Here is a 107,444-nt window from a genome sequence, read left to right on the forward strand (position 1 = left end):
ATACCGATTACTGGATAGTTTCATTGAGATAAAGAGCAAACCTAAAGATACTGTTTAATCACATTTGAAGTTTATGGGTAATGCAGTAAGATGTTAAGTGAAAATAAGTATTAATATAAGAAAGAAGCATATGATTGCATTTTCAGGAAATCCAAAACTAGTTAATCAGTAAACCACAATACAGTACTTCAGTGAAGCATCCATATCAATATTCATCTCCTAGGACAAACAACACAATTTACTAATAAAAGTCTAAAAAGCATTTTATTTATGGTACTAACAAATTTTTTTAAATAATAAAGAATAGTCTTATGGAAAAATTTGTATGGCTTATTGAAGAAAACAAGAAATCCTCATTCAAAGATATAACAAGACTTGATCAAAAGAGTTTCTAGAATTAAAAAAACTATTTAAATGATGTGATGCTTTCTTAGTTAATTCTGTAATTACCTTAGGAAAAAAAAAAACATTAAGAAAAGGAGCAAACTCAGAAAGCCGCTGAGGTGGAAGCTTTGGCCTGAAGGAGAGAGCCCTGCACAGCTGCTGAGGGATAAACTAGGGAAGGCATTGTTGAATCTGTGCCTGCTTCCTGGGTTCCTACCGCCCCATCCTCTGGACAATCAGGGCTGCCCCTCACCCCTGTGCAACTCCCAGCTAGTTCTGGTGTCCTCAGAAGTAAAACCAGGGCTGTACAGAAGCTTGGTGCTGTGAGGATCTGAGAGAACCAGGCGGGAACTAACCAGCCTTGGGCAGAGGACTGCCCATTTGCTCCCTTCCAAAGCTCCAGGGCTGGTGAAATCCTCTGGGGACAGGAAAGGGCTTTGAGCTGAGGAGTCGTTCTGTGCAATGGGATTGCTGGTTCCCTGGGCTCTACCCCTGCTGCTCCACTGGCCACCCAACTTGAACTGTTTCACTCTCCTCCACACACAGTGCCTGACATAGTAGCCCAATACGCAGGGGATAAAGCAACTCACAGGCCAAAGTAGAAGGAGATTTAATGAATACAATTATTGAAAAGAAATCATACTGGATTACAAATTCCATTGGTAGGAGAAATAGGACACATGACACAAGAATTAAAACATTAACCTAATAAACACACCAAAAAAAAATAAAATTACTCAAAATATGAAACTTCAAGAATAAAACAAAATAATAACAAAAATAGTAGGTTTGAAAACTATAGTTGAAAAAAGAATGTAACAGATGAGATGAGATAAATAGCAGAATGAATAGAGCAGAGATTGAATTGGAGAATAGTAAGATCACAGTGATGATTTCTTCCAGAATGAAAGTGAAAGAGCAAAGTAATTCAAAATAGAAAAGAAAATCTAAGAAATAAAGAGGGTAGATGTGAAAGTGCTAACATTCAGACACTAGAAGGAAGAGGGGGAGCTATTAAAGAAATAACAGAGATGAATTTCCCAGAATTAAAAAAGATAAAAATCCTCAGATTGAAAAGGCTATTAGCTTGCCAGAAAAGCAAGAAGGAATACCCCATACCTAGATGCATTCTATTGAAATTTAGGTAACCAAAGACAAGGAGAAAATTCTAAGAACTTCCGGAGGAAACATACAGATCACGAATAAAAGAATAAGAGTCAGATTGACAGATTTTTTTTTTAACAGCAACACTAGATGGAAGAAGACATTGAAAAGTGTCTTTTAAAATACTGAACGAGAATCTAACAAACTACTCAAATATGGGGGCCTGATAATAAGATTCCCAGGAATGCAAAGCCTCAGAAGCTTTGCCACAGAGAGACCCACACTGAAAACAGTTTGGATGGAATATTTAAGACAAATCGAGGAGAGACTGCAAAAGATATATGAGAGTTTGTTGTCTTATAAAAAAGTAATTAAGACCAAAGAAGAAAGAGAAATTATACCTCTGATAACCCAGAATTAAGAATCTAAGTAATATAAACAGGATAGAGGATGGGATCGACAACCAAGACATGTGTGAGCAAGCTTATTACCGGTTCCAGTGGTATCGATTTCAAAGAAAAAAATAAGAAGGGGCTTACAAAGAAAAAGAAGGTAAGGCGTAGAGCGGAAAGTCAAGGAAGACAGAAGCAAAAAACCTGACGTGACCCCTGAAGAGGTAGGGAGGGCAGAAAGTCACCCCCTCAGAAAGACCTTCCATGACCTCCCTGTTTAAAACTGCGACCCTGTCCCCAGATTCCACATGCCCGCTACCTCTCTCAGCTTTAGTTTTCTCTATAGCACTTACCACACTCTGGTGCACTGTATACTTTCTTTATTTGTTATATACTTAATTATACTTTTTTTTTTTTAACATGGGCAGGCACCGGGAATTGAACCCGGGTCCTCGGGCATGGCAGGCAAGCACTCTTACCTGCTGAGCCACCATGGCCCGCCCTATACATTTATTTTACCTTTTTATTGAAGTAGAGCTCATACAGGACCACATACAAATCATAAATGAATTGACCAATAAATTATCACAAATCAAATGCATGCATGTGAGCACACCCGGGTCAAGAAAGAGGATATTGCCTGGGCCCCAGAAAGCCCATTCGTGCCTCCTCCTCCAATCGCCCCCAGTCCCTCATTCCCAAAGGTAATGACTGTTCCGGCTTCTAACTTGTTTCCTTTCTGCCATCCTTCCCCAGGCATTAAGCTCCATGCAGGTAGGGCTCTTTGACCATTCTCCATCCCTGTAGGGGAACAGCTCTGCCCCGGTGCCCTGAAAACCTTGCACCTATTGGCGCAGACAAAGTCTGCAACTGCATCTTAGCTGAGTCTTAGCAGAACGTCCTGTGATCCTTCCAGAACAGAAGGGGATGGGAGGCCGATAAGGAGCTGCTAGGAAGCCATCTCCCCGTCACCTCCCTATTCACGCCCCCCCCCCCCCCCCCCCCCCCCCGCACAGGAAGCCATCATGCAGCCGTTTCTCACTGTGCCAGGCTCGGATGCCTCAGGGCTCTCTGCCCGCCCTCCCTCAGAGCAGTGCTGCATGAAGTGCGGCTGAGGTGCAGGCTCAGCTTGGCTCCTCGGCACTGGGGTATTTATCCCACTACTCTTGCAGCAATCTGGCCACTTTCGTTTTGGTGTCATCGTTTCTGTGTGGGGGACAAAGATCATGGGGAGCTGGCACCTTTGGGTAATTCTTTCTGTGCTCTTGTGCCGGTTTGAAACTGTCATGTACCCCAGAAAAGCCATGTTCTTTAATCCTCATTCAGTATTGTGGGGTGGGATCTTTTCGATTAAGTAGTTTCCATGGAGATGTGACCACCCAATTGTGGGTGGGACTTGTTGATCAGGTGGTTTCCATGGATGCGTGTCTCCACCCATTTGAGGTGGGTCACTTTACTTGAGTCCTTTAAGAGGGAACCATTTTAGAAAAAGCTTCAGAGCCCACGTAGCCAGAAATCTTTGGAGATGCAGAAAGAAATTGCCCCTGGAGAAGCTGTTTGAAAGAAGAAGCCAGGAGAGAAAGTTAGTAGGCATTGCCCTGTGCTTTCCCAGCTGACAGAGAAACCCTGAACAACATCAGCCCTTTCTTGAGTCAAGGTATCTTTCTTTGGATGCCTTAATTTGGACTTTTTTTTTTTTTTTTGCCTTAGAACTGTAAACTTGTAACTTAAATACATTCCCTTTATAAAAGCCAACCCATTTCTGGTATATTGCTGTCCGACAGCTTTGACAAACCATCCAAGTAAGTAATACACTGTTTAGATAAAAAACAGGCTCGCGTTCCTTTATTGGTCAAATCAGTCAGGTTTTGGCCTTGGCCTTACCTTGTCTTGCATGTGTGAGCTTCACAGATTTGATGCCCAGTGTAGGGCCAGTAAAGTTAGAATACCCTTAGCAGAAAGGGGGCAGCAGACATTCCCTAGGAGCCAGATGCACAGCCCTCACCTAAGTGGGGGCAACACGGGAGGGGCAAGGTTTTGCCACTCTCTTACCTATTCAGGGCCTATGGGACTGGGTTTGCAAATAGGATTTCCCAGGATCCAATAGCATTTGCAGCCTGTTGACCAACTTTCAGACGTCATGAGGCTGGGAGATAGGACCAGATTGGTGCTGTTCGATTGGTGCCTTAAGTCGTTAAAAGTGCATTTGACGCTGAGTGAATAGCTACTTAAAGTCAAACATAATTATAAAGCTCCCTGGTGCAGGTTGCTCTCTCTGTGTTATGCTTTCCAGCCAACTTTCTTGAGCTTCCAGAAAAGCACTGTGGACCTCCTGAAGTGCTCATATTAAAACTCCTTGGCCTTTGTTTCGGTAAGAAAGGGCCTAATAGAGGGGGTGCAAGGGTGGTTCAGTGGTAGACTTCTTGCCTGTCATGCAGGAGACCTGGGTTCGATTCTTGGCCTATGCACTCCCCCGCCCACCCCCCACCCCCCAAAAAAAAGAAAAGAAAGGGTCTGTATTAGTTAGATTCAGTTGTCAACTTGGCCAGGTGAGCATACCTAATCTTGTTGCTGCGGATATAAGCCAACCATAGGTGAACCTCATCTGTTGCCAATTACATCTGCAGTCAGCTAGGAGGCCTGTCTGCTGCAATAAGTGACGTTTGACTTAATTGGCTGGTGCTTATCTGCAGTCAGCTAGGAGGCGTGTCTGCTGCAATAAGTGACCTTTGACTTAATTGGCTGGTGCTTAAATGAGAGAGCGCAGTGTAGTACAGCCTAGCAGCTCGATATTCCTCATCTCAGCACTCGCAGTTCAGCCCAGGCCTTTGGAGATGCAGAAAGAAATCACCCCGGGAAAGTTGTTGGAACCCAGGGGCCTGGAAAGAAGACCAGCAGAGACCATCCTGTGCCTTCCACGTAAGAAAGAACCTCAGTGGAAAGTTAGCTGCCTTTCCTCTGAAGAACTAACAAAATAAATCCCCTTTTATTAAAAGCCAATCCGTCTCTGGTGTGTTGCATCCCGGCAGCTAGCAAACTAGAACAGGGCCTAATAGAGTTTGGGCAAAAATCTTGCAGTGAAGAGAGGGGAGTAAAAAGTGAAAGTAACTTTACAAGTGAAGCTCCAGCTAATTCATGGTATGAAATCTATGTTGCAAAAATGTGTAATTGGTATTGAAATGTGTTACATGTTTGAATTGTGAATTCTCCTGAAGTGTTAGAAAATTCTTTTGATATCCAAAATTTTGCACTGCCTAATGACACCTTATTGGTTGGCGAGCTAGAGGTCTGTGTGATACACATAGCGTCTCCTACCTGACTGAGGACTGTTGCCTCCTTGTAACTCCCTGGAAGCACGCCGAGCTTTAGCTGCTATAACCTTGAACACTGCCTGCTCTGCGTGTATCATGTTTTGAGAAAACACCACATGCTCACGTTTTTCCCAAATATTGCACACAAGCCCTTGGCATTTAAATACTTTTGTTCCTCCACCATATATAACCCGTAGAGCAGTTGCTATAGGTGCAGACATACTCAGGTAAACTTCTTGCCAGTCTTGCAATCTCCATTACAAAGTAGCTGCAGCTCTCTGTACATAAGTTTCCCTAATAAATGCTTTGGGGCTGATCACCCTGGCGTTCAGTGCCTCTTTCTTTGGAATCTCAACTGGCCCAGCTAGGTCTTCGCCTATTGCTTCCTTCTGGGTGAGTCCTGCTGTTAGTTCAACAGGACTTAACAAAGTCTCATTCTTGGTGGCCGTGGCTGCCTGCCAGCAGGAGTGGTGGTAAACTCCAACAAATTTCAGGGCAGACTGGCCAAGTAATGGGTCTTGAAACAATGTAGGTGGATTCACAACACTGAATTTCTCTCGCAGTCAAGGAAAAATTACTGTTTTTTTTTCTTTTTTTTTTTTTTTACAGCAGTTGTAGGTTTCAGAAAAACCATGCAGAAATGAGAGTGCCAATATACACCCCCCCCACAGACAGTTTTCTCTATTAACATTTTACATTAGTGTGGTACCTTCGTTACAATTGATGAACCAATATAATAATAATTATTTAACTATTGTCTGTAGGTATATTAGATGTCACTCTTTATGCTGCACAGTTCTATGGTTTTTGTTTGTTTTAGTTTTGTGATCACTTATATAAGATTTCCCATTTTAACCACCTTCAAGTGTGCAATTCAGTTGTATTACTCACATTCACAAAGTTATACTACCACTATCTCCATCCATTACCAAATTAGTCCATCACCCCCCCCAAAACTCTGTATCAATTAAACATTAACTTCCCATCTATGTTTTTACAAAGTAAGAACCACTATGTTCCTGATACAAAGCTTGTAATTCTTGCAAAAGTTGTCAAAAGTTGATTTTGTTTTTTGCAAGTCAAAAAAAACAGGCACAAATGGCCCTGACAGGTTGACAACTTTCAACTTTTAATCTCCTCCTCCCAGGCATTAATAAGGTCACAATCCTCTTTTGGAGAGACAGGCAAGACTCTGCAGGCCGATTGGTTAGCTATGGTTCAGGGATCTGGTGGACAGGAGCAGGCCTGGCTGACGAAGTGTGTGGTGACCCTTCATCCCTGAGTATTGTCCCTGAGATTGTTAGTGTTTGCACTGGTGGGCAGAGTTAGACAGAGTGGGAAGGAACTCCAAAAAGCCAAGAAAAGTATTTTGTGGTCGTTGTTCACTCTTATGTGCCACTGGAAAAGCAACGTTGCTTCCCTTTGATGGGTGGGGGTAACCACAGATAAAATACTCACTGGTGATCAAGGGCAGTCAGTTACACAGAAATGTCCCTGGGGTGCCCTGTTACAATGACTGGGAAAGGAGGAATGTTAGAGACAGGTTTGGGCAAAAGCTCAGTGAGACTACAGTGAGTTGGTCCTTGGTTAGCAGCTGAGGGAAGCCTACAAGTTCTGCTGATGAGGAGTGGAAATCACTGTCACCTAACAACCAACCCCATGGCCACGACCACCTGGCTGACGACAGGAAGAAGAACATGTAAAGACTGCTCGGGGCTTGTTGCAGGTGGTCCTTGCATCTACAATGAAACAATGACCTACCTGAGAGGAGTTTCTGTCATCAATAGATAGATACCCACGAGTTCAGGCTCAGACCGAGCTCATGCAAAGCTCATGCAAAGGCTGTCGTGAGACTGAGAAACTTACCAGGCACAGAAGTAGACATAGATTTATTAGGATTTACAAACAGCAGAGATTCTCCAGTGATGACTGATCCAGAGGGATAGGAGTGAAAAAGGGCAATATGTATATGGTTTAGACATTCCATATAGTATGAGGACATTGGGCATCTCATATAGTCATTAAAGGGACTTAAGATCTGATGTTTTACTAGAATTAGTGTTTAAGATTAAGATATAATCAATGCCATTTTACAACCATGATTAAACCCTTTTCCCTCCGGGAAAGTTGTTTACTTTCTTGACTTTTGTCCTGGTTAAGCAGCTGTTATGTGCCAGGGGTCTTACTCCTGTTTAGGAAGAAGCTGGGCACTGGGCTGCCACACCATGGATGACAGTAAAGGAAGCTATAACTTCCCTTGGGGACACTGGAACCCCACCTTGGACTTGTAATTGCCACCCAGAAGATGAGATAGTCATGGAGGGTCAGTCATTCAGGGTTTGTTCAACTGGTACCATGAGACTTTATAAGGGATCATTACATTTTCTCTCATACTCTGGAAATGGCTTTCAGAAAACTATTTAGCTATGGGTCAACAAAGCCCCAGAATACAAACCTGGACACAAGCCAAGGTTCATGACTTTCAGTCTAAAGGGGAGAAACAGAAACCAATGGAAGGTCCGGATCATAGGACTGCGTGGGCCTGGCTCTTTCCCCAGGGGGTCCCCAAGATGGAGATTGATGGTTTGCCCACAAGGGAAATTCTTTTTCACCATTAGGCTGGGAGAAAACCAGAAAATTTTAAGGGCCAATCCGTAGCAGGGGAAGATCCCTGAGCAGTGGTGTTTGGTTTTTTTTTTTAATTGAGAAAAATCTTCACACACCTACTTTCTGTACATGGTGCACAATCAATGGCTCACAATATCATCACATAGTTGTGTATACATCACCACGATAAGTTTTTAGAACATTTGCATCACTCCAGAAAACGAAATAAAAAGAAAAAAGAAAAAACTCATATATACCATATACATTACCCTGCCTTCCCATTGACCACCAGTGTTTCCATCTACGCAATTTATTTTACCCCTTTCCTCCCTATTATTTATTTATTTATTTTCATCCATATTTTTTACTCATCCACCCATACCCTGGATATATAAACAGCATCAGACCCAAGGTTCTCACAATCACACAGTCACATTGTAAGCATTTTATCTTTATACAGTTGTCTTCAAGAATCTAGGCTACTGGAACACAGCTCTACAATTTCAGGTACTTCCCTCCAGCCACTCCAATGCAGCATAAACTACAAAGGGATATCTATATAATGCATAAGAATAACCTCCAGTATAACCTCTTGACTCTGTTTGAAATCTCTCAGCCACTGAAACTATTTTTTTTCTGATTTCTCTCTTCTCCCTTTTGGTCAAGAAGGCTTTCTCAATCTCTTCATGCCAGGTTCTGGCTTATCCCAGGCTTTCTGTCCCATATTGCCAGGGAGGTTTACACCCCTGGGAGTCATGTCCCACATAGGAGGAAAGGCAGTGAGTTCACAAAGTTAATTGGCTTAGAGAGAGAGGCCACTTCTGAGAAACAAAAGAGGTTCTCTGGGGTGAATCTTAAGTCTAATTTTAAGTAGACTTAGCCTATCCTTTGCAAGAATAAGTTTCATAGGGCGAACCCCAAGATCGAGGGCTCAGCCTATTGATTTGGTTGTCCCCACTGCTTGTGAGAATATCAGAAATTCTCCAAATGGGGAAGTTGAACACCTCCCTCCTTCCCCCCATTCTCCCAAGGGGACCGCACAAAAGCTTCTTTATTCACTGCCCAAATCACTCTGGGATCTATCAGAGTATCAAACTAACCTGGACAAACCAGCAAAATCTCACTCCCTATTCAAGATTCCATGTACTTATGCTGTTCAACTAAACTGACCATACAAGTTAAATTAAGAAATGCACTACCCAGAATAGAAATTTTGCACCAATTTAGTCTCACCCAGAAGTTGAGGTTTTAAAATATGGACGATATCAACCTTTACCCAGTCTTCTAGTATACCTCAGTCCTATACATATCAACTTCACTCATATCTCTAGATGAAGTCTGATCTCTTTTTCAACTTTATAGACAGTTCTTGTATTGGGTACTGCTCACTTTCATAGCTTCATAGTGCTGACTCTGAGTCTCAGGGGTCATATAAGTACCCAAAGTTTCTGGGAAAGCTGTTGTATACGAACAGCTCAGTATCTCAAAACTTAGAATGAGCAGTTACACCTCATGAATAAATGTGACTGCTGTAAGAGCTTACAATCTAAGACCCTTTACAATAAGACCCAACCTGATAACTCATGCTCTTGACTTTAGTTCACCAAATTTTAATATTATGTTTAGTCCATATGAGTGAGGCATGAGAATATTTGTTTTTTTTTCCTGACATTTCATTCAACATACAGGTCTTAAGGCTCATTCACCTAGTCGCATGCCTCACAACTTCATTCCTTCTTGTGGCCCCTCAGTAGTCTATTGTATGTATACAGCATAGATCCCCTTTCCATTCCTCAATCACTGTACCTTTAGGCCACCTCCATTCATTGTGGATCACGAACATTGCGGCCAGAAACACCAGTGGGCAAATGTCCATCCATGTCCCCACACTCAGTTCCTCCAAGTATACACTGAGCAATGGGATTTCAGGATCATATGGCAACCCCACCCCTGGCCTCCTGTGGAACCACCACACTGCCCTCCAAGGGGCTGCATTTCTTATTTCCCTACCAACAGGTAATAGGTACATCTCTCTCTCTCCACATATTCTCTAGCACTTGTTTGTATCTGTTCATTTCTAAACAGTTTTATTCACTCATCATACAATCCAGCCTAATTGCATAGACATGCTTTCACCACCACACTATGAAGATATTTCCTTTGCTTCCACACAGAATCCATATCCCTTTCCCAATCCCCCCTCCTGTTGACGTCTAGTTTTGGCATAATGCCTTTGCTACATTCAGTGTAAGCTTATTGCAATGTTACTGCTGACTAGAGTAGACCCTAGTTTACATTGATTGTACTTTTCCCCATAAACCATCTATTTTCAACATCCTGCAGTACTGACATTCACTTGTTCTCCCTCATGCAAAAACATTTTTAATTTGTATATTTAATCATCATTGTACATTCTAGGCATTCCTAAATTATACCATGTCAATCTTTATCCTCTATCTTTCCTTCTGGTTTCGTACATGCCCTCAGTCCTTCTCCCTCTAGCATACTCATATCCAGTTTCATTCAATGTAATTATATTATTGCGCTACGATCAGGTAGTATTGTGCTATCCATTTCTGAATTTTAATAATCAGTTCTGTTGCACAGTCTGTATTCCTTCAGCACCAATTTCCCAATCTCTACCCTGTTTCTATCTCCTGATAACCTGTGTTCTTAACTTCAATTCTCACTTATTAATGTTAGTTAATATTAGTGAGACCATGCAGTGTTTGTCCTTTTGTTTCTGGATAATGTCACTCAGCATAATGTCCTCAAGGTTCATCCACTTTATTACATGCTTCATGACTTTATTCTGTCTTATAATAATTGTGTAATAGTCCATCATATGTATATACCACAGCTTGTTTAACCACTCATCCGCTGATGGACACTTGGACTGTTTCCATCTCTTGGCAATTGTAAATAATGCTGCTATAAACATTGGTGTGCAGATGTCCGTTTGTGTCCTTGCCCTCATGTGCTCTGAGTAGATACCTAGCAATGGGATTGCCGGATCATATGGCAATTCTATACTTAGCTTCCTCAGGAACCGCCAAACCTCCCTGGGCAGTCTTGATGTTTACTGTGTGCAAATAGGAAAAAGAAGACCGAGGCTCCCATGCTGAGGTCTGTCCCATCAGGACTGGTGCTGATCCAATGCCTTCATACTATCTCTCTACCCAAACCATACCCGCTTCAGAACAAGCAGGACAAATGCAGAAGCTGAGTTTTCTTCTTTCCTAAGGAGACCTGGATGCCTTCTGGGCTGACACAGGAACGAGTTACTGTGGTATCAGGAAGCATCCATGCGCATGATCAGAAAATTACTTTAACTGAACTTAGAAATACTTCCAAAATTGGACACTGGACTGATGCGACTCAATGGCTAGGCTCTTTGGTTCAATACACACTTGAGTGGTTATAACTGATACTGCTTTTGACTGTAAAGGATGTTCCTATTGGGGAAATGCCACAATCAGGTGGGATTGTGTAAGTGGTCCAGGCAATAGATGATGGTGGCTTGAACTATGGGCCCAGGGCCGAACTCTGAGAACTGCTTTGAAAATTGCAACCCCCTTCTATTCCCTATAACCCTTCTCTGCTTTATTTTTTCCATAGCACATATTACTTTCTAATATTTTTCATGTTATGTATTTTGCTCATCATTTGTCCTCTCTCACTAGAATATACGTTCCATAAGGCCAGGGTTTTTGTGTCTTTTGCTCGCTATTGAATCCCCACCTGGTACATAGTAGGGGCTAAAAAATATTTGTTCAGTAAATGTGTGAATGAACGAATGAATTCCCTGCCTCTGCACAGGATTCCCCATATGTGATTGCTCATAGCTAATTCCAAATTATTATCTTTCCCAATATGTTACTCCCTCATCATGTTCTACTGCCTCCTGGTTAGAAGATTCATCTTAATGGCTAATATCTATCAACTCAACTGCTTCAGATAGAGTAATGGGGGGGGGGGGGCTTGTGAATGTTTCAGAGAATTGAGAACGTGTCCTTCAAGTATGGACAAGTCATTCTTTTACCAACCTGACCTTTCCTATCCTCTGCCACTTTAAACGACTTTAGTGAAGGGACTCAACTGTAAAATGGGTACAGTGAAGTCCAGCTTCATAACCAAATGGAAAAGGACTGGGGCATATCTTCCCAGATTCTTGTACAGGTAAGAAGTACAGTTGAAGGGGGTGAGATGCTGGCGGTGTGGATGGCTGCCTGGGGCCAGGTAGAGGCTATAAAAAGCCCTAAGGAAGGAGAGGAAGGTCAAGACAGGCAGGCCCAAAGTCAGCAGCCAGCCTCTGCAGCTCTTGAGGGACTCAGGCAGTAGCTTCTGCCACAAAGAGTGTCCTGGAAACCAGGGTTTTTCTCCCCCTCTGTTCTAGTTTGCTAGCTGCGGGAATGCAACACACCAGAGATGGATTGGCTTTTAATAAAAGGGGATTTATTTTGTTGGTTCTTCAGAGGAAAGGCAGCTAACTTTCCACTGAGGTTCTTTCTTACGTGGAAGGCACAGGATGGTCTCTGCTGGTCTTCTCTCCAGGCCTCTGGGTTCCAACAACTTTCCCCGGGGTGACTTCTTTCTGCATCTCCAAAGGCCTGGGCTGAGCTGCGAGTGCTGAGATGAGGAATGCCGAGCTGCTTAGCTGTGCTACATTGCACTCTCTCTTTTAAGCACCAGCCAATTGAGTCAAACGTCACTCATTGCAGCAGACACACCTTCTAGCTGACTGCAGATGTAATTAGCAACAGATAAGGTTCAGGTACCATTGGCTTATGTCCGCAGCAACAAGACTAGGTATGCTCACCTGGCCAAGTTGACAACTGAATCTAACTAACACACCCTCTAACTCAGAGAATGCAATATTTTGGTGTGCTAAAGCTGCTGGAATGCAATATACCAGAAATGGATTGGCTTTTATAAAGGGAATTTATTAAGTTACAAGTTACAATTCTAAGGTCATGAAAATGTCCAAATTAAGGCGCCAACAATAGGATACCTTCACTCAAGAAATGCCTATCGAGTTCAGGGTTTCTCTGTCACATGGGAAGGCACGTGGCACTCTCTACTGTCCTCTCCTGGCTTCTGGTTTGAGCTTCTGATTCCAGGGTCCTCTCTTAGCTTCTCTGCTGCAAACTCTGGATTTTATCTCTCAGTGTAGAATCTCCCAGGGGTCTTTTTCTGTTTTCAAGCATTGTCACTTGGTTTCATCTCTCTGCTCTCTATATTTGTTCTCCAAGCATTGTGCTTTCTCTAAAATATCTCCCTCTTAAAGGACTTCAGTAAGTGAATTAAAACCCATCTTGAATGGACAGGGTCACAGCTCCATGGAAACAACCTAATTAAGAGATCCCACCCAACAATAGCTCTGCCCCCATAAGATTGGATTAAAAGAACATGGCTTTTCTGGGATACCTAACAGTATCAAACAAGTACAGGCAGGAATGAAAGGGAACTCAGAATGACTTCAGATATTATTTATACCCTCCAGGAAACATGTTCCTGCTCAGAGTCCTTGTTTTCTGGTACATTATCTGTGGAATGCCACCATCCATTTTCATGCCAGGTGACTTCTGTAGTTGGTTTGCTACTTGTTGTCTGAAGCTAAAATTCTGAGTCCAGAGCCTGTCCAAATGGCTGATGGCTGTGCAGGGAGAGTGGACCAGGAGAGGAAACCTTGGGGGGTGGAGTTCAGAAGGCCAGAAGGAGGAGTGTGCAGAGAGAACGGAGAAGTCCAGAGATGATTCTATTCTTGACCCTCGGGAGAAGGAGGGCTGGAGCAGATCCTATACTGTCCACTCGGTAGATGTTAAACATCAGACGAATTTACTGAGCCCAGGATAATTGCTCAGCTGCCAGTTCCATTTTTTTCCTCCTTTCCCACAGATGGGAACTGTGTTCCTGACCAGTCTACAAAGAATGAGTCTGTCTTCCACCCAGATTCCTGGAGTCAAAAGCCACTCTGCTTTCCCTGTAGACTCAGCCTTGACCTTGGTTCTTTCAGACCACAGTCATTTTCTACAGTTGTCTTCTTGCTGTGCTCTAACCCGGGGTTGGTAATCATTCAAATTCTCCCCAGGCAGAGTTTAGGAGCCACACAGACCTGACGTCAAATCTGGGCTGGGAAATGACTTCCCTCATCTATAAAATGGGGTACTAATACTTAAGTCCCAGGATTGCTTTGACAGTGAAGAAAACAAATTACCATATTTAATCAGTGCGAAAATACCATCAATTGTAAGGTGCAGTATCATTTCAAATACCACCAGGAAAGAAAAATTCTGACAATGCTTTATGTTTTGTTTTTTTGTAACTACTTTATTGGGATAGATTTCATATACCATACAAATTACCTATTTAAAGTGTACAATCAGTGGCTTTTATATATTCATTGAGTTATGCAATATCACCACAATCTAATTTTAGAACATTCGTCACCCCCAAAAGAAATCCCATTAGCAGTCACTCCTTATTCCTTCCTCCTCTAACCCTGTCAACTGCTAATCTACTTTCTACCTCTATAGATCTACCTATTCTGGGCATTTCATGTAGGTGAAATCTTAAAAGTATGTGGCCTTTTGTGCCTGGTTTATTTCACTTAGCATAACGTTTTCAATGTTCATCCATATTGCAGCGTTTATCAGTACTCTATTCCTTTTTATTGCCAAATAATATTCCATTGTATGGATATACCACACTGTATTCATTTATTCATCAATTGATGGACATTTGGATTGTTTCCCCCTTTTTACTTTTGTGAATAATGCTGCTGTAAACATTCATGTAGAAGTTTTTGTGTGGACATGTTTTCATTTCTCTTGAAGTGAAATGATATGCCTATGAGTGGAATTGCTGGATTGTATGGTGACTCTATGTTTAACTATTTGAGGAATGGCCATACCATTTTCCAAAGTAGTTGCACCATCTTACTTCCCTACCAGCAATGTGTGAGGGTTCCAGTTTCTCCACATCCTCACCAACACTTGCTATTGTCTATCTTTTTTTATAATAGCCATCCTACTGGGTGTGAAGTGGCATCCGATTATAGCTTTGATTTGCATTTCTCTAATGACTAATGTGTTGAGCATTTTGTCTATTTGTTTTATTTAACTCAAACTTTATTTTAACAAAAGAGTTCTTTTGGACTTATTTAGATATTTTAATCTTATATCATTATTAAGAAGGCATAAAAAAGAAAATATATGCAAAATAAATTGAGTATGATATTTCACAAATATTTTCACATTCAGAGTTTGACTCTGAATCACTTTTTTAAAAAGGTGTCAGCAATATTTTAGTGATTCAATTTAATTGCATACTTTTCTATTGAATTTATTCTTTTCATACCACTGTGTGCTATTTATATCATGACTTCTTTGAAGGAGTTCACAATCCATGTGAATATAAAATTTTTAAATTATGATATTTAAGATTGTAGAACATAATGGTTAGTGTTTTTTTTTCCACCTATGCTTCTCTCTACTATATAGAGCCAGATTCATGCAATAATATGAACCCACCGATGGCTGCTCTCGCCCCAGGGGTAGCTCAGTCATGTCCAGAAGTGAAGCTAAGCAGCTTGCTAACTGAAAAATGAGATAATGGTAGATTCACAGGCAATTGTGAGAAATAATAAAGAGAAATCCCTTGTACACTTTGCCTAGTTTTCCCCAGCATCATCATTTGGCAAAACTATAGTATAATATCACAATCGAGGTACCAACATTGATATAATCCACTGATCTTATTCAGATTTCTTCGGTTTTGTCATGTATCTGTGTGTATTAGTTTTATATAATTTTATGTGCATCCAGGACCACAGTCAATACACAACATTGCCAATACTATGACAATCACTTGTCACAGATTTTTTTTTTAGAAGATGTGGTGAAAGATCTTCTAGGGGAGAATGGATATGTTCAGTTTCAGTCATCATAAAATTATTGAGAATATATCATGTACATGTCACTGTACCAGCCATTGTGGGCCTATCTAGTCTATATGCAATTACTGTAAATTAAGGGGGCAGCCCTGTCTCGTGTGGCTTTTTAAAAAAAATTATTTATTAATTTAAAAAATTAACAAATGAAATAAAAATCAACATAGATAATCAGTAATTCACAATATCATCACTTAGTTGCATATTCATCATTTCTTAGAACATTTGCATCCATTCAGAAAAAGAAATAAAAAGACAATGGAAAAAGAAATAAAACAAAAACAGAAAAAAAAAAAGATTATGCCTACCATACCCCTTACCCCTGGCTTTCACTGATCACTAGCATTTCAAACTAAATTTATTTTAACATTTGTTCCCCCTATTATTTATTTTTATTCCATATGTTCTACTCGTCTGTTGACAAGGTAGATAAAAGGAGCATCAGACACAAGGTTTTCACAATCACACATTGTGAAAAGCTATATCATTATTCAATCATCATCAAGAAACATGACTACTGGAACACAGCTCTACATTTTCAGGCAGTTCCCTCCAGCCTCTCCATTACATCTTGAATAACAAGGTGATATCTACTCATGGGTAAGAATAACCTCCAGGATAACCTCTCAACTCTGTTTGGAATCTCTCAGCCATTGACACTTAGTCTCATTTCACTCTTCCCCCTTTTGGTCGAGAAGGTTTTCTCAATCCCTTGATGCTAAGTCTCAGCTCATTCTAGGATTGTCATAGTATTTTATAACCATTTTATAACCACACACATCTCCCTCTTTTCTTGTTCACTTTTCAATTCAGATATCGACTTTTCTGCCACACATACCACCCTCTGTGACATCAAGAGTGTTCTTAAACCATTATTCCATTGTTGTCTTCTGGGATTTTCTTCTAAGCCTCTGACTGGCTTTGTTAAGACCTCTGAAAGGCTTAAGGTGGTGCCTATCCATTCAGCTCGACAAAAGGGTTCCTAGAATGATGAACTTCCTGGTCCCACAGAAGGCTGATATGCCTGTTATTAAATACCTGTTTCTAAGACTAGAGGGAAATGTGAAAGAATTGTGGGCATGGCTTTTGTTCCATGGAGTTGTCTGAAATTAAATACATAGATATATTCAGTTTTGAGAAAGCTATTTTGGCAAAGTGCCCCCAGCCTGGACCAAAAGAGACCAGAGTGATAAAATGGACTTTTTCTGCCCTCAACTTTTACAGGGAGCAGGCAGGCTAAACAAAATTCTCAGCCAACACAGACGGCATATTCTTCAAGGCCCTCTTCAGAAGTGGTCAAGGAGGATGATGGTCAAGAAGGAAGACCTTCTGAACACCGAGGCAGGTCCAAAAGGAAGGACACTCAGGTGAGAAATGCTCAATTGAGAACCTTATGTTGCCAAAACACTATGGTCTCTTCTTTGTACTCACCTTATTTGTCATCTCAGGAGCTTTTAAATACAGGCGGGCCCTCCTTCTTTCTAAGAACCCATTCTTCTTTTGGCTTCCGCCCATCACATCCTTAAGGTTTCCCTCCTACATCCCGCAACTGCTTCCCAGTCCACTTGCTGCCTCTTCTGCCCAAACTCAAGTTGGAGTGCTCATTCCTGAGTCTCTTTCTTTTCTCCCACTATCCTGTATACCTAAGTAATTTCATCCAGATTATGGCATTAAAGACCATTTCCACACCAGTGACTGCTAAAGGTATATTTCAAACCCTACCATTACCCCTGAACTTCAACCTTGTTTATCCAAGTGTCCCACTTGACACAGTTGCCTGAGTGTCTAATAGGCTTCTCAAGCTTAATGTGCACAAAACAAAACACCTGAATTTTCTCCCAAACCTGATTATTGCGCAGTTTTCCTGAATTTGGTAAGTGGCACTATCTTCCAACAAGTTTCTCAAGCCAAGAACATGGCAGTCATTTTTTTTAACTTAATTTTATTTAAAAAATATTTTTATTGGGCAGTGCAATGGTGGCTCAGTGGCAGCATTCATGCCTGCCATGCTGGAGACCCAGGTTTGATTCCCGGTGCCTGCCCATGCAAAAAAGAATAATAATAAAAAAATAAAAATAAAAATAAAAATAATAAAAAAATGATAAAAATTTAAAAAGACTTAATGCACCAGTCTACCCAAAGTATACAATCAGTGGTTCACAATATCATCGCATAGTTATGCTTTCATCACCATGATCATTTTTAGAACATCTGTATTGTAAGGTTTAGGAGGTGAAAGAGAGAAGAGGGGTGAAGGGGAAGGAGTTTCCTGAGGGAACATAAAGCTTTACTCAGCTGGTTGAGATCGATCAGCAGCTCTTCATGCTTTGTATGCTGAATTTTTCTGATAATTGGCCTACAATAACTTTATTTGTATAACCTTGCATCTAAAGAAGAAAGAAAATGGCTTGTGTTGAGTTTTCTTTTCATGTGCCAGATCTAGAAGAACTTGCTGGAGTTCTACAGAAGGGACTAAAAGATAACTTTGCTGATGTCCAGGTCTCTGTAGTTGACTGCCCTGACCTGACTAAGGAACCATTTGCCCTTCCTGCAAAAGGCATCTGTGGGAGAACTAGAATTGCAGAAGTAGGAGGTGTGCCTTACTTACTGCCTCTTGTAAAACAAGAAAAAGTTTATGATCTGAATAAGATTGCAAAAGAAATCTAGCTTCCTGGAGCTTTTATTCTTGGAGCAGGGGCAGGCCCATTTCAGACTGTTGGGTTCAATACTGAGTTTATGCCAGTTATTCAAACAGAAAGTGAACACAAACCTCCTGTGAATGGAAGTTACATTGCCCATATTAACCCTGTAGATGGAGGGTGCCTGCTAGAGAAATACAGTGAGAAATACCATGGCTTTGGGTGTGCATTACTGGCTAATCTTTTTGCCAGTGACGGTCAACCTGGCAAGGTCATTGAGGTGAAGGCCAAAAGAAGAACTGGAAAACTTAACTTTGTGACTTGTATGAGAAAGACTCTTGAAAAACATTATGGAGATAAACCTGTAGGAATGGGAGGTACTTTCGTAATTCAGAAGGGAAAAGTGAGGACTCACATTATGCCCCCAGAATTTTCTTCCTGCCCATTGAACACTGATGAAGAGGTCAATAAATGGTTGCATTTTTATGAGATGAATGCTCCTTTGGTTTGTCTGCCAGTCTTTGTCTCCAGAGACCCAGGGTTTGATTTGCGACTGGAGCACACTCACTGTTTCAGTCATCATGGAGAAGGTGGACACTGCCATTATGACACTACTCCAGATACAGTGCAATATGCTGGATACTTCTTACCGGCAGAGCTTCTCTATCATATTGACCAACCAAAAGAGACCCATTCAACTGGGCGAGATTAAATCAGCTGATACTGGTTTAGAAAAAGAAATCATTAATTAAGGTTTACTTTTCAAATTATTTTTAAAATTTAGCTCACTGATTGATCCTAACATAAAATTCAATGGAAATTAGCTCAATATTAAACCTTATCTTTTTGGCATCTACAATCAAGGGATTTGTTGAAATTATAGTCACATAATTACAAAATTATAATTTTGTAAATCTTAGAGAAGCTACTGGGTACAGAGATGCATAATTGAGATGTTCTTTGTTTTTTAAATTTTTGATGTCAGCAAAATCCGAGTCTCAGGTTTATACCTTCTATATAAATATGATCAGGAATCATGTCATTATATCTACTATCTAATAGTAATACCTTACATTTAAATGTTCCAAATTAGACTCACAACTGCTATGTAAATTATTTCTGGGAATTAGACATCAGTGTGTGAAATGTTGATTGGTGATGAATCTTCATACTAAATTTTTTTAAATCCATTTTGTAAATTAGAATATACTTATTTTAATGGAACAAGTTGGGAGTGAAAGGGACTTTCCCCTTTTGATAATGTTGCCTCACTCAAAAGTTTGTGTTTGTACTTTACAAACAACAGCAACTAGGTGGTTGGTCCTGACTCCTCCCTTCTTTGGACTGCCAGCTACAAGACGGTCGTACTTTGTCAGTTATTTGAAACAAGGGAAAAAGGAAAAGGAACAGCATCAAAATACAACTTGGAAGTGAGAGTATTTAATTTATAAGTGAGACTATTACTAAATATAACTTCTACTCTTCGTGACAGATAAAATTTGGTTCTTTTACTGATTGTAATGATGGACATTTTCCTCAGTGTTCTTCTGTAATAATCATTAGCCAGAAATCAACTCTAATTTTGTGAATGCCAACAACATGCAGCTCTAGGACCTCTGCAGTACTTAAACACATAATGAATCTTCAAAAAATAATTTTTGATTGTCTGCTTTGCATGTTAGCTATATCATGTTTTATGAGTATACTTTCCTCTAAATATTATAGTTTGAAGCAAAAAATAAATAAATAGATAAAAATTAAAAAAAAACAGAAAGAGAGAAGAGGCAGACCGAAAAACCTTAGAGTGAGCGAGTTTATTCCTGCTCTCCTGGGCAGAGCTCACAGAACTCAAGGTAGGGAGTTGTGAGTCCGCCGCTGGGTCCTGGTGTGGGTGGTTTTTAAGCAAGGGGGTTAGATGACGTCTAGAAGGGGCGGCACATTTTACACAGCTCGAGTCATGGTGACCTTCCCTGTTCCCCCGACCTAACATGTATCACTCCAGAAAAAGAACTAAAAAGAAAAAATTAAAAACTCATACATTGTTGGGTTAATTTCTTTTTTTCTTTAATTAATAAACAAAAAAAACTCATACATTCCATTTTCCTTACCTTCCTCTCATTGACTGCTAGTATTGCAATCTACCCACTTTTTTTTTTTTACCCATTATTGTACCCTCCTTATTTACTTATTTTTTGTCCATATTTTTTTACCCATCTGTCCACACCCTGGATAAAAGGTCCGCCAGCCACAAGGTTTTCACAATCACATGGTCACACTGTAAAAGTTTTAGAGTTATACAATTGTCTTCAAGAACCAAGGCGACTGAAATACAGTTCAACAGTTTCAGGGACTTCCCTCTAGCCACTCCAATACATTGTAAAGCATAAGAATAACCTCCAGGATAACCTCTCAACTCTGCTTGAAATCTTTCAGCCACTGAAACTTTATTTTGTCTCATTTTTTCTCTTGCCCCTTTTGGTCAAGAAGGCTTTCTCAGTCCCATCATGAGAGATCCCAGCTCATCCGGGGAGTTCCTTCCCACGTTGCCAGGGAGATTTACACCCCTGGGAGTTATGTCCCACACAGAAGGGAGGGCAGTGAGTTCACCTGCCGAGCTGGCTTAGAGAGAGAGGTCACATCTGAGCATCAAAAGAGGTTTTCTGGGGGTGACTTTTAGGCATAATTATAAGTAGGCTTACCTTCTCTCCTTTGTAAGAATAAGTTTCATAGGGGTGAGCCCCCAAATCAAAGACTCAGCCTATTGAACTGTTTGTCCCCAGTGCTTGCAAGATTGTCAGGAATTCCCCAGGTGGGGAAGTTTAATATTTCCTCCTTTCCTGGGGAGTCATTCTTGACTCCATTCTTTCCCTTACTTCCTTCTGTCCAATCTATCAGCAAGTCGCAATTCACATTACAGATCTGTTTACTTTTATAATAAAAGCTGCCATAATTGTCAAAAGCACCATACTTTATTTTCTTGAATACAAAAGTTATTTTCTTCTACTCTTAATCCCTTCAAGCCATTCTTTACATCTATTAAGTAAAGTAAAACGAAGGCTTCATTGGGATGGCTGGGATGGACCCCTTTCTAAGGAAGAAGTGTCCAGAAGACAAAAACAATTGACCTGAAGGGATTGTCCAAGAATGTGGAACAATGGAATGCACCCTACTGAACTGCAGGTAAGCAACATCTTGGAAGAAACCAGTGTCATTCCAGGAGAGATAGTTTATCAAATTGGACATATCATGCTGACCAATGTTTATCTACTCCTGACTCTGTAAGAACCGCTCTCCTCCCCAAAGTAAAATGGAAACAATGTCAGCCAAACAGCACATTTCATTGCTTGCTTTTGTGTTCACCCCATACAGACACACCTCAGAGATATTGCAGGGTCCATTCAAGACTACTACAATGAAATGAATATTGAAATAAAGTCAATATTCATTTTGCCAAACAAATTTTGGTTTCTCCAGTGCATATAAAAATTATAATTACACTATACTGTAGTCTATCCAGTGTGCAATAGCATTACATCTGGAAAAACAATTGTGGTAGTTAGATTCAGTTGTCAACTTGGCCAGGTGAAAGCACCTAGTTCTGTTGCTGTGGACATGAGCCAATGGTAGGTGCATCTCATCTGTTGCTAATTACATCCGCAGTTGGCTAGGAGGCGTGTCTGCTGCAATGAGTGACGTTTAACTTAATTGGCTTGTGCTTAAATGAGAGAACGCAATGTAGCACAGGCTAGCAGCTTGGCATTCCTCATCTCAGCACTTGCAGCTCAGCCCGGGCCCTTGGAGATGGAGAAAGAAATCACCCCGGGGAAAGTTGTTGGAACCCAGGGGCCTGGAGAGAAGACCAGCAGAGACCATCCTGTGCCTTCCACGTAAGAAAGAACCTCAGTGGAAAGGTAGCTGCCTTTCTTCTGAAGAACCAACAAAATAAATCCCCTTTTATTAAAAGCCAATCCGTCTCTGGTGTGTTGCATTCCGGCAGCTAGCAAACTAGAACAACAATGTATGTGCCTTCATTTAAAAAATACTTTATTGCTAAAAAATGCTAATCATCTTAGTCTCTAGCTAGTTGTAATCTTGCTGATGGAGGATCTCACCTTGATGTTGCTGACGGCTGACTGATCAGTGGTTGCTGAAGCTGGGATGGTTGTGGGATTTTTTTTTTTCTGGGTGCGTGAGCTGGGAATAAAACCTGGGTCTATTGCACGGCAGGCAAACATTCTGCCACTGAACCAGCCATGCAGTGGCAATTTTTAAAAAGAAGACAGCAATGAGATTTGCCACATTGCCACATCGATTGATTCTTCCTTTCATGAAAGATTTCTCCCTAGCGTGATGCTGTTTGACAACATTTTACCCACAATAGAACTTCTTTCAAAAGTGGAATCAATCCTATCAAACCATAATGCTGCGTTATCAGCTGTTTATGTAATATTCTAAGCCCTTTGTTGTCATTTCAACAATGTGCACAGCATCTTTGCCAGGAGTACTTTCCATCTCAAGAAACCACTCTCTTTGTTCATCCATAAGAAGCAACTCTTCATCCATTAGAGTTTTATCATAAAATTGCAGCAATTCATTCACATCTTCAGGTTCCACTTGTAATTCTAGCTTTCTTGCTATTTCCACTACATCTGCAGTTACTTTCTCCACTGAGGTCTTAAAACCCTCAGTCATCCATGAGGGTTGGAATCAACTTCTTCCAAACTCCTGTTAACGTTGATATTTGACCTCCATCCACGAAGCATGAATGTTCTTAATGGCCTCTGGAATCATGAATCCTTTCCAGAAGGTTTTCAATTAACTCCACCCAGATCTGTCAGAGGAATCACTGTCTATCACAGCTATAGCCTTACAAAATGTACTTTTTAAGGGAAACATTTTTAAACATTTTCTTGTTTTATTATATTTTGTTTGTTTGTTTGTTTTTTACATGGGCTGGGGCCGGGAATCGAACCGGGGTCCTCCGGCACGGCAGGCAAGCACTCTTGCCCGCTGAGCCACCGCGGCCCGCCCTACAAAATGTACTTTTTAAATAGTAAGTCTCGAAAGTTGAAATTACTCCTTGATTCATGCAGAATGGATGTTGTGTTAGCAGGCATGAAAGCAACATTAATCTCCTTGTACATCTCTATCAAAGCTCTAGGGTGACCACGTAAGTACATTGTCAATGAGCAGTAATATTTTCAAAGAAATCTCTTTTTTTTATGAGCAGTAGGTCTCAACAGTGGGCTTAAGATATTCAGTCAACCATGCTGTAAACAGATGCACTGTCATCCAGACTTTGTTCCATTTATAGTGCACAGGTAGAGTAGATTCAGCATAAATCTTAACGATCCTAAGTTTTCTTGTTTTTTAACTTTTTTTTTTTACTGTGAAATACAGCATATATACAAAAAAGCAATAAATTTCCAAGTACTTTATAACAAGTAGCTATAGAACAGATTTTAAACTTTGGTATGGGTTACAGTTCCATGGTTTGTTTGTTTTTTACTTCTAGCTGCTCCAAGACACTGGAGACCAACAGAAGTATCAATATAATTATTCAGCAGTCATACTCACTTGTTAAAGCCTATTTTCTCTGTTATATTCCTCCTTCTTTTTAAATAACAAATACACACAAAAGCAATAAATTTCAAAGTACATTACAACAAAGGACAGATTTCAGAGTTTGGTATGGGTTACAATTCCACAATTTTAAGTTCTTATTTCTAGCTGCTCTAAGGTATTGGAGGCTAAAGGAAATATCAATAAAATGATTCAGCCCTCATACTCATTTGTTAAACCCTACCTTCTCTGTATAACTCCACCATCACCTTTTATCTTTCTCCCACTCATTAGGGGTATTTGGGCAATGCCATTCTAACTTTTTCATGTTGGAAGGGGCTGTTGGTAATATGGGGTAGTTGGATGGAATTAGTTGAAGTTCTGGAAGCCCAGGATTTTTGAATGTTAAAATGAGCATTGGCTTCAACTTAAAGTCACTAGCTGCAGTAGCTTCTATCAAGAGTCAGGCTGGCCTTTGAAGCTTTGAAGTCATGCATTGACTTCTCTTCTCCAGCTATGAAAGTCCTAGATGGAATCTTCTTCCAATATAAGGCTGTTTTGTCCACACTGAAAATCTAAAGTGTAGCCACTTCATCAGTTATCTCTCATTAGTATCTTTCATCAATTATCTTTTGGATAACGTGCTATAGCTTCTATATCAGCATTTGCTGCTTCACCTTGCATGTTTATGTTATGGAGATGGCTTCTTTCCTTAAAGCTCATGAACCAACCTCTATAAACTTCTAACTTTTCTTCTGCAGCTTCCTCACTTCTTTCAGCCTTGGTCTGGATTAGGTTTTGGCTAAGGTAATATTGTGGCTGGTTTGATCTTCTATCCAGACCACTAAAACTTTCTCCATATTAGCAATATGACTGCTTTGCTTTCTTATTATTCATGTATTCACTGGAGTAGCACTTTCAATTTCCTCCAAGAACTTTTCCTTTGCATTCACAACTTGGCTAACTGGTGCAAAATCTACCTTTTGGCCTGTCTCAACTTTCGACAAGTCTTTTCACTAAGCTTAATTGCCTCAGTCTTTTGATTTAAAGTGAAAGACTTGCAACTTTTCCTTTCACTTAAACACTTAGAGGCCACTGTAGTGCTCATAATTAGTCTAATTGCAATATTGTTGAGTCTCAGGGTACAGGGAGACCTGAGGAGAGGGAGAGGGACAGGAACGGCTGGTGTGCAGAGCAGTCAAAACACACACAACATTTATCAATTAGCTTTGCCATCTTATATGGCCACGGTTTGTAGCACCCCAAAACAATTACAGTAGTAAGATCAGTGATCGCCAGATCAGGGATCACTATAACAGATATATAACGGAAAAGTTGGGAATGTGAGAATTACCAAAATGTGACAAAGTCACAAAGTAAGCACATACTATGGGAAAAATGGCGCCAATAGACCTGCTCGATGCAGGGTTGCCGCAAACCTTCAATCTGTAAAAAAATCAATATCTACAAAGCATAATAAAGCGAAGCACACTAAAATGAGATATAGCTTTATTGTATTTACTCGGGTCAGTCACAGTTCTAAGTGTGTTGTTTGTATTGACTCTTTTAATATTCTTAGTAACCCTGTGAATTAGGTCCCATTACCATCATCATTTTGCCGATGAAGCAACTGAGGCTCAGAGAGGTTGACAGACTTGCCCAGGTCACACAGCTATAAAGAACAGGATTTTGACCCCTGACAGTCTGTCTCCAGAGTCTTACTCACCTCACTACCTTACCTTATTGCCCCTTAAGAAAATGAAAGACATGCACAATCCACCCAAGTAGTGAGGAAATTTGGCTGCAATTTCACCTTTACTTAGTGAAGGTGAAGACTTCAGTATATTCAAATTTAATGGACGAATTAGGTAATGGCGTAGCATGGGCTCAAGAGACATGTCCTTTGAGAACTCCCCAATTATAAGCTATAAATTTGCAATTTTCAGCTGCCCAACCACTTACTTAAAAACAGCTTGGCACACCCTAATTTGCTTCAAAATCATACTAAAGGAGGGAATTGGATAGGATGTGGAGAAGAGACAAGACTAATCATGAGTTGAGAATTGTTGAAGCTGGGTGATGAGTACATGAGATTTCCTTATACTAATCTATTTTGATATATGTGTGAAATTTTCTATAATAAAAGTTAAGAAAAAAAGTAGCTCCACCTTTTGTGGGGCTTAGGGTAAAATATTTACATGTTGTAAGTAGAGCTAACAAAATGTTAAATAAAACATATTCTATCCTCCCCCAAAATGGGGGTGGTGGGGTCAGAGCGTGGCACAACCACTGGGGAGAACAGAGTCTTGTAGCCAGTCAAGAGTTTTCAGCTGATAACTCAGCCAGCTGAGATGGTAACCCTAATTATTGCTGGGTAGAGTGAAATTGTTTTCTTAGTAGTTAATTTAACTCATGGACAGATTAGAGTTGATTTAAAGATGTTAAATTAGTCAAATACATTGTGTTAGCATTTTTGGGGGGTGATTTTTCAGTTATAATTTGTGTGTTCCTAAGCAATTGTGATTTAAAAAAATGAAACCGCTGAGAATGTACTAAGTTTATTAATAGTGACAGAATATTTTAAGAGAACTTGAAATTTAGTACATTTTGTCAATTTAATTCCTTCAATTTTCCTGTGTAGTTTAGGTACTTAGAGTAGGTTTTACATGTCAGATCAGGTAAGTGAAGAGTTTTAAAAAAGGAAAAATAAAATAATATATTGTCTTTAAAATGCAACTTGAAATGTTTTAATGAACTAATTAACTTAAGATTGTTGTGGAAAAGGCAACAATCAGACCACCAAAACGTCTGCGCTCCCCTTCCACAGTGGGAAGTCCATTGTCGCATGTTGCTGAGGTGTTTGATAGGGACCAGCTGCTCAACTTGGGACTGCATTTCCCAGCCCCTTGTGGTTAGGTGGGTCCAGTGACCAGCTGTCGTTAATGGAAGGAAGCAAAAAATGATATGTGTCGTCTCTGGGCCAAGCAGGTTAGGTATCTGGCTTGCCTTCCCCATCAGCTTCTTTCTATTACATGATGACAGTGGAGACCGCATGTTACCGCTGAAGGCTTTACAAGACGGAGGGACCATGACTCCCTGAATCACCCTTTGGAAGAATGCCACCCAACAGAACCACCCAACCAGGAACTTCCACAATGGTCTTTGCCTTAGCAAAGAAATAAACTTTTATTGTGTTAGGTCACTAAGATTTGGGGGTTGTTTCAAAACAGCTATGAGCGTATTCTGACTAATCCCATTGTCAATGGCATTGTGTGCTGGTTTTTCTCGGTGTGCTCCTCCAGATCTCTCCTCCACCTTTCTTCACCCTGTACAGTGCTCCAGGGAGACAGCTATAGTCATGCTCCTTTGCCCTCTGGCTTTGGGTTGGGTTCGGTCAATATGGAGGAACCATTAAGAGAGGAAAGGAAAGGCTGCAGCCTCGGGAGCAGCCCCTTTTCCGTAGCCACAGCTCTTCCTGGGTTCAGATAATCCGTCTTTTTTGCCCTGATGTCCTCAAACCTCAGGTAGTAACAGGTTCCTGCTGTTGCTAGTCTCTGAGCACTCCACCATACCTTGGTTTCCTTAGCCCTATTCATACCTCTGTAAATAGTTCCTTATTTAAATTTCCTTCAGTTAAATGCCTTTGAGTGTGCCACATGATTGTTTAACAAAGTTTAAATATTAACAAAATGTTTCCTTGAAACTTGTTAAAATTGAATTTATTGATAGAAATAAGTTTTAGTTGGCTTTTGCTGCAATAACAGTGCATAACAAACCATCTCAACAATGCTTTCAACAACGGGCATTTATTTTCATGTGCTCAGGTTCAAACATTAACATGTAGTTCACCAGATACAGGCTGAGCTTAGCTGGGCAGCTCTGTTATAGATTGCTGGCCGTGGCTCCAGGCAATGAAGCAGCCCCCCAAGCTTTTCCTGGGACTTAGTTTGAAGGGGCAGGAGTTACCCAGGGCATGTTCTTCTTATGGTAGATCACTGGAACTCAGGAGAGAAAGCCCATCCATGCAAACACATTTCAGCATCTGCTTATGTACCATCTGCTAGCATACTTTTGGTTAAAGCAAGCACAAGCAAGGGTGAGAGGCATGGCCTACTTGGAGGTATAGCAAGGTTGTGATGCGTAATTATACAGAAGTGAAGAATTGGAGTCAATAATTCATTCCATCACAAATAATAGGATCAGTTCACTGAACATAGAGCTTGCACTGGTAACTTCACTAAGTTTACTATTAATTTAAACCCTAGTAATCGCAAATAGACTTTTCAGTGCACCACAGTTGTACTTCAAACAATAATTGCTAACATTTACCATGCCCCAGGCATTGTTCTAAGCACTTCACCTAGTATTAACTCATTTAATTCTTATAATAACATCATGAGGTGGGTGCTATTATCATTCATGTTTCACAGCTGAGGAAACTGAGGCACAGAGACCTTAAATGACTTGTGCTGTCACATAGCAGATTAGGAGCAGAGGCAGCGCCAGGCACCAGAGCTTGTCTTTTAACCAGTCCACCCCACTGCATTTTGGAGACATCAAGAGAGAAGACAATGAGAAGAAATTCGTAGCCTCTCAGGTCTGTGCTCCCCTTGCCCTGGTCCACATTGGTGGCACACATCCACCCGTCCTTCATGACTGCCAGGGTCAGGCTGAAGCCAGCAGGACAGTCACCTGGCCTTCTGTCCTTTCTTTCCTGTTCCGGACTCGACCAGGGCCGTGCTGACTTTTCTCTTGTCCCTCCCGCATCTTTCCCGCACTCACTAACCTGAGCCCTCCCCTAGACCCGGGCAGCAGGGGAGATACCAGGCTTCAGAGCCAGCAGACCTGGCCTCCAGCACTCCTGTGTCCTCTCCTAATGCTCTGATGACCGCGTTCCTCATCTGAGAACGAGACATTGCAACACATAAGACCCAGGATTGTTCTGAGCATCTAATGATATAATAAAATTCTGTCATTCCTTTATCCAGCAAATAGGTTTTTATTATCAGCTTATGAGTCAGCCCCTATGCTAGGGATCTGATGGAGAGAAAAACAGAAGTGGCACAGCCTTTTAGGGAACAGGGAAGGCAGACAATAGACACACACATGTTAGCAGACAATTACAAGCTGACCAGGACTGTGACTGGGAAGAACTTGACGAATCAGACCTGAAAAGGTCTCTTTCAGAAAGTGACATTTAAGTAGAGATTGCAGGTTAAAAGTTAGACAAAAGAGGAGGAGAACATGGCGGCCGCGGAGAGCGGCTGAAATGCCTGCTCCTCGGGGCAGGAGAGCGGGAGCCTGACGCGATTCGCCCAGCCCTCGACGCAGACGGCCGGGCCGCGGCCCCGAGTGCCTCGCCGCCCTCCTCGCCGCCGCTCCCTCGAGCGCAGCCCGCGCCGGCTGCGTTCTGCATCCCCCTGCTGGGGGGCGGACCCCTGCTCCTGAGAAAGGGGCCGGAGAGCCGCGGCGGCGCGCCACGGTCGCGGGCGAGCGCGGCGCCAGTCAGCGCGGCCCAGAGGCGGCGGCGGCGGCAGGAATGGTTCCCCAAGGTGAGGCCAACTTTGCTACTTCTCTCAGCCCTGGGAGCTCCATGGTGCCAATGCCAATCCCTCCTCCTCAGAGCTCTTTGCTCCAGCAAAATCCACCCACTTCTGGATACCAGTCACCAGACATGAAGGCCTGGCAGCAAGGAGCGATGGGAAGCAACAATGTGTTCAGTCAAGCTGTCCAGAACCAGGCCACACCTGCCCAGCCAGGAGTGTACAACAACATGAGCATCACCGTATCCATGGCAAGTGGAAACACAAATGTTCAGAACATGAACCCAATGATGGGCCAGATGCAGATGAGCTCTTTGCAGATGCCAGGAATGAACACCATGTGCCCTGAGCAGATAAATGATCCAGCATTGAGACTTACAGGCCTCTACTGCAACCAGCTCTCATCCAATGACCTTCTCAAAACAGAAACAGATGGAACCCAGGTGCAACAGGTTCAGGTGTTTGCTGACATCCAGTGTACAGTGAATCTGGTAGGCGGGGACCCTTACCTGAACCAGCCTGGTCCACTGGGAGCTCAAAAGCCCACGGCAGGACCACAGACCCCCCAGGCCCAGCAGAAGAGCCTCCTTCAGCAGCTACTGACTGAATAACCACTTTTCAAGGAATGTGAAATTTAAATAATAGACATACAGAGATATACAAATATATATTTTTCTGAGATTTTTGATATCTCAATCTGCAGCCATTCTTCAGGTTGTAGCATTTGGAGCAAAAAAAATAAGGAATTTTGTTGTGGAGCTTGAGAGATGTTTTTGTTTCTTTCTTTGTAACAGCCTTGGATATTGAAAAAATAGCAAAGCAGAACAGTTGGACAATCTATTTCTTGAGCCAAATTTAATTATTCTTATTTTTATAATCAAGTCATCGGCTTCTTATCTGGATAAAGGCTTTTGGAGGAGAACCAAACGACAGGTTCCAAAGGGGAGATGAAGCTCCATCTCCCCCAGCTCCGTCGCGACCCTGCCAAGAAGAAGGGCCCGGTGGGGCTTTGCCTGCGCCCGTTCACCAAAGGCTGTCACGTGTCCCCAGTCAACAGCCCTCCCCTCTCCTGCCCCACGCAGCTTGTGTGTACAATCAGCTTCCTCTCGCAACTCTGTATCTGTTGGCTTCAAGAGAATATTTTGCCTCCATATACGTACCCCTTCTCCGTTTTTTAAAGATAGATTTAAACCAAGATGCCTCCAGGAAAGAGGAAGAAATGTGTATATTCACAGTGGAATCCAAAAAGTACAGTTTGGGGGAAAATGCAATAATTTTTTGATGAGATGGGTGAAAGACAAGAAGCGAGTTCTGTCAGTTATTGTAGATACAATTTTCTGATTAAATCTGGAAAAAAAAAAAGGCAGCCTGTTCTTTCTGCTTTTATTGTATTAACAGCTGAGGTAGCTAAAGTTATTTAAAATAAAATGAAACTTATGACCCAAGTAGCTTATTTTTTCCCTTTAAATCACACTGTAAATATATTTGATTTCATGTAGAAATTGATTTCCTTCTGTTTAATTTTATGCTTTTATTATCATTTTTGATTTTTCTAAATTTGCGTGTGAAATATAACTTTGAATTGTGGTTACCTTTGGCTAATAATATTTCATTATTTTAATAACTGTGATACCATGTATGGATTTACTTTGGGGTTCAAATCAAAATGCCACTGCCAGAAAGAGCTGTCCCGGACGAGCTAGACCACACTGCTAGAGTGTCCCTGGGATCATCTAACCTGGGAGCAGTACGAGGAATTAACACCAGAAGTGCGCAGGCTACTTGTACAGAGAAAAATTAGTACTCAGAGAAAACCTTCATTTGTTTTTAGATTGACTTTGGGAATTTGAATTTTCATCATTGCGAATACAAATTACTCTATCCTGCTTTGAAGCTAATTGGTACCATATTTTCCCTTTGTGTCTTGTCACTCTGCCACGTCCTGCCTCATCCTGGCCTCTGAGTCAAGGACCCAGTGAACTGACTCTCTCTAGTTCCAGAAGTTCCTCTGGAAGGCCAGGAAAGCTTGAGAAAGGTATTGTGGAAGAAGCAAAGGTAGCCCCCCCATCACCTTTTCCTACACTCCTGGGCCCATGAACGATGATGACATCTGGCATTCTGCACCAGCTACCTCTGCTTCCATGGCAGAGAAGAGGCCACCAGAACTGTCAGTGGAAGAGGAGTATGGACTCAGATTTCAAGGAAGAAGCCATTTCCCCAGGTCCTCCTTTCTGCATCTCACTAAGCCTAGTTACAAGTAATTCCATTGAACAACGTCTCTTCCAAACTATGCCGAATAAAAAGATTGATAGAAGGGCTCAAGTGGGTAGCAACTATGAACCAGAAATAGGACGCTCAGTAACAAACACTGTTTCTTTTAGTTTTTTCAGAAAGTGCATCCCTGATTTCATTCATTCCCAGCTTGACTGCCCAGCCATATTACTCTAGTCCCTGCCAAACTGCTCTGGGAAGTCGTTTCCATTTTGTTTGTGATACTTGGATGTGCAAACTTCAGGAAGCTCACCTTTAACTTCAGCATTCCAGATGAAGTTTCCTGGCTCAGTGCTTTTGCATAAGGAACTAGAAAAAAGTGGTAAGGAAAATTGGAGATGTTAACATCCTCCCCTATCCCAGTTGCACCTTAAAGCATGCATGTCACCTTCAAGGTTTTATAATTGCACTGTTTGTTTTATGTATGTACAGATTAAAATTATTGCTACATTTGAGGAAAATAAAATTGCTTGCTTCTATGTAATTCCTGTCATTCTACAGGAAATTCACTTTTCCAGCTACTGAATAGAATTTGTTTAACAACCTCATGGGTTGCCTCTTCATTTACAGGGAAGGTGAAACCTACCTGCCTACCCAAACAATTAACAATTCATTTAAGGATAATAAAGGAAAGGATCCCTGAAGCCAAAGATCGTCCATGTCACCCTAATCTGAGTCAGCCCAGTGAAATTTGTGAAGGTCAAAGTGAAGTTATGCAAGTGAGCCTTGAGGAAATTCTAACTTTGGCCATTTGCCTGATGATTAAACTCACTGATTGGGCTGTTTCTTGACCCAAAGAGATCTGGGTCCTGGCAGCATTTCAGGGGTAACCTAAGTTCTTAGACAAATCTGGAGCCACAGGATACCATATCTCTCTGTTTGTGTGTTTTTAAGGCAGCCTAAGTAGGGCCAGCGTAAGGAGAGTAGGCAAATGTGACTAAAGAGCAGGGAAGGGTGCCTCTCCCACATCTTTCTTACCCATAAATAAACACAGATCTGGTGACTGTTGCCTGAAATCATATTTGGGGGGGAACAAAAAGTTTTCCCCACAATTGGGATAAGGTTAAAATAATATTGTACCTGGATAAGGCTGAACATTGATTTAAGTTTATCCTAAGGTAGGATAGAAACAGTTAAGGAAAAAATGAGGTTGGAGTAGAGAAAGAAGATCTTTAAACCATGTCCTAGGTCCAGACAAAGAAAAAGCAAAGACAGTTGTCTGCCTCCAAAGGAAGCTGTGCGGCTGTGCCTGTGACTGAACTGCTCTTCCCAGAAGAGCGCTCCACTTGAATGGAGTGAATGAATAGTCCAGCCAGCGCAGCCCTGACCACTCCTGTATCTCTGAAGATTTTGATGATTTAATTAAGCCCATCAGTTCTTCCTGTTGGAGAAAACTGTCAAATGAAGCGTTCCTCCATCCAGAACCTTTTCTGTCAGCATTAAATTTGTTTCCTTTATGTGTTTTCATTTTGTTGCCACCGGAGCTCTTAACCAGATTAAAAAAGAAAAAAACAGATTAAAAAAGAAAAAACAAAACAAAACAAAAAAGTTAGACAAAAGAAATAAGGGGTCATTGAAGGGTTTTTCAGAATGAGAGAAGAGCGTGTGAGAGCTTGCATAACTTTCACTTTTGGCTGAGATCCTAGCACTGTCAGTTTAGGACCTCCCTTCCCCCCCGAGTGCCTAACTCCATCCACCCAGAGCTTAATACTCTATTCTTTTTTTAAAATTTTTTTATTAATTTTAAATTTAAAAAATATGATAACAAAGAAACACAAACATTCTTAATATATAATCATTCCGTTCTACATATATAATCAGTAATTCACAGTATCATCATATAGGTGCATATTCATCATCATGATCATTTCTAACATTTGCATCAATTCAGAAAAAGAAATAAAAGATAACATAAAAAGAAATAAAATGAAAACAGAAAAAAAAATTATACATACCATACCCCTTACTTCTCCCTTTGATTGATCACTAGCATTTCAAACTAAATTTATTTTAACATTTGTTTCCCTTATTTAATTTTATTCCATATGTTCTACTCATCTGTTGACAAGGTAGATAAAAGGAGCATCAGACACAAGGTTTTCACAATCACACAGTCACATTGTGAAAGCTATATCTTAATACTCTATTCTTAAGCAGTTGACACCACTTCCTAGTTCCTTGAGATTATGGCAGTCCAGGATGTTTTGTCCCCACTCCTTTAGTCCTCAGAAAGTGTGGATGCTTCCACCTTCTTTTTTCTGCACCATTTATTTATCACGTACCAGTCAGGTACTGGATTTGGGAGGGAGGTAGGGCTAGTGACTGTGTGTGAGAAAATCATGCATTCAGTTAATCAACAAGTAGTGCGTCTCATGAGTCAACAAATAGTGCATCTCATGCGAGACTCTCGGAATAGAAAAGCACATAAGTCTTGATCCCATTCCTCAGGGGGTAAGAAGCTGCTAACTGGTTCCATCATCTTGGTGTGGAAGCAGAAACCATTCTACTTCCTCCTTCCTTGAGCGCCCCTCCTCTTGGCAGGAAGTGCTGTTTTAATTGGCTCAGGATGCAAAGCTGGTTTAGTCAGTCTTTTAAGCACACCTGTCAGAAGACTCAGCTAGTGGCACTGGGATCTGTTGGATGGATGTGAGTTCCCTGTGGGCCACTCTAGCCTACACCCACAAGGGACAAGGAGGCAGGAACTTGATGGTCAGAGATAAAGAGTTTGGCCTTTAGCTGGGTAGGACCAGTACCAAGGGCAGCTTATGGGGCACTGGGAAGGTCAGGAATGATCAAGCACAAGGAAGATTTAAATTACTTTAGAACTTGCCAATTAGTCAAAGATTACACTCATATATGGCCCCACAGCTAAGGAGAACTGGAAGGTCCTGTCTGGTGGTGAAACAGTACCAAGCCACAGAGAAAAGCCCGCGGCCACCCAGTGGGAGTTGAAAGCCTTGGGGTGACCTGGGACAGTGCCTGGAGTGTAATGTGCACAGGCTTGGGCGGCCATCAGGGCTCCAGGTGCTCTTGGGGAGCTTGGCGCTGAATCTGGACCCAGGATGATCCCAGCTTGGCTTGGCTATGGAGAACTGGTATGAGAACTCTTGGCTGATTAAGCTGCAAGAAAGTGAACATACCCTCACTTAGCTAACTCTCCCTTCTTACCAACCACCTTAGAGTAGGAAGAGATACTCAGCAACCACAGAGGAGTTCTGAAATGACAGTACTACTGTGAGACAAAAGTCATGGTTGAATTATCTATCCCCACCTCCCAATTCCAAGTCCCCAGAAGAGCCAATAGGGACAAAAGCTTTCCTATTTAGATAGAGCTGCTGATGAAGTGGGTACAGTGGAGTCAGTATTGGTTTTAGAGGCAGAACTTCTGGGTGCAAATTCTAGGTCCCTGCTTGGTCACTAAAGTTTGAGTAAGTCCTGAAATCTCTCCCAGGCTCTGCTCCTCACCTCTGGGAGTGCTCACAGCTTTATTGCAAGGGTTGGGTTAAGAGGGATAATGCACAGGAAAACCCTTTGTAAGTGGGGAGGCCCTATGCAAATTTTCTCTTTTAACTACCTGCATATGGTCAGTACAACATTTTGCTGAATAGTCTTGTCAAAGAGGTTAACATCCCCTTTAGAGTTGCTTCAGTCCAGAGCTGGAAAATAGCTATCTGCAAATGCTGCTTCAGAATTCCTGGCCACCAGGGTTTCTCTTTCCTGCTGGCTGCTGAAAATGTTGGGATTGAATTTGGGATTCACCTGGTATACCAAGACTCTAGACCTCTCCGATATTTTGTTTTAACCTTTCTCTGGACTCATTTTTGTTTTTTTACTTAATTTATTGTTTGCCCATTTGCAAGCACTTTGCACACCATCGTTACATCTACTTATGTTTGTGACTTACCTGGGACCTAATAAAATACAACACAACCACACTTTACAGAGGCTGCTCAGGACCACACCTGGCTTATGAAGAGGGGACAGCAAATGTTAATTTCATCTGGAATTCTCCAGGCTCTTTCAGGCCTAGAGGCATTCAGTGATCACATACGTTCCTGTCTGTCAGAGCCACGCAACCACATTCCAGCTTTGCTCCCCTGGCGTCTTTTGCCAGGGCACTTCTGGGGGAGTGTGGGGGCGAAGTGGAGGGCAGGGGAGCCGGCCAAGACTGAACTCGGTGAACCCAAGTGTGAGCCGCAGGCGAGGCGGTGAGGGCGGTGGGCGCCAACAAAGCTTAGCCGGGAGGGAAAGGGGATGAGGGTGGGGGGTGGTCCAACGTAGGGCTGGAGGAACGCGAGAGAAGCGCGGCAGCTGGAAGGGAAGCCCGCGGGCAGAGTGCACTTGTCGCCGAGGAATGGTAAGCCCGGGGCTAGAGGCTCGGCGCGAGGACTTGCTCCCGCAGAGTGGGGAGGCTGACGGGTGCAGCTCGCTCCCGGGGGGGTGGCCGGGGAAAGACTAGGGGACGTGTCCGTGCTCCCCGCCCAGCCTCTCCCAGCCCCTTTCTATTTCGAGTTTGGGGAGAAACGCTGAATCTACGCAGCCCAGCGGCGCCGTCCCGCGGCTCTCCACGGGGAGGTCCCACCATCGCTCAGCGCCACCGCGGCGGCTGGCGGTGGGCGCGCTCGGACGGCGAGGGGAGGTGCCCTGCACTCTCAGGCTCCGAGTCCGAGGGACAAATGTTTGCCTCGCGGGCCTCACAGTCACCCGAACTCGGTTCGAACGCCAGCCGCACCGCTTACTAGCGGATGACCTCAGTCTGCATTAGTTTCCTCGTCTGCAAAGTGGGACTAATAAAGGTGCTTGCTGCTCCGGACTGCTGTGACCATTAATTAGATGACACAATGTAGATAAAGCATTCAGTGTCGAGCCGCCTCCCTCGAAAGTTCCCCGTGAGGGGCCCGTGGTCATTCTCGTCGCCACCTTCTCGAGTTCTCCTGCGCTTGGCCCGATTGCGGGTCGTTTGCTTCGTGGTTCCCAAGATGGTTCGACAAAGCTTTGAAGGCGGGCGCCAGTCTGTGGCCCGCGCTACCCGAGGGCGGGGGCTGGGTGAGGTGGGGTGACGTGGCGGGGGGGACCCGCCCTGGCTCTGGGGTTTCCTCCTCCTGCCTGGCTCCCCGTGAATTTGCTCGGGTCGGTGCCAAGGCTGGGCATTCTACGGGATCGTTGCGCGGCTCTACAAGGACGGCGGGCTTAGGGATGACTTCGTGCAGGTGAGTGTCCCTGGAGGGACAAACGTGGGAGGTCAGACTTCACCGGCCGGACCCACCTTCGGGCCTCTTCCCAGTCCCCTGGGGTGGGGTGGGGGTGGGGGCAGGTGCAGGAGACTCCAGGTGGAGGGGCCGGGGACGGTTCGTTTCTAAATTAAGTCCAACCTATTCCCCGCATAAGCGGTGACCTCGGGCCGCGGACGGCGCATCGGGGCGACGCTGGCAGCCCCCCGCTGGTCCTGGGTCACTGCGCGCCCGGGGAGCACTGGTTTTCCGGTTGGAAAATTCGACATGGGAGTTGCCTTGAGCGGCGTGTCGTGTGGACCGGCCCGGGCGTGGGATTTGGCCCTCGGAGCGTGGGGTCGGTGGCTCGCGGCTTGGAGCCAGGCGGCTGTGACCCAGGGCGGGAGCCCGTTCTCTGCGCCGGAAACCCCGCCGGGTCAGGTGGACGCGGCCGGGCGCGAGCTGCTGCGGGCTCAGGACCGTCGGGGACTGAAGCTTGCTCCCTTCGCAGTTCAGAAAACGGCGCGAACAGCGTGGGATGATTCGGGAAGGCTGGTTTTCAGGGCCAGGCGCACAGCCTTAAGGTAGGGAGAGCATTTGTTAAGTGGCCCCAAGGGGTAAAGAGCCTCTAAGCAATTAGCATAATTAACGGGTAAAACAGCAAAGACAACATACAAACTTTGAAGTTTAATCCAGTTTTACCAACGATGAAAAAGGATCAGAAATACATTTTGTCCTCTTTTATCCTCCTGTCTATTTTCTTTGTATTTTTCAAAATTCTAAAACAATGATTAAACACTGACAAGGAAGTCATCTCGCGAAAATGCACGAATGTGTTGGCGAGATGGTATTTTACGGGCATTAAAAGGAAGTACACGTTGTACAGAGTGTAGCAGGCTGAAAGGAAGGAAGGCAGCCTTTCCATCCTTCGGATACACCCAGCTAAGGTTTTCATTCCAGTTTTCTCCTTCCCCAGCATCCCCCCACCTTAATTCCTTAATGGGTGACTGAGAAGGAGGAAGTCAGGGTCTGGCACCAGGCTCCAAACGGATGCCGATGAATTTAGGACTGGCAAATCTCGAGTGAACGCGACTTTTCCTTTACATATGGCTAGCTGGGAATCACGCACAGTGCATCTGTGGTTTTATTTGGTGGCCTTTACTATCTTTATATCTCTATGATCTTAAGGCAGCTCACCTATATGACCTTGGGGAGCTAATTTTTCAGATTTTTGTCTCTCTGAACATAGTTCCCTCCCATCCATCTTATTAACACAGGAAATGGTCATTTAGTGGCATGCACTGGACGCAATAAATGCTAGTTGGTTGGTTAATTTCATTTCATATACTAAGGAGCACTTATGTCTAGGCCCTGTTCTTGATAGCAGTCCTTACAACCCTTTGAAGAATGTACTCTTAGCATTTCCACCCCACAGAGGTGGAAACTGAGGAAAGTGCTTATCCAAGGACTGCACTGAAAGGGACAGGTTGGAATCCTTCTCCATCTGAGTCTAAGCCTATGCTTTTCCATTTTGGGAACATTTTATTCACACTATTTCATTCAACAAACGTTTGATAATCTTACAGTGTTACAGGTACTGGAATATGACCGTCCTGAATCCGTGGTGACCCTAACCTATTGGACATCATTTTTATGCACCGCCCTCCTCTACAGGACAGAATTATTTTCAGTAATAATCATGTAATAATCAGTAACAATAATTATTTTCTTGCTTCCTTCTATAGTTTAAAAACAAAGTAAATGACAATTTTAAAGATATTCAAATTTGATAGCATATTTATGTATGAATTGAAATTTGCACATACCAAACAATAATATCACACCTGCAGTTTGCACTAGTTCATTGTTTTCCATTTTAAACATACGCTTAAAAACATGACAGAATGACAGAACTGTAGTAACTCAAGTTTGGTTTCTTCATCCTTGAACAGCACCATGGTATTAGTGCTTATTTCAAATTTATTGCTTATGTGGAGGAATATATAATACCCCAAGGGTTTGAGACACAAACTGTCTCTGGAGCCAACTTGCACAATTCAGAATGTTACAAACTCACTCTGATAAGGGTTTACTCTTCAAAAGAACCCATGTAGCCAGATCAAGTGTATGGGGAGCCAATTTTGTAACTGTGAGTTCTTCAAATTCTGTTACACGTAGGATACAATAAAGGACAGGTAATAAAAATGAGCTCATTCGAAGCTTGCGAATATTATTAAACTGAACTGTAACCACAGCAATTATTTAAAACTTAGACCTGCAGTTTTCAGTCTTTTCCGTCTCAGGACTTTACACTCTTAGGAATTACTGAGGACCTTAAAGAGCTTTTATTAGTATGGGTTGCATCTTTCCATATTACCATATTAGAAATTAAGGCTGAGAAAAATGTTACATGTGTATTAATTAATTCATCAAAGTAACAATCCTAAACGTTTGGATGTTAACATAAATAACCTGTTATAATGAAATATAGCTACATTTTCTAAAGCAAAAATATTAGTGAGACAGGTGGGATTGTTTTACATTTTTGCAAATCTCTTATGTCTGATTAAAAGGAATAATAGGAGATGGATGGAGTCTCGTATCTTCTGTGATATCACGTCATGTGGCTTCTGCACAACTGCACTGTATATTCATAGGAAAAGGAGAGTGAAAAGAGCCTGTGACATCTTAAGATTGTTGTGAGCATAGTCTGACCTTGTGGACCCCTTGAAAGGATTTCTGATCCCGAGTTTCCTGGATCAAACTTTGAGAACCAATGACTTATAGCCAACAAAAGATTTTGAGGGGAGGGGTATTTTATCACTGACATTGTTTAGAATTGTCAGTACCTGCTGACAATAAAGAGCAGACCATCTTTTAGTTGGTTTTATTGTGCTTAAAATTTCTACAGACACACCCTTATTGCCTGCACCCAGGGCAGAGGGCACCCACTGTCATGTCTTCAGGCCACCACCACAAAACACAAAATCTGACCATGTTTGACTATACATGCTTTCCTGTGCCTTTAATTATATTTACATTTTCCCAACTGTGACCACTTATTTGTGCTCCTGGAGTCTTGGATATCCTAAGGTTCCCTTTCCAGGCTAATCCAAGTTCTAGAAAGACCATCTGCTTAGCTCCAGTCCTTCTTTATATGATACTCCCTGCAGCTAAATTCTCTTGATATACTCTCAGGGAAGTGCTGGACAGATTGTTGGAATTCTCATAACTTAAGTAACAGTTTTTGGGGATGGAAGCAGGACCCTCTGCGTGTCCCCATTCAAATCATGCCTACGTTTTAGGGGAAAAAGAGCTATTGGTTTTGCAGCTCACTAAATAATAAAATGACTCTTTCTGTAAAATGATGAGGGGCCCATGACTTCACTCTTCTGAATTCACAGAGTACAGTTATGCTGCTGCTTTTCCTCATAAATCACCCTCCTTCAAGGTAGGGAAGCTTGGCTCAAGTAACCAGCATGATTGGAGAAGGGGTAGGATGAGAAGGGAGGAGAGGGGCAGGGAAAGTGGGATTCTGTGTTCATCTGTGAGTGAATTATAATCCCCCACCCAGTTCAAAAGTTTACTCTTCTACTTGTTTCTGATCTCAAGGGTTGAACCAGGAAAAGAATAATCAAAAATGTATTAAATGAGAAAACAGACTGTATCTCTTCCATTTTATTGATAATGTAGTGGGTGTTGGTTGGAGAAGATAGAGTTCTACTTCTGCAAAGTAGACCCATTAGAATGACCTAAATTTGCCACCTTGACAATGAAACAGACTTTTTCTTATTAATTAAAAATTTTTCTTTTGTGAAGTCATTGGGAGAAGAACCATTGTTAGGAAATAGCATCCACCACAAAACAAAAATAAAAACTGACATTTTAATTTACTGTTATTTAATCAAGATCAGCATGCTTTTGTAATCAAAATGTTTTCCTACATTTATGAACATATGTTAAACTTTCAACAAAACAGTGTGTATGTGTGTGTGTATGATTTTAAACTATCTGTCCAATAAATGATATATAATAAAAAAAATTTTCTTAAACATAACAAACACAAACATTCTTATCATATGATCATTCCATTCTACATATATAATCAGTAATTCACATCATCACATAGTTGTACATTCATCACCATAATCACCTCTTAGAACATCTGCATCAATTCAGAAAAAGAAACAAAAAGAAAACAGAAAAAAAATTCATACATACAATACCCCTCCCTCCTACCCTCATCAATCACCAGCATTTCAATCTACTAAATCCATTCCAACATTTGTTCTCCCCATCATTCACTTCTAATCTGTGTGTTTCACTTGTTTGTTGAAAAGGTAGATAAAAGGAGCATCAGACACAAGGTTTTCACAATCACACAGTCACACTGAGAAAGCTATATCATTATACAATTATCTTCAAGAAACATGGCTACTGGAACACAGCTCTACATTTTCAGGCAGTTCCTTCCAGCCTCTCCATTACATCTTGAATTACAAGCTGATATCTATTTAATGCGTAAGAATAACCTCCAGGATAACCTCTTGACTCTGTTTGGAATCTCTCAGCCACCGACACTTTACTTTGTCTCATTTCGCTCCTCCCTGCCTTAGTTGAGAAATTTTTCTCAATCCCTTGATGCTGAGTCCCAGCTCATTCTAGGATATCTGTACCACGTTGCCAGGAAAATCCACACCCCTGGGAGTCATGTCCCACGCAGAGAGGGGGAGGGCGGTGAGCCCGCTTGTTGTGTTGGCCGAGGAGAGAGAGGTCACATCTGAGCAACAAAAGAGGTTCTCTTGGGGGTGATTCTCAGGCCCAATTCCAAGTAGGCTTAGCCCATCCTTTGTGGGGTTGTTTCATGTGAACACACCCCAAGTTTGGGGGCTCAGCCTATTGCTTTAGTTGTCCCCACTGCTTGTGAGAACATCAAGAATTCTCTACTTGGGGAAGTTGAATTTTCCTCTTTCGCACCATTCCCCCAAGAGGACTTTGCAAATAGTTTTTTATTCACTGTTTAAATCACTCTGGGATTTAATGGGGCATCACTCTGGACAAACCACAAAATCTCACGCCCTACTCAAGGTTCCATGTACTTATGGTGTTCAATTAAGCTGTCCACGCAAGTTATATTAGGAACTGCACTAGTCAAAAATATAAATTTTGTACCAAATAAACATTTTGCTTTAGTCTCACACATAAGTTAAAATTTTAAAATATTAATTACCACCTATTGAAACAGACTCTTGAGGGTTAATGGGCTTCTTCCATGGAGGAAGACAAAAGGGGGCTTTTGTAGTATTTGCGCTGTTTTGAAAAAAGATTTCCATCAAAAATTTCTTTTGACCCCTTAGGTGAAATCACCTGGGTGACACTAATAGGAATTTTGCTTCTGAGAAGGGCCAGGGAGAGGAAACACGGGTGTGTTAGGTTGCAGGGCTGCCAAAAGATACCCCACAAACAGGTTAGAAGTCGGACATCATCAAAGTATATTTGGGGCTTACTTTCTCTTGGAGTCAAGTGTTTCTGGCAAACCCCCATGATATGGCGATTTCTGTCTACTTGGGTCTGCTCTTCTGGTTTCCGATGACTTCTGGATTCTCCTTCTGCACCCAGTTTCTTTTGCTTATAAGGACTTCAGCCATATTGGAACAAGGCCCACCTTCATCCAGGTTGGTTCCTTGGTAATAAAACTGCCAAGGACCTATTTACAGGTGGGTTCACAGCCACAGAATGCAGAGTGAGGTTTGAATGTGTCTTTTGTGGGAGACAGGATTCAATCCCCAACAATGGGAATGTGGGAGAAGGAGAGATTGACTGATGTCAACTCCACTTTCACCTGGGTTAGGCTGGATAGGTAAAAAAATAAGCTGCCATTGTCAGCAGACTTGTCGGTAGGCTTGGTCTGGAAATGGCTTGAAAGAGTGACGGAGTCTGTTACTTTATGTCCTCAAGCCCAATGCAACTGTAGCTTTATTAAATACTTCTTGATAAGTGGTAATTAGAAGAAGATCTTTTATGTTAGAATTTTGTTACTAAAAGTATGATATACAACTAACATTAAAAGACCACTGTGATTTTTTGAAAAAGTCTCCCATAATCCAACCCCTAACACAACTGTTTCTATTTTAGCAAGTCCCCTTCTTAGCCCCAGCCCATTTTATGCATGTTGTTATAGAGAGGCAGAAATCATATTACATAAGTCATTTAGCATTTTGATTTTTTTAACTTGAGTTTGTAGCAAGAACTTTTCTATCATCTTTATAATTTTTAATTGTCTTATTCTTTAAAAAAATTATATTGTGGTAACATATGCACAACATAACATTTCCCATTTTAACCACTTTCTTTTGCAGTTCAGTGATGTTAATTATGTAGACAATGTTATGCTACCTTCACCACCGTCATAAGCTTTCCATCACCTCAAACAGAAACTTCGTACCCATTAAACCTTAACTGCCATTCCCCACCCTGTGACTTTCGTTCTGCCTCTAGGAATAATTTATTTGTAATAGCTGCAAAACATAATATCGTGTTGATTCATACTAATTTCCTAAAGTACTCTTTCCTATATTGCTAAACCTTTAGTCTGTGTCCCAGGTTGTTAAAATTGTGGTGATTGTCTTTGTGTCTGCAGTATTGCACTTTTAGTTAAGTTCCTGTGGCTAAATTTACTACTGTCTTCATGAGTCTTGGTGTGACTTGCCATTTTACTTCCTTGTTTACCTGTCATGACACTCGTGGCAGTGGTGATGATGGTGAGAGTCTGCAAGTTGGTGTCTTCCTTTCACTGAAAACTGCTGCTTCTCCCACATGTCCCTTACCCCTGGCCATAGTTGATTGGGCCAGTAATGGACATTGGTCCATAGTTGTCTAATTAATTAGATTCTCTACTGGGAGTTTGGAGGAGAATTTCTAGAAGTTAACCAGTCTCTAGTGTTCTTCGAATGAGGATTGGGAAAAGCGCTAGAACAGCGAGTGGCCCTGTTCTCAGAGATGAGACAGGTTGTCAGGTGTGTTCTATTCATATGCATTTGCAAGAACAGTGTCTACAAGTTCTCTTGGACTCTTTTGAGAAGTCATTTCTTGCCCAGTGCTATATTTACCTGTACATCAAATTTGCTGATTGCATGGTTCAAATAATCTGAATGGTTACTTTTTTGTTTGTTTGTTTGCTTGCTCGGTCAGTTACTGAGTGTAGTATGTCAACATTTCGCTATGATTGTGGGTTTATCTCTTTCCTTGTAATCTTTTTCAATATTTTGCTTTCTCTATTTTGAGACCATGCTATTAGAATAAAGAATCGTTGTATCTTTCTGGGAATTGAATCTTTTAGGGCGCAGAAGTGCTCCTCTTAAAAGCCTCCTTCAGGTTCCAGCCGGTTCTCCCCGCGCCCCCGCCGCGGGTCCCAGCAGTTCGGGCTGCGGGAAGAGCCAGGAGCCGCCCAGCTTGGCGAAGGCTCTCGGCGCACATGGCCGCAGCCCCAGCGCGCGCCCTGCCCACCCCGGAGAGGAGGCCAGCTCAGCTCAAAGGGGCGGCGAGGAAGAGAGCGGGGAGGTTGACAGCTAAGCCTGCTCCTGCGAAAGTGGAAACGAAGCCACAAAAGACAGCAGAAAAGGATAAATCTACAGACAAAAAAGTACAACCAAAGGGGAAAGGGGAGCAAAGGGGAAACAGACCCAAGTAGATAAGAAACTAAGGATTTACCTGCAGAAAAGGGAGAAACTAAAAATGAGGAGCATGCAGCCTCTGATGAAGTAGGGAAAGAAGCCAAGTCTGATTAATACCATAAACCATGTCTTCACAACGGTCCCTGTATTTCCCTTCTTGTACTATCCAGAGGAATATTTAATCAACTATTTAGGAAATGCAAGTACTTTTCATAGCTTAGGAAACATTTTTAAGAATTCCACCTCATCCCGTTTTTAAAGTGTAAGTGCTTTTATTAAAAGGCGAGGTCGTTTGCTGGTTGTTTATTTTTTGATACAACTAGAAAATAGCGGAATATTGAATTATGGGAGGTATTGGCTGTCTTAGATGTCAAGTCAACATTTCATTGGGCAGAGATTGCAGTTTTTAGATCCTATAATGCAGTGCATACTAAATGACAATTGGGAGTCACAGCCATGCATTTAATATGTCTTAAACATTTTCAGTTACTTGAATTTTCATCTTGTTTTTTTTTTTTTTTTTTTGGTAGAATTGTTTCTTAAAGAAAACCGTTTCCTGGTCTTGGCTCTTCCTGTCAGAATTGTGTGTACTCTGCAGCATCCTTGGTCTTTTATCCAGTTTTCCTAATAACTTCATGTGCTGTGAAAGATTGGAAATTTGTATATATAATGTGTACAATATTAAGTTATGAATTAGTGGGACTTTTCATGTAACAGCTTATCAGCCTTTGAAAATATTGGTACTTTAGAAAAGAATTGCAGCTATATGGTGCTTTAGATTTTGGTACATTTATTAAAATTGTGTGCAAATTGTTCTTAATGTCGGTGCTGATTCTCAAAACAACCAATAAAATCTCAGTTATGAAAGAAAAAAAAACCTATTTGATGTCAGGATGGAGTTACCAATTTTATGTTAGTTACACTTGGCATATTTATCTTCTTTTTTACTCTTAAACTTCCTATGTCTTTATATTTTAAATGGGTTTCTTACAACAGCATATAATCAGGTTTCTTTTTTCCGCCTAGTCTATCTTCGTTTTTTTAATGGGGGCATTTAATGCAGTTACATTTGGTGGTGTAATTAGTGATATACTTTATTTAAATCTAACATCACATTGAGTGCTTTCTATTTGTTCTGCCTGCTCTCTGTTCCTGCTTCCTTCTGCTTTTTGGAATTGATTATTTTTTAGAATTCCATGTTACTGCTAACTTTTAAGTTATTCACTATTTTTACCATTTCTGTAGTAGTAACACTATCAATTATAATGTATTCCTGATTTATCAAAGTCTAAAAGTACTTGATATTTTTAATCCTCTTTCAGGACAATGCAAAGATCATAGAATATTTTTACTCCATTTACTACCTTATCTGACTGATATGTCATTATTTTTATGTTTTTTCTATTTTATTTGAAGCCATACAAAACAGTATTATTGTTTTATACAGTCAATATTTGTTTAGATTTACCCACACATTTGCCATTTTTATTTCTCTTCCTTCTTATGACCTTCTGTCTGTGATCATTTTCCCTCTGCATGAATAATACCCTTCATCATTCCTTTACTGCAAGTTATCTGGTGACAAATTCCCTCAACTGTTGTTTTTCTGAAAATGTCTTATTGATTGGCTTTCATTCTTGTATATGTTTGCTTGTATAGAAGCTTTCAATTCAGTGCCTTCTGGCTCCCCATTTATTCTGTTGGCAAGTCAGCTGCCAATCTCTTTTGAAGTTGTGATGTTCTTTGATGTAAATTTATTTTGCTTTTCATGTCTGCAGTTTATGGAGTTTCTCAAAACTATTGGTTGATGTCTTTCATTAGTTTTCAATGTTCTCAGCCATTTTTTTCCTTCAAATATTTCTTCTCCCCCTTCTCTCTCTCCTTCAGTACTCCAGTGCTTGCTGTATCCTCTGTGTCTCCTCCTTCTTTTAAGTATTTTAAAATCTTTTGTCCCTCCATCCTTCATTTGGCTGTTATCTTCTGATCTGTCTTCCAGTAGTGTCTAATAGGCTATTAAATTCACCCACTGAGTTTTCAATATTGTTGTTTTACTTTTCCCCCCAGAAATTCTGTGCATGTATGTGTGTGTGTTTGGCATGCTTGTTAAAGATGTAAGTTTCTGATGGAAAGGAGCATGTTATATAAATGCTAACAGAGTAATTCTCAAGTATTAATGAAACTTTCTGTTTCCTTGCTTTGGCTTTCAAGTTATATGAGCTGTACTTTTAAAAATATTTTATTTCAAAATCTTCAAAAATTTACAACATTCTGTACTCACCAAGGAATGACTCTTGCTTCTCCCTTTCGCTCATCCTCCGGTTACCTTTAATATACTTTCTGTCTCTACATGTTTGCTATTTCTAGTATTTCATATGTGAAATAATATGGTATTCATTTTATATGCCTTGCTTCTTTCACTCAGCTTGGTTCTGCTGGGGACTAGCAATGTGGGATCACCATAGTTCAGTTTCAAGAGATGATTTGAAGCTGAGTGACTTGCCTGAGAGTGTCTGGCTAGTTCCACTTCACTCCTTCTCTGAGATCTAGCTCTTTAGTGTTCCAAGGCAAAGCATTGATCAGGGACTCTCCTCTCCCCCGATGGTAGATCCTGCACTCTAACCTGTACACCCTTTACCACAAGAGGTTGAGAAAAGCACATTCAACTCCTCAATACCTCCTCAGGAATCAACAAACACACACAGAGGAAAAGTGGCCTCCTTCCTTAGCCTCCGTTATCTCCTAGGAACCTAGCCCAATAACTCTTCACTGTCTTGGTAGCCCTCTGAAATCTTCAAGAAGCTTCTTCTTGGCCCAGATTTTCTAGTTGTCATCAGTGAGAAGGTTGGTCTGAATTACCTAGTACACTGTTATTGGAGGCAGAAGTTCTTTTTGTCCCTAAGACTCTTAAGTGACCCAGTGGAGAAGGTGGAAGCTCTAAGAAACTGTGTCTGGACTTTCTGACAATCACGGGGAGGGTGGACTAGAGCCAATTTAAATTTAGGTAAAGAAAGGTGACATTACCTGCACTCTTAGGATTGTTAAATAATTCACAGGTACTATATAGCTATATGATAATTCATGGTTATTATGTATATAATTTGAACAGACTTCTATTACCTGCAGCCAAACATTCCTGACTAAACTCTCCCTAAGTGGTGTGTATGTACCACCTATGGCCACTGCCTCACCAAACCTTTTTGATTGTCAGCTTAGTAGAGGCATCAATTGCCACCTTAAAGTTATTTTTAATTTCAACATTTGAAACTTACTAATGAGAACAAACATTTTACTATATGTTTGCCTATTGTCTATATTCTTGGCTCAGTTGTTTCTTCATATTTCTTGCCAATTTATTTACTGATGTTGATGTTTTTCTCATAACTGAATGGAGAGGATTAGACCTTTGCGACCACACCTGTTAGGAATAATTTCAGCAGTCCAATATTACCATTTTAATTTGTCAGTGTTGTTTTTCATGGTATAGATAATAAAGGAAAGTTTTGATACATATTTAAATCTTTTGATCTGTCTCCTTGTAGGTGGTTGTATGGCCAAAATGTCTTGGTTTACAACGTGATTAGAATGATGAAGTATACAGAAATTATGGAGTAACTTTCTAATGCAAAAGGAAAAATCTCAGCTAACTGGTTTCCTTTGGGTGTACAAGGATTGCTTGCATTAATACCACATGGTAGGGCATATAATGGTTTAAAGCTGCGTGTACACCAGAAAAGATCACATTCTTAAAGCTGATCTATTTGTAGGTGTAGGCCTATTATGGGTAGGTCTACCTTTGATTAGGTGATTTCACCTGTGCCATGCGCCAGGTGGGTCTTACTCCTCTTACCGGAGTCCTAAAAAAGAGATGAAATTCAGAAAAGGACACAGAGAAGTTAAAAGAGACAGAAGCTAAAAGAGAAAAACACACAGAAGCTCAGAAAGAAAGCCACAGATGGAGCAGCCAGAAATGGAAAGCAATAGAACCTGGGAGAAAGGGACCAGCAGATGCCACCATGTGCCTTCCATGTGACAGAGGAGTCCCTGGTCACCATCAGGCCTTCTTCAGGAAGAAGGTATCATCCTGTTAATGCCTTGATCTGGACATTTTGACAGCCTCAGAACTGTAAATTTGTAATATAACAAATCCCTATTGTTAAAAGCCAGTCCATTTCTCCTATATTACATCTCATCAGCTTTAGCAAATTATAACAGATTTTGATACCAAAAGAGTGGGATGCTGGGATTGCAAATACCCAAAATACTGAAATGTCTTTACAAATGGATGAGGGGAAGATTCTGGAAGAACTGTGAGAGACTTGATAGAAAAGGCCTAGATTGCTTTGAACAGACTGTGTTTGTTCAACACACATGAGGACTTAGGAATGATGAATAGATCATTGCAAACTGGAAGAAAAGTGATGTTTGTGTTAAAGTGGCAAATAACTTAGCAAAATTGAGTTCTGATGTCATAAGGAAGGCAGAATTTGAAAGTGATGAGGTTGGATATTTAATTGAGGTTTCCAAACTAAATGTGGAAAGTGCAGCCTGGCTTCTCCTTGCAGCGTACAGTAAAATGCAAGAGGAAAGGGATAAGCTGAGAACTGAACTCTTGGGTACAAAAAAACACAAAAATCAATGGTTCGGAAAATGCTGAGCTTCCAGAAAGTGAGTCCCCAGAGAATAATGCTCTGTGTGAAGATTTAGAAATACAGTTATCCAGAAAGGATGTGTAGAAGGTCCTATTGTCTGACAGTTGGGACCCCTGTGTACTGCATGTGAAACCATCAGATTTCTTTGCAAGATCTCTAGGAATGGAACCTCTGCTAGCCTGGACTGATTGAAGGAAAAATTACTTCAAAGTCAGAACAAGGAAGCTGAGATCTGGAGCTAAGACGTCTTCTTGAGTGATAAGAATGGACCTACCCTTGTATGGGGAAAGCCCTGGAGCTTACAGAGGTGGGTCTTCTTTCCCCTTGTTCAGGAAGAGTGCTGCTACCCCAGGCTTCAGAGACGGTGGAGCACATTCCCCGGGGATTGGGGAGAGTCTGGTCACCACCCTGTTGCTTGAGGAGAGTGGGCCTAGAGTCTGGCCATACCCCCAATGATTGGAGGTGTTGTAGTCTTTACTGCAGTGTTTAGGGAGAGCCTGGCCACTGTGCAAACCTTGGAAAGCGTGTGGCTGCTGCGTCATCCAGCTGGGAGGACAAAATGTCATTCCACAGATGACCCTCAGACCTTGAAATCTAATGAAATATGTCCTGCAGGTTTTGGGAACTGTTTGAAACCAGTGGCCCTTATATATTTCCAATTTCTCTCTACGACAATGGGAATTTTTATCCTATGACTGCCCCTCTTTTGTATGTTGGAAGCCAATAATTTGTTCTAAGTTTCAAAGGTATACAGCTGGAGGGGAATTGTGTCCCAGGAAAGACCACACCTATAACTGATTTTTTTTAGCATATATGCATATATGTAATTTTATTGAAGTATAATCACACCATAGTATAGAAGCCGTCCAACAGACACAATCACTGGCTCAGTACCATCACATAGTTATGCATACAACTCCATGATCAAACTCAGACTATTTTCATTACCCCAGAAAAGAAAAATGAAAAAGAAAACCTAATCCTCCCATACTTTTTATCACCCCATATCATTGACCCTTAATATTGATGTGGTACATTTGTTACTGCTGATGAAAGAGAGTTAAAATATTACTGTTTAACTATAGTCCATAGTTTGTAATAGGTACGCTTTTCCCCATAACCCCTCCATCATTAACTCCTTATAATAGTCGTATATCTGCTCTAGTTCATGAAAGGATTTTTTAATATTTGTACAGTTAATTAAGACATTGTCCATCACCAGATTTGCTGTGTTATATATTCCCATGTTTTAAACTCCAACTTTGCTTCTGTGACATACATGACTCTAAACTTCCCTTTTCTACCACACTCACACACCACTCAGTGCTGTAAGTTATTCTCACAATAACAGGCTACCGTCCCCTCGGTCCATTCCCAAACGTTTAAGTTCAACCTAGTTCAACATTCTGCCCATATTAAACAACTGCATCAATCACTAACCAAGTGATCAAGTTAGTTTTCCTCTTTGAACCTCAGTTATCTCATCTGTAAATTGCGCAGAGTAATAGAACCTCTCTCATAACACTGTTGGAAAATTAAATGAGATAATGCACACAAGGTTCTTAGCAGAGGGTGCGGAACCTGGTATCATTAGATGATAACTGTTAATTACCATTGTTTGTTTCTATTCATTCTGTAGCTATCTGTCCTACTAAAATCTAATTTCTAATAGTTTCTAGGTTGGTATGCTTTTGGTTTTCAATATATGCAGTTGTTTCATTTGTAAAAACCATACTTTTACTTTCCTTTTTGTTACTTACATTTTTATTCCATAAACCAATTTTACTGCATTAATTAGCATTTCCATAGCAATGTTAAATAACAGCAGTGGGCGTTGTTATCTTGTTCCTGGCTATGATGGGATTTGTTATTGTTTCACCATTAAAACATAGTGATGGCCCTAGAATGAGCTGAGACTTAGCATCAAGGGATTGAGAAAACCTTCTCGACCAAAAGGGAGAAGGGTGAAATGTGACAAAGTGTCAATGGCTGAGAGATTCCAAACAGAGTTCAGAGGTTATCCTTATGCATTAAGTAGATATCATCTTGTTATTCAAGATGTAATGGAGAGGCTGGAGGGAACTGCCTGAAAATGTAGAGCTGTGTTCCAGTAGCCATGTTTCTTGAGGATGATTGAATAATGATATAGCTGTCACAATGTGACTGTGTGATTGTGAAAACCTTGTGACTGATGCTCCTTTTATCTACCTTGTCACCAAACGAGTAGCACATATGGATTGAAAATAAATAATGGGGGAACAAATGCTAAAATAAATTTAGTTTGAAATGCTAGTGATCAGTGAAAGCGAGGAGGGGTAAGGAGTATGGTAGGTATAATCTTTTTTTTCTTTTCTGTGTTCGTTTTATTTCTTTTTCTGTTGTCTTTTTATTTCTTTTTCTGAATTAATGCAAATGTTCTAAGAAATGATGAATATGCAACTAAGTGATGATATTGTGAATTACTGATATATATGTTGATGTTTTATTTGGTTTGTTAATTTTTTTAATTAATAAATAAATTTTTAAAAATTCAGGATCTAACAAGAAAAAAAGAAAAGCATAGTGATGGATTTGGGTTTGAAATGTAAATCTTTTACTATGTTTAGAAAGTTTCCGTCAATTCTTATTTTACCCAAGAAAAAATGTTTGTTTATAGTTCCAATGTCTTATTTCAGAAAAATTTCAAACTAAAGAAAGCTTGAAAGATTGTTACCACGAATTCCCATCCGCTCAACCCCCAGATCCAATAATTAATATTTTACCACATTTGCCTTATCTCTCTCCCTTTCTCTTAAATGGCTGAACCATTTGAAACAACATTCCAGAATCTTAGCATGTTAGTTCTAAATACTTCAACATACTTCTAAGAATAGAGCATTATCCTATATGATCACAATATAATTGTCTCACCTAAAAAATTAAAGATGCTCTAACATAATTAATATTCAGTCCTTGTTCAAATATCCACAATTGTCTCCAAAATGACTTTCATAACTTTTTGAGGGGAGCAAAGATTCCATCAAAGGTCATACATTGCATTTGGTTGTTACAATTTCTTTAGCGCCTGTGATAATTTGAAGCTGTATGTACCCCAGATATCCTGTTCTTAAAGCTAATCCGTTCCCATGGGTGCGGATACAGTGTAAGTGGGATCTTTTGGTGAAATCGAGATCTGAAGTACCTCATTCAGGGTGGGTCTTAATCCTGTTACTGGAGCCCTTATAAAAGGGTAAAAGACAGAGGGAAGACACAGAAAAAGGCCAGAGAACCTCACAGAAAAAAAGCCCCAGGGAAGCTCAGAGAGGAAAGACAGAGACGCTTAGAAAGAAGGAAACACAGAAGCTAAGAGAGACAGAAGCTAGAGGAAAGAATCATGCAGGAGCTCAGAGAGGAGGGTACTGAAGCCAGAAGCTGGAAGCAATGAAACCAGCAGACATTTCCCTGTGCCTTCCCATGTAACGGAGAGGCTGAGGATGCCGGCAGCCTGTTCTCAGAGTCCAGGCATCGCCCTACTGATGCTTTATTTGGACATTTTCATGACCTCAGAATTGTAAACTTGTAAGCTAATACATCCCCATTGTAAAAGCCAATCTATTTCCGGTATATTGCATTTTGTCAGCTTTGGCAAACTAATATAGTACCTTTAAATCTATCAAGAGCTGATGCTCACTTTTTTTTCTTTTTATAACTTTGTCTTTTTACATGGGCAGGCATCAGGAATTGAACCCGGGTCCTTGGGCATGGCAGGCAAGCACTCTTACCTGCTGAGCCACCGTGGCCCACCCTGTAACTTTGTCTTTTTAAAGAGTCCAGGCCAGTAGCAACTCTCAAGTGTTTGAAAAGTAGATAGGCAATAGATAAAGATGGATGGGTAGTTGAGTGATAGGTAGATATAGATAGAATGATATAATAAATGTGGCAAAAGATTAAAAATTAGTAAATTTGCTCATGTGGTTAGGGGGTGTACTGGAGTTCTTTACGTTGGTTTTTGTATTATTTTTGCAACTGTCCTGTAAGTTTGAAATTATTTCAAAACAAAAAGGTTTTTTTAATGGAAAAAAAAAGAGCCCAGGCCAGTTTTCTTGTAGAATGTCCCACATCTTGATGTGTCTGATTGTTCATTCAATTTGCTACTCTCTCCCCTGTTGGTTCCTATAAACTAGAAGTTAGGACTCAACACTTGATGGCATTTTGGTTAAACACTTTCGGCACTAATGCTTCACAAGTGTATTTGTGTACTTCATATAGTATCATATCAGAGGGCACATTTTGTCAGGTTGCCTCACTGTCAGTGATGTGAAGTTTAATCACTTGGCTGAGGTAGCGATTGTACATTTTCTTTTTATTCTTTGTAAATAGTAAGTGATCTATACATTGGCACAAAAAAATATCCTGCTCCCTAACAACTTTTCACACAATGGTTTCAGTATCTGTTGATAATCCTAATTAATAACATAATTTAAAAAATTCTGCATGGCAAAAAATGAGGTAATTAAAAAAAAAAAGACAAGTCACACACTGAGGTAAAAAAATTCTTTGCAACTTACATCACTGACAAAAGGTGACTCTCCCTGCTACATAAAGAACCTCTATAAACAGAGAAGAAAAATCCAGACAATCCCATAGAAAAATGGGCTAGAGCAGCAGTTCTCAAAGTGTGTTCCACAGTTGAATTTAGGGCTCACCTGGTTAAATGGGGCTGATCTCACCTGGGGATCCTTAACCTACATCTACAGCGATCCTGTTTCCAACTAAGGTCACTTCTACAGCTTCCGGGGGTTAGGACAAGGGCATGAATTTCAGGGGTGGGGGGGGGTCGTCATTCAACCCGTCATAATGAGGGAAAGGGTTAGAGCAGGGGTCACGCCCAGGGGTGATTATGCTTCCCCAGGGAACACTTGGCAATGACTGGAGATGTGTTTCGTTGTCACACCTGGGTGGGGAGGGAAGAGGGGGAATGCTGGTGGCATTTAGTGGGTGGACACCAGGGTTGCTGCCAGACACCCTGCAAAGCTTAGGGCAGCTCCCACTGCTGGGAACGATCCATCCCCAATGTCAGTGGTGCTGCATTCCTGTTTATAATTAATCCCTAGTCCCACACTGAGCACCAGACACCCGGAAGTCTGCTCTCTGTTCCATAGATTTGCCTTTTTTGGACATTTCATATAAATCGAATCTTGTATGTAGGATCTCTTGATATGCTTCTTCCACTTGCATAATGTTCTCCCCCTTTTCTTTTATGGTGGTACAATACAGGGAACATAAAATTTGCCATTTTAACCATTCTTAAGTGTATAAATCAGTGGCATTAATTACGTTCTCAATGTTGTGCAACCATCATTACTACCTATTTCCAGCACTTCTTCACCATCCCCAAACAGAAACTCTACACACATTAGCAATAACTCCCCATTTCCACTCCCCCCAGCTCCTGATAACCACTACTCTGATTTCCATTTTTCTGAATTTGCTTATCTAAGTATTTCATGTAAAAGAAGTCATACAATACCTGTCCTTTTGTGTCTGGCTTATTTAACTCAACACGATGTCTTCAAGTGCATCCATGCTGTAGCACAGACCAGCACTTCACTTCTTTTTACAGTTGAATAATATTCCATAATGTGGATAAACCACATTTTGTTTATCCATTCATGTGTCAATGAATACTTGGGCTGCTTCCACTTTGGGGCTATTGTGAGCAATGCTGCAATGAACACTGGCGAACAAATATCTGTCTGAAGCCCTGTTTTCAGTTCTTTCGGGTATATACCTAGGAAAGGAATTGCTAGGCCATATGGTAATTCTATGTTACATTTTCTGAGAAACTGCCAAACTGTTTTCTACAGTGGCTGCACCGTTTTACATGACCATTGACAAAATAGGAACCAAAGAGAATTCCTATTTCTCTGCAATCTCTTCAACCCCTGTTGTTTTCGGTTTTTTAAATAATAGGTGTGAAGTGGTACTTTGTAGTTTTAATTTGTATTTCTCTAATGACCAATAATGTTGAGTGTCTTTTCATATATTTAATGGCCATTTGTGTGTTTTCTTTGGAGAAATGTCTATACAAATCCTTGGACCATTTTAAAGCTGGATTGTTTATCATTTTGTTGTTGAGTGGTAGGAGTTCTTTGCATATTCTGGATATTAAATTCTTATCAGATATATGGTTTCCAAATATTTTCTCACATTTAATAAGTTGTTTTCTTAATTTCTTTTTTTTTTTTTTTGCATGGGCAGGCACCAGGAAACGAACCCGGGTCTCCGGCATGTCAGGAGAGAACTCTGCCTGCTGAGCCACCGTGGCCAGCCCTCTCTTGAAATCCTTTTTAACATTTATTTACTAAGGTTTTATTTTTAAAGCGTACAGTTGGTTGGATTTGTTCACGCGTCTTCACCAGCAGCTGGGGCATCTCTACCCTTGGAGTTTCTGGTGTAAATTACTTGAGCTCTGTGTTTTGAAACCAACTTGTTAAGTCCTTTACTAAGCAGCTCCTGAAGGGCTGCTCTGGCCAAGGATCACTGAATGTTCAGTCTCTTAGAGGTGACAGCCAGAGTTATAAGCTTGTGTGGTTGGGAACTAACTTCCTCACAGAGTTTGTCCTGAGTGGTTTTGTCAAACAACACTAGGTTATTGAGCTTGTTCTGAACTTTGCCTTTGGACTACTTCTTTTTGCCCCTGCCCCCAGATTTGTCCACTGGGTCTTTGCCTTTCTTGGCCAGCTTTCCAGCACCTTTCTTCTTCTTGTCCTCAGGCAGCAGCAGCACAAAGCTCAGAGAACAGTTGCTGCCACTGAAGGCTTGCTAAGATGGTGGGAAAAAAGCATCTGGTTGAATCGCAGGCTCATTAAATTTCCTGCGGATATTGGGTGTTTGGCATCAAAGACAGTGTTCTGGAGATTCATAGTCATCTGGCTCTTGCTGCATCCCCGATGAGTTGCTTGGTGTGGGTGAAGGCCATGTAGCTGGGGGTGGTGAGGTTACCCTGGTTGTTGGCAGTGACCCCCACCCTGCCCTGCTGGGACAGTCCTTGCCCCCATGATTAGATGGCGCTCATGTCAATGCCGACGCCATCCCTTGAGCAGCAGCCATGGTTTTCTGAGATGTTTTCTCCCACTACGTTTGAAGGAGTTTGGAAATCTTGATCACGGAAAATCTCCACGGGTGGGCTCGCTAAGCAATCAAACTGTGCAGCTGGTGTCCCCCCACCCCCCATTGCTACCCTCCTGGCAACTTTGAGCCTAGATCCGTCCTACCATCCTGATTCCAAACAGCAAATAAAGCTCTTGGGAGGTTTATTATGACTAATCCAATCTCTTGCACTCTATTGTATAATTTATAGCAAGGACTTTTTGATACAGGCAACTTCAACTTAATTGTTTCTTACACTGCTTTAGCAGTCTGCGAGCTGCTTCTGCCTGTAGGGCAAGTTCTGGGAGGGTGAGCCCCCTTTGCATTTTCTTGTTCAATCTTTCAGGCTTCCACCTGATAGGGTGGCACTGACACACAGGCACCCCAGTGTGCACATAGGGGTTACCCTGCTCCCTCTGTAACTGGGCCTGGGACCCACAAGGGGAGTACAGGCTGCCTCCACACCATGCCTGGGTGAGGGAGGGTCTACTAGCAAAGGCAACCAGGAAATTTGCCCACCATTTTTCAAACTCCTTTTTCTTAATTTGGCACTTACCCAGGTACTGCAACTTTTTAAAGGTTATCTGGAATTTTGAGGGAAATGGCTCTGTGAGTTTTTGCCAGTTGTTCAGAGATTCTGTAGGCTAAAAAAATGTCACCCTGGAGCATCTTATGCCACCATCTTGGTTGACTGGAAGTCTGTTTTTGGATTTTGTTAATTTCATCGTAATGTGTCTTGTAGATCTCTTAGGGTTGTTGAGCTTCCTGGATGTGTATATTCATATCTTTCATTAGATGGAGAAGTTTTTGGCCATTATTTCCTCAAATACTTTTTCTGCCCCTTTCTCTCTTTCTTGTCCACCTGAGACTCCAATGATGTGTACTTTGGTATGCTTGATGGGAACCCACAAGACACTCAGGTTCTGTTCCATTTTCTTCATTATTTTGTTCTTTCTGCTCCTCATACTAGATAATTCCTATTGTCTTAATTTTTTAAGTTTGCAGATCTTTTCTTTTTCCTCTTCAAATCTGCTGTTGAATCTGTCTTTTTTTTTCTTTTCATTTCAAGTGCTGTACTTTGCAGCTCCAAAATTTCTTTCTGGTTCCTTTTTATAACTTCCATCTCATTATTCTGTCCAGACAACTTTTTCCCAATTTCCTTTAGTTGTTGGTATATGGATTCTTTTAGCTCATGGAAAATATTTAAGATTTAATATTTTATTTAAAGTCTCTGACTAATACTTCCAATGTATAAGCTTCACGAGATGGTTTCTAGTATATCCTTCTTCTTCTTTTTTTTTTTTTTTTCCTGTGAATGGGCTGTTCTAGTTTGCCAGCTGCCGGAATGCAACACACCAGAGACGGATTGGCTTTTAATAAAAGGGGATTTATTTTGTTAGTTCTTCAGAGGAAAGGCAGCTAACTTTTCACTGAGGTTCTTTCTTACATGGAAGGCACAGGATGGTCTCTGCTGGTCTTCTCTCCAGGCCCCTGGGTTCCAACAACTTTCCCCGGGGTGACTTCTTTCTGCATCTCCAAAGGCCTGGGCTGAGCTGCAAGTGCTGAGATGAGGAATGCCAAGCTGCTAGGCTGTGCTACATTGCGCTCTCTCATTTAAGCACCAGCCAATTAAGTCAAACGTCACTCATTGCAGCAGACACGCCTCCTAGCCGACTGCAGATGTAATTGGCAACAGATGAGGTTCAGGTACCATTGGCTCATGTCCGCAGCAAGAAAACTAGGTATGCTCACTTGGCCAAGTTGACAACTGAATCTAACTAACACATGGGCCATACTTTGCTTTTCTTTGTGTATTTTGTAATTTTTTCTGAGAAGTGGATACTGTGAATATTTTGTGGTAACTCTGGAAATTTAGTTCTCCCACTCCTCTGGGATTGCTGGAGTTTTTTTTATTGCTTTTGTGGTTGTTATGGGCAGAGCCATCAATTCGTGAAATTTCTGAACTATTTTTTTTTTGCTCCCAAATGCGGAATGGGAAGTGACAAGAAGGGAAAAGAAAAATGTTCTACCTCCCTAAGACTCCTCTGTTGCTTTACCGCAAGGGGCTTTAGAATGGCTGCCCTCACAGCTGGCCCCCAGTGAGCTGATGTAGCTGTGTAGAGCAGTTATCTGTGATCTGACCACATACACGCCCAGATTTTGGAGAACGTGGCCCTTACTGCCCACCCTGGCACCAGCAAGCTGCACCCAAGCCCAGGCTGCCACCCAGCTGAGGGATGGGGGATGGCAGCTACTACACACACTGGAATTCACCAAGATTTACTGCAATTTACCAGCCTCATCCTCTAACTCTTCCCTGGATGCTACACGCTAGCCTCTAGAGTTCCAAAATAGTTGACTCAGATACTTCCTGCCAGTTCCATAGTTGTTTTGGTGGAGGGACTGATTCCTGGATCTTTCTACTCTGCCGTCTTCCTACAATCCTCTCTCTGGTCTGGCATTGTTTTACTTGCAAATTATGGATTTGGGATTTTTTGAAAGGAAGTGCATGGTATTTGACAATTTACTCAACTTTTTCTCTTTTACAGCAATATCTATACTTTTCTTTGAATCTCTCGCCTTCTTCTGTTCAACCCCCCTTCTCTTTTCTCTTCTCTCTTCTCAGTTTAGAGGATTAGAATAAACTGACTGATATATCTGATTTTCAATTCCTAGGAGAGAAATTCTGATTGATTAGCTCTGTTTAGACAGTGTTCACTCTTGGTAAAATCGACCACAACTAGGGGAGTATAAAGTTATATAACCAAAGTATACCAGTTTGAAGCTATTATGTACAACAGAAAAGCCATGTCCTTTAATCCTCATTCAGTATTGCTGGGTGGGATCTTTTTTATTGTTTCCATGGAGATGTGACCCACCCAGTTGTGGGTGGTAACTTTTGATTAGTTGGTTTCCATGGAGATGCATCTCCACCCATTCAAGGTGGGGTTGCTTACTGGAGCTCTTTAAGAAGGAACTATTTTGGAAAAAGTTTGAGAGCCAAGAGAACCAACAGGGCCCATACAGCCAGAGATCTTTGGAGATGCCAAAGGAGAACACCCCAGGAGAATTCTTATGAAACAAGAAGCCAGGAGAAAAACCTAGCAGACATCCTTATGTGCCTTTCCAGCTGACAGAAGTGTTTTAGATCCATTGACTTTTCTTCAATCAAGGTAGCGTTCCCTGGATGCCTTAGTTTGGACATTTTCACGACCTTAGAACTGTAAACTGGCAAAACCATTCCATTTCTGGTACATTGCATTCTGGCAGCTTGTACCCTAAAACACAAAGTTACTAGACACCTCTGTGAGTCAGGAGGAAAACTCTCAAAGAAGCAAGTTTGCCAACCAGGCAGATATCCCCAAAGTTTCTCAGTTGTACTACTTTCATTTTGGATTTTAATTACTTGTTTCTTCTCTCTTTTTTTCCTTTATCAGTCAAGCTAAATGTTTGTTAATTTTTTTTTTTGTTTTTTTGTTAATTTTATTGACCTTTTCAAAGAACACTTTTGGTTTCTTTGGTTTTTAGAGTCTCTCAATTGTTTTTTATTCTTCATTTCATTTATTTCTCCTCTAATTTTATTATTTCTTTCCATTTGCCTTTTTTTCCTAACTCACCAGTTTCTATTTGCATTTGTTATTAAGTCCTTGTTTCTTAGATTCATTTCTTGGCCTTTATCAAGCTCCTTATTTGAATGTATAATTAATTTCTATGTTTTGTGATTAGAATTATGTATTTAAAGTTTCATATTGCCCTCAGTATGCCGTTAGCATGTTTCATAGTTTTGGTATATAGTGTTTTCACTGTCTTTATATTCTTGTTCTTATTTTGTCTTTTTTTATAAAGTGTTTTCAATTTGTTTATTTAAAAATGAAAAACATCTAGCCAATCTCTGGCTGTGTGTTAACATATATTATTCTTTTTTATCATTCTATTTTTTATTGTGAAAAATAACATATATACAAAAAAGCAATGAATTTCTAAGCACAACATGCCAATTAGTTGTAGAACAGATTTCAGAGTTTGGTATAGATTACAATTCCAGAATTTTAGGTTTTTACTTCTAGTTGCTCCAAGACTCAAAGAAATATCATGTAATGCTTAGGGAATCATAACCATTTGTTAAATCCTATCGTCTCTGTTATAACTTTACCTTCTCCTTTGATCTTTCTCCCAGTTTTCAGGGGTATTTGAGCTATGCCCATCTGACATTGTTTTTGATTCAAGAGTTATTTGGGAGAGGGTTTTGTGGTTGTTGTTGTTGTTTAATTTCCACCTGGGAGCTCTTGGTATTAGGTTACATTTTAATTGCACTGTCAGAATATATGATCTGAACTCTATCTACTTTATTACGGTTTCCTCTGTGTCTTACAAATGGCCAATTTTTGTAAATATTCTAAGAGCTCTTTAACAGAATATGAATTATATATTTAATTGCTCTTTTGCTTTGCATATTTCTGAGACTTGATCTCACAAGGACTGAGAGTGGCATACTATAATCTATGATTACCATTGTATTTCTAATCCTTTCTCCTTCCATTTCCTGCCATTTCTTGTTTTGTATATTGTAGTGCTATTATTGAGTGGATAAAGTTCTTAATCACTCTCTATTTTGTGGATCTGGAATTTGATCATATAAAGTGATCCTTTTTGTCCTCTTTAATACTATGGTTTTTTTGCCTTGAGTTTAACTATGCTCATATTAATATATAATATTGCAAACCTTATTCCTTTTTTTTAAATTTCCTTGGGATGATTCTTGCCCATCCTTTTACTTTTGATCTTTCTAAGTCCTCTGTTGCACATTGATTATATATATATTTAACTCTCCTATTTATCAGTGGTTTATTTGGGTAAGGAACATAAGATGTAGGTTTAATTTACATTCTCCCTCAAGTCACTATTCCCATATATATTACATAATCAAGCCATTTATTACCTAATCAAGAAAAGGCTCTTAATATCATCTGCTTTTTTTTTTTTTTTGTCTCCCAACAGCTCTAGATTTCTGTGGCTCCTCAAGAGGTCACTCTTAATCTGTGGATTTGGAGTTATTTTATTTCTATTCAGAAGGATATCCCTTGATGCTGTGTTCATTAGCCTCAGATCAGGCCTCCCGCAGCCTGTCACGGCTGCCCACGTGCTGAAGCTTCTCCCTGAGGAACATCTCAGGAGCCTCTTTACCTACGAAGGAGTCTGGTGAGACATTGAGCGTCCTCTCTCTTCTGTCCTCTTCTATCTTGGTCAAGACCTCTCCCTTGCCCATGCTGTGATTCCTCTGCCCCATTGTGCCCATTTGACGGATGGTTCTCTACTTTCCTAATCGCTAAAGTGATTCCAAACTGTGGGAACCAGGAGAAGCCTTGTGTGTAGAAGTAGTCTCTGTTCTCTCTAGCGAAGTCCTTTAAAACATTGGAGGGCCTGTTTGGCCCAAACTAGGAAAGATGCTGTTGTCCTGTCTCTCTGCCCTCCCCTCGTGGTAGGGCAAAGACACCGCTGGCATTCATGGGGGCCTCCCTTTAAAGAAGTTAGGTGTGGGGTATAATTCAAGTGGGAAAGGGGGGTTCTTCAGCCATCATCCCCTCCCCCTCAGCCCTCCCTGTGGCTCTAGGAAGGTTTTGGATTTCAGGGTCTCAAACTCTATTAGACCAGCCTGGTGTGGGAGGGGAGATCCTCAGGGCAGCGAATCACGGAGTTAGACCTCACGTTCCCTCTTATCAGGCAGCCCGCCCACCATCACCACCCCAACCATCGTTTGCAGTCTTCTTGCTTGTTTTAGGCTGTTCCCGAAAAACCAGTGCAAATGTGAAACCACCAAGAAGCACAAGAGCTATAACTTTCAGGACGCCTATAACCAGCGTGACCTTCCAGCGGTGAAAGCGAGAAGACAGGCGGAATTTGAACACTTTCAGAGGAGGTAATGCAGCCCCTGAGGACTCTCGGGTCCCGAGGTAGCGTCGAAGCTCTCTCTTCTGTGTCCTGAGGTACTATAGCCTAAGAGAGAGGAGGGGACTTCAAACACACGTGCCAGGCATTGTACTACACACTTCACTTGCAATAGCTCATTTCACCTCCTAACAACCTTCCAAAAAATTATTACCCTTGTTTCATAAATGTGAGACTGAAGTTCAGGGAAGTGAAAGCAACCAACCAAAGTCACACAGTATGTAAATGGCAGTGGTTAGCAGTCATACTGCCCTTTGCTCACAGCCCTGGGGCATTGGCCAAGGGGCCATTGAGACCCAGAACCTCTACCCTGGAGCCACGGCAGAGAGTCACAGGGCCTGGGGGCAAGGGGGTACTTCTGGCTCTAATTCCCACCCCTCTGGTTCAGCGATGGCTCTCTTTCTTTCAAGACTTCTGGGAAGAGCTATTAGGAATAAACAAATGAAATAAAATTCAGAAAACAGCCTTTAGAAATGAAGACTTGAAAAACTTTTTGTGTATAAAAATTTCAAATAAAAAAAAGGAAAATGAAAAGAGGAATAAAGATACTTTGAAACATCAGCGTGATGTTGCTGGCATAACCTCAAGGAATTCATAGCCATCACTGAGTTTCATTCATTTACACCAAGTATCTTATTCATTTATGTTTGGAGAACATGCTTTCTCACTACTGTGTGCAAAGCCACAAGTTAAACATTCAGAATCTATCAACCAGGATTGTTGGCTTGAAATAGCAGAGATTGATTCTGGCTGGTTTGTATGAATAGGGCAATTATCGAAGGATCTTGGGGTCTTGGAATTGAAATTTCTGGAAGGAGTAGGATGACCAGGCTGGAAAGTCAGGCAAGAACCAATGAGCCACTGAATGGGGAGCAGGCTCTGGTCTCCATGTTGTCATTGCCTCCTTAGCAGTGGGTTGACTGAGCCTAAGTCATGCCTCAGGGAAGGGAGAGGGTGAGTTGGGCAACTCCAGATTTGATTTTGGAGTTATCTACTTTCCCCCAAATTACATGTAAATGGAAGCTTCCCCAGAAGAAAGATGGAGGCACCAAAGGAAGAGGGTATTGAAAGCTGGACACTCATGGAATACAAAGGTGATTCCAGCATGGATTTTTAACTCTGGCCTCCATCGTGACCTAGCTGAGTGAGACACTACAGAGCTCAGTAATGGCAGGTGGGAGCAGACTGCTGTGTTCTGGTCCCGCATCCTCTATTCCCCCAAGCTGGTGATCTTGGACAAGTTGCTTAAACTCTCTGTACCTCAGTTTGTTCCTCTGTAAAATGGGGATAATAATAGTACCTCATTCCTGGAGATATTGAGAGGATATGATGAGTTGATGTATGGAAAGATCTTAAAACTGCATCTGGAGAGATCCAAGATGGCGTCTTAGTAAGGTACATGCGTCTTAGTTCCTCCGACTCCAAATCAACTAATAGGTGAACAGAAACAGTACAGAACAGCTCCCGGGGCTACAGCAGGGAATGGACACACAGCGTAACCCAGTCTGGGCTGGTTAGTCTGACTGCGAAACTCGGCTGCGGTGAGTGAGATCCCCGAGCGGCGGGCGATTTCCCGAGCAGCCGCAGCTGCGGCGGTCCGAGCTAATCCCTCCCTCCTTCCCGGGCGGAGAGACAAGCTTCCCAGCCAAGGCGGCCGGCGCCACACTTTTGCGGGCGGCTTCGAGTCTCGGCTTCGAGTCCGCAGCTACGAGTCTCGGATCAGAGGGCTATACAAAGTCTGGGCTGGCAAGTCTGACTGCGACTCTTGGCTGCGGCGAGACCCCCGAGCAGCGCGTGATTTGCCGAGCAGCCGCAGCTGCGGCGGTCCGAGCTAATCCCTCCCTCCTTCCCGGGCCGGCTGAGAGTATCGGAGAAGCAAGTTTCCCAAGCCGAGGCAGGCGGCGCCCTTCTTCTGCGGGCGGCTTCGAGTCTCGGCTTTGAGTCCGCGGCTACGAATCTCAGATCAGAGGGCTATCCAAAGTCTGGGCTGGCTAGACTGACTGCGAGACTTGGCTGCGGTGAGACCCCCGAGCGGCGCGTGATTTCCCGATCAGCGGCAGCTGCGGTGGTCCGAGCTACTCCCTCCCTCCTTTCCGGGCCGGCTGAGAGTATTGGAGAAGCAAGTTTCCCAAGCCGAGGCAGGCGGCACCCCTCTTTTACGGGCGGCTTCGAGTCTCTGCTTCGAGTCCGCGGATACGAGTCTCGGATAGGAGGGCTATCCAAGCAGCGGTAGCCCCCCCCCACGGGAGGCTTCCTGGTCCGGTGGGGAATCCCCCAGGCCTGCTGCGGCCCGCAACCAGCCACAGGGTCCCCTCAAGCCGCGGCAGCTGACGCCCCCACCACGCGCGGCCCCTGAACCAACGGAGAGAATTGGATCCGAAATCCCCAGGCCACGGAGATTGGTGACTGGGGGAGACCCATTCCAAACACTTGAGACAAACGTGTGCCACGTGCGCCACATACTGGGTAAGATAAGAAAAACAGATCCCAGAGATTTCACAGAAAAATATTACAACCTTGCTGGGTCCAACACCAAGAGAAATCTGAATAAATGCCCAGACGCCAGCAGCAGAAGATAACTGTCCACGCTCAAAAGATTGAGAATATGGCTCAGTCAAAGGAACAAACCAATAGCTCAAATGAGACACAAGAGCTGAGACAACTAATGCTGAATATACGAACAGAAATGGAAAACCTCTTCAAAAATGAAATCGATAAATTGAGGGAGGACATGAAGAGGACATGGGCTGAACATAAAGAAGAAATAGAAAAACTGAAAAAACAAATCGCAGAACTTATGGAAGTGAAGGATAAAGTAGCAAACATAGAAAAAATAATGGATAGCTACAATGATAGATTTAAAGAGACAGAAGATAGAATTAGTGAATTGGAGGATGGAACATCTGAATTCCAAAAAGAAACAGAAACTATAGGGAAAAGAATGGAAAAATTTGAACAGGGTATCAGGGAACTCAAGGACAATATGAACCGCACAAATATACGTGTTGTGGGTGTCCCAGAAGGAGAAGAGAAGGGAAAAGGAGGAGAAAAACTAATGGAAGAAATTATCACTGAAAATTTCCCAACTCTTATGAAAGACCTAAAATTACAGATCCAAGAAGTGCAGCGTACCCCAAAGAGATTAGACCCAAATAGGCGTTCTCCAAGACACTTACTAGTTAGAATGTCAGAGGTCAAAGAGAAAGAGAAGATCTTGAAAGCAGCAAGAGAAAAACAATCCATTACATACAAGGGAAACCCAATAAGACTTTGTGTAGATTTCTCAGCAGAAACCATGGAAGCTAGAAGACAGTGGGATGATATATTTAAAATACTAAAAGAGAAAAACTGCCAACCAAGACTCCTATATCCAGCAAAATTATCCTTCAACAATGAGGGAGAAATTAAAACATTCTCAGACAAAAAGTCACTGAAAGAATTTGTGACCAAGAGACCAGCTCTGCAAGAAATACTAAAGGGAGCACTAGAGTCAGATACAAAAAGACAGAAGAGAGAGATATGGAAAAGAGTGTAGAAAGAAGGAAAATCAGATATGATATATATAATACAAAAGGCAAAATGGTAGAGGAAAATATTATCCAAACAGTAATAACACTAAATGTCAATGGACTGAATTCCCCAATCAAAAGACATAGATTGGCAGAATGGATTAAAAAACAGGATCCTGGGCGGGCCGCGGTGGCTCAGCGGGCAAAGTGCTTGCCTGCTATGCCGGAGGACCTCGGTTCGATTCCCGGCCCCAGCCCATGTAACAAAAACGGAGAAACAGAATACAATAAAACAAGAAAATGTTTAAAAATGTTTCCCTTTCTTCCTTCCTTCCTTCCTTCTATCCTTCCTTCCTTCTCTCTGTCTTTCCTTTAAAAAAAAAAAAAAAAAAAAAAAAAAAAAAAAAAAAAAAAACAGGATCCTTCGATATGCTGTCTACAGGAAACACATCTTAGACCCAAAGATAAACATAGGTTGAAAGTGAAAGGTTGGGAAAAGATATTTCATGCAAATAACAACCAGAAAAGAGCAGGAGTGGCTATACTAATATCCAACAAATTAGACTTCAAATGTAAAACAGTTAAAAGAGACAAAGAAGGACACTATATACTAATAAAAGGAACAATTAAACAAGAAGACATAACAATCATAAATATTTACGCACCAAATCAGAATGCCCCAAAATACGTGAGGAATATACTGCAAACACTGAAAAGGGAAATAGACTCATATACCATAATAGTTGGAGACTTCAACTCACCACTCTCATCAATGGACAGAACATCTAGACAGAGGATCAACAAAGAAATAGAGAATCTGAATATTACTATAAATGAACTAGACTTAATAGACATTTATAGGACATTACATCCCACAACAGCAGGATACACCTTTTTCTCAAGTGCTCATGGATCATTCTCAAAGATAGACCGTATGCTGGGTCACAAAGCAAGTCTTAACAAATTTAAAAAGATTGAAATCTTACACAACACTTTCTCGGACCATAAAGGAATGATGTTGGAAATCAATAATAGACAGAGTGCCAGAAAATTCACAAATACGTGGAGGCTCAACAACACACTCCTAAACAACGACTGGGTCAAAGAAGAAATTGCTAGAGAAATTAGCAAATACCTCGAGGCGAATGAAAATGAAAACACAACATATCAAAACTTATGGGACGCAGCAAAGGCAGTGCTAAGAGGGAAATTTATTGCTCTAAATGCCTATATCAGAAAAGAAGAAAAGGCAAAAATTCAGGAATTAACTATCCATTTGGAAGAACTGGAGAAAGAACAGCAAGCTAACCCCAAAGCAAGCAAAAGGAAAGAAATAACAAAGATTAGAGCACAAATAAATGAAATTGAAAACATGAAAACAATAGAGAAAATCAATAAGGCCAGAAGTTGGTTCTATGAGAAAATCAATAAGATTGATGGGCCCTTAGCAAGATTGACAAAAAGAAGAAGAGAGAGGATGCAAATAAATAAGATCAGAAATGGAAGAGGAGACATAACTACTGACCTCACAGAAATAAAGGAGGTAATAACAGGATACTATGAACAACTTTACGCTAATAAATACAACAATTTAGAGGAAATGGACGGGTTCCTGGAAAGACATGAACAACCAACTTTGACTCAAGAAGACATAGATGACCTCAACAAACCAATCACAAGTAAAGAAATTGAAGCAGTCATTCAAAAGCTTCCTAAAAAGAAAAGTCCAGGACCAGACGGCTTCACATGTGAATTCTATCAAACATTCCAGAAAGAATTAGTACTAACTCTCCTCAAACTCTTCAAAAAAATCGAAGTGGAGGGAAAACTACCTAATTCATTCTATGACGCCAACATTACCCTCATACCAAAACCAGGCAAAGATATTACAAGAAAAGAAAACTACAGGCCGATCTCTCTAATGAATATAGATGCAAAAATCCTCAATAAAATTCTAGCAAATCGTATCCAACAACACATTAAAAGAATTATTCATCATGACCAAGTAGGATTCATCCCAGGTATGCAAGGATGGTTCAACATAAGAAAATCAATTAATGTAATACACCATATCAACAAATCAAAGCAGAAAAATCACATGATCATCTCAATTGATGCAGAGAAGGCATTTGACAAGATTCAACATCCTTTCCTGTTGAAAACACTTCAAAAGATAGGAATACAAGGGAACTTCCTTAAAATGATAGAGGGAATATATGAAAAACCCACAGCTAATATCATCCTTAATGGGGAAAAATTGAAAACGTTCCCCCTAAGATCAGGAACAAGACAAGGATGTCCACTATCACCACTATTATTCAACATTGTGTTGGAGGTTCTAGCCAGAGCAATTAGACAAGAAAAAGAAATACAAGGCATCAAAATTGGAAAGGAAGAAGTAAAACTATCACTGTTTGCAGACGATATGATACTATACGTCAAAAACCCGGAAAAATCCACCACAAAACTACTAGAGCTAATAAATGAGTACAGCAAAGTAGCAGGTTACAAGATCAACATTCAAAAATCTGTAGAATTTCTATACACTAGTAATGAACAAGCGGAGGGGGAAATCAAGAAACGAATCCCATTTACAATTGCAACTAAAAGAATAAAATACCTAGGAATAAATTTAACTAAAGAGACAAAAAACCTATATAAAGAAAACTACAAAAAACTGCTAAAAGAAATCACAGAAGACCTAAACAGATGGAAGGGCATACCGTGTTCATGGATTGGAAGACTAAATATAGTTAAGATGTCAATCCTACCTAAATTGATTTACAGATTCAATGCAATACCAATCAAAATCCCAACAACGTATTTTTCAGAAATAGAAAAACCAATAAGCAAATTTATCTGGAAGGGCAGGGTGCCCCGAATTGCTAAAAACATCTTGAGGGAAAAAAAAACGAAGCTGGAGGTCTTGCACTGCCTGACTTTAAGGCATATTATGAAGCCACAGTGGTCAAAACAGCATGGTATTGGCATAAAGATAGATATATCGACCAATGGAATCGAATAGAGTGCTCAGATATAGACCCTCTCATCTATGGACATTTGATCTTTGATAAGGCAGTCAAGCCAACTCACCTGGGACAGAACAGTCTCTTCAATAAATGGTGCCTAGAGAACTGGATATCCATATGCAAAAGAATGAAAGAAGACCCATATCTCATACCCTACACAAAAGTTAACTCAAAATGGATCAAAGATCTAAACATTAGGTCTAAGACCATAGAACAGTTAGAGGAAAATGTCGGGAGATATCTTATGAATCTTACAATTGGAGGCGGTTTTATGGACCTTACACCTAAAGCAAGAGCACTGAAGAAGGAAATAAATAAATGGGAACTCCTCAAAATTAAACACTTTTGTGCATCAAAGAACTTCATCAAGAAAGTAGAAAGACAGCCTACACAATGGGAATCAATATTTGGAAACGACATATCAGATAAAGGTCTAGTATCCAGAATTTATAATGAGATTGTTCAACTCAACAACAAAAAGATAGCCAACCCAATTACAAAATGGGAAAAAGACTTGAATAGACACCTCTCAGAGGAGGAAATACAAATGGCCAAAAGACACATGAAGAGATGCTCAATGTCCCTGGCCATTAGAGAAATGCAAATCAAAACCACAATGAGATATCATCTCACACCCACCAGAATGGCCATTATCAACAAAACAGAAAATGACAAGTGCTGGAGAGGATGCGGTGAAAGAGGCACACTTATCCACTGTTGGTGGGAATGCCAAATGGTGCAACCACTGTGGAAAACAGTTTGGCGGTTCCTCAAAAAGCTGAATATAGAATTGCCATACGACCCAGCAATACCATTGCTGGGAATCTACTCAAAGGAATTAAGGGCAAAAACTCAAACAGACATTTGCACACCAATGTTTATAGCAGCGTTATTTACAATTGCAAAGAGATGGAAACAGCCAAAATGTCCATCAACAGACGAGTGGCTAAACAAACTGTGGTATATACATACGATGGAATATTATGCAGCTTTAAGGCAGGATAAACTTATGAAGCATGTAATAACATGGATGGACCTAGAGAACATTATGCTGAGTGAGTCTAGCCAAAAACTAAAAGACAAATACTGTATGGTCCCAATGATGTGAATCGACACTCGAGAATAAACTTGCAATATGTCATTGGTAACAGAGTTCAGCAGGAGTTAGAAACAGGGTAAGATAATGGGTAATTGGAGCTGATGGAATACAGACTGTGCAATAGGACTAGATACAAAAACTCAAAAATGGACAGCACAATAATACCTAATTGTAAAGTAATCATGTTAAAATACTGAACGAAGCTGCATCCGAGCGATAGGTTCTTGTTTTGTTTTGTTTTGTTTGTTTTGTTCTTATTATTATTACTTTTATTTTTTTTTCTCTATATTAACATCCTATATTTTTTTCTGTTATACTGCTAGTTCTTCTAAACCGATGCAAATGTACTAAGAAACGATGATCATGCATCTATGTGATGATGTTAAGAATTACTGATTGCATATGTAGAATGGTATGATGTCTAAAAAAAAAAAAAAAAAAAAAAAAAATGGTCAGCACCATACTGCCTAACTGTAATGTAATTATGTTGGAACACTGAATGAAGCTGCATCTGATCTATAGTTTTTTTTTTGTTTTTTTTTTTCTTTCTCATATATTTTTGTACTTTTTATTTTTATTTGTGTTTTCTCTGTGTTATCACTTTATTTCTTTTTCTGTTGTCGTGCTATTTCTTTCTCTAAATCGATGCATATGTACTGAGAAATGATGACCATACACCTATGTGATGATATTAAGAATTACTGATTGCATATGTAGAATGGATTGATTTCTAATGTTGTGTTAGTTAATTTTTTTTAATTAATAAAAAAAAAAAAAAAAACTGTATCTGGGGACTTCCGGAGAAGATGGCGGCTTAGTAAGACGTGCGGGTCTTAGTTCCTCCTCCAGAAAAGCAACTAAAGAAAGAGAAACAATACGAAACAGCTCCCGGAGTCACGACAGAGACCAAAAAGACAGCGTACCCCATTCTGGAACGGCTGAACGGGCAGGGAGAATCCACTGCGGTGAGATACCCGAGGGGCGCACGTTTTCCTGGCCAGGGCGGCTGGCGACTGGGGTCCCCTCCACGCACGTGGCTTCCCGGTCTGACTGGGAATGTTGGATAGCTGGGCCCTCCCGTCACGCTTGGCATCTCAGGCCAGCTGGGCAATTTGGACTGGCACTCCCCCAAGCCGCGGCGGCCAGCGACCCCCGCCTCCACGCGCGGTTTTCCGGGCCGACTGCCCCGCAGACAGACGACCGCCACGAGCGCCACCTACTGGGCAGGAAAAGAAAAACAGAGCCCAGAGATTTCACAGAAAAGCCTTTCAACCAGCTGGGTCCCACACCCAGGGAAATCTGATCAAATGCCCAGACACCAGCAGAAAATAATGGATCACGCTCGGAAAATTGAAGATATGGCCCAGTCAAAGGAACAAACCAATAGTTCAAATGAGATACAGGAGCTGAGACAACTAATGCTGAATATACGAACAGAAATGGAAAAACTCTTCAAAAACCAAATCAATAAATTGAGGGAGGACATGAAGAAGACATGGGCTGAACAAAAAGAAGAAATAGAAAATCTGAAAAAACAAATCACAGAACTTATGGGAGTGAAGGACAAAGAAGAAAAAATGGAAAAAACAATGGATACCTACAATGGTAGATCTAAAGAGACAGAAGCTACAATTAGTGAACTGGAGGATGGAATATCTGAATTCCAAAAAGAAACAGAAACTATAGGGAAAAGAATGGAAAAACTTGAGCAGGGAATCAGGGAACTGAATGACAATATGAAGCGCACAAATATACGTGTTGTGGGTGTCCCAGAAGGAGAAGAGAAGGGAAAAGGAGGAGAAAAACTAATGGAAGAAATTATCACTGAAAATTTCCCAACTCTTATGAAAGACCTAAAATTACAGATCCAAGAAGTGCAGCGCACCCCAAAGAGAATAGACCCAAATAGGCGTTCTCCAAGACATTTACTAGTTAGAATGTCAGAGGTCAAAGAGAAAGAGAGGATCTTGAAAGCAGCAAGAGAAAAACAATCTGTCACATACAAGGGAAACCCAGTAAGACTATGTGTAGATTTCTCAGCAGAAACCATGGAAGCTAGAAGACAGTGGGATGATATATTTAAATTACTAAAAGAGAAAAACTGCCAACCAAGACTCCTATATCCAGCAAAATTGTCCTTCAAAAATGAAGGAGAAATTAAAACATTTATAGACAAAAAGTCACTGAGAGAATTTGTGACCAAGAGACCAGCTCTGCAAGAAATACTAAAGGGAGTACTAGAGTCAGATACGAAAAGACAGAAGAGAGAGGTATGGAGTAAAGTGTAGAAAGGAGGAAAATCAGATATGATATATATAATACAAAAGGCAAAATGTTAGAGGAAAATATTATCCTAACAGTAATAACACTAAAAGTTAATGGACTGAATTTCCCAATCAAAAGACATAGAATGGCAGAATGGATTATGACCCAGCAATACCACTGCTAGGTATCTACTCAAAGGACTTAAGGGCAAAGACACAGACGGACATTTGCACACCAGTGTTTATAGCAGCATTATCTACAATTGCAAAGAGATGTAAACAGCCAAAATGTCCATCAACAGACGAGTGGCTAAACAAACTGTGGCGTATACCTACGATGGAATATTATGCAGCTTTAAGACAGACTAAACTTATGAAGCATGTAACAACATGGATGGACCTAGAGAACATTATGCTGAGTGAGTCTAGCCAAAAACTAAAGGACAAATACTGTATGGTCCCACTGATGTGAACCGACATTCGAGAATCAGCTTGGAATATATCATTGGTAACAGAGACCAGCAGGAGTTAGAAACAGGGTAAGATAATGGGTAATTGGAGCTGAAGGGATACAGACTGTGCAACAGGACTAGATACAAAAACTCAAAAATGGACAGCACAATAATACCCAAGTGTAATGTAACTAGGTTGGAACACTGAATGAAGCTGCACCTGAAATATGGTTTTTTGTTTGTTTGTGTTTGTATCTTTTGTTTTTATTTTTTTTATTTTTCCTTTTTATATATATATTTTTTATTAGTATTATTATTTTAATTCTCTTCTCTGTATTAACATTCTATATCTTTTTCTGCTGTTTTGCTAGTTCTTTTCCTAAATCGATGCAAATGTACTAAGAAATGATGATCATACATCTATGTGATGATACTAAGAATTACTGAGTGCATGTGTAGAATGGAATGATTTCTAAATGTTGTGTTAATTTCTTTTTTTTTTTTGATTAATAAAAAAAAATAAATAAAAAAAACTGCATCTGGTTTGTAGTGGTCCTAAAAAATCTTTATGGCCACCACCATCAGTAGGACCCTGATCTCAATGAAGTTATACAAGAGGAGAGGAGGTACAAAAAGTATTTCTAGAACTACAAATCCACTTCATTGGTGCTCACACCAGCGGGGCCTTGGCTCTGGGCTCCCATAATACCATCTGCCTGCCCCCTAACAGGATGGTTTCCACTGTTTGTCCGTTTCCTGGTTTCTGTGCCATTATTCTGTGAAGTCCCTGAAGTCAGCAACTTGAAGCTCCTGGCAGAGAGCCTGACCCAATGTAGGGCTCAGCAAATGTCTGTAGAATAAGTAGACGGTATAAGGGGAAGCACGGAGCACTCATTTAGGTAGGGCAGTGCAGACACTGCTGAGAGAAAGGAGGCGGTTGTCTCCCCCGGGGATGCTTTTGACTCATGTGTGCAAATTGCAGGAGTGTGGTGGAGGGGAGGGTGTATAGGGAAGGAGCTTGGAAGACCGGGAGATGGAGAAGGTGAGACGAGGGAGTACAGAGGAGGGATAAGAAGATAGGAGATGAGTGACCATTGGGAGGGGGTACTGGTCTGGAGGGAGCTGAGCAGAACAAATTATAAGAAGGAAAAGATTCTGAGACCAATGGAAGAAAGGTTTATTTGATCTGGAACTGAACTTTTCTGTAGTGCATAATCTAATTCAACCTATCTGTATAGTTGAACAACTGAACACAAGAAGCACAGGATAAGAAAGAGGACCTTTAATACTCTATAGATTATTATAATGCCTGGAAACACCCTAGAGTATATTAAGCAGAAAATCAAAAAGTATTGGCAAAGTCCCCTGAGGGAAGGGAAAAGGACTATGGAACTATTAAATCTTACCATCAGGGAACCCCCTCATACTGTGTCAAACTTTAGGGACACCCAAGTCAATAGGCCATGCCCTCGATCATGAGGCTTACTCTTGCGAAGCTTATGTAGGTAGCTGAGAAGCTTAGACTACCTATAGGCATGCCTAAGAGTTACTTCTGGAGGACCTCTGTTGTTGCTCAGATGTGGCCTCAATCTCTCTAAGTCCAATTTTGCAAGTGAAATCATTGCCCTCCCCCCTACATGGGACATGACGCCCAGGGGTGAAAGCCTCCCTGGAGGCATGGGACATAACTCCTAGGAATGAGTCCGGCCCTGGCACAGTGTGATCAACAATTCCATCCTGACCAAAAGGGGGAAAAGAAGTATAGCTAATAAAGTATAAGTGGCTGAGAGTTCAAATAGAGTCGAGAGCCTACTCTGGAGGTTGCTCTTACACAAGCTTCAGGTAGACCTTGCTACCTATCATAACTTGCCAATCCCCAACCAGGACTATTCCAGCCAATCCTAAAGAACAGCTAGGGCAATATATGGGATTCCACAAGGGTTCCAGGCACTAGAGTAACTTTCCAGAAACCTACAACCTCCAGATGGGTCGCTGGCCCAGATAAGTCCTGAAACCCAGCCCAGCCTCTCCAGAACATCAGATAGTTCCATCTCCCTACCCCATATTAGTGACAGACCCTTCCAATATCAAAAATTTAAAATTGCCATAGCCCAAACAACCCCAAAGAGAGGTATGGAAAGATCAAAGGTAATGGTGGAATTATATGTAGAAGATAAGACTTAACAAATGAATGTGAATGCTGAATCATTAAATTGATATCTTGTTTAGTCTCCAGTATTTTAGAGCAGCTAGAAGTAAAACCTGAAATTGTGAAATTGTCACCCATGTCAAAGTCTGAAATATGTTCTACAACTAATTGTGGTGTGGGGTTTTGAGATTTATAGCTTTTTTGTATATATGTTATTGTTCACACAAAAAAAAGAACGAAAAAGTCGATTGTGTTGATTAAAAAAAAAGTATTTAAGTCCTCTAACCTCTTATATTCTGGAGCAGCTTTAGAAGGAAAAATATGAGAGGATGGTATGGTAGCCCATGACAAACTCTGGGATCTGTCCTGCAACCACTTTTTGAAGAGTGCTTTGAAAACGATTGCTTTTTTATTCTTTGCTTTGTATATATGTTATACTATACAATAAAAAAGTTTTTAAAAAGAAAGGAAGGAATGGATTCTGCCCAGTGAAGACTAAGGAGCCAAAGGACTTCCTGGCTATGTCCTCACCTGCCCTTTCCTTTCCCTTGGGATTCGTGGCTGAGTTCTGGACAAGGCACAATCCCAGAGGAAAGAGGCACAAGGTGACATCAAAGATGCAGCTTTAAAAAGAATGATGTAGCTCTAGATACACTGATGGGGAGAGCGCTCTAGTATTTATTGACTGAAAAAAGCAAAATGCAGAAAAATTGTACATTAGACCACCATTTGTGTTTTTAAAGGGGTGGATATATATCAGTGTGCATAGATATGTCTGTGTAATTGTGGGGAAAGTCGTGGTAAATGTTCAACAACCTGCTTGTGAGGAGGTGGGAGCCTGATTTGCAGTGTTTGTCAATTTCCGTGGTGTAAATACTTCCACCATGGCTGATTACAAGCTACCAACATGACCTCACTGAACATGGAGTTGGAAAAAGATACATAGTAGCTTACCATTATATAATATCTCTGTGAGACAGATGCAATAGAAAAATAATCTTAAGGGCAGAGATAATTGTATTATATGGTAAATAATTTGGGAGTGATGAGTTTTTTTTTAATTTTTTTCATTAATTTTTAAATTAAAAAAATGACAAGAAAGAAACATAAACATTCTGAACATATGATCATCCCGTTCTATATATATAATCAGTAATTCACAATATCATCACATAGTTGCATATTCATCATGATCATTTCTTAGAACATTTGCATCAATTTAGAAAAAGAAATAAAAAGACAACAGAAAAAGAAATAAAACGAAAGCAGAAAAAAAATTATACATACCATGCCCCTTACCCCTCCCTTTCATTGATCACTAGCATTTCAAACTAAATTTATTTTAACATTTGTTTCCCTTATTATTTATTTTTATTGAGTGATGAATTTTGAGTGCTTATTACCCTTGCCTTTATTACATTATATTTTAATTTAATTTAATTTAACTTTTATTAATGTCTATGTTTAACAGTTGACTTGCAAAATTCCTGAAAATTCAAGAATGAACTCTCACAAGCCAGTTCCAGCACACCACAATTTTATATATTTAACATGGGCTATGTGTTCTCTGTCCCCGGTTCATAGAGAAATGTCCTACTGGTTCTGTTCAGTTATGCCTTGGAGGAGAGAGTGGTCAAGGTTTTGCCTTGAAAGCTCCTTCCATGCACTGCATCTAAGCTGCCCTCCTCTATTAAGGATTTTCCATGGACAGAGGGAAGGGAAGCACTGACAACCAGTCTGTGGTGCTCTGGATGCAGTATGGCACCATCTGGAGGCGACGGCTGTCTGCTTTAGTTTAAAATCACATGGGGTGCGATGAATCCCGGAGTGATTCGATCAGTGAGTGGAAAAGTATTTGCAAAGCCCTCTTCGGGGAATCAACTTCCCCAAGTTGAATTCTTGATATTCTCACAAGCAGTGGGGACAACCAAAGCTATAGGCTGAGCCCCCAGTCTTGGGGTTTGTTCATATGAAACTTAACCCCACACAGGATAGGTCAAGTCTACTTAAAATTTAGGCCTCAGAGTCACCCCCAAGAGAGACTCTTTTGTTGCTCAGATGTGGCCTCTCTCTCCACCCAACACAACAAGCAATCTCACCACCCTCCCCCTGTCTACGTAGGACATGACTCCAAGGGGTGTGGACCTTCCTGGTAACATGGGACAGAAACCCTAGAATGAGCTGAGACTCAGCACCAAGGGATTGGGAAAGCCTTCTTGACCAAAAGGGGGAAGAGTGAAATGAGACAAAGTGTCAATGGCTGAGAGATTCCAAACAGAGTCGAGAGGTTATCCTGGAGGTTATTCTTATGCATTAAGTAGATATCACCTTGTTATCCAAGATGTAGTGGAGAGGCTGGAGGGAACTGCCTGAAAATGTAGAGCTGTGTTCCAGTAGCCATGTTTCTTGAGGATGATTGAATAATGATATAGCTGTCACAATATTACTGTGTGATTGTGAAAACTTTGTGTCTGATGCTCCTTTTATCTACCTCGTCACCAGATGAGTAGAACATATGGAATAAGAATAAATAATAGGGGAAACAAATGTTAAAATAAATTTAATTTGAAATGCTAGTGATCAATGAAAGTGAGGGGTAAGGGGTATGGTATGTATAATCTTTTTTTTTATTTTCGTTTTATTTCTTTTTCTGAATTGATACAAATGTTCTAAGAAATGATGAATATGCAACTAAGTGATGATATTGTGATTATATATGCAGAACGAAATGATCACATGTTAATGTTTTAGTTCATTTGTTGTTAAATTTTTTTAATTAATAAATAAATTAATTAAAAAAAATCGCATGGGGCGGGGCGGTGCAAGGGTAGTTCAGTGGTAGAATTCTCACCCCCCATGCAGGAGACCCAGGTTAGATTCCTGGCCCATGCACTTCCCAAAACACAAACGAACAAACAAAACAAACAATAAAAAAACCAGCAAACAAAAATTCAACAAGTGGTGCTGCAACAAGGAGATGCTCACATGGAAAAGAATGAAATGTGACCCCACCACACAGCATACAAAAAAAAAAAAAAAAAAAAAAAGCCCATGGGGACCTGGCCATGCGCTTCCCAAAACAAACAAGCAAGCAAACAAAGAAAGAAAAACAAACAAACATTCAACAAATGGTGCTACAATAATGGGATATTCACATGGAAAAAGAATGAACTTGACTCCTGCTACACAGCTCACAAAAATAATAATGATGATAATAATCCCATGGGGATAATTGTGGGTCCCATGGCAGGCAGGGACTTCCAGGAAACAGTAATTCCAGGAGTCTCTCAACTGCTAAACTCCATTTCATCAGCCTCATCTGAGCTGAGAGGAATCAGGAAATCAGAGAACCTGCCTCTGCATTTCTGCTTCCCTCACTGGGGTTGTCTGCCATCTCCTGCCAGAATTCATCCTCTCTGCCATGTCCTCACTACCCCTAAGAACTTTAGCTGCCACCATTTGAGGATGGACAGCTCATGGAGCTTTACCAGATACAATTATTTTACATATATGGGATTATGTCACTTGGTGACCTATATTGTTTTCTACTTAAAAATGTATTGTGGATATGTGGCAAAAGAAAAGTGTAAAGATAGAGGAAATTTATGTAGAATGTATTTAATGGTGCTTATTTTTAAAGTGTAATTCAAGTTTACAGTATTACTTAATGCCTATTTACAGAATTTAATAGAGAATCAAGGCTAGAAAATATCTATATCTTGAAGAGCCTTTTACAACTTCATGTTATATGATGACAAATTTTATTATTATTCTCCTTAAAATTGAGCAGTTGATTCCTATGGTCCAAAAGATGAACCTGTTATTATAAGTGATTGAATTAACCGTGAGACTTGTTAAAGTGTAGTATTGCAGCAATCAGTTGGAGAATATATTATAAAATTTTCAGACAGCATATCAAAAATGAAATGTTTTATTTGTATTCTAAAGAAAATGCAATTTTGCTGTTAATTCTGTACTTTTTTATTGAAAATTTTTTATAACTTTGCCTTTAAAATTTTCTATAAAAGCATTTGCAAATTACATGCTTAGTTTAATAAAAGCCTTTAGCCACACACACACACACACACACACACACGCAAATATATTGTGGAGACTCCATGCAGTAGAGAAAAGCAAGCACATTTCTGCACTCGGAATCTCCACACTTACCTTAATTTCCGCAGCAGAGGAATAAGTGCCAGGTCTCCTGGGTTAGGCCCTATGGCTGCAGAGAAAAGAGTCTCTGCAGAAAGCCCAGGAGTAAAAGAGGAGGACGTGACATTTCACCCTCAAAGTACTAGAAACCCCAGGAAGTAAAGAAGGAAAAAGTCACTCAGGAACCAGAGAAGCCCTTGGGCCAGTAAATTCTCCTCAGAGTGATGAGGAAATCAGGAGTTTCATTCAGGAGTGGGAATTCCTTAAAAGTGTGATGTATCCTAAACAAAGGAAAAAGAATCACATGCTGTCAAAAATCAACCACTCAGAGGCTCAGGAAGACGACAGCAGAGAGCTGGTGCCAGTGTCTCCACACAGTGATAAGTTTGACAGAGTTATACTGGACTATACAGGAGGCCAATCAGAAGCCAAGGACTGAGCCCCTGCTTGTCCATCTGGAGGGGCTCTATAAAGAACAGTGGACTCTAACTGGGTGGACAGTGTCCTCACGTTGTCCCTATGCAGGCCTGGATGACCCTCCACCTCATGCTCCAGGCCTGCACTATCCTCGTGCCCCTGGAAGAGTGATGTGGGCCTGTCCACGTGTGATCTGCTTGGAGATCCCTCAGGTACCGAGATGGGCGACCTGGATCCCAAGTCCTCCATGGTCACCTCCATTCCCGGGCCCTGCCATTCTCCCAGCAGTGGCGGTCGACCTCCTCTGACACTGATGCAGACCCTGGTCTTAATGACAACTTGAGCCTGGATCCCATGAGAGATGACAGAATACCGCAGGATCCTGTCCCTTCACCAAGTCCAATGCAATGAAAATAGAATTTGAAGTTGACTGAGTGGTCTCTTAAAAAAAAAAGTATTGTGAACATTTTTCTATTACTTTGAATCCAACTTTATACTTTTCTGCTTTTTGGTATGTGGGGGGAATGAATACTCATATTCTGGATAACCCAGAATAATTTATTTCTGAACTTTTTCTACATGTATATGTTTCAAAAAATACCGTGAGCAAGCTAAGACAATCCTAAAGAACAAGATGAGATAATTTGCTGTATTGGCAATCAACACATAAAACTGCAGTAATTTAGAGGGTATACAGTTGGTGCTAGGACGAGGGGTGAAAGTCTCCAGGGCAACGTGGGACATGACTCCCAGGGATGAGCTTTGACCCTGGTACCATGGGATTGACAACATTTTTCTGACCAAAGTGAGAAAATAAATGTAACAAAATAAAGTATCAGTGGCTAAGAGAGTTCAAATGAGGTCAAAGGCTATCATGGAGGCAATATACAAGCTTCAGTTAGATATTGCTAATACCAGGGTTTGCCAAGCCCCAACCAAAACCATTTCTGTCAACCCTAAAGAACACCTAGGGCTCTATCTGAGATTCTACAAAAGTTTTATGTACTAAGATTACTTTCCAGAAAACTACAACCTCCAAATGGGTTCCTAGGCCAGATAAGTCCTGAAACCTAGATGGGCCAACCTCTCCAGAATATCACCTAGTTCTATCTCCTATCCCTTTTTGACACCCTTTTCCAACATGAAAAAGTAAAAACAGGTATAGCCCAAATATCTCTAAAGACTGGGGAGAAGACGCTAAGGAGAAGGAGGAGTTATAACAGAGAAGAGAAGATTTAACAAATGAGTATGACTGCTAAGTCATCATATTGATATTTCTTTTAGTCTTTAGTGTCTTGGAGCAACTAGAAGGAAAAACTTAAATTTGTGGAAATGTAACCCATACCAAACTCGGAAATCTTTTCTATAACTACTTGTTACAATTTACTTTGAAATTTATTGCTTTTCTGTATATATATTTCACAATTAAAAAAAAATGTTAAAAAGAAAAGAATTGGTGCTGGGATGGGCAAATAGACCAATGGACAAGTACAGAGTCCAGAAAGGGACCCAAACGTGTATAGATACTTGATTATAGCAGCAGTGGCATTGTAAGGCAGTGGGTAAAAGACAGCCATTCTAATAAATGGTGCTGGGTCAATTCTATATCTATCTGGTAAAACCAAAACTTGATCCAAACCTCATCCCACACCCCAAAATCAATTTCAAGTAGATTATACATCTAATGTAAAAAATTAAAAAAATAAGTTTTCTAAAAGATAATATAAAAGATTATTTTTATGACTTTAAGGTAGGGAAATATTATTTTATACAAGACACACAAAATACTAGCCATAAAAGAAATGTTTGATAAATCGATCAACATTAAAATTAAGGACTTTAGTCCATTATAAGGTACCATTAAAGAGTGAAAAAAATACAAGCCATAGAGTGAGCAAAGATATTTACTGTGTACATGACAGTAAAGGGCTTTTAACCAGAAGAGAGAAAGAATTCCTAGAAATCACTAAGAGATGGACATCGCAACAGAAGAAAAGGCAAAAGAGCAGAATAGGCACTTCACAAAAGACGAGAACCAAATGACCAATAAACATATGAAAAGGTGCTCCACCATATTAGCAATCAGGGGAATGAAATGAAAACGAGTCACCATCACTCACCCACCAGAATGGTCTGAATCAAAAAGACTGACAATACCATGTGTTGATGAGTCGATGGAAAAACTTGGAAGCACCCTACACTGTTGGTGGAGTAGAAAATGGTGCAACCCTTTTGGACAACTGTTTAGCTCTATTTACTGATGTTGAAGATTACTATCCTGAGACTTGAAATGCATGTATATGTACAAGAATGTTCATAGTAGCATTATCTGCAGCAGCCAAGAAATAGAAATGACTCAAATGTCCACCAGGAGAATGAAAAAATAAATTGGGATATATTCATAAAATGTAATACCATGCTGCAATGAAAATATAAGCTACAGTTCCACAAACAACCACCAATGATTTCACAAGCGTAATGCTGAGCAAAAGAAGCCAGGCAAAAAGAATACATATTTTATTATTCCATTTTTATAAATCTCAAAAACAGGTGTCTGGAGTTAGGAGAGTGGTTGGTTCTAGGGTAAAGGGGCTTCAGGGTGCTACTTACAGGGGCGTGTTCATTTGTAGTGGTTCATTGAGCTGTATGCATATATTTTTTTCACGTTCCTTTTGCATATTTGACAGGAAAGGAATTAAAATGTTTGACTTGCCGCTCATTCACTCCCTTTAGGGGGATGGGGAACAGTTGTCTCCAAGGGAAAGAAAAGAAAGCAGGTGACTTGGAGAAAAGACAGCGGGTGACTTGGTCTAAGTCTCTTTGGGAAATAGAACATTTGCTATAAGAAAGTGATGTTACATTTCTTTATTCTTATTATTTTTTAGTATTTTTGTCTCTTCTCCTCTTTATGAATATTGTTACTGGAAGGTTGTATGCATGTTCAAAGAGCTTTGTAAATTTGTCATCAAATTTATTTATCATTGTTTGCAGTTTGGATGAATAAAGAACATAGGTAGGATGGTACTGTTTTTATTATTTTTCCAAACTAAGAAGATCATATTCTCTGATTAAAGTTAATTTTGTTTGTTGTTGTAGAAGGTTGGAGAAAGTGAATTTTGTTTGTTGTAGTCATTTCTGACTACAAGCCCTGAATGAATATGGAAAGTTTATAAAAGTAAATTGTTAAAAAGAAATTAATTTTCTGTCATAGTCAATGCAGACCAAAAATTTGATAAGCCTGTGTATTAGTTAGGGTTCTTTAGAGAAACAAAATCAACAGGGAACACTCGCAAATATAAAATTTATAAAAGTGTCTTACATGACCGTGGGAACGCAGAATCCAAAATCCGCAGGGCAGGCTTTGAAGCCGACGATTCCGATGGAGGGTCTGGACAAACTCCACAGGAGAGGCTCACCAGCCTAAGCAGGAAGAGAGCCTGTCTCTTCTGAATCCTCCTTAAAAGGCTCCCAGTGATTAGACTGAGCATCACTCATTGCAGAAGACACTCCCCTTTGGCTGATTACAGATGCAATCAGCTGTGGGATGCAGCTGACGTGATCATGATCTAATTCTATGAAATGTCCTCATTGCAACAGACAGGCCAGCACCTGCCCAACCAAACAAACAGGTACCACCACTTGGCCAAGTTGACAAATGAACCTGACCATGACAGCCTGTTTATAACATTATTTAGGAGAGGAAGATTTTGTGACAAACTATATATTCATACAAAATTAAAGTTTAGTTTTCTCTGTTAAAAAAAAAAAAAGTGATGTTATCTATAGAATGATCTTAGCAGGAAGTCTCCAGATAAAGGATCACATAAATAACCCAGAATCTTCAGCTCCCTGGAGAATGTCACATAAGCAATCCAGCTCTTTGGGAGTATAAAATGGGATTGTTCCCTAACTTGCATGCTTTGCATCATGTGAGGTAATCCCACAAAATCACATGTGGAGACCACACCTGTTACCTTGTGCCAGAGAGCATAAGTCTGATGTGAGAAGGAATGACTTGGGAATTTTGTGGCTCTTCCCTGCCTGTGTACTTGAAATTGTTAGTAAAATTCAATATTGGGTAAGATCTCTGATTCATCTGAGTCTGATTTGTCAATCTGATCCTGTGTGTTAGCTCCATATTATACTTCAATTTAAAAGTAATAGATCAATAATGCTCCTTTGGGAAAAAAACAAATAAGCGTCCATTTCAACCAACCCCTTTGTAGTAAATTGAATTATGTATCCCAGAACAAAACATGTTCCTAATCCATACCGGCAGATATGAACCCATGATAGATATGACCTTTTGAAGATGTTATTTTTAATTAAGGTGCGGTCAATGGAATCAGGTGGGGCTTTAAGCTGGATTACTGGGGTCCTTCATAAATAGAACGAAATTCAAACCCAGAGAGAGAAAACTGTAAGAAGAGTCTAGAATTCAAAAGAACCTCAGAGAGAGGGGAAAAGATGTTGCCATATGCACTGGCCATTTGATAGGAAGGCCAAGGAACCCCAAGGATCTCTAGCAGCCAGCCCCAGAATGCCACAGTCTTTGGGGAAGAAAATATCACATTGCTGATGCCTCAGTTTTATACTTCTTCTAGCCTCAAAACTGTGAGCAAATACATTCCCATTGTTTAAGCCAACCCATTTTGTGATATCTGTGATTGCAGCTAGGACACCCCTCCTGTTTCCTCACCATTTAACTGAGGAACTACCCTTATGAGTTTAATATTTATTAGTCTACACTTTTTAAGAGCTATTGATACATCTAGTTCATTCCTCTTAAGTGCTATGTGTCTATGAATATGAGAATACACTGTATTTTATAAAGTTGTTTGCTTACTTAGAGATATTTTTTGAATTTTTTCATTATTACCAAAAAAATGCTGAAATGAGCATTCTCGAACACACCTTATTGTTTGCACAGGCAAGTGTTTTTTCCCTTCTTAGCATCTGGCTTGCTAGATCACAGGATATGCTGAGTTTCACTTTTAATAGATACTACCAAATTGTCCTCAAGAGGGCCTATATTAATTTATACTTTCATGAAAAGTGTGTAAATCTCATACCTTTCATGCCCTTACCTAACCAGCACTATCATCAAATTTTTAAACTTAAATGAAAAAGATATTTCATTACTTTTTTTTATTAATTAACGGAAAAAAAGAAATTAACCCAACATTTAGAAATCATACCATTCTACATATGCAATCAGTAATTCTTAACATCATCACATAGATGCATGATCATCGTTTCTTAGTACATTTGCATCTCATTACTTTTTTAAGTTGCATTTTCTTGATTAAAACTGAGGCCTAGCTAGCATTTTTCTTCTAACAGCACACCTCTTTTGCCAGTTTAAAATTCTGTTGTGTTTTAGATTCCCGTAAATATCCACGATGCTGGTCTAGTCTCTCTTCAACGTCATCTTAACTGTTTCCTTGGTTAAACTATATCCCTGAAGGCTGCAAACATTTCAGCCATAACACATTAGTCCTTCCAATGGCCCATCTCACTGGATTGTGTTATTGTACTTTTTTTTTTGTATGCTGTATGGTGGAGTCACATTTCATTATTTTTCCATGTGAGTATCCTGTTATTGTAGCACCATTTGTTGAATTTTTGTTTTGCTAGTTTGTTTGTTTTTGGGTAAGTGCATGGACCAGGAATAAAACCCGGGTCTCCTGCATGGTGGGTGAGAATTCTACCACTGAACAACCCTTGCACCCCTGGTATGTGTTTTTTGTTACCCAAAAAAGCCCATATGAAAATAGTTGCAGCATTTGCTCTAAAAATATTGAGACAACCACCACTCCCATATAAAGTTTCTTGGGATGTAATTTATTTTAAGTTCAATTCTGGGAAAAGTTTTTAGTTCCCTGTAGGAATTGGTCGGCTTCCTCCTTTAAATAATAAGAACATGGTGTAGATAGTAAATTTCCTTATTCCCTGGTGTGCTGGTTTGGAAGGATGTATGTCCCCCAGAAAAGACATGTTTTAATCTAAATCCCATTTCATAAAGGCAGAACAATCCCTATTCAATACCTGATGTTTGAAACTGTAATCAGATCATCTTCCCTGGAGATGTGATTTAATCAAGAGTGGTTGTTAAGCTGGATTAGGTGATGACATGTCTCCACTCATTTGGGTGGGTCTTGATAAGTTTCTGGAGTCCTATAAAAGGGGGAACATTTTGGAGAATGAAGGAGATTCAGAGAGAGCAGAGATGCTGCAGCACCACGAAACAGCGTCTACCAGCCAGTGACCTTTGGAGATGAAGATGGAAACCGCCTCCCGGGGACCTTCGTGAAACAAGAAGCCAGGAGAAGCTAGCAGATGATGCCATGTTCACCATGTGCCCTTACAGCTGAGAGAGAAGCCCTGACCGTGTTCACCATGTGCCTTCTCACTTGAGAGAGAAATCCTGAAGTTCAATGGCCTTCTTGAACCAAGGTATCTTTCTTTGGATGCCTTTGATTGGACATTTCTATAGACCTGTTTTAATTGGGACATTTTCTCAGCCTTAGAACTTTAAACTAGCAACTTATTAAATTCCCCTTTTTAAAAGCCATTCTATTTCTGGTACATTGCATTCTGGCAGCTAGCAAACTGAACACACGGCTCTAACACAGGTGCCTCTTTAAGAGTTAAGTGGAACCAGCACCACCATCATGGCAGTTGCTAACATTTCTGTTCCCTGCAGGGAAGGTCTGCCTCGCCCACCTCCCCTGCTGGCGCAGCCCAACCTCCCCTTTGGGTACCCAGTCTACGGAGTGGAAGTGATGCCACTGCACACAGTTCCCATCCCAGGTAGGTACAGCTCATCCTGGGAAAACCCAGGCAGCTTTCTCCATTCCCTCTTAGCCAGTTTTTTTTTTGAGCAAAAGGAGGAAACAGAAGGGAGTAATCATTCGTTGAGTGCCTGCTGAGTACCCAGCACCATGCATGAAGCTTGACATTATTTCATTTAAAGTTAATCTCACTGTTTCCACAACTGGGAATTTCCCTTAGTAGCTCTGATCTCCCTGGGGCTCTGAGATAATTTAGAAAAGGACAGAAATCTTAGTATTTCATTGGCTTTTTGATGTCACCATCATCAGAGGAGCAGGCAAAGCACAAGCCAATCTTCAGGGAATATGTTTCAGAAAGAATATTTATGAGTTAAAAACCCTGTCCACAATAGACTTTTACATACCTCCATAGTCCCATATCAAAGCTAAGTAGAATTTTATTAGGAGAGACCAGAGGAATGAGCCTGCAGGTGCAAACATATTCCCCCAATTCAGAGATGTTGAATTCTGTTGGCCTTTGGCATCTGGAGGCAAACAGCCCCATCAGGGCCCCAGAAAATATCCAGTAGGATCTGGGTGGTAGTGTCACCTGGGCATTTCATGTCACATGGATGTAGCTAAGCTTTCTCTCTGTCCAGCACCAGTCAGCCAGAAAGATCCGCAGCTCACACATCAAACAGGATGATGATGAAAACAAGTGTCCTGAGATAGAAGGGAATACAGGATGTCAATGGATGGCTCTTACAGCACCGCGGCTCAGCCATCCCAGACAGGGGTCAAAGGGCAGGGGGATGCAGGGCTGAGGGCTCAGCACTAAGCATGGGGAGCTTGGCTTCCCCCAGCCCCACCCTCGGCATCCTTAAAAAGCAGACTTTACACTTAACAACGAGCCTGAGGGGTAGATATTATTTCACCACTTCATTGATGATGAACTTAGTAAGTTATCTAAGGCCACTTACAGAGTATACGTTTAAATTAGAATTTGAACTAGTCACATAATAAGAACAAAGTACAACTATTTGGAATGAATTGCCAGTGTTTTTGAATAAGCATTTTAAAAATCATTTGCCATTTTGGATGATTAGTTATCCATTGCTTCCTACCCTTCAGTAACAGATACCCAGCAGGGGCCGAATGAATTCATAATTCCCGTCCAAAGTTAAGGGTGGGAGTCAGAGGGTTTAGAATTGTTGGACTTCGGGAAGGACCCTGGAATCCCATCTAACAAAAAGCCCTGGGGAGAGAGGACGGGAAGGTGGCACCCACTTCTGGTTGGAGGGTGACATTTGGAGAGACTCTCAAAGGATGCACAGGTGTCAAGTCAGGGAGGAGAGAGGCTCGGGAGCCCCGGCAATCCTCTCAGCGTGCTATTTGTTCTTTCCCTGTGTCATCCAGGTCTCCAGTTTGAAGGACCTCATGCCCCCATCTATGAGGTAGGAGTCCCTTTCCCAGCCCGTGTTCGCCCTTAGCGCCCTGTTCACCCCCAGTTCTGCCGGCCTCAGACTCTAACAGAAGCCCCTATCCAGGTTAAATATTGGACATGGATGCAGGCTGGGGATGGGGTGGCAAGAGTGTGTACAGACGGCATGCTTTCTCCAGCTGTAGAGGTAGCTGGAGTTCCAGGAAGGACATCTGAGATGCCTTCCGGGAACTGGGCCGCCACAGACCTGCTGTCCCCGCTGTGAGGGTCCCGCATCGCGGGGCCTCTGTCAGAGTTAGCAGCAGCCCCACGAGGACACAGTGTGCCCTGCCCTGCCTTTCTTTCCCTCTCAGCTTAACTTCCAGTCGGGGTCTTATGCAAGTATATCTGGCTACAAATCACACCCAGAAGCCCAACTAAAAAGGAGTCTAGGAAACGTGTTTTTAGTTTTCCCATCTCTGTATACTAGACAGGGCTGGAGGGGTGATGGGTAAGAAAACCGGCTGAGCTGCTGTGGCCTCCACAGGCCTTCTCTGTCCCCCAAGCTAAGTCCTCACCACGCTGCCACTGTCACTTTCCTGTTACTCTATATTATCTTCTTCATAGCACTTATCTGTGCCTGAATTACGTTAAATGGGTGATTAGATGCTTAGTGCCTCCTTTCTCACTAGAATATAAGCTTCTTGAAAATGGGGGGTCTGTCTTATGCACCACTATTTTCCCAGGGTCTGTAAATTGTTTCTCAGAAGATAACTGGTTGACTGACAACTGGGTTTTGGGCAGGAGTGATAGAATCCAGGTTACTTTTCAGGAAACTAACTGCAGTTGCAGAAGACAAGGCGAGAAAAGAGGGCGGCTTGCATTAGTGGGTAGCAACAGAGATGGAGAGAAGCGGATCAATTCTAGCCACATTTTGAAGGTAGACCCGACAGGACTTATTAGCAGATGGATTGCAGGTGTGAGGGAAAGAGAAGAATCAGGCTGATTCCACCTGGGGCTTCAACAGTCGAGTCATGACAGGGCCATTCGCGAGGCAGGCAGGGGGAGCTGGGGGTGGGGTGGTTATAGAGGAAGCTCAGAGGTTCCCTTCTCAAGTTATCAAATGTGAGTTGCTTGAGGAACTTCCTAGCAGAGCAACCAACCCGGCAGTCATATCTCAGAAGGAGATCAGCGGGGGACAGGTTTTGAAACCATTTGCGTATGGACAGCATATAAAACTGTGAGAATGGATAACGCCCTCTAGCAGGAAGGGGTAGAGAGAGAAGGGAACAGGGCCAGAACCAAGGCCTGGAAAACTCGTTTTGGAGATCAGATCAAAGAGGCAGAGAGGGCAGAGAAAAGTGAAGAAGAAGATAACTGTAAGAATTTCCAGAAGCCCAGCCCTGGGCTTGGAACTAGAGCCGGAAGAGGCTGCAGAGCCAGGGACATCCCTCACGCTTCCCCCTCACGTCCTATGTGCTCTGCCCCCACCTGCCATCTGGGATAGAAGGACATTTTTCAACCCCTGCATTTGGCGTCCTTCTTACCCTGCCCCTCAACCCCCCACCCCAGGTCACACTGACAGCGTCTCTGGGGACACTGAACACCCTCGCTGACACCTCGGACAGCGTGGTGCGGGGCAGAGGCCAGAAGCAGCTAACCATTTCCACCAGGGACCGGAAGCTCTTGAATTTCATCCTCCAGCATGTGACATACACCAGCACCGTGTACCAGCCTCGCAGCGTGGACGTGGGTGAGAGCCAGTCCCTCAGACTGCAAAATGCTTAGGGAGCCAGAGAGCATCACCAGGCCCTCCTGAGGACCTCCTCCTCCAGGAAGCCTGCCTGCATTTAAGATTCTTCCCTTGCTCCCGTTCTAACCCCAGGCACCTAGCTTTCCAATTACTGCCCCCAATACTATCCTCAAGTCGCCACTGACCACCCAGCAGTGGCGCCAGGGGAGGATGGGTGGAATGCCTCTGCCAGGCTCTCTGAGAGGGCAGCCCCTTCCTGCTGTGCTCCTGGCACAGGGCGAGCACTCCCTGAGGACCCAGCCACCTCGGTTACCCTTCCCTACAGTTCTCGAAGGAGGAAGCTGGTCCTGCATCAGGATCTTGTCCTGGGCGCAGTGAGGGGAGCAGGAAAGGGCAGTGGAGGGGCTCGCCTTCTGAAGGGCAGCAGCTCAGCCTCCCCACCCCCAACCCCTCACCTGTCACCACTCGTCACCAACCACAGGAATCCCCAGGAGGACAGTTTCATCAGGGTGGCCCAGCTTCATTCTGCATGAATCAAGAGCACCTTTGCTGCTTTGACTTGCACACAGGATGCATTCCCACGGCGCCAGCCGAGAAGATGAAACACGGGACACATCACCCGTGACTCTAGACTAGGGAGATCGTTCTCTCCATCTTCAGATTTTCAAACATGTCCTTTCACAGAATGACACTGTGAGGTAAAATAGAGCAAGGTATTCTTCTCATTTTGTAGTTGGAGAAACCTGATTTCAAGGACATTAAGTGGCTTCCCCGAAGTGTTTCCAACGGTAGTTGGCAAAGCCAGAATTTAGTCCAGATCCTCTGGTTCCTGGCCCGGAGCTCACTCAGGTGCCCTCAGGGGGCGTCCAGCGAGTTGGCCCAGGGGCACGACGGAGAATCTGCCATGGGCTCTCTGGGGTCCTCGGTTGCATCGCAGCCAGCACTCTCCTTCCCACACTTTCCCAAGTCAGCGTCCCTGGGGCAGCAAGGAGAGAGCCGAGGTGGTGGTGCCCCAGCCCTGACCTCCTTTCTCCCTTCAGTGAGTCTGAAGTTTGACACTTTGGTGGCCAAGTTTCCAGTGACAATCTGCCATCCCATCATCCCCAAGTTATATGACCCTGGACCAGGTAAGGCCCTGGACCCCGGGCACCTACGGTGGGGCTCTGCAGAACCGTTGGTGAAACTCGGAAGGGATCCTCGCAGGGATGGTGGAGGGAGAGTGGCTGAAAGATCACAGCTCTTTCTGATGCGGTTCCTGACAGCAAACTTTGTTTGGAGGGAAGCAGTTCTCACTCACACTGCCTTAATATTGATTGACTATATATTTAACTTATTATATGATCTACATTTACTTTGGAGAATCTTAACAAATTATAATATTTTAATAAGTAATGGTAACAAAAACCAACATGAAGAGATAATAGAAATGGAATCAAACTGAAAATCCAGGAAAAAAGATATATGCTGGAATTTCACCGTCATAAAGATAGATTTTCAAATCAAAGGAGGAAATATAGTTTATTCAAGAAATCATGTGGGATAGCTGTGTAACTATCTAGATGATAAAAACTTGAATTTATCTCACAGTGCATACAGGATAAATTCCAAGTAAATGAAATATCTATATATATATTTTAAAGTACTAGAAGAAAACATGAAGTTGGGTTTTATTATTTTTTTCAATTATCTTAGAGTGTTTAGGGCCTTTTTGAGTATGAGATAAAATCCAGAAGTTAGAAAAGACTTAAAACATAAAATAAGTAAAATTTGTAAATGTCTGCAAGGCAGAAAGAAACACACCATAAGCAAAGTCAAAGGACAAAAGACAAATTGGGAAAAAGTTGCTTTAACTCACATTAAAATCAAAGGTCTCATTTTACTGAGGAGCGCCTATGAACTGATAAGAATAGAACACCTAATCACTTGATGGAAAAATGCACAAGAGATATGAATCAACAGTTCACCGAAGTATTAAATTCAACAGTACTCTCAGCCATTAAAATAGTTACAAAATCTCACACCAAGGAAAGTGCAAATGAAAACTACATTTACATTAAAAAGTATTGGATACAGGGTGGGGCAAAAGGCACTTATACACTGCTGGTGACAATGCCAATAGACATAACCTTTTATGGAGGCGATTTGGCAATATCTATCAACATTTTAAATGTGTAGACTCATCAGTTCAGCAATCCCACTTCTAGAAATTATCCTACAGATACTTACCAAGGTTATTTACTGCAGCATTGTTTGCAATGGCAGAATATTGGCAACAATTTAAAGGTGGGATGGCTTGGTTAAATAAAGTGTACAATAAGTCTGTGCAATGAAATACCATGCAGTTTGGTTAAATAAAGTGTACAATAAGTCTGTGCAATGAAATACCATGCAGTTACAAAGGTGAAAGTTTTTTGCGGGTGTGTTTTTACCCCACTTGTTTTTAATGCTGATAGAAATTGTTTTCCAAGATGTAAGGAAGGCAAATGACCTAGTGAGTAATAAGCTACCATTTATGTAAAAAAAAAAAAAGTGTAGGGGGGTGCTGGTGGAATGAATGTACATAGTTGTTTGTTTGTGGCAAAACAACAAGAAATTAGTAATACTGGTTGCCTCCTGGGAGGAAACCAGGAATGTAGGGGTCAGGGATGAGAAAAATACTTTTTTTTTTTTTTTCCATGAACAGGCATCGGACATTGAACCCGGGTCCAGGGCATGACAGGCGAGAACTCTGCCTGCTGAGCCTCTGTGGCCTGCCCCCAAAAAAAGACTTCTCATGGCATAAATTTGATATATTTTTAGTTTTGAATCACTTGGCATTTTTTGGATATATTACCTATCTATTAAAAACAATTGACTCTATCCAAATAGATTCTATTCAAAATATATGTTAAACTAAAATTTAGATGCAATAGCATTAAATATCAACCAAGAAGGAGTCAAAATATTTGCTTAACATAGCAACTGTCTCAAAAATAACAGAAAATTCATGAAAAACTGTTTTTGCTTCAGATTTGTTTTACAGATAAAGTGCTACAGATACAATGGAAATTTCCTCAATCTTAATCCCCTCTCCTCCCTCCAGCAACCGTGATTATATATATCTTTCTTTTCCATGTTTTTGTACACTTAATGTGTATATTTTTATTTTTATATTTTGATATTACATGTTTTATTTATATGTGTATACCATATAGCCTTATGTGTTTTTGAACTTTTCATAAAAGTTATTGCACCGTGGTATGAAATTCTAGATTCTGATCTTTCATCAGTCCTTGCTTTTAATTTTGTTTCTGGTGCCTTTTATTATACACAAGTTTTAGCTTTTAATATAGTAAAATGAATTAACTGCTTTCTTTCTGGCTTTTGCTTTTTTGTGCCTTGTTTAAGAAATTCTCCCCGACCCTATAAAGATATTCTCCCCTATTTTCTTCCAAAGTTGTACATTTTTGCTTTTCACATTTAGACATTTAATCCACTTAGAAGTTATTTTTATATATGGTATATGAAGGGGTCTTTTGACATATGAATAGTGTATTATCCCAACATCATTTCTTAAATAGCTCATCTTCCAACTCTCTGACTTGTACTGCCACCTCTGTCACACACTAAGTTTCCATAAATGCAGGTGTCTCACTCTGGACTTTGTCAGGTTCCATTAATCCATCTGTTAATTATTGGACTAATTCCATAATACTTCATTATGAAAGTTTTATTGTTATAATTTGCTATTTGGTGGGGACAAAGTCTCTCTCACTATTTGCAAATTTTCTTAGCTCTTATCTTCCTTGTTCTTAGCTCTTCTCATTCCTTAGCATTTTCTGTTCACCTTGTCAAGATCCTCAAAAAACCCCTTGGGATTTTTTTTCGAATTGTATTGAATTTATAGATTAATTTGAAATGAACTGACAGCTTTGCTAAAGTTGAATTTTTGCAACCATGAATCTGGTATAACTCTCTATCTATTATGGTCACTTTATAGGTTCTTCAATAACTTTTTTGTAGTTTTATTTGTAAAGGATTTACACATGTTTTATTGGATTTAGTTTTGGATATTTTATATGTTTATTGTTGCTATGAATTGGATCTTTTTTCTACATTTTAACTGATTATTGCTGAAATATAGGAACACTAGTGACTTTGGAGGTTGAAACAGAAACAGTACCCTTGTTAGACTCTCTTATCTGAGTTATTTTAATAACATGTAGAGTTTCTTAGACAAATGATGATTGTTGTCTCTTCCATTCCAATTTTTTTTTCTTGTCTTCTTGCATTGGCTAAAATCTCCAGTATAGTGTTGAATAGTAGCAGTGGTAGTAGGCAGTTTTGCTTGTTCCTGACTTAAAGAATATTTGCTGTATAGGAGTGTGATGTGTCAGGATTAGAAAGTTTTCTTTTCTTCTGTTTCTATTGCTAGGAATTTCTCTATTTTTACTTTTAATTTTCTATTTCCTTGCTGAGTTTTTATTATGAATGAATATTGAATTTTATCAGATAACTTGTCTGAAACTATTGAGATAATTTTTGTCTTTTCAGTTGAGTTCATATGATGATTTATAGTGTTAGGTTTTCTGCTATTGAAACATCCATGCATTTCTGGAATAAACCCATCTTGATTGTAATGCATGACTTGATTAAATGTTGAATTAAATTTACTGCTATTTTATTCAGGATTCTTTCTTCTATATATCAAAATGGGATTATCTTTTCCTCTCAGTGCTGTTATCAAGACTATACAAAACTCACAAAATGAGTTGGGTAGCTTTCCCTTTTATACTATTCTGAGATGGATGTAATAAAATAAGAATTACATGTCCCTTGAAGTTTTGTTAAAACTTTTCTGATCCTTATGCCTGCATGTATTTGTGTGTGTGTGTCCGAGGGTGGGAGGTTCTGGAGGTGGGAATGTAAATGGGGAGAAATGAGAGAAAAAGGAAAAATGTTTGTATCTCAGTTCCGTATCTTTAATGGTCATTCATCTGTATGTATTATATTGACTCAATTTTAGAAATGTTTGTATATATTCTCCACTTGACCTAAAATTTTCAATTTATCATAAATCTGTTCATAATATTCTCTATGTTTTTAAATACATGTATTAAAGTTTTAAAAAATAAGAAGCTAAGTTCCCCCCTTTAGTTATTGATATTTATCTTCAATAATTTTAAAGTTGTCTTCATACACAAATATTCTCATTTCACTTATGCTTGTTTCCTTTTCATATTTTCTCTTTTTCAGATATGTGGATATTTATCTCTTTAAACATCTAAAACAGTCTTGGTTTAAATCTTTTTCCATTTCTCTATTGTTCCTGAGCTATCTGGAGGGGGTTCATCTGCACACAGTAGCTTTGTTGCCAGCCATTCTTCAGACTAGTTTTCTCTGAGTGTTTTGGACTTTTCATCTGGTGTAGGAGGCTTTTGCGTATGTGTTTGTTTTATTTTCTTCTCTCTCAGTGGACAACTTCCCATCTCACAGCTTTATAGTTGCTTCAACTCCCAGTATCCCCTGTTTCCTAGTTTACCCATTTATACTCGAGTCTCGGGGTTCCTGTAGCCTGGTGATAGGAGCTATTGAAGAGCCATCTCAGGTTGGTTTGCACAGGTGTTGGCTGTGGGGAGGGATCACCTGTGTCTGCACCCAGGCACGTATGCAGGCATGTATGCTTGGGGCTCCTTGAATGGCAAGTGGTAGGCAGTGGGGGACAGTCCCTGGTTGCTAGCAAAAAGCCTGACTCTGGGCCCACACATCCCATGAGACACTTTCCTTCCCTGCGGCCCCTCAGATTCCAGCCTCCTCCACCTGCTTCAGACCCCGGAAGTCAGCAGGCCCCATCTTTGGCTCTGTTTGGTTTTCCATTTCTGTTCCATGGGGAAATTTATTCTATTTTTGAGCATGGTTATATTTTCGCATTTTTTCTTTTTGTTTTAACTGTGATCACTGTGTGTTTGGAAAAGAAAGGAATGACAAAGCAAAAACTTAAACCACCAGCTTGAGCAGGAGTCTCCCACATAGACTATATCTATGGGGGTTCACACCCCAGGTTCCCCCTTCACTATAACAAAAGAACCGCATAGTTTGCCAATTTGGCCTAAGTAAAGAAAAAAGAGGGATGGATTCATTTGCAGGGCTCTTGAGCACTGCTTACTTGACTCCACCGACATCTCTTCTCACTCCCTCTGACTCCAGAGGAGCTGGGTAATGTGGCAACGTGTATTTTTAAAGGGGATTCTGACTTCTGACATTCCAAAAAGGTGGTTCTGCAGTGGGGTTGCAGGGCTCAGCCGTAAGCAGTCGGAAGGGCTGTGGCTTTCAGCATGCCTCAACTCCAACCAGCCACACACTCACCCGGACTCACACATGGCCTGGCTCCTTGTACAGCGCCTGAATCCCAGCACACGCCAGCAGCTCCAGTCATTTCATCGTGTCCCTTCTCCAACTTTTATATTTCACCTGCCTTAACATGGACAATCCGGTCCAGGCTTTCCAGTCCCCAACCATGTCTTCCTGAGCATAAAGACAAGGTAGGGGAAGCACTGTCCCTTCTTCTAGTTGCAGCCCATGGCAGGGCAAGGACTCAAGTGCTTTAGACCCTTCTTTTCTTCCCGGGCCCCATGACCCTCTGGGATTGCAGCCCTTGAGGGTGAAGCTCTGGGCATCTTGACTCCTAGGAATAAGATGAAAGCAGGGTGCAAGCACAGTGCTGACACACAAATGTAAAATGAAGCATTCAAAATAGATGGTAGGAAAATGGTGTAGTGAAGCAACAGAACCAGGAAAGGAAATTCCATAACAGAAGAGAGATAAAATTCCAACAAATTGGGCAGATTTTAAATATACTTCTTTTCCAGTACAACTAAGAAACTCTTGCTAAGCACCTGTGGGTACAGGGGGCATGAGGCCCATAAACCTTGATGCGCAGCATAAAGAAGCTATCAGTACCAAGCAAGTCAAAGCAGAGAGGCTTCCTACAGACAGCTGTCTGACACCCACCCTTCCCTGCCTAGAGAGGAAGCTCAGAGACCTGGTGACCATTGCCACCAAGACCTTCCTCCGTCCCCACAAGCTCATGATCTTGCTCCGGAGTATCCGCACTTATTATCCAGACTTGACTGTGATCGTGGCTGACGATGGCAAGGAGCCCTTGAGAATTGACGACAAGCACGTGGAGTACTACACCATGCCCTTTGGGAAGGTAGGTCCCTCCCAGATGGATGGGCGTCTAGGTCTCAGGACAAGAGGCTCCCTGAGCCGGGTCCCAATTGGACGGGGCTGCTTCAGCTAGCCTTTCTAAGGAGGCTGGGCCCTGCAGCGGGAGGATGTGGGGACTCTCTTCCGAGACCCCTGCCAACTCGTGGTTCGCAGATAGATTGGATTACCCTCAATTTTCTTCACTATTAGGGTGGTGAATCCAGCCTTCCCTCATATTTGGTGTGGACATTTGAATGGGGTCTTATAATTGACTCGAGGGGCCTGACCTCTCATCCCTGCGATTCCACCCAAGCTAGGGAGTTGGGAGTCTCTCTCTCTCTCTCTCACCCCTTCCTTTAAGGACACAGCAGAGGAAATGGATATTACACCTACCCCAACTCAACATCTTCCAGGCAGCATAAGAGAAGGGAAGGGACTCCCTCCCCCTGCCCGCCTCGGAACCTGCGGACTGCAGGGCCTGGAGTTGCTGAGCAGGGCGGCGTTGGCAGCGGCGGGAGGCCACAGCGCGCGCCGGGGTCTCCCGCGTCCCCCTCCGCCTCGCCGGGACCTCCCACCACTCGCACCTCGCCCTCCGCCCTTCCCCCCCCCCCCCGAAGGCGCTGGGTGGCGCCACCTTCCGGCCGGAGCCCAGCACTGCACAACAACTCGGACTTGGCAATGTTCCACTCTCGGCTTGTTCCCCACCCTCCCACCGCCTCGAGGGGCTGCCTCCATTTCCTTAAGGAAGGGTGTTTTTCCCTCTCCCTCTCCTACAACGGAGCGGCGAGTTTCCCAAGAAGCAATCTCACCAAGATGTCCAGTGATAGGCAAAGGTCCCATGACGAGGGTTCCAGCACCAGCGGTGGTAGTTCAGCTGCGGACCACGAGACGCAGCGCCCCAGAGCCTGAAGAACAAGAATTCTGCCAGGCAGCAGAAGAAAAACCCCACCCTCTCTAGCAACCCCCTGCGAAGTTATCCAGGAGTGCTGGAAGAAGTCAGAAGGAGCTGGCTGAAATAACCCTTGGCTCTCGTCCTCACTGCATGCTCCACCTAGAGAGAGAACATTTATGAATGGAGATGGGCTGAACTTGGGCCACTAGGCTCTGTACGTGAAGGTGGTGTGATTTTTCTGGATATCACACTTTCATCAGATTGTCCATTTAAGCCGCCCAAACTCACTTTTCACACCAGACTCGATCCCTGCTACATCAGCAGTCAGGGAGTCATCTGTCAGGACATTCTTAAAGGCAACTGGAGTCCCGCTTTGACTATCTCAGAGGTTTTGCTGTCTGTTTCCTTTTGACAGTCTGACCAGGTGGGTTCTCTGACTGGAAGCACAGCCACTCAGTATTTGACCAACAGAGCAGAACATGACAGGAGAGCCAGACCGCGGGCCAAGAGATACACAACATAATTTGCACAATTTCTACACAGTGTGAAAGAGCAGAAGGCATCTTCTCACTGTGCTAATAATCTTTACAACTTTTACAGGATGGACTTCTGTGTATATGTCACACCGATTCTAGTCTCTGCTTTTATCCTTTAGAGACTGGGAGAGTCCCCCAAAAGTTTGAAGTTTACTGTTATTGCAGAGAAAGACATAAAAGAGGTGTGGTGGAAGGGTCTGCCAGAGCCAGAGGCCAAGCACACGGCAGTACAAAAAAAATTCTTTATTCTGGTTTCAAGAATTCTTCCTCTTCAACCTTTCCTGTTCATTGGAATAATGAAGCTATTAAACATTGGTGTAAAAATGCTCCATCCAGGGGTTGAAGGTCTGTAGAGAACAAGGACGTAGGCTGTTGTAGATCAAGTAGCTCGTCTGTAGTCAGGCTCCTTCCCAATTTTACTAAAGGGAGAGGAAGGGCCACAATTTAAAATTTAATTTGTACTGTAGCAGATATAATGTGATCGCGACAGTCTTCCAATGAGTATTTGTTATCTTACCTAATTTAAATAAATAAAACATGTAGGAGTTTAAAAGAGAGAGAGAGAGAGAGAGAGAGAGAGATGGAAAGAAAGCCACGGAAACTTTGCCAGATCAAGAAGAATTACAACTAATTCCTATAGCCACAGGACCAAGAAAGGACCTTTAGCCTTTCTTCGTCCCAGTCTTTGATCCGGAGAGTCACTGTCCCTTCTTCCTTTTTCTTTGAGACATGGACTTCCTTTAATCTTGTTTCTCAGTCTTGCTGCACATTGGATTCACCTGGAAGCTTTAAAAAAATACCGATGCTAGGGACCCACTCCCAGAGAGTCTAACTTAATTACCTGGGGTACAGCTTGAGTCCTGGGAATTTAAAAAGTTCCCTAGGTGATTCTAATCAGTGGCCGCCACCGCTCCCAGCTCATTCTCATCTACAGGGATGGTTTGCTGGTAGGAACCTGGCCATATCTCAGGTCACCACCAAATACGTTCTCTGGGTAGACGATGACTTCCTCTTCATCAACAAGACCAACATCGAGATGCTGGTGGATGTCCTGGAGAAGACGGAGCTGGATGTGGTAAGGCATAGTTACCAGTTTTACACCAGCTGCAATCTATACAGGCAGCCAGGAGAGGGAAGAGGAGGGAAAAAAAGAGAGAGAGGAGAGAGGAAAGTATATGACAGAAGAGGAGAAGAAACAAGGCAAGGGGAGAGAGTGGGCGGGAAGGGGCAGGAGGGGAGAGGGGCTAATGCAGGAGATGAATCCCAGCACCGCTCTAGGGTCAAGAGCATCACTGCAGGACTCAGGAGTTGGTGAGTTCTGATTCTGCCTCCATATCTAAGTTATTTTAGTTGGAGCAAATCACACAGTGTTCTCCTCTTCCCCTCCCTTTGCGTCTGCCCTCCCTACCTCCAGTTCATAATTGTTTTGCCTTTAAAATGGTGCATGTATGTATTACTTCTGATTTCCTGGTGTGAGATTAAATATAAAATAGAGAGCACTGCTCTAGTTCTGTCACACGTTATAAAACACACACACACACTGGTAAATGGTTTGAAGATTTAAAAATACTCATGGCCCTAAAGACATTAAAAAAAAATAAAAACATCCAAAGATAATTCATAATACAAAAGAGAAGAAAAGAAAATTGATAAGAAGCTAAGCTCTATCACAGCCACAGTTAACTCTTATAACATGTGTATAATCCCCAAAGCATCTTGTAAAATCTCAAGAGCTTAAACAAGATAGAAGGTACAGTTCTCTCTAGTATAAAGCAGCGTCAAACTGGCAGTTGACCCCGCTTCCAAGGGGACCAGGTTCCTTCTCTGGTTGCTTTACCATCCTTTGGTCTTCAGCTGAATGACTAGAAAAAAGTGGGGATAAGGAATCAAAGGGCATGCTTTCTTTTAAGGATGTGATCTAGAAGTTGTACACATCAGTTCAACTCATATCCCATCAGCCAGAACTTAGTCACATGGTCAAACCTTGTTACAAATGTGGTGGGGAAATGTTTTTGGTCAGGCAGCTGAGCCCAAAGCAAATAGGTAACAGGAGAAAGACAGCTTGAGATAAATGGCTCACTGTAAAATCTAACAAGTAGAGACCCCACATATGTACCGTTGCACAAAGATTGCCTCTTGCCTGCACCCAAATCTTGTTCTCCTACTGGAAAAGAGTAAGTCACTTTCTTTTGAAGAGGCTGTGCAGACTCTACAAGCAGGTAGAGTATGGTCAAAAGCTGTCAAATTCTCAGTGGCAGAATCCTTGCCTGCCATGCGAGAGACCCAGGTTCGATTCCAGAGCCTGCCCATGTAAACAAAACAAAACAAAACAAAAATCCCTGTCCTTTGGACTCTATAGTACTGCTCCTATCAAGGATGTTTTTTGGGGGGGTAGGCAAGAATGAAAGCAAGGGACCTGGCAGTAGTATGGTGAAGGCTGTGGCTGCGGTAGCAGAAAGGGTAACAGTGATCATTTGAAGGGTGGATACAGAAAGGATGTGATTCATGTTATAACTGAAATGTGGTCCGGCAAGAGGCAAGATGAATGTTGAGTCTGTGCTCTCTAATGTGGATTTCTCTGTCTGCTGTCTAGGTAGGCGGCAGCGTGCTTGGAAATGTGTACCAGTTTAAGCTGTTGTTGGAGCAGAGTGAGAATGGGGATTGTCTTCACCGGAGGTCAGGATCTTTCCGGCCCGTGGAAGGCTTCCCCAGCTGCGTGGTGACCAGTGGCGTTGTCAACTTCTTCCTGGCTCACACAGAACGACTCCTAAGAGTTGGCTTCGACCCCCGCCTGCAACGAGTGGCTCACTTAGGTGGGGAGATTGGAAGAGTGAGGAAGAGAGCTAGGCTGTGAATTAACCTCAGAAGTCTGTTCCAAGTGCCATGCCCCATTGATAATGCAGGTTTCCTTTCCCTTTCACCTCCAAACTAAGGATCTCATGGGCTTTCCTGCCGCCCTCTTCACCCTCTCTTTGACTTGTAGGTCTCCCATAGTCTGTCTCTGCCCATTTGTGACACTCTTCCCTTTTCTTTCCCTATAGCTCTGTCCCTTCCATCTCTTACCGTCCTACTTCATATCTTTTTTTTCCAGAAACCTTTTCCCAATTAACTGCAACTGGTTAATTGCCCTCTCTTTCATCTCTTATTCCCCTAGTCCTGCAGACCACAGTTCTGTTGAGTTGAAAAGTTCATCTGGATTTCTGATTCTGTGCCCATACCTCTGCCTAAGAAATAAGGTTATTTATTTCCTTCCAACTCATCAGCGTGGGCAGGCTCCTAGAGTGAAGGGTGTGGTGCGGGATTGAACCTTCCCCCGACTCTCCTCCCAGTCCTGGAATATGACCCGGGTCTCTGTCTGAAGTTCACCTTTACTTCTTCTGCTCCCCCTCTCCTTGCAGAGTTATTTATTGATGGACTAGGAAGCCTGCTCGTGGGATCATGCCCAGAAGTGATTATAGGTCACCAACCCCGTTCTCAAGTGGCGGACTTGGAGCTGGCTGCTCTAGAGAAGACGTACAGGTCATACCGGGCCAACACCAATGCCCAGGTCCAGTTCAAGCTGGCACTTCACTACTTCAAGAATTATCTCCAGTGCTCCACATGAAGATGCCGGGGGATTGGGAAAGTACTAGGCTGAATGGTTGTGGGTATCCAGGACAGAAAAAGTAGTGGTTGGGGCTACCAAAAAAATGGACTGCTGGTCATATGAACATCATAATGAACCAACTGATGGGTGGGGGGAATGGATATGGCTCAGTCACTTGGAAGTACCAATCAAAGGTTAAGGGTCATTAGAAATGGGGCCAATCACTAACTAGGGCAATGGAGATTGTATTATTTGTTTGCATGATGTTTTACCATTTATGATTCTCATATCATCTCACTTATTCTCACATGAAAGAGTATATGATGGGTTGGCATCCTCAGACAAAAGAATGCTGATAGGTCCTTGAGGGTTAGTTGATGGAAATTGTATCACAATGGACAGCAGCATCTCCAACATGAGTGCCATCCACGAGTCTATTTGGTCTTACCTTGTTGTGCTGGCTTGAAGCTGTTATGTACCCCAGAAAAGGCCATGTTCTTTTAATCCATTCCTGGGTGTGGAGACCTATTGTGGGTGGGACCTTTTGATTAGGTTGTTTCGATTGAGATGTAACCAACCCAATTCAAGGTGGGTCTTAATCCTTTACTGGAGTCCTTTATGAGGATAAAAGACAGAAAAAGGCCAGAGAGCTCAGAGAGAAACACCCAGAGAAAGAGAGGGAGGGGGGCAGGGAGGGAGAGAGGGAGGGAGAAAGATAGAAAGAAAGAAAGAAAGAAAGAAAGAAAGAAAGAAAGAAAAAGCCCTGGAGATGCTAACAGAGGACCCACAGCTCAGAAAGGAGGCCACTGGAACCTGGAGCTGAAAGCAATGAAACCTGGGAACAACGAATCAGCAGATGCCAGCCATGTGCCTTGCTGTCTTTCAGAGGAATCCCAAATGCCAATAGCCTTCCTTCAGAGATGGTATCTTCTTGATGCCTTAATTTGAACATTTTCATGGCCATAGAACTGTAAATTTTAAGTTACTATATCCCCGTTGTAAAAGCCAATCCATTTTTGTTATATTGGATTCCAACAGCTTTAACAAACCGATGCACTTGTAGATTCAAAAATGTGAATAAGCTGGTCCTTACCTTGAGAGGTTGAGTCTGATCCTTCAATCCAATAAAGGATTTGGGACTCCAGGGTCAGAGGATCAGAAAAGAAAGAAGTTAGCCAAACCCAGGCAGCAGAGGAAGGCTCCGTGGAATGAGACAGTCTGGAGCCTGAAAAATGGATGGGATTCAGGCATGCAGAAGAAAGGGAAGAGAGCACCGGAGGCCAAACCAGAATAAAGGTTTCCCTGGCATTGGACTCACTCCCACAAAGACATGCTCCAGAATGCCAGGGGTTGATCTTGGAGCCTGTGCTAAGGCATCATGATAAACAGGTATCACTGATGCTTAGCTCAGTGTAATTGCAATGGCAAACCACAAATTCCAGGGACTTAAGACCAGTTGCTGACCATTCAAGAACATGTCATCTACAGAATGCAGCCATCACATGTGGTTGAGGAAGACTCTTTCTGGTATCTTGATTCAGCAGGTTCTATAACTCCTCCTCTAGCCCTGATTTTATGGTTTCTACTATCATAATTCTCCCTGGTTCTCTTTCCTCCTGAAGATGGTCTAAGTTAGAGATCTGTGAAAATGTGTTCTATGAGATGTTAATAAAAATGTCATGAAAAATGTTTTGGTGATCAAATAATTTTTGAAAGATACCACATGCTGTAGTTCTTGGGAAGTCATAACTCACTGTTTTGGTTTGGTAAAGCTGACAGAATGCAATATACCGGAAATGGGTTGGCTTTTACAATGGGGATTTATAACCGGCTGCTGCTGATTCTCATTTCCTCTGATATGTGACCAGGCACATGGCAACGTCCGCTGGTTTCTCTCTCCTGGATTTCATTGCTTCTAGCTTCTGGCTTCAGTGGCTTCCTCTCTCAGCTTCTCTCTGTGTTTCTCTTTTAGCTTCTCTGGGCTTTTCCTTTCTTTTATCCTCTTATAAAGGACTCCAGAAAGAGGATTAAGACTCACTTTGAACGAAGTGTGTCACATCTCAATTGAGATAACCTAATCAAAAGATCCCACACACAATAAGTCTACATCCCCACAGCCTCAAACCGCTTCATTCATATTAGTATATGAAAAGCTCTCGGAAGTCCTGTCATAAAGAAATGTGCTTAGCTTCGGTTAATTCAGCATTTTCCAGATATGGATATAGACTGGCCATCATTTTTATTCTCCACAAACAGAATTGGGCACATACATCACGCAATTGTGTATGTCATAAAGATTCTATTGCAAAAGCCTTTACAACTTTAACATGCAGAAGCATTTTGCACAATAGTATGTGCAGTTCACACACAACAACATAGCTATATAGGAAAATTATGTTGGGTTGTTCCACTCAGTACTGCTCTTAGACCGAGGCAAGAAGGGCTCCTGCTTAGGTCCTATGCTTTAGAAAACCCTGCATATCACAAACACATGAATTTACTGACTCACAAATGGGCAACTCTATCACTCAAGGTCCAGTGCTCAGCACAAGCACAGCACAGCATAACCTGTAACTGTAAGCATCCAGTCAAGGGATTAACACTGTTCAAACCTCCAGGAAATGCTTCTTTAACTGTCTTGCCTTATGTCCTCCAAAAATAGGACTGTATCTGAAGGCAATGAAAGTCTGTGGACAGCGCTTTAGAGTGCAGGGAGGATTCGAGCTGTGAAACGCTTCAGTAAGAGAAAATACCAATTATTTAATTTGTCAAATTCTTTCTTTCACATAGCATAAACGTAATAGAGTTTTTCCTATTGCTGGGGTCTATTTTCTTGCTTTTCTTCCTATTTCGATTCATGGTTCCAAAAGTACTAAAAATTGGCATAGTTTTATCAACAATTGCATATAGTGGGTTAATAACATTTTAAAATAGTAAATAATTTATATTACTCTTAAATTTTGTATATCTAACGTTTCATATGTATCGTCCATGAAATGTGATACCATTTCTTTACATTGGGCATTGAATGAGAAAACTGCAAATAATTTTATTTTTAGAAATAAATTTAATAAGATTTAATTAAATTTTTAAAAATTAAATTTTAAATGGCTTCATTTAATTTTATTTTACAGTTTGTTATTTAGGATCATTTTATTTTTCCTTTCATTAAAAAAATAATTTTGAATATTTTAGAAGGAAAATAAGTTCTAAAAATTTGAAAAATAATTTTAAATCTTAAATTTCTTACCTTTTCTTCAGTTTACCCTTGAAGTAAATTTTTTACACTTGGAATTTGGTTACACTTTATGTTTTAATTCCTTAGGTTTTTACTACTCCATTGTTGAGTAGTAATAATTACCAATAATGACTTATTGGCCCATAAGATAAGGAGATTTTGTCAGAATGTAAATCAACATACTGCTTCCTTGAGAAAGCCTTCGGATGAAACAAGGTCAGTTCAGCTAAAACAGCCTGCTTAGACATGTAGTTGATTTTTTTTTTTTTACCATATTAACACCACGTTTTTTTTTTTTCCTTATTAGAGCAGCTGTGGGTTTACAGAACAATCACACATAAAATACAGGCTTCCCATATACCTCCCTAATGTTAACACCCTACATTGGTGTAGAACATTGCTACAGTTGATTATAGCACCTTTTTGTAACTATTGACTATAGCCCATGGCTTAACTTAGGGTTCACTATTTGTGTTGTGCATTTCCATGGATTTTTTTATTTTATTTTTATTCTGGTACCATGTATACAATCTAACATTTCCCCCTTTTAATTCAGGAAAAATCTCTGAATTAAACATTCAGAAAAAATTTCAGTGCTGTTAATTATATTTATGATTTTTTTTTCCTGTACTTGATTTTGATTCTGGCACAAGTTCCTTATCTCATTGCAGGTTGGTAATGAATTACTTACAGATCAGACCTTACAGCATGCTTTCAGTAGCATTACTTTGGATGAAGTGATGTCAGCAAACTTTTTTTGTAGAAAACTTATTTTTGTTGTAAAGGACCAGACAGTGAATATTTTAGACTTTGGGGACCAGTGAAGCCTCTGTCACATATTCTTCTTTATTATTATTTTTTTTTACAAACATTTAAAAATCTAAAATCCATTCTGGGCTCATGGGGCCATTCAAAAATAGGCCACAGGCTGTATTTGGCCCAGGGGCAGTCATTTGCTTCAGATTAGTACTGTCGTTAGGTATAAATTATGTAAAGATCTCAATGATAAAAACAGAATTATTTAGCTGAAATGAAAGCAAGAAAATTAATTTTTATGGAATAAGTATATGATAATTTATGAAAAATATATAGCTCTTCATCCTTACTCATCCAAATATCACCAGCCCATCAACTAAATACCCGAGCAGGCACTGTATTAATAGAAACCCATCACTTTGACATTTTGACTTTTTCCAGTTTTACAAAAACCATAGCTTTAAAATATTTTTTATTTTGCCATTATAAAGATATATTTGTCAAGGCAAGAGGATAGATCATTAATTTTTAACAATTTGTTAGCTTCATTTATTATTGCTTTTAAATGTTTAGACATAAAGGCGTGAGTTTTCATTTGGACTCTTGACCCAGGCCTGGTTCCACACAAACATGTCTGACCTCCTGATTCATTACTTGCATAGTTGACCTTGGAATTGTTGACCTGATTCATTATTTGTATTGTTGACCTCAGGCACTTTCATGGCAATTACAGCCTGCTCCAACATCCCACATCAGGGGTCATTTTGACATGCTATAGCTAACAACATCAGCATGTACCAGGTACATCCTCTTCCCTGTCCTGAGATGTGGAATCATCTACTCCAACAGGTAGAAATAATGAAAATGGAGATCTTGTGGGGTATTTGCCTGTACCATAAGCCAATGACCCCTCTTCTCCAAGATCTGATCACTTACCACAGAGTGTGCAGCCTCACTCCCTGGTCAAGAGAGGCAAACACCAGTCCGAAGATGGCCAGATTGTCACTTTCAGAATATGGAATTGGGCCTGAAAAATCAAGACAGGCCTTGTGGGTAGCTCAACTTCAGACATCAAGTCAGGAACTGTGGAATTGCCACTTTATACTGTGTGGAGTGAGCGGCAGAGAAGGCCGGTCTGCAGCTAGAAAAATATTCAGCATATGCACAAATGGAAGCTTAAATGAGAGATTCCTTCCTGAGGCCTGGCTACAATCCTGCCCTAGTGTTTTATGAAATACAATGCTCATAATTCATTCCTCCTTTTTGCTTAAACTAATTTGCATTGGTTCCTGTTACTTGTAACCAAAGTGTCCTAACCGATACAATCATGCTGTATGTCTAATTATTTTCAGAACAGAAAGGGATAAATAAAAGGTTTTCTCATTGAATGGTGTATTTGTTTTCTAGGACTGCTATACCAAAGTACCACAAATTGGGTGATTTAAAACAACAGGAATTTATTCTCTCGCATTTGTGGAAGCTAGCAGTCAGTCCAAAATGGAAGTGTCGGCACAGCTGGTTCCTTCCAGAGTCTCTGAGGGAGACTCTGTCACATGCCTCTCTTTTCCGCCTTCTGGTAGAATGGCCTCCAGAGTCCATTTTAAATCTCTTAGCCATAGGAACTCTATTTTGGTTGACTTCTTTTAGCACCAGGAAAGGAAAGCTGCTACTATGACATCAGATAGGAGGAATCTTTTTGGCAGCTAGGCCAGTGGCCTTTTACTTGCATGCCTGGGCATGTCCATTCCTGGTGGCTGAAGCAGAAATGGTCTGAGGTCTGCTTTGTTCTGGATACTTTCTTCTTCACCCTTGGGAAGTTTATTCTCTCCCTGATTTTGACTTTTGGTAGGAGAAA

General features: G+C 41.3%; 1 protein-coding gene, 1 long non-coding RNA gene and 3 pseudogenes across 2 annotated transcripts; 4 read left to right on the forward strand and 1 right to left on the reverse strand.

The window, feature by feature from the left end:
* The first annotated feature begins 16,626 nt into the window (after positions 1-16,626).
* Positions 16,627-20,026, forward strand: LOC143687587 (uncharacterized). The gene is made up of 3 exons (XR_013177587.1): positions 16,627-16,696; positions 16,974-17,116; positions 19,695-20,026. It is a non-coding gene; the product is annotated as an uncharacterized LOC143687587 (long non-coding RNA).
* Positions 18,004-19,341, forward strand: LOC143687586 (ester hydrolase C11orf54 homolog pseudogene; annotated as a pseudogene).
* A 16,860-nt stretch (positions 20,027-36,886) lies between the features above and the next one.
* On the forward strand, positions 36,887-102,256 carry B4GALNT2 (beta-1,4-N-acetyl-galactosaminyltransferase 2 (SID blood group)). The gene is made up of 11 exons (XM_077163060.1): positions 36,887-36,974; positions 61,426-61,626; positions 62,207-62,344; positions 86,154-86,260; positions 87,637-87,674; positions 89,213-89,393; positions 90,434-90,520; positions 96,398-96,585; positions 98,944-99,084; positions 100,603-100,822; positions 101,408-102,256. Exons 1-11 carry the CDS (start codon positions 36,961-36,963, stop codon positions 101,611-101,613), a joined length of 1,521 nt encoding a protein of 506 aa, XP_077019175.1. The 5' UTR covers positions 36,887-36,960; the 3' UTR covers positions 101,614-102,256.
* On the reverse strand, positions 55,681-56,257 carry LOC143685619 (small ribosomal subunit protein eS25 pseudogene; annotated as a pseudogene).
* On the forward strand, positions 97,337-98,072 carry LOC143685922 (ubiquitin-conjugating enzyme E2 E3 pseudogene; annotated as a pseudogene).
* Positions 102,257-107,444: the final 5,188 nt, after the last annotated feature.

This window comes from Tamandua tetradactyla, chromosome 6, assembly GCF_023851605.1.
Source record: "Tamandua tetradactyla isolate mTamTet1 chromosome 6, mTamTet1.pri, whole genome shotgun sequence".
NCBI lineage: Eukaryota > Metazoa > Chordata > Mammalia > Pilosa > Myrmecophagidae > Tamandua > Tamandua tetradactyla.

What these genes read in the sequence shown, in the direction of transcription:
- B4GALNT2 (XM_077163060.1), top strand. An exon ending in GTTATATGACCCTGGACCAG is followed by an intron (nt 90,521 to 96,397) that starts GTAAGGCCCTGG and finishes TTCCCTGCCTAG; the next exon opens with AGAGGAAGCTCAGAGACCTG. An exon ending in ACACCATGCCCTTTGGGAAG is followed by an intron (nt 96,586 to 98,943) that starts GTAGGTCCCTCC and finishes TCTCATCTACAG; the next exon opens with GGATGGTTTGCTGGTAGGAA.